This window comes from Equus asinus, chromosome 16, assembly GCF_041296235.1.
Source record: "Equus asinus isolate D_3611 breed Donkey chromosome 16, EquAss-T2T_v2, whole genome shotgun sequence".
In the NCBI taxonomy this organism is placed as follows: Eukaryota; Metazoa; Chordata; class Mammalia; order Perissodactyla; family Equidae; genus Equus; species Equus asinus.
This window is the reverse complement of record NC_091805.1, coordinates 6870745-7014923: the sequence shown is the minus strand read 5'-3', so window position 1 is coordinate 7014923 and position 144179 is coordinate 6870745. Positions and strand designations below refer to the sequence as shown.

General features: G+C 39.2%; 2 protein-coding genes across 6 annotated transcripts; both read left to right on the top strand.

Moving 5' to 3' along the window:
• The first annotated feature begins 53855 nt into the window (after positions 1–53855).
• On the top strand, positions 53856–73308 carry DEPDC1 (DEP domain containing 1). Of its 3 annotated transcripts, none has more exons than XR_011494808.1 (12): positions 53856–54024; positions 55802–56067; positions 58954–59110; positions 59545–59663; positions 60069–60199; positions 61602–61649; positions 64695–64835; positions 66140–66991; positions 67430–67602; positions 69338–69514; positions 70408–70546; positions 70634–70759. XR_011494808.1 is itself a non-coding variant. In XM_014867335.3 (12 exons), exons 1-12 carry the CDS (start codon positions 53977–53979, stop codon positions 71649–71651), a joined length of 2439 nt encoding a protein of 812 aa, XP_014722821.1. In that variant the 5' UTR covers positions 53856–53976; the 3' UTR covers positions 71652–73308. The 3 variants fall into 3 exon arrangements, 2 of the variants coding, with proteins under 2 accessions (XP_014722821.1, XP_014722822.1); XM_014867335.3 differs by lacking the exon at positions 70408–70546 and adding an exon at positions 71511–73308 and having other exon boundaries at positions 70634–70819; XM_014867336.3 differs by lacking the exons at positions 66140–66991; positions 70408–70546 and adding an exon at positions 71511–73308 and having other exon boundaries at positions 70634–70819.
• Positions 73309–94674: 21366 nt separating this feature from the next.
• Positions 94675–117387, top strand: RPE65 (retinoid isomerohydrolase RPE65). Of its 3 annotated transcripts, XM_014867339.3 has the most exons (14): positions 94675–94874; positions 95988–96070; positions 97827–97977; positions 99536–99643; positions 99753–99894; positions 103553–103700; positions 104906–104987; positions 105226–105358; positions 105468–105607; positions 106277–106406; positions 114285–114399; positions 114498–114592; positions 114701–114812; positions 116167–117387. In XM_014867339.3, the coding sequence occupies exons 1-14, from the start codon at positions 94864–94866 to the stop codon at positions 116316–116318; spliced, it is 1602 nt and encodes a 533-aa protein (XP_014722825.2). In that variant the 5' UTR covers positions 94675–94863; the 3' UTR covers positions 116319–117387. The 3 variants fall into 3 exon arrangements, 2 of the variants coding, with proteins under 2 accessions (XP_014722825.2, XP_070342676.1); XM_070486575.1 differs by lacking the exon at positions 97827–97977; XR_011494807.1 differs by lacking the exon at positions 104906–104987 and having other exon boundaries at positions 94733–94874; positions 116167–117384.
• Positions 117388–144179: the final 26792 nt, after the last annotated feature.

The following is a 144179-nucleotide window of genomic DNA, read 5'->3' as shown; positions in this document are numbered from 1 at the left end:
AGAAATAGTTATCATACTTATCACATGATGGATGATTACTAAACCTGCCTCTTGTGGTATAGTGCGAACTCGCTGGAGGTAGGGATGACGTGTTATTCTTTAGTGGAACCCCAATACCTACAACAACACTCAGTGTATAATAGGAGCTCAACAAATGCCATTTGGGTGGGTTAATGGGCAGATGAAATTTTATTGAATATCATTTATATTAGTCAACTGATTGATAGGGTCTGACTAGTTCACGGCTATACCCTAGGACAAGGATTCAGAGCACAGATTCTCACTGAAGAAGGATCCATACTGGCCTAGTGATTTGTTTTCTAAAGTTTTGGAAGATGCAATAGAGGATGTTCTGTTAGTTCATATTAAGGTATTCAATGCTGCAGTTTAAGTAAGGAATGTTATAATTGTGACTTTAACATCTTGGACAATAACATTACATGTCACATAGAAATAGCATATATTCTACTTTTGTGACTCCTGCTTTATATGATAAATAGACTTCCATCCAGGAGCGGATTCTGAATTGCTGAACAGAAGGAGCTTGGGAGCAGCTCTCCGGTCGGATGAGTTCACGTGTGTGGGGAGCAGAGGGCAGGTTCTAAGGGACTTGCCTGAAGCTGTGCCTGCATTCCAGGTGTACAGTTTTTATGTGGATTGTATGTTTAATGTGGGGTGGTTTGGGGAAAATATTGAAAATTTGGGCAAATATTCCTACAACCCCAAACCAATGGTAAAAAAAAAAAAGACTATCACAATTTGGGGACCATTACTTCCATAATCAAGACCTTGATTACACCAATATGCTAATATATATAAATGCATCTCATCTTTATCAACAATTATCTATTTTACCTTAAATCTTTTAGAAAAAAAGGAAGACTATGGAAAAGTATAAAAACATATTGACTAAAATATGCTTTCCCTGCGTCATCGATAAATATAATAGACAGCTGGGATAGGAACACTTTCATGTGTATCAATTACACCTTGTGTGTCTTTACATTCTACTTAATTAGAATTGCCTGTTTACTTGTTAGCCTCTTCCACTAGGTTGTGAGTATCTTGAGATAGAGACTATGTCTTATTTACCTTTGTCTCCTTCATTCAAAACACAGTCCTTGGGGGCCAGCCCCATGGCTAAGTGGATAAGTTCACTCACTCTGCTTTGGCTGCCCAGGGTCTCGCTGGTTCGGATCCCGGGCATGAACACAGCACCTCTCAATCGGCCATCCTAAGGTAGCGACCCACATACCACAACTAGAAGGACCCACAACTAAAACATACAACTATGTACTGGAGGGATTTGGGGAGGAAAAAGCAGAAAAAAAAAAAGGTAGATTGGCAACAGTTGTTAGCTCAGGTGCCAATCTTTATTTAAAAAAAAAACATACACAGTCCTTGGCATTTAGTAAGTATTAAATAATTTTTTGAGTGAACCAATATCTATACGGCAGATCCCCTTCATCAAGTGAAAAAAGGTCAAAGGTGATTTTTTTAAAGAAGATGTACATTATGTGAATCTTTACTTGGCCTTCCATTTGAAGGCTAAATTGATTATCTAATCTAGGCTCTCACATTACTACTTCATTTTTTGACCCTATCCATCTTATTTAATCAGATATCTGCCATGTCTAATCAAAATATGAGGAAATTCAAATGTTTTTTCCTTCTCTCTCTTGATCAAAATGCTATATAGTAGCAGAGAAGTAGCATTACAAATGGCATGCATGTGAAAAATAAATGGTTCATATTTAATTTCTAGATTTAGGCATCATAAAATTTACAATCATAGAAGTCTATGCCATTGTCATGCATAGGTAGCTTCAGGACCCAAACAAGAATTTGAGGTCAAGGTCAGAAACATCACCCTCTGATATTATAGCCAACAAGAATGAATCCAAAATGGAAGTGATTAGCCATCTGCAGAGGTAGCATATCCCACAAGGTTCTGATTCATCTCTATATATGGCATGGTGCCCCTCAGGGAGCTGATATTATAAAACCCACTAAAATGTATGGCATGGGCAATGCCCACTCTAGACCATCTGCCAGGTGAACTTCTCATGGGAAATGTAATAAAGAAGCACTCGGGTTTATATCTCAACCTCTTCTGAGGTTGGTTATTGCAGTGCGTTCTCCCAGAGCATCAGCAGCCCCTGGCTGAACTGATAAGAGGACATTTCTAAACCTACAAAACTGGACCCAGGGCGACCCCACTGCCATTCGGATTTCTGTAAGCTTAGTCTAGATCTTTCCACAAGCCTCTCTCTTACCATCTCACCTTCAATAGGTTACAGAGTCACTAGAATACTGGGTGAGGAGGAAAGTGTCCTTTGAGAAAAGAGCCAAGACAGGTGTGCCTTCTCAACACACCACCACCCCATTTGACAAGGTGACAAAGGAATTTATTTCCTCCACTAAACCAGTTTATTGTAAAATGTAATGTTACTGGAAACTGTACTTCTGAGAACTGGGCAACCAAAAATGCTAATTGTCTGAATATTTCAGTAAATCTATGATGGTCATGAGGAAAATAATTTCTGACACATTAAATTCATCTCTCAGAGTACAAAATGTAGCTTGTTCTATTTCCTCAATATTTTTTTGATCTGTGAGACAGATTGTGACTGACTACAGTATGCAGCAAACTGCATTTCATAATTTTATCCTATGACTCATTCTCTCAACAAGATGGTTGCCTCCAGACACATGAAATAGTTTTGAATTCAGGCAAACAGAAGCTTCACAGCTTCTAAGCAACACCACATTACATTGAGCATAATAGCAGACCAGTTCCTTTTCTAGGGGTCCTACAACCAATAGAGTCTGCCTTCAAGGGCCTCCTCAGAGGCCCTTGAGAAACTGCATGGCCATCTGTTGTGGATGATGCAGAAGAAATTACTGCATGGAAACAGAGGGTCGCACTAGATGACTTCCAAATTGGCTTCTAATCCTAAATCCCCGTAAGTGATTATGTAGAATACAATCAATGTAAGTGCCATTTAAATTTTCTCGTCTTCAAAATAAATATCTACATCAACTTACCAGGAAACAAATTATATTGTTCAACCCAATTAGAAGGGGCAGTAATTTGAAAGACAATGCCTAAAACAAGATTCCCTTGGGAAGAGACGATGAGCATGTTCCTGACATGCAAAGATCTGTTTCCTAAAGCAGAATGGCAGTTCTCCTCAGGAAACACTGGCACTGATGTTCCCTGCTCTTTAAAAATAACATAAATGTGTAGGAGTCTTTTTTCTTCTTGAAACTAATGTTTTATTGTTAGATCTCCTTGGAGAAATATAATTTTTATGATTTTAAGTGGCATCTGAAATCTATTTTGGGGGCTTAACAAGAGAAGCAACACTACCATCGTGTGGCAAAAGAGATTAATTTTATTTTTTGAAAAAGAAAAAGTTCCAATCAGAGATGAAATTTAAATCTACAAATCAAAGTTCTGGCCAAATGCACGTTCATTCTTGTATCAAATGGGTAACATCCCTGCATTCCTGTCTCTCATGAAATAATTTGCAACTTATCCAACTTCCTATAATATAGAAAAAATTTACATGAAAAAGGAAACTGACATTAATTCTCCTGATGTAGGTTAGACTGTGAAGTGCTTCCTGTTTCCTTGTGCATTTTCTGTAAAAGAAATGAAAAAATTTGAAAGCCCAGAAAAACATCACTGATTTTATGCAATAACACAGTCGTAGGTACTTAAACAAACAAGCAAGAGGAACAAAGAACTCTAGAAAGATAATCAAGCACAGAACAAAAGCTGAAATTTGAATATTACTTTAAATTATGAGGTACTTTCACATGCATATCCTAATTGATCCTAACAGCAACCCCTGATAGCGTTATTAATAGCCTTATTTTACTCATAGGGAAACTAAAATACCATGATAAATAATTTACTCCCAATTAGTTCACTCATCCAGAAGGTGAAATCAGCTCATTTGTCACTTACTGTGTCAAGATTCCCATGATACACTAAGGAAAAGGGGGCTCTTTTCTTCTCCAACCCGGCTAATACTCTGCGCTAACTTCTTACAGCACTTACCACATCCTACTGTAAGCGTGTACTTTCTCCCTCAGTTGGAAGTAGGATCCTTGAACTTGGGGATATTTATTCAGCAAATGTTGTCAAAATTTTATCTACTCCTGAGGAATGCCCTGGAGCGGCATTTCAAACACGTCCCTCACCACATCAGTGGTCCTCAAAGTGTGGATCCTGAGCCAGCAGCATCAGCATCACCTGGGAGCTTATTAGAGACGCAAATCTGGAGCCCGTTTCTGTATCTATTAAACCCGACAATCTGGGGGTGGAGCCCAACAAACCGTTTTACACAGCCCTCCAGGTGAGCCAGCCCTGATGGCCTAGTGGTTAAAGGTCAGCGCTCTCACCGCCCTGGCGCCCTGGGTTTGCTTCCCAGTCGTGGAGCCATTCCACCCATCTGTTCGTTGTCATGCTATGGTGGCAGCTCACGTAGAAGAACTAGAACGACTTACAACTAGGTTATACAACCATGCACTGGGGATTTGGGGAAAAAAATGAAATAAAAAAATTAAAAGCCCTCCAGGTGATTCCCATGCACCCTCAAGTTTGCAAGCCGCTGCCCTACCCAGATCACCAAGGTGGATACGGCTGTGCGCAGCCCAGATCTGCCTGCAGGATGGAGGCGCTCATTCCACCAGCCGCCAGGAGCATGGGCAGCTGACAGCTCTCAGCTGAGTCCTTCTCAGAGAACTGACCACAGAGAAAGAGTCCCCTCCTCCAAGGTCACTCCTGAACATCACCTCTTGCAGGAAGCCTTCTTTAAACAACATATTCTCTGTGAGGATTGAGGGTCCCAGCTGTGTGCTTCCACAGAGCTTTGTCGATTATTTCATCATAGATAGCACTGTGCCTGGCACATAAATGGCACTTTACAATAACTATTTATTTAATGAATAAATGTATTTAAATCATGATGTATTTAAATCTTCGGTTAAAGTATCTATTAATGATCTTCCTTTCTGGGCCATAAGCTCCTTGAAGGCATGGACAAGTCCTCATTTATACTCGAGGTCCAGTGCCTGGCACACGATCTGACTGATCAGTACTGCATAAAGACTTACTGAATTAACAAACATTCTACTTCCTGTGGATTCAAAGATGAATAAAATATGAACCCATCAATGAGGGGCTCACACTCTAGTTGAAAAAAGAGGCACGTGAACAAATAAATCATGGTGCCTCTTGAGATGTGTTGTAAAAGAGCTGTGAGCAACCTGCCTCGCACCATGCGAAGCATAATACCATCTCCTTTCCACTTACATCAGTCCTGCTTATCTGTCACAGCTCAACCCAAGAAGATAGCGCCCTCCCTTCTCTGAATTCCTGTAATCTGTTCTGTGTCCCATTTGTCCCATACTCTCTGTGTAGTGTTTTATGTATATGCCCTGCCTACCCATGTAAATCAAAATCTTAGACCAGGAACCAGGTCTTTGTACCTCCAATGCCTATCCCAATAACTCAACAATTGCCATACAGTTGTCAATTTAGTAAATGTTTGTTTACGGAAATGAAAAAGAAATTACTCCCGCGTTAAGTAGGGTTCCCTGGGAAACAGATTCTGAACAGAGATTTGCGAACAGAAGTCAACTGGGCAGTGTCCTCTGGAGCAGCACCTGTAACAGGGGGATGCTGTTGCAACAGAGGCCTCAGCACATCCTACAAGAAGCTCTGGAGCCAGGATGGCCCTTCCGAGTTGTCCCACATGGAGACTCTGTGTCCCTACATAAACCACTGGATGCAGGCTGTCCCTAGGGAGGGCATAACCTTGGGAAAGACAACTTCCTTCTGCAAAGGGTAATTCCTAGAATGGGACTGACCAGCTTCGAACCATCATCAGACAACACGCACAACAGCTGGGGGAAGGAGAGTTTTGGTCCAGGAGAAGGGATGTGAGCTATGCACCTCGGCATCACCGCAGCAATGACCAGTTCTTCAGTTGTGAGAACTAACTCTACATAAGGAGAGACATATTCACTGTTACTTGTACTTTGCCTAATGCTTGATGTATTGAACTCATATCTCCACTAAACAAATTTCGCAAACCAACTTGTCTCAAGAATTTAAACAGTAACTATGTATTTTATTCGATAAATTCCTTTAAACAATTTAAACTGCTATTATTATGGCTTAGTCTCCAAATATTTTGCTTTAAACAATAGACAAAAATGCACAGGTTCAAAGATTCCAAACTGAGCTTTGTATGGTGTGCTGAACTTGATCGAAAACACTAACACCACAGATATAAATTGTTTCTGTATTATTCTCATAGCTTCCAGAGGTATTGCTTTATTTATATTGATAGTTTCCTAGAATTTCTGAACCATTGTCACTCCTTCCCGGGAATCCAGGTTGTAGAATCTGATTGGGACATAAGATATGGTTGCTTATACATAAATGATTCAAAAAAGCCACTGATCAGAAGACTGAGGCCACTTCTAACGTGAAGATTTACTTACACAACATGAATGTTTTAAGTTTCTATCATTTGGTTTTAATTTTTGAAACTTTGTGTCTTTTTCAAAATGGAGTGTTTTTTTAATTATGTATAGCTGATAGTCCCCAGCTCATAACTTTTATTATGATAGAGCAATACAAAATACATTTTGTATTTTTTAATACCTGCATTTGCTGTGAGTGTTTTATTATAATTACCAGAGAAATTTAGAGGTTTCCTTTTACAGGACATAAGCAATTCAGTCTGTAGTTAGCTCTCCTAGCCAGGACACTTGACTAACTTTTGTCATTTTGGAACATCAAATTGAACTTTATAATAGTGTCCTCAACCCATGAACATGGTATATCTTTTTATATATTTAGGTCTTAATTAATAATGTCTTTCAATAAGGTGTCCTGTTTTTCTCCATAGTAATCCTAAACTTCTTTGTTACATTCAAAAACCATTGTGTTGCTATTGCAAATGACATCTTCTTAAATTGCATTTTCTAATTTGTTGTGATATGAAAAGAAAATGACTTAAATATCAATATTATATATTACCACCTTGAAAATTTCTCATTAATTTTAATAATTTCCCTGTAGATTCCTTTTGGTTTGTCAAGTAGACAATTATATTGGCTGAAAATTATAATTGAGTTTTTTCTATGTATTCCAAATGTTATTCTTTTAATTGACTTATTGAAAAAAGCTGGTAACTAGAAAATGTCGAATTAAAGTAGCGATATCCAGCATCCAAGTCTTGTTTCTGATTTTTAAGGAAATTTTTTTGAGAGTGATCGTCTTGGAGTGAATTTTTGTGCATACTTTTATAGGTTAAGAAAGTTCTCTTCTATAATTTGCCTTCTAAGAGGCTTCTTTTTTAATATTAAATTAATGTTACATGTTTTCAATTATCTTTTATTGAGATTATTTCATTCTTGTCCTTCAAATTGTTATGAGAGTGAAATACATTGATTTTCTAATCCTGAACCAGCGCTATATTCCTGGAATAAATCCTATTTCATAATCATGCATTGGCCTTTAATGAATTCTATTCACTAATATTTTCTTATTTGTGGTTTGTGCATTTCTGTGTGAAATAGGCCTATAATTTTTTCTCTTATCTTTTTCTCATTTGGTTTTGGAGTCAAAGCCTTACTAGCCCAATAAAATGAATTAGGAAGTATTAAAATTTCCCAGTAGGATGGTATATTTGTCAGTTCTCCTGTAGATGTGCCAATCATTTTAATACATATTTAAAACTAGATATTAGGTACATGCAAGTTTAGAATTTTATATTTTCACAGTGATGAGAAATTTTTATCAAGTTGTACTGACTATTTTTCCCTAGTGGTGCTTTGTCTTAAATTTTATCTTGTCTGATATTTGAGGAACAGGCAGTTTATATGAAAGCTTTTTGGTGTGGCACTAACATACAATAGATGTGAAATTCCAAAATAAATGACATACTAAGACAGGATTTTCAAATGATAGGTCTGAGAACTGGTTTCACATATTTAAAAATTATTTGCTCACAAGGAAGATCAAAACAGATCAAAAGCACAAATAGGAAGGATTTAGTAAGGATGGTTTTGAAGTTATTCACTGTACTGACAGGAGTCAACTCTCCACTATCACCAGAGGCAGAAAAGGCTATGTTAGAAACCATTCTCTATGTATCTTTCATGTTTCTACATGTCTAAACATTAACAGCCCATTTGCTCCATGACTATTTTTTCACAAATGTTTGCAGAGGGTCCTGGCAGGATAGAAACAGAAACTCACTCTGAAGCAAATTTATTTATATTCATGTATCATAAAGGTGATACATCTCTCCTGGAGACATTACAAGGTAATAAAGATAGAGAGGTCTCCCTCTTCTCCCCGGAGAGATTTATTTACAGTCCGGGTAATAAAGATAAGGTCTCTCTCCAGAGGGGAGGATGGGTGGCTTTGCCAGCAATCCCTTATAAGATGGGAGGTTTCCTAAGATCGGTGCCTCTCAGCTTTGACACAGACCCACTGTGGGTGCAGAATCCAGCTGGATCCACTTCCAGATCACTTCCTGGGCTCTCGGAGGAAAAGGGAAACTGATGTGAACATGGAGCTCATGGCTGCCTGCTGTGCCGTAAATAATAAATTCTGAATCTTATTTGGGCTCATTGCCTCCTGATCAGCCAAAACGATAGAAAACAAGCTAGCATCTATCACCGTGCTACTGTTCAGAACTGCTTGTGAAGAACTTTGTTTGATAAAGCTAAAGGAATTTGCAGAAGCTATAGTAACTTGTCTCATCCAAAGGTACTTCAATTCCAAGGATCAGGTGTGAAATTCATGGTTGGGATGTCAGTGTGGGATGATTTTTAAAGGTCCCTAGTCAAAAGAGCTTATTGCTGCAATAAGATGACCCCGACAGAAAGATGGTTAGGGGCACAGGTGAAAGGGCACTATCTGAAGAAGAACCACTGTCCACTAAGAATGCTGTAGTTCGATGGACAAAGCAAGCAAGTTTCCAGAAAAGCCAGGAGAGTGCGGGATGGGAGAAATACTCTGGTCTGAATATTAATCAGGACTTAAGAACCAATTTATGAGAAAAGCAGTCAAACAAAAACGTGGATATCCCCTCTACTTCTTTTCCCACTCCAATACCGCTTCTTTCCCAAAGACTATCCAATTAGAGTGAAATCATTAAATGAATGTGGAAGTGCTCATTAATGTTTGGAAGGGAATCTGCTTTGCAACTTAATGTAACTTTGGAATTATTTCCTAAGAGTAAACATACAAGTCAAAGGGCCTAGAATTTTCATCGAATAGCAGGAAAATGACCAACCCACTTTAAATCACTGAGCACATTTAAAAAAATAGAGGGTGACAAAAGAAAAGTTGGTGTCATGATTATACTCCATAAATTATTATACTCCATAAATCCTGATTGTTCAACATAGCCATTATGTTGAGCGAAAAGAACTTTCTTTCAGTTTGCATTTGCCCACTATAACTTTTCTAATCTTCTTTTTACTCTAATTTGAAAATTTTTGTCTTTTAGCAAGATAATTGAGTCCATTTACATTTACTGTTTTATAATTTTTTTTCACTTTTTACACGTGATTTTTTTCTTCTTTCTTGCCTTTCTTTGGATTGATTGAATTAATTTCTTTAATTTTTGTTTTCTTACTCATTTCATTTTTCCCCTGTACTAGTTTTGAAGTTAATAATTCTACTGTATTTACTTTAATCGTAACATTAAAAATTTTAACATCCAAATCTAGAATTTAAGGGAGATAAAGCATAGAAACCTAAAATACTTTAACTAAAATCATTATCTTTTACAAGAAACAACAAGTGTTGTAAAGGATATGGAGAAAAGGGAACCCTCATACACTGCTGGTGGGAATGCAAACTAGTGCAGACACTATGGAAAACAGTATAGAGATTTCTCAAAAAATTAAAAATATAAATACCATATTATCCAGCTGCTTCCACTTCTGGATATTTATCCAAAGAACATGAAAACACTAATTCAAAAAGAAATCTGTACCCTACGTGCATTGCAGCATTATTCACAACAGCCAAGACTTGGAAGCAACACAACTGCCAATCAATAGATGAATGGATAGAGAAGATGTGGAATATGTATACAATGGAATACTGCTCAGCCATAAAAAAAGACACAATCATGTAATTTGCAACATGGACAATGCAAATTGCAACAATGGATGGACCTTAGGGGTATTATGCTAAGTGAGATAAGACAGAAAAAGACAAATACTGTAAGATTTCACCCAAATGTGGAAGGTAAACAAACACAGAGAACTGACTGGTGGTTACCAGAGTGGAAGGAGGTGGGCGGACGGTGAAAGGGCTAAAGGGGCACATGTGTATGGTGCTGGATGAAAACTAGACTATTAGTGAACACGATGCAATGTACACAGAAACTGAAATATAATAATGTACACCTGAAATTTACACAATGTTATAAACCAGTATGACTGCAATAAAATAATTTTTAAAACATCATTATCTTTTGACTTCCATTCTATTGTCCAGAAGTTAAATCCTTTTCTTTAAACTTTCTAGTAGTTTCATCTTCTTATAACCTCACAAGTTAGACATGAATATATTTACTCACGTTTACCATTTTCTTCTCTCACAATTTCAGACCTTCTGTCATTATTTTTCTTATCACTAAAACATATCTTTTAAAAGTTCTTTAGTGAGAGCTTGATAACAGTAAGTTTTCTCTTTTTTTGTATACCTGAAAGTTCCATGAGGACAATTATCATCTCTCCAGTCTTGGAAGATTTTACTCCACTGCCTTACGGCTTCCCTTGCTGCAATTCGAAAGTCAGCTGTCAGGCCAGTTATAGTTTCTTGGTACCTAATCATTCTTTCTCTCTCTGGCGACTTTAAAGCTTTCTCTTTTGTTTTAAAAAATTCGAATTCTGATTAGATATAGCTAGACCTTTTCATTTTATTCACCATATCTCTTAAATTCTCTTTACTATTTTCTGTTCCTTAGTCTTTTTTTTATTTTACAATGTTTAATTTCCTCAGATTTATCTTCCAGTCCTCTAAGCTGTTTAACTCATCCACTTTATTTCTAATATCAAATATCCAATTCTGCATCTAAAAAAGTTTCTCTAGCTTTTTTCCAATATGACATAATTTTTGTAGTTTGTCGTTTTTGTAAGTTCAAAAATATTTGTTCCATTTATATTTGAAGAATAGTTGGGCTGATGTATAAATCTAGGATCACAATCTTCCAGTATTGTATGTTACTCTTAAGTCTGTGTCCAGTTTGATATATCTGTCCTTGGATAACAATCTCTTTGCTTGTATGCACAAAATATTTTGTCTTCATAACATACAGTAAATGTGAGAGAAAATATAAAAGACTTTTTTCTTCATTAAAAAATTGTAAGATAATTGAATATTGTAAGCAAAAACTATATCAAAATATTGTGGAGATTATGACCTATAAAAAAGCAAAATATATGACAAAAATTGCACAAAGGATGAAAGAGGGGAATGGAAGTATACTGTCGTAAAGTTTTTACACTATTTATTAAGCGGTCTAATATTACTTGAAGATGAACTGTAATAAATTAAAGATGCATATTTTAAACTCTAGAGCAGCTACAAAAAAAAGTATAGCCAATAAGGCAATAATGGAGATAAAATGAACTATTAAAATGAACAATCTAAATAAAGGCATAAAATGAGGGAAAATAACAAAGAGCAGATGCCATAGATATGAAATAAACAGCAGATAGTAGACTAAATCCAAATATATTGAAAATTACATTAACTATAAGGAGCCTAAACATGTGAGTTAAAATGCAGAGACTGTCAGAATGCTTAAAATCCTGTTACGGATTTTTCTGTGACAATTTCTCTTAGGATACAGTATGACTTTTTAATTTATTGATTCAAATCTTCTAGTTCTAAAAACATTTCTTGAACTATATTTTTCAATCTTTTCAGTTCTGTTCTTCAGCCAAAATAATTGCGGGTAATTGAAATCTCCTTTGTCTCTCTTCCATACTTATAAATTTCTCTCCAATCCTGTGTTATTTTCCTATGGCTACTGTAATAAATCACCACAAACTTAGTGGCTTAAAACATTAAACACTTATTCTTTTATAGTCCTAGAGGTCAGAAGTTTGAAGTGGGTTTCACTGGGCAAAACCAAAGTGTGGGTGGTACAAAGTCCCTTCTGGAAGCTCTAAGGGACAACTTGTTTTCTTGCCTTTCCAGCTTCTAGACCTGCATTCCTTACATTCTTTGGGCCATGGCCCTCTCCTCCATCTTCAAAGTCATGATATATCATCTTTAAATCTATTTCTGTTTTGTTATTACATCATCTTCTCTTTTTCTGTCTCTATAGTCAAATCTTCTGCCTTCCTCCCCTAAGGACAATTGTGATTTCATTTAGGAACCACCAGGATAGTCTCTGCATCTCAAGATATTTAATCACATCTGCAAAGTCATCTTTGCCATAAAGGTAAAATTCAGATTCCAGAGATCAGGATCTGGATATCTTTGGGGCTGTTATTCAATTTACCACAAATCTTTTTTAATTACCCATTCATTTCACTGACCTCTCCTACTTTTACCATGTTTTCAACAATTTTTATTCTTTTTTGTTATTATTCACATGATCTTCATTTCAGGGATCATTTTATTTTTCTCATTAATTTCTTCCTAAAATCCGAGCTCATGGATTTTTCTTTTTTAAAGACTGACATCTGCGCTAACATCTGTTGCCAATCTTTTTTTCCTTCTTCTCCCCAAAGCCCCCCAGTATATAGCTGTATATTCTAGTTGTGAGTGCCTCTGGTTGTGCCACATGGAATGCCACCTCTACATGGCCTGATAAGCGATGCCATGTCTGCACCTAGGATCCAAACCAGCGAAACCCTGGGCTGCCAAAGAGGAGTAGGCAAACATAACCACTTGGCCACAGAGCCGGCCCCAGATTTTTAAATTTTCAAAATATTTAAAACCTTCAAAAAACATTATGATGATTTTAAAATATGTTTGAAAATTCTTTGGTCATCCCACCAAAAGTTAGAGCCTAATTTCCCTTTTTTGAATGTGGATTGGACCTGTTGACTCACTCCTAACAAATAGATTACAGCAGAAGTGATAATATGTGGCTTTTGAGCCTAGGTCATAAAAGGAAGGGCATTGTTGCTTTTGTCTGTGGTCTTTGAACCACTCACCACGGGTGAAGCCAACCACCATCTTGTGAGGACACTCAAGCAGTCTGTGAGGGGGTTCACAAGGGGAGAAACTGAGAACTCCCACCAACAACCAGTTTTCCAGCCATTTGAGTGGGTTACCTTGAAAACAGATTTTCCAGCTCCATCTAAGCCTTAAGATGACGACAACCCTGGCCAAAATCTTGACTGCAACTTCATAAAAGGCTTCAAGCTAGCTAAACTGTTCATGAATTCCTGAGCCACAGAAACTGTGAGGATAATAAATATTTATTGTTTGGAAATAATTTGTTATGCAGTAATAGATACCTAATACATACATGTAACATTTTATAAATTAAGAAATATAACAATAAAATGAACAGCCATGAAGTAAACCACCAACTTAAAATCAGAATATTGCCAATACCATTGCACCAGAGGTATTGATGATCCGTCTCTTTCACTGTGCTTATCTATTGATTGTTTTCTTAAAATATGGCACATCTACGATTCCTCTTTCATCTCTACCTCATGTGCCTAAATCCATCAGCTCAACCATCCCACTCCTCTCATTTAAAACAAGGGGTTCTTGATATTTCCCTTCAGGTTATGGCACCAGTTTTGGAAAACAGTATTCTATTGATTTACTTTTCTCATTTTTTTCCCTTGCCCTTCAAAAGTACAGCTTTCAGAGCTATTACATAAGAGAGATGCTCTAAGGAATATGTTAGTTTCTCATTTTTTTAAGATTCCTAAAATTTTCTCCATATATTAAAGCAAAGCATTAAAACAGCACTCCTGAGCCACTACACTCTCTAGTTTCCCTTTGCCCCATGCATTCACCAGCTACTAGCCATTTCTTCACAGACCTGTGCTTTCTCATTATTTCATTGACTTTCACTGAAGGCAATTATAAGGAGTAATAAGCAGAGAAATACCATTGTACTTCTTTTAAAGTTGCTGTCAATTTCATTTTGTACTAAGCCACTAATGCTTCTTATCATCAAAACTTTTAATGATAAATTTATCTTAGGATTCAAGGCCACGGAGGAAAATAATGGTTTTACAATGAAGTAGCATACAATTTCTTACTGGTCAATGAGAATTATATAGTTCAGAGTTTATAACAATGGGACCCATGTGCATAAATTGAGTCAGCATTACATTAGTGCCAAGTAGAAAGGAAGGTCTAATGGTAGGTGTAATAGAAAAAAAATGATGGATGAATTGAGTCTGCACGGGAAAGAAATTAGTAAAATATTCCTTCTGTTAACTAAAATTTTGTTTCCAGAATAGCCCTTTTCTCCCTTAACATTTTTTGTAATAAGGACAATATGCAACTATTTCTGTAATAAGGACAATATGAAACACATATATGTATCATACTTCTTGCTTCTCCTATCCATTTTGAGATTCTCAGACAGGAAAGCACAACAGTAGTCCTAGCTTTAGGCATCAACTATATAACACTTGAGTAAGTCATTTCATTTAATATCTTTCCATCTCACACCCTATTTTGGATAAGGGGGGGGAATGAAAGGAGAAAAAGCATAGATCTTACAAAGATGCATACTCAGAAGAACCAGTACATTAGTGGTCAGTAACATTTCCATGTAGTAAACAGCCATTTTATGTCAGGAAATATCCAAATAAACTTTTTTATTGTTTGCATTGTATTTAACTTATACATTTATTTTTCTGGTTTTATAGAAGTTCTTCAAACATAAAGATTACATACTTTGCACGTTTTATTTCAGTTCCGTTTAAGCAACATTACAAAGCATATAATTTAAATCTACCTTATGAATCTATGAAAATGTTTTTCCTTTCCTCTAAAATGTTGATATTGTTCATTGGTTTTCCCTCTCTGCCCTGGCTGCTAAGATACCCATAGCTAAGTTTTGTGATCAATTGCTCCTCCATCATCAATAATTCTGTGTGCAGTTTTCTTCCTCTTTCCTTATTTGTGTCTCCATTTCTTTGTCTTTGGTAAATTGTATTGACCTTAAGCATATTTGTTTTTTATAAGATTCCGAAAATGAATTTTTACATACACAAAGTAAAAGTAATCAATAAAATACATACCAAAGTCCTATGCAAAATTGCTACCTTTTATTTCTATAACAGTACCGTCAAATAAAGCTTTCTGCAATGATGGAAATGTTCTATATCTGCACTGTCCAGTATGGTAGCTACTAGCCACAATGACTACTGAGCACTTGAAATGTGGCTAGTGTGACTCAAGAACTGAATTTTTTATTGCATTTTATTTTAATTAACTTAAATAGCCTTACATACCCAGTGGCTACAATATTGGACTGCACAGCTATAACTTATATTTATGTGTTCCCCCCTTAAAATGTAAACTTCTTGTGGAATTTTATATATTTTACACAATGCCTCAAGTACTCCAAGGCAATTTCATAAAAATTGAAATAAAAAGTAAGATAATATCTTTTTGGCAATGGGCTGAATGTTTATGTCCCCCGGAAAATTCATATCTTGAAATCCTAATCCCCAATGTGATGATATTAGTAGGAGGAGCCTTTGAGAGGTGATTAGGTCATGAAGGCAGAGCCCTCATGAATGGGATTAGCGACCTTATAAGAGACCCTAGAGAGCTCCTTTGTCCCTTCTCCCATATGAGGACACAGTGAAAAGAAGGCTGTCTGTCAGCCAGGAAGCAGGCTCTACCAGACGTCGAATCTGCCAGCGCCTTGATCTTGGATTCCCATTCTCCAGAACCGTGAGACCCACATGCTTATTGTCTCAGCCGCCTAGGTTATGGTATCCTGTCACAGCAGCCCAAACAGACTCAGACATTCTTGTTCTGTGAAAGGCCATTGAACCATGAAACAATCTTGAGTTATTTTTGTACTTAATGCAAACCAATATACCATTATGAGTTCTTCATCTATAAAGTTGGGATATAATGTGGTAGCTACTGCATCTCACACAGGTATGTTAAAAGTTGATACAACTTTCTATTACTCTGTTGGAGACTTAGCAGGAGAAGAACAGATGGATTCAGATGCTAACATTATTATTGTGTTATGACCTCCCTTAATGCTTTGAGTAATGAGTTATTTAACTCCCATAATATTAAACAATTTAAATAAAACTTTTGGAGATGGCTAAATTAAACGGTTTGATGGTATAATGTTTAGAGTTAAGCAATTGAATAAAACTGTAGGGAGCATCTGTAATCAAGCTAGATTTAAGTAACATCTGATGCACATTTATGGAATAATAGTCTTGATGATAAGCTAATTTGAGAAAAGTAGGTCCAGCTGTATACTCATTGGGAAAAAGGAAAATGTTCTCCCTAAAAAAAAAAGCAACACACAAGAGGCAATCTAGTAAAATACCCATTAGCTTAAGGGTATGTATAATTCCAACAGCAGTCTTAACTCCATTATTGACTAAGCAAGTTCATTTCAGTTCCTTCCTTTATGTTTTAGTGCCTCAGAAAAATAGAGGGGAACAATAGCCCCACATTTGTCTTGCATATTTCATGAATATGTTGTGATTACAAGTGTACTGATACGGAGACAGGGAAGAAGTTGTATTGAACACTTTAGGCAATGCACTACCTTCAATTCACAGGACAAGAAATTTGGAACTTTTCAAACCATATGTATTGTAAAAGGACAATACGTTATCACTAAAGATAATGCTATTTCTAAGCAGTTCAAATTTATTTGCACTTATTGATTTTAATAAGTATGTGTAAAATCCTTTTAATACCTTAACAATTTCATAAGATGCTTTCAGAATTTTTTTTAAGTTTTTTAAATGTTTACAAATCCATGTTGAGGTGTGTGGTATTCTTCACTATTCTATGAAAGGTGACAGTGTGGTATATCACAAAGAAGATGGGCTTTATGCACCATACAGACTTGAGATTGAAACTCAGCAAACACTTTAAGCTAATTAGTAATGTTACCTCTTCATGTCTGTTTTCTCATCTATAAAGCGGGCATTATAAAACCTACCAATATGGTTTGAAGGATTACATGGAAAACATACTTAGTACCAGATTTAGTATCTGGCATGACATAGATGCTCATAAATATCTTCTTTATTACTAATTCTGAAGTCATTTATCAATTTGTTCTCCCTTACTTCCCTGATCTGCATGGTTCACCTTCTTTCTACACCACAATCTGATCATATGATTCAGTCACAAAAGGATGTTTGAAAATTCACAAAGAGTTTGAGGAGAAAAAATTCAACCACTTTCAAGTTTTTTTTTGGATTATAATCACGGGTTGGAAAACTACAGCTCATGAACCAAACTCAGCTTACAGCCTGTTTTTGTATGGCCCATGAGCTAAGAATAGGTTACAAGGAAGAAGGAGGAAGACAACAAGGAGCAAAAGAAGAAGGAAAAGGAAGAGGAGGAGGAAATTGGGGAGGAGGAGGAGGAGAGTAAGCGACTGACTATATGTGGCCCGTAATGCCTACAATATATGCTGGCCCTTAAATGCAAACGTTTGCCAACTTCTGGACTATCTCATGAAGTCTTTACAGTTGAAGGCCTCCTCTTATTGTATGACATTGAGAATTCATCATAATTAGCTGTAAGGAAATAATAAATAAAAACCTAGACTTGGAAATAACCATGTTTGTTAACAATAAGGAAACCAAAGGAAGATTAAAGGTGCAACAAATCTGTGATTATTTTAGATATTAGTAAAAATAATTCTTAGTTACCTAGAGTCTAAGTTAAAATTAAATTCATTTGAAATTTTCCTTAAATTACTGGAAGGCTTCCAGTTTTGCAACCAAAAAGGCTGATTGCATCATACGTTATTTGAATATTACAGTAGTGAAAGTTAAAGATGTTTAATTAAAATGCCTGAACTGCAATATTAGTAGTTATTTATTGAGCCATTATTCAGAGCTTTGGAGGTAACACAATTTATATCTTAAGCAGGCAATAAAAACCCAGGCATGAAAGTCAAACTTCCATCTACCTCTTACTCCAGCAGAAATTTAACTTCCTTGCCGAATCCAATTTATTTTCATATATCCAGGCATACAGAAATGAGGACAGGACTTAGTCAAAGTACAAAAGAATCAAACTGTGGGCAAGAAATTTAATAAAAATTAGAAATGTAACCCATAATACTGAACTCTATCCTGAAGTGGTCGTCAGCCTTCTGAGTGCTGATGTTCACTGTGTAGACAGATACGTGAGCCCCTTTTCTGGGAAGTGACTCACCACACACCAGCATGAGGCCCCTGCAGTCTTTTTGTCCTATATGAGCCTGTCAGCCTGGCTGTACCTCATCCAAATTGAGTCAAACAAATCTTTCTCCTAAAATTGGGTTTCAGATTGATTAATCAACCTCTATTAACTGCTTGAGCTCTTGAGAAGCTAAGGGAGGGTCACTTTTCAGCCATATGTATAAAGAAGCAGAAAAAAAATCTTTAAACAAGGAAACATCCGGAAGATTCATGGAGCAAAGCCAGGACAGACCATGCCATCCTGTATCTAGAAAGGGTCTGTGTCATTGCCTTGTCTCCTGATGGCTTTTCTGTTTCTGCTTCCCATCCCTCAACAGGCCCAGCTGATCTTCTTGTTCCCCACTTGTGTGAAATACTAAGGATTAATACATAGCACACATGAATTTGCTTCATGGCACTACTCCTTAGAGTTTCTGACTAGTAGGCCTGAGAATTGTATTTCTAAAATGTTGACAGGTGATTCTGATACGTGGAAAGTGGACTGCACTTTGAGAATTACTGCCCTAAGCTCATACACACACGAGTCTTGGGGTGGAGTGATGGGATGGTTACATAGTTCAGGACTATGGTCTTCAGTTCTAGATGATTCCCCTGTGATAGGAATGGTCCAATCATCCCAGCACCCCTTTATAGACTAGTGTTTCTACTCACCCTATGATAACTTGGGACTCCAGGAACTATTAACACGTGTCTCAAGACATGACTTCTACTGCCAAAATCCATCAGCCTTATGGAAGAACCATTGCTTCCAAGAACTATGGGTACGGGGGAAACAAGATCCCTGTCACTCCCTATCCCCTGTGACAACCAGACTCAAGGACTCTAACATTGTGTATCCCAGGGTGCACCACTTCTATTGGAATCCTTCTCAGTCCAAAACAATCAATTTCCATCACCTTGATGAGCCTAGGTTTTCGAAAACAAAGGTTCTTTTTTTTTATTAGTCTCTAATTTTATTTTTTTAATTTTTTTATTGAGGTAATGTTGGTTTATAACATTATATAAATTTCAGGTCTACTTCATTATATTTTGATTTCTGTGTAGATTACATCATGTTCACCACCCAAAGACTAATTACTATCCATCACCATACACATGTGACTAATCACCTCTTTTGCCCTCCTCCCTCCCCATTTCCAGCCTGGTAAACAGCAATCCAATCTCTGTCTCTATGTGTTTGTTTGTCATTGTTTTTATCTTCTATTTATGACTATTTGACTTTCTCCCTCTGACTTATTCCACTTATTCTATTTATGACTATTTGACTTTCTCCCTCTGACTTATTCCACTTAAGTATAATATCCTCAAGGTCCATCCATCTTGTCACAAATGGCAAGATTTCGTCTTTTTAATGGGTAAGTAGTATTCCATTGTATATATATGTTACATCTTCTTTATCCATTCATCCCTTGATGGGCACCTAGGTTGCTTCCACATCTTGGCTATTGTGAATAATGCTACAATGAACATAGTGGTGGATATGTCTTTATGCATCCATGTTTTCATGTTCTTTGGATAAATGCCTAGCAGTGAAACAGCTGGATTGTATGGTAGTTCCACTCTTAATTTTTTGAAGAATCTCAGTACTGTTTTCCATAGTGGCTGCACCCAGTTTGCACACCCACCAGCAGTGTATGAGAGTTCCCTTCTCTCCACATCCTCTCCAAGACTTGTTATTTCTTGTCTTGTTAATTATAGCCATTCTGATGGGCATGAGTTGATATCTCATTGCAGTTTTGATTTGCATTTCCCTAATAATTCGTGATGTTGAACATCTTTTCATGTGCCTGTTGGCCATCAGTATATCTTCTTTGGAAAAACGTCTGTTCAGATCTTTTGCCCATTTTTTAACTGGGTGGTTAGTTTTTTTGTTGTTGAGATGGACGAATTCCTTATAGATTTTGGATGTTAACCGCTTATCAGATGCATGGTTTGCAAATATCTTCTCCCAATCAAAAACGAGGGTTTTCCTGATACCTTGTGAAAGCAAGAGGCTAAGCTGCTGGAGAAGAAGGGAAGCTCTTTGAATGCAGAATTCAGGTAGTTAGGTTTGGGCAAACAATGGAGTGGAAATATAATAAATCCATACAGAGCACAAGCCTCATTAAGTACAGGGTCTATCTCCCAGTCTTGAAGAGAAAATCTACCCACAATTCCTTAAGGTCAGAACTTCATGGTATCAAGTTACTGTGGCATCAAAACCAATTAGTGAAGATGCTTATTCATTCAACAAATATTTGTTAGACATCCAGACTTTAGCAGAGGATCCAGGGTTTATGAGGTCTTACTCTTACACAATTTGGGAGAAAAGAGGCCTCTTTAAGAAAAATAATATAAAATTATAAATACAAAATCATGTAGGAAAGTATTTATTTGAAATGAGAACATAAACCACAGCAAATCACAAATTTTATTCAGTTGCAATACCAAAAACATAAAGTCAGAAAGTGGCATATATCTATTAATTAACTTCCTTTACTAAATTAACTTTCAGCTTCACAATTTGTCATCTGTAACAATATGCAAAATTTTAGGATTATTGTCATATTTGAGAAAACCTCTAACAAGAAGAGGACTGTTTTGACTAGGTGTTGATGAGCATCCATTTCTCTCCCTACTTTTTACTCATCTGATATTTGGAAGAACTTTCCACAAATTAACTACTGGCTCTGAACATTTCTAACATTGTTCTCCTCTTCCAGCATATGTTAGGTGCTGAGGCTGTAGGATGAATTGATATTATAAACAACTGCTTATGATGGCCTTTTATGGCTCAACTCTGATTGAATCAACATAGTGGGCTATGATAATATTCCTAGAAAACATCTCTACATCATCATGGATAGTGATGACTTAAACTACATGGGAGAGCAACTGCAAATCACATAAATAAATCTCATTAAATCAAGTGCATTGCCAAAGCAATTTCCTCTAAGCCAGATCCCCAACTGCCCATAGTGCCTTGAATGCAAAGTCAATACCAAAGGAAATAAGACAGAGGTGAAGACGAAGTGGGAAGAGTGATTTTAGGTTGCAAAAAATCTTACTTTTAAAAACTATTGCAAAATTTTACAGAAATATGCAAACATTGTTAGGGCCTCTCCCAAGTCTTTGAAATGGGCCTATGCATCAAGGAGCCCTGAAACTATGCTTCCTTCAATTCATGCAAAACCTATCTCTGCAACCTCTCACAAACAAGTGCAGGAGTTAGCTTTATTTTAGAAAAATAAGTTATGTATAAAGGGTAAATGCTCTGGAATCAAAGAGGCTGGGTATAAATTGGACACTCCTACTTAATTCCTAGTGGCCATGGCCATGCCTTTGACTTTAGTTTCCTCATATCTAAGATGAGGCTGATGACAGTAATGTCTCCCAAAGGACATAATTTGAGTGAGCGCAGTTTTTAAACTATAGAGTGCTTTACGAATGCATACAATTATTTTTATTAATAGTATCAGTACTGGGGCCGGCCCGGTGGCGCAGCGGTTAAGTTCGCATGTTCCGCTTCTCGGCAGCCCAGGGTTCACGGGTTCGGATCCCAGGTGTGGACACGGTGCCGCTTGGCACTCCATGCTGTGGTAGGTGTCCCACATATAAAGTAGAGGAAGATGGGCATGGTTGTTAGCTCAGGGCCAGGCTTCCTCAGCAAAAAGAGGAGGACTGGCAGTAGTTAGCTCAGGGCTAATGTTCCTCAAAAAAAATATATAGTATCAGTACTACTAATAGCAGTATTGTTAGTCTGAATAATAAACTTAAGGTTATAAAAATTGCTCTTGCCCTTCTGCATTCTTAGCATCTAGTCTCTACAATGTTTGGCCCTCTGTGGCTAACCTAGATGAAAAGATTACAGCCTTGCCGTGCATGAAATTCTAATACACAATTATCCTTTTCCAGTGAGGAAAGGTTTCCCTGGTAATTTGCCTTACTAAGCTCACTCCTGATAGATACCTAAAATAGCCAAGCAATTGTTGAGTATGCAAGTTATTTCTTTAGCAAACTCTGTAAATTCCTAGCAATTTACAAAATCTTCCTCTTTTTGCGTGAGAAAGATTGCTGCTGAGCTAACACCTGTGGCAGTCTTCCTCTATTTTGTATGTGGGACGCTGCCACAGCATGACTTGATGAGCAGTGTGTAGGTCCGTGCCCAGGATCCAAACCAGTGAACCCCAGGCCGCCAAAGCACAGTGTGCAAACTTAACCAATACACCACTGGGCCAGCCCCAATTCCTAGCAATTTTTTGAACAGGACTTCCTAAAAAGGTTATGTCTTTTTACCTCTTCTAAACGTTGTTGCAATGTATTGAAATAGAATATTATGATTGTTTTTATTTGTGTTTTTAACAATATATGGAGGGACTTGCTCAGATCAAGTGATCAAGCTAAGGTAACTCAAGATGGCTTATGGCTGATCTCTCAGGTAAATCTACTTGAGAATCCAATAATATTCCCAAAACTTCTAAGGAATTATAAAACGCTTTATTCAGTACTTTTTGTCCAATTTTATTGATATTTATCTGACAGACTGAATTTGGATTTAAACTTTCTCTTGAATACTTTGCTTGGAAATAAAATTTTCAGAAAAGAAATCTTAAAGCTACGAAAAGAATCTTGCATTTTAAAGTGAGTATAAAACTCTTTAAAAATCACTTAAGGGCAAAGGGGACCATTTTAATGTAATTTGGAAAAGAATAAACAAAAATAAAAATATGTCTTGGACCATGCCTTTTAATAATCCTGAGCAGGTTTGAGATCATTTCATAGTCATTATATTACAGAAGAACTCTCTGTAAGAACACAGTAAAGTTTTTCCTTCATTCCCACAGTCCTCACAAAGTAATTATTTGACTAATAAGTAGAAAGCGAAACCAAAGCATAAAAATATAGAACCCACACAATAAACACAAAGGTATCAAAGGGACTAATTTCAGAACTTTAGGTGTTATAAAGTATTCAGATGGTGACAGCAGTTTCTCTGGGTGCCTATCTGCAGGATTGTGTCTGCTCCATCTATTGTATGCCATAGAGTTTAGGATCAGTTTTTCTATGTATTATGTTTGGCTTTTCATTCATTCAACAAATATTCATTGAATACCCACTATTTTGCGGATATTATGTTAGACACTGGAAATATAAAATGAAAATGGAATAATGGTCCCAGATCTCCGGTACTGACAATTTTTAGTGGAGTGTAATAGAGGTCCATATAAGATTTTGTCCTGTTTTCCAGGAATTGCTGCAGAAGCTCAAGATGATACACAAAACGTGCAAAGTTCTTGCATTCTAAGCTCAGAGATTCATCAGCAATTGGGATCAGACACTTACCCTCAAGGCCTAAGGAAAGGTGAGAATCCAAAGATCTTCTCCATCACGCCCAATGCCCGTCATCTCTGACAGTCAAAATACACAGAAGACTGGAGGGAGGAGAGTGAACTGCCTTTTCAGAAGCCCGGTGTCCGAGAAGAAAGGCTATTTTCTTCCTTTCCCAGCACAAGTCTACAGCAATGCCTCTCCTTCCAAAATCTGCTGGGAATGGGTAGCTTCATGAAAATCACTTATATAATAGCAGGATTTCTACGAGCAAAGGAGAAGCGCGTTTTGTTCCTGGCTGTCCAGTTATGTAACCAGCACACTCACTAATCTGCCCCTAGGTCACCATGGGCTGAGAAGAGAGGGGAAACAGGACCAAAGAGAGGAGAGCAGTGAAAATGCACTTGCACAGTTAGAGGCCAGCAAGGGAACACCCCAGAAGGTAGCTGAGCTATCTGGGGTTTGAGCTATCCTGCGGGAATTTCTCCCAGGAGAAACCTCAGCAGCAAGATGCTGTAGGATAAGCTAAGGGTACAGGGGTGGAAAACAGCAAGCCAGGGCTAGATCTCCTACATCAGGGAGGCAGCAGGAAATCTGAAAGGCCCTCCTGTGTCCCACGACAGAAATGACCAAGGTGAGCCAGAGACCTCTCATCAGTTAATAAGTAACTGCTCCCACTTCCAGTTCACTAAAGAGGTTTGCCTTTCTTCCTCTCCTTCCTCTCCACCAGAACCCCAGAGTAAAGCTAGCACCTAGAAGAAGAAGGCAGATGAGGAAACTGTCCAAGCTGCTGAAGACACAGATAGTCCCAGCTATGCTTTGAAGAGGAGAGAAAGCTTTGAATAGAGTTTGAGATAGAAGTCTTAAAATAGATAAGACTGGATTTCAAATGCTGAAATAGGACTGTTCTAATAACTGAAAGTGCCTGGAATATTAGAGAGTCTATTCACAATTCTATTAGACAAAGTGAATGGCCTTGCTCTCGCCAGAGTTTGGCCCAAGTCATGAGCAAAGCTATCAGCAATAGGAATGGAATTAAGTAGATGGGTCATTGAAAGCTAGATGTGGGGTTTAGGCAGGCCTGAATCCCAGCAAAGATATCTGAACCAAAGGCACAGATTTGGAAGCTTTTAGCACTTAAAAATGATAGCACCAATAAATATTTAAAAATATATAATATTATTAACAATAATAATATTAACAATAACAATTAATATTTGTTGACCTCTTACTACTTGCTAGGCTCTATACTGAGAGTTTTATAGAGGTTATATAATTTAAACCTTAGGACATCCTAATGTACCCAAAGGGGGCCACTTTTGTGCCCATTTTACATAGAAGGAAAATAAAAATGTAGAGAATTTAAGGAACTTGCCCTGATTTCCCAGCTGGTAAACAACAGAACAGTTATCTAAACTGAAGTGGTTCTGACTCCAGTGGCCACTTGCTTAACTGAATTCATTAAACTGCCTTCTGAACATTTTCAACAGTATGAAAGTAGATGTCATCATTTAGAAATACACAAAGTAAGAAGGAAGGAGGACTCTGAAAAACACTAAAGCAGAGAGGCTAGAAAGATGGACAAAAAAATAGCTGAGGTTAATTTATTTTGTAAGATGAGGACAGTGAGATGATTACAGAAATACAAAAGATTTGGGTTTTATTTTCCCCAACCAGTGTTGGAAAGCCAATTTAGGATGGAGAACATGAATTTATAATAGCATCTACTTTGCTGGTGGCGGATATGTCTTCACAGGTAAAATGCATGTTTTCTCTAAGGAAATAACACATGATCTACCAGTTCCATTCTCTATTCCTTGATAACAGCAGCACAGAATAAAGTACCTGATTAACAACTTTGTTACATGTCTATACCTATATGGCAAAGGTACAACTAGTGGATGCGTATATAGAACAGATCTTTTTAAAAATAGAAGTCTATTTTGTGGATCACATTCTTTTAATGTGATTCATTTCAAGGGTTACAGAACATTCTCTACTTCCAGGAAGACGCAGGAAACTGAGCTAAGACTGCTGAGGTTCATTCTGTAGCTAAATATCCAAAGCTGTTGCATTCACGGTCCCTCATATTTCATAGAGCCACACCTCATTTCACTGACCCAGCTCAGGAATGAGGGGTGCAACACAAATCAATTTTCCAGGTAGCTGATGCTTACCCACTGTAATATCAAATTGATTCTATTTTAATAAATTTGATAGAAACCTTCTAAAATACATTATATGTTTCCAGTCCTTCTTACAGAAGGTACATTATATAAAATTTACCCTTTTCTTGATGGTCTAGAATCATCCCTATAACATCAGTGTTCACGCTGCACTGTAATGTGGCAACATCCTGAAGAGCTAGCGATTCAGGTAGTTTTCCTCCAGCCTCAGATCACTTCAGAGCTAGCATAATCATTTTGAATAAAAGCACAACAAAGAACACCATGTGTCTTATTTCCAGCCATTAAAATTATCCAAGGTTAAAATCTTGGCTCTCCCATTTAAGAGTTGCATTACTCTTTAGGTAAGTTATTAACCTCTTACGAGTCTTTGTTTTCCCACTAGCAAAATGGAGGTAAAATAAGAGCTATATCGAGTATGTACTAAGTTCTGGCCACCGTGCTATGGTCTTGACTCCAGAATGAGCAGCAAAAAAGGACAGACATTAAAAAACACAGACTCTAGAACCAGACCATTCCTAGCTCTGTCACCTTAGGGAAATTACTTGGCCTCTCTATGCCTTAGTTTCCTCATTGGCGAAAATGAAATCACAAAAAATACCTTCTTCATGGAGTTATTGTGAAAGTGAATATATTCAAAACACTTAGAGAAGTGCCTGGACCCTGGTAAGCTTTGAGTAAGCGAAGATGATGGTGATGATCTCATTTAATCCTCACAGCAATCCTGAGAGTTACTTAATATTATGATTCCTTATTTTGGAGATAAGGAAACTAAGGTTAGAGACCTTAAATAATTTGTGAAGGTCACACCCCTAGTAGGGAAGTGCTGACTCCAGACACAAGGATCTAACCACATAACACAGCCACTCTGTGCACGCTCCAACATGTGCTGCTCACACTGTTGGTGATGACCCCCGGGCTATGCAAGGCACAGCCTGCAGAGCTCTGTGAAGCAGCCCTGCCCCTAAGGCTGCCTCCCTATTTCCGGCAACATTTTCTGAAGGTTAAGCAAAAGTATGGAGACAACCAACACAGTTTCTCGCAAATAGCCTTTCAGTAAATAAGTGCTTGTCACCTCTCCATGCTTCAGTTTCTTTTAGTCCTGTCAGCTGCATTCGAGCTAGTACACTCTGAACCTAAAAAGAAGTGAGATAACTTGTCAATTCAACAAGTAACTCTCAGTCACTTTCTGGCCTGAAGGATATAGGCTTATCTCCTACTAGGAAAAGTACCTGGACTTTTTGACAGATATTTTATTCTGGGTGTGGTAGGCAGTTTCTAAAGTGACCCCCAACAATCCCCACCTCCTGCTATTTATGCATTTGGGTAATCTCTTTCCCCTGAGTGTGAGCTGAACCTAGTGACTCGCGTCTAACAAACAGAATAAGGCAAAAGTGAAGGGGATCACTTCTGAGATGAGGTTATAAAAGACTCTGACTCCCATCTTGCCGGCACGCCCTCTCACTTGCTCACTCTGATGAAGCCAGCTGCCGTTCTATGGGCTGTCCTATGGAGAGGTGCATCTGGTGAGAAACTGAAGGTGGCCTCCAGGCAACAGCAGCAAGGAACTGAGCCCTCAGCCCAACAACCACAGGGAACTGAATCCTGCCAACAACCACTTGAGTGCATGGAAGCAGATCCACCCAGACAAACTTGTAACGACTAAAGCCTAACCTTCCCTGCAGCTTTGTGAGAGCCCCTGAGTCAGAGGACCCACTAAGCCAGGCCAGGCTTCTGACCTACAGAAACTTCCAGATAATAAATGTTGTCTTAAGCCATTAAATTCTGGGGTAGTTTGTTACATAGCAATAGAAAAGCAATACACTGGGCCTTTGACTACTTAGTCTCAAGTCCCTGCCCGTGTCTCCTATGGTTGACCAAGACCACACTACTGAACATAGACAATCTCGGACAAAACTTTTGCTGCAAAGTATTACCATTTTCTGATTCCTTTTTTGCCTATCATACTATACTGTGAGCTCCTTGAGAGCTAAAACTGTATCTTTTGCTTTATTTTCCAAAAGAAGGAGCCTTGTTATCTAGTAATTTAAACATCTGGAGCACAGTCAAAAGCCAAAGATGGAGTGCAAGCTCAGGAGAAGGCAAGACATTGGAGGGTGTGGGAAGGAGGCAAGGAGGCCGTGGTCAGAGAAGGGACTTCCTAGTTGGAAATCCTACAGCAAAAAAATTGGAATGATGACAATGCATGAAATGTCAGCGTACTCTGCTGGGCACTCAAGCCATTTTTAATTAGGCCATGAGTAGTAGCTTATGAAAGGCAACAACCACAGGAGGAAAAATTAGTGGTGGGTAAAGCTCCCTCCTTGCTTTTGAGAAAGCAATCTAGAGCCAATGCTGACAACCCAAGCCTCTCGAACATTTCTTGGCCTCAGCGATGAGAGCCCAGGACCAGAACATCACACCCAGTTCCGGTTCCAGACACAGCATGGCAAAAGGACTGGGGGATAAAAACTTTGACACATCACTTAGAGCAGGCTGCTAATCAAAAAAGAAAAAATTATTTATATGAACTCTTATGAGCAGAACTTTGAAAGGTTAATATTATACTGCATTAAGAAAAATCAATTGTTTAGTGCACTTTATCTGCCCAAATTGAACTGATCTTCAATGAGAATTCATTTTCCCTAACTTTTTGGGAAGGGGAATATTTCAGAAATGTCCGAGTTGGTTTTTGTTTAATAACTACTCTACTTTTAACAGTGTAACTACTTCCTTAGTTATTTTGTCCTTGTATTTTTGTACTCTTAACTTAATAGTCAGCAAAAATATTACAATATCCATGTCTTTCTATTCTATTATTTGTTATTTTTATAAATGGATAAAGTAGGAAAGAGACTATATCCTGTGGAAATAACACAGATCAGAACACAGGGGATTTGGGTTCAAGTCTCAGATATTCAGCTAACAAAATATGTCCTTAGATAATACTTGACTTCTTTTTTTTTTTTTTTTTTTTTATTAATGTTATGATGGATTACAAGCTTGTGAAATTTCAGTTGTACATTTTTGTTAGTCATGTTGTGGGTACACCACTTCCCCCTCCGTACCCTCCCCCCACCCCCCCTTTTCCCTGGTAACCACCGATCAGATCTCCTTCTCAATATACTAATTTCCACCTATGAGTGGAGTCATATAGAGTTCGTCTTTCTCTGACTGACTTATTTCGCTTAACATAATGCCCTCGAGGTCCATCCACGTTGTTGTGAATGGGCCAATTTCGTCTTTTTTTATGGCTGAGTAGTATTCCATTGTGTATATATACCACATCTTCTTTATCCAATCATCAGTTTCTGGGCATGTAGGCTGGTTCCACGTCTTGGCTATTGTAAATAATGCTGCAATGAACATAGGGGTGCAACGGACTCTTGAGATATCTGATATCAGGTTCTTAGGATAGATACCCAGTAATGGGATGGCTGGGTCATAGGGTATTTCTATTTTTAACTTTTTGAGAAATCTCCATACTGTTTTCCATAGTGGCTGTACCAGTTTGCATTCCCACCAACAGTGTATGAGGGTTCCTCTTTCTCCAAAACCTCTCCAACATTTGTCGTTCTTGGTTTTGGATGTTTTTGCCAATCTAACGGGGGTAAGGTGATATCTTAGTGTAGTTTTGATTTGCATTTCCCTGATGATTAGCGATGATGAACATCTTTTCATGTGTCTATTGGCCATATTCATATCTTCTTTTGAGAAATGTCTGTTCATGTCCTCTGCCCATTTTTTGATTGGGTTGTTTGTTTTTTTGTTGTTAAGCAGTGTGAGTTCTTTGTATATTATGGAGATTAACCCTTTGTCGGATAAGTGGCTTGTAAATATTTTTTCCCAATTAGTGAGCTGTTTTTTTGTTTCAATTCTGTTTTCCCTTGCCTTGAAGAAGCTCTTTAGTCTGATGAAGTCCCATTTGTTTATTCTTTCTATTGTTTCCCTCAACCGAGGAGTTACAGTGTCCGAAAAGATTCTTTTGAAACTGATGTCAAAGAGTGTACTGCCTATATTCTCTTCCAAAAGACTTATTGTCTCAGGCCTAATCTTTAGGTCTTTGATCCATTTTGAGTTTATTTTGGTGTGTGGTGAAAAAGAATGGTCAATTTTCAATCTTTTGCATGTGGCTGTCCAGTTTTCCCAGCACCATTTGTTGAAGAGACTTTCTTTTCTCCATTGTAGGCCCTCTGCTCCTTTGTCGAAGATTAGCTGTCCATAGATGTGTGGTTTTATCTCTGGGCTTTCAATTCTGTTCCATTGATCTGTGGACCTGTTTTTGTACCAGTACCATGCTGTTTTGATCACTGTAGCTTTGTAGTATGTTTTGAAATCGGGGATTGTGATTCCGCCGGCTTTGTTTTTCTTGCTCAGGATTGCTTTAGCAATTCGTGGTCTTTTGTTCCCCCATATGAATTTTAGGATTGTTTGTTCAATTTCTGTGAAGAATGTTCTTGGGATTCTGATTGGGATAGCATTGAATCTGTATATTGCTTTAGGTAGTATGGACATTTTAACTATGTTTATTCTTCCAATCCATGTGCAAGGAATGTTTTTCCATCTCTTTATGTCATCGCCTATTTCTTTCAAGAAAGTCTTGTAGTTTTCATTGTATAGATCCTTCACTTCCTTGGTTAAGTTTATCCCAAGGTATTTTATTCTTTTCGTTGCGATTGTGAATGGGATAGAGTTCTTGAGTTCTTTTTCTGTTAGTTTATTGTTAGTGTATAGAAATGCTACTGATTTATGCATGTTAATTTTATACCCTGCTACTTTGCTGTAGTTGTTGATTATTTCTAATAGTTTTTCTGTGGATTCTTTGGGGTTTTCTATGTATAAGATCATGTCGTCTGCAAACAACGCGAGTTTTACTTCTTCGTTACCTATTTGGATTCCTTTTATTTTTTTTTCCTGCCGAATTGCTCTGGCCAGCACCTCCAGTACTATGTTGAATAGGAGTGGTGAAAGTGGGCACCCTTGTCTTGTTCCTGTCCTCAGAGGGATGGCTTTCAGCTTTTGTCCATTGAGTATGATGTTGGCTGTGGGTCTATCATATATGGCCTTTATTATGTTGAGGTACTTTCCTTCTATACCCATTATACTGAGGGTTTTTATCATAAATGGGTGTTGGATCTTGTCGAATGCTTTCTCTGCGTCTATTGAGATGATCATGTGGTTTTTGTTTTTCATTTTGTTGATGTAGTGTATCACGTTGATTGACTTGCGGATGTTGAACCATCCCTGTGTCCCTGGTATAAATCCCACTTGATCCTGGTGTATAATCTTTTTGATGTATTGCTGTAATCGGTTTGCCAAAATTTTGTTGAGGATTTTTGCATCTATGTTCATCAGTGATATCGGCCTGTAGTTCTCCTTCTTTGCGTTGTCCTTGTCAGGTTTGGGGATCAGAGTGATGTTGGCTTCATAGAATGTGTTAGGGAGTTCTCCATCTTTCTCAATTTTCTGGAACAGTTTGAGGAGAATAGGTATTAAGTCTTCTTTGAATGTTTGGTAGAATTCTCCAGAGAAGCCGTCTGGTCCTGGACTCTTGTTTTTGGGGAGGTTTTTGATTACCGTTTCTATTTCCTTACTTGTGATTGGTCTATTCAGATTCTCCATTTCTTCCTGATTCAGTTTGGGGAGATTGTAGGAGTCTAGGAATTTGTCCATTTCTTCCAAGTTGTTCAATTTGTTGGCATATAGTTTTTCATAGTATTCTCTAATGATCTCTTGTATTTCATTGGTATCTGTTGTGATTTCTCCTCTGTCATTCCTGATTTTATTAATTTGCGCTTTCTCTCTTCTTTTCTTGGTGAGTCTGGCTAGGGGTTTGTCAATTTTGTTAATTCTTTCGAAGAACCAACTCTTTGTTTCATTGATCCTTTCTATTGTCTTTTTTGTTTCAATATCGTTTATTTCTGCTCTTATTTTTATTATTTCCCTCCTTCTACTGACTCTGGGCTTTGTTTGTTCTTCTTTTTCTAGTTCCGTTAGGTGTCGTTTGAGGTTGCTTACGTGAGCTTTTTCTTGTTTAGTGAGGTGAGCCTGTATTGCGATGAATTTCCCTCTTAGGACTGCTTTTGCTGCATCCCAAATGATTTGGTATGTCGTGTTCTCATTTTCATTTGTCTCCAGATAATATTTGATTTCTTCTTTAATTTCTTCAATGATCCATTGTTTGTTGAGAAGCGTGTTGTTTAGTCTCCACATTTTTGCACCTTTCTCTGCTTTTTTCTTGTAGTTGATTTCTAGTTTAATAGCGTTATGATCAGAAAAGATGCTTGATATTATTTCAACTCTCTTGTATTTATTGATGTTTGCTTTGGTTCCCAAAATATGGTCAATCCTTGAGAATGTTCCATGTGCACTTGAGAAGAATGTGTAACCTGCTGTTTTTGGATGAAGTGTTCTATATATATCTATTAAGTCCATCTGGTCTAATTTTTCATTTAATTCTATTATTTCCTTGTTGATTTTCTGTCTGGATGTTCTGTCCATTGGTGTTAATGGTGTGTTGAGGTCCCCTACTATTATTGTATTGTTGTTGATGTCTTCTTTTAGTTCTATTAAGAGTTGCTTTACAAATTTTGGTGCTCCTGTGTTGGGTGCGTATATATTTATAAGTGTTATGTCTTCTTGGTGGAGAGTCCCTTTTATCATTATATACTGTCCCTCTTTATCTTTCTTTATCTGTTTTGCTTTGAAATCTACCTTGTCTGATATTAGTATAGTGACACCTGCTTTCTTTTGTTCATTATTAGCTTGGAGTATTGTTCTCCATCCCTTCACTCTGAGTCTGTGTTTGTCTTTGGGGCTGAGGTGTGTTTCCTGGAGGCAGCATATTGTTGGATCTTGTTCTTTGATCCATCCTGCCACTCTGTGTCTTTTGATTGGGGAGTTCAGTCCATTTACATTTAGAGTGATTATTGAGACGTGGGGGCCTACCACTCCCATTTTGTGTCTTGTTTTCCAGTTTTCTTCAGTTTCCTTTGTTTCTCGTCCCATGGTTTAATCTGTTCTGATGTAGAGCTACTACTCTCTGTTGTTGTCCTTCTACTTATCTCCTCTGCTCTTGGTTTTGTAGCCCCTTTCCTTTTTTGGATTTTTCAGGAATGAGGGTTTTCCTGAGGATTTCCTGAAGAGGAGGTTTTGTGGCAATGAACTCCCTTAATTTTTGTTTATCTGGGAAAGTTTTTATTTCTCCATCGTATTTGAAGGATGTTTTCGCTGGGTAGAGAATTCTCAGCTGTAGATTTTTGTCCTTCAGATTTTTGAATATATCATTCCACTCTCTTCTAGCCTGTAAAGTTTCTGCTGAGAAATCTGCTGATAGCCTGATGGGGGTTCCTTTGTAGGTTAGTTTCTTTTGCCTGGCTGTCCTTAATATTTTCTCCTTGTCGTTGACTTTTGCTAGCTTCACTACTATATGCCGTGGAGTTGGTCTTCTTGCATTGATAAAGTTTGGAGATCTATTGGCTTCTGTCACCTGAAGATCCATCTCCCTCACCAGATTTGGGAAGTTCTCAGCCATTATTTCTTTGAATAGGTTTTCTGCCCCTTTCTCCTTCTCTTCTCCCTCTGGTATACCTATAATCCTTACGTTGCATCTCCTAATTGTGTCTGATAATTCTCGGAGAGTTTCTTCATATCTTTTAAGTCTTGCTTCTCTCTCCTCCTCTGCCTGCAACAATTCTATATTGCCATCTTCCAAATTGCTAATTCTTTCCTCCATATTATCGGCCCTACTGTTCAGAGCATCTAGATTTTTCTTAATCTCCTCTATTGTGTTCTTCATTTCCAATATTTCTGTTTGGTTCTTCTTTATCGTATCAAACTCTTTTGTGACATAGCTCCTGAACTCGTTGAGTTGTCGGTCAGAATTCGCTCTTAACTCATTGAGAATCTTAATGATGGCTGTTTTGAAGTCATCGTCATTTAGGTTATATATCTCATTTTCTTTGGGATTGTTTTCTGTGTATTTGTTGCTTTCTTTCTGTTCTGGAGATTTAATGTATTTTTTCATATTGCTTGATGTTGTTGATTTGTGCCTCCGCATGGAGATAGAGTTTAGTTGCTCCTTTCACTTGTTTCAGCTGCTGCGGTGGGGGGAGCAGCTGTTTATACTTCACCAACCAGGAACCCTGTCCGTAGTTGCTAACTGGGCCTGGGCCCCTCTTCATAGCCACAGTGGCCCTTTGGATTCCCTCCTCTGCCGTGGGGGCCATTACAGGGGGGCTTCAGGCTGCAGGTGCCTACTGTTGCAGCCCACCTAGATGTGCTCTCTCCTTGGGGTCTGCAACGGTGTTATGGGCTTTTCCAGCGGCCAGGGGTGGGATCACTTATATTTGTCGCTCCGTTGCTGTCGGCACCCACCAAATCTCACTTGTCCTCTATGGGTCGCAGGAGAGCTATTGGCATCTTCTACAGTCTGTGGTTAGTACACCTAGCTATGCTGCTTTTGCCCTGGGGTCTTCCAGCCTTGTGGCTGGCGGCTGGGTGCCTTCTACTGGTGCTGTGCAGAGGCTTTCCCTAAGGCTGCTGTGAGCCTGTAGGGTTTCCCCCTAGGCTACTAAGCTGGGTCTCTGGAACTCTCTCCAGCCCCAGTCCTCTCTGAGATCTCCGGCAATCCCTAGCCTCACGGGGTGGGCAACGGCAGCTGGGGGTCGCCCCGCCCTCTGGGATTCTCTCCGGGCCTCTCCCGGAGCCGTGAATGTTCAGCGTGGCCCCTCTGCTAACGGCAGACAGAGAGTTTTGTCTGCTGCCCGGGCGGAGCTCCGGCGCTTCCCCTCCGGGTCACAGAACCGGCCTTTGAAAGTTCCCCCCGCCCCGGTCCTCTCCGAGATCTCCGGCAATCCCTAGACCCACGGGGCGGGCAACGGCAGCTGGGGGTCGCCCCGCCCTCAGGGCTTCTCTCCGGGCCTCTGCCGGAGCCGTGAATGCTGGGCGTGGCCCCTCTGCTAATGGCAGACAGAGAGTTTTGTCTGCTGCCCGGGCGGAGCTCCGGCGCTTCCCCTCCGGGTCGCAGAACCGGCCTTTGAAAGTTCCCCCCCACCCCGGTCCTCTCCGAGATCTCCGGCAATCCCTAGTCCCACAGGGCGGGCAATGGCAGCTGGGGGTCGCCCCACCCTCAGGGCTTCTCTCTGGGCCTCTGCCTGGAGCCCTGAATGCTGGGCGTGGCCCCTCTGCTAATGGCAGACAGAGAGTTTTGTCTGCTGCCTGGCGGAGCTCTGGCGCTTCCCCTCCGGGTCGCAGGACCGGCCTTTGAAAGTTCCCCCCGCCCCGGTCCTCTCCGAGATCTCCGGCAATCCCTAGTCCCACGGGGCGGGCAACGGCAGCTGGGAGATCTCCGTGCCCTCCGTGTCTCTCTCTGGGACCCTCCGGGCGCCCGGAGCACCAGGCTGGGTCTCCCCGCCAATGGCGGGGAGAGACTCTCCCCGCGGGCTCAGGTGTGCAACTCCAAAGTTTCCCTCTGCGTTTAGGAGTAATTGCAGGGGGTTTAGGTAGGGTTCTGGTCACCTGTTTCCACCGTCGCTCCTCTGTTGTGTTCTCGCTCCTGCCCTAGATGTGTGTGGATCCTCTGGGGGCGTCTGTTGGAAGAAAGCCGCATGCGGGTACTAGGCTTCCCGTCGGGGTCGGAGAGTTTTCACCTATTTCCACATCCTCCCGGAGGAAAGTCCATCCGCCTTCCGATGTATAGTCGCGTGGGTGTCTCAGACGTCCTGAGATGCTGTCTGGATATCCTTTGTCAAGAGATAAGTGTCCAAATAATTGTAGACTCGAAGGGCGAGAGACAAAGAGGACTACTCACGGCGCCATCTTGGCTCTTCCAATACTTGACTTCTTCATGGTTTAGTTTCCTCATTAATCCAATTGGTATGACAACTGCTACAGACTTTTTGTCCAGATAAACTGAGATAATAATGTGAAAAGCCTCTGATAAGGTTAAATGAGCTGTTGAATGCAAATTATAACATACATGCCAATCCACATCTATGACCTCCAAAGAACTAATTTACCTTCTCTAAGAAACTTTCTCTGACTCTACCTTCATCAGCAATCTCCTTGCCCCTGGAGTTCTCCTGCCCTTCTTGTGTGGTTTATGTTAGCATGTGCTTATTTATAATTACGTAATTTTTGCTCAAGTTAAAAATACAAAAGTAGAAAAGGTTTTAAAGTAAATATCAAAATGAACTTTTTCACCTTCACATTAGCACCAAACCAAACTAAATGTTTGCCCCTATGTAATTTGTTAACCTCTCCAATAACCTGATTGAATGTTATACATCTAGGATATTCCACAACATCATCTCTCACCATCAGCAAGAACAAGCCAACATTTTCAGAACCATATTTTCCATGATGCAAAACAGCATTATTTCCAGGAAGTTGGAGTTTGTTTTGGGGGATCAAAACCTCCTGGTTTCAGGAAAACCCCTGCAAGAGACAAGACCTCATGAAAAGAAGAAATAGAAAGAAATGTCTCCACTCTCGTCCTAAGAAGCCCAGATCCCTCTCTCCAACTTTGCCTGACATCTGATTGGAGCCGGCCTGTGTTACAGTCTTCCAACACACAAGTCCATCCTGCCTAAAACTCCAGCTATGAGTACATCACGCTGGACGCACCATCCCCAGACATCCCAGTGAGGTAGACTTTGCAAGTTCGAGCGCCCATCATCAGCAGGTCTTGTTCCTCTGCTTCTGTGGCAGGAGCTCCTTTCAGTACTATTTTCTGCAAAACTCTTCTCCCTTGTATCTAGGTCATTTCCCTACATCAGGGACAGGTAAAACTGATTACAAACATCTCATAGCTTAAGTGAAACTTAGTTGATTGAGATAGCATCTCTACTCTTTCTTAGAGTTTCTACTCCTACCACTTCATTGCTCCATATTCACTTTCCCTTGTCTTTTGGTGACTGGCGTGGTGGCAGGGAAGGTGAAGAGGAGAAATTGATATATAGCCCACCATATCCACAAGGATACCTATCTGAGGATCCTATCTCCACAGGAACATCACAGAGATGCTAAATCACTTGCGTATTAGCACTGCAGCCCCTCAGTTGTAATCATGGTGCCCTACCCTTGAGTCACTTCTCTAACATGAAGCCACCTGCTGGGGCAGGCCCTCTTCTCCTAGTGTACACCATTCATCCCTCAGTGTTATCCCAGCTTCTAGAGAATATATGAACCCCAAAACCTGTGCTCTCTTTCACAAGGCAGGAAGCTAGTTCTAGAAAAAATAGCACATTCCAGCTAAGGTTAAGGCTTTCTCATATGCACCTACAGCACACTGTGCATGCCCTTCCGTATTAAAGCACCAATCACAGCATTGAACTGAAATTATCCGAGTTTTCCCAGTTAGAGTGTAAACCCTTTGAAGACAAGTACCAGATCTCAGCATTTTTTTTTCCAGAGCTATCCATCTGTTCTGTCCTTTGAATTGAATTGAACTAAGTGAGAACAATGTTCTGGGAAGCTGTAACTCTCTTGGTTATCTTTGCTATATTTCATATGATTGAAATAAAAAAATGCTCTTGAAAGCTTTGCAATGAAAAATTTAAGCAATTTTCCAACATGAATGTTCCAGGATATTGAATTTATAAAAGTAAAAATCATTTCTTATTCTTTAGTATTGCTGTCATTAAAATTTTCAGAAATACGTACATCTTAATATTGATGTGTATTTAGATTCTAATTCTTTGAGTTAACTCAAAGTTGCTTTATTCAACTGCCATAATAAGATTCTCTCACTAAAACAGAAAATCTAATACTTCTCATTTATCAAGTAAATATGATGGTAGTACAAAATAGGATTATAAAAGATCGTGGGTGCTTGGATAAGCAATGATTAGGAAGCAGAAATGCATCATATTTTCTACATTAATTATGATTTAAAAAGATAATAAAGTCTCAAAACTAAGCAACTGAGTAATTGAATAACAGAGTCGAAATTGCTTTAAGTGAAAAGCTCGTTATCTAATTTTTGTTTTACACCATTAATCATAGGGTATGCTTACTTATTGCTTTATATTAATAACAGGTCTCATAGTAATAAAAGCAACATAAATTCAGCTCTGTGTAGTGATTCCTGATGGCTCTTTGACTCAGAGTAGACAAATCTCCTTAGATTATAAAGGTCTATAAAATTAGCCATGATCATACAGACCAAATGCTATCCAAGTGTATTTCTCTCTCCATCATTTCTCCAAAGGACCCACCCAAACACAAATACACAGAAGAACCTCCAGAGGTACAACTTTTAATTCACATGAGAGTACAACCGAGCTCTCTCTAAAGAGAGACAAGGTGGCCTTTCGGGAAGAGCTCAGTATTAAAGTTCATGCCATGATCCTTGACTCAGTCTACAGCATTTACTGAACAGCCACAATATGTCAGCCAGCTCCTTTAGGGAATCTGCAGTCCAATAAGCACAGGCCAACACTTGAGCTCTTTGCATCCTCGAGAGTGTAGCCATCCAAACACAAGTCAAGCAACCTGTTTGTCTTCAAGCACACATCTTCATAGAAGCCCATCTACTCATACATTTTGTAACACTCAGGTTCTCCGCCAGAGCATCTAGTCCCCATATGCTGTCACTCTCCCAGAGGTCTGGAGTTCACCTGCCAATAACCTGGAAATAAATTGTCTAGACCTCTCAAAGCCCTCTCGTCCACAAAGACAGAAATATTAACTTCCAACATCACCTTTCAGTCATGCTCTTTCTCTCCTGAAGGCTTTGGACTCTACAGCCTATTCTCTCCGTTCATTCATTCATCCATGTCATCCAGCCAAACAAGATTGTTCGTTTTTCTCTCACTATGCTATTGGAAAACACTGAGAAACTAGCTTGAAGGAATAAACTCAGAAATGTGTCTTCCAGTGACAAGAGGAGAAAAGAAAGCAAAAAGGATCTGAGAACAAGCTAGTAGAGACATTAAATTAATATGTATTATATGTATATACTTGATAGTATATTAATAGACTGAAAACAATATACTTGAAAGCCATGGTGATTTGTCTGGAAAACTGAGGATAAAATGGGTAATGAACCTAACAAAAATGGGATTGACATTTCACAACTGACATTTCTTATCCCTTATTCACAAGGGATAAGAAAATTGGAAGGGATCTGGAAATAAAACTTCAAGACAAGCAAATATATACATGGATCCACTGTCATATTAGAGAAGAGTAAAGGAAATCTGCTGACAGATGCCATCGAGAATCATTATAATGAGCTTGGTCTATGAGGCTGTATACATATAAAATTATTAGTAATTGGTAATGATGCACGATAACAATTCTTTATTATCAATCACTGTTTTTACTGATTTGTATCTGATCAGAATCCTATATTAATTAGGTCCTTGGCATCATTCAGAATCGAGAAAAAGTGTAAACTTTTCTGGGTACTCACTCTTTAAAAGATATAAAATAACATTGCTGTGGAACAAAAAAGCATCAGCATCTACAGATACAGGTCTCAGGAGATCTGTGCAGAGTTACTCACAAGTCTAACAGGACTTCTATCATCTCTTCATTTGGATGACTGGCTCTTGGATTGAGCATTATCCTACTCCTTCTTTGAGTTAGATGTCCCTCTTATGTACCCCATAAGATCTCATACTTCTCCTATGACAACACCAATTAAATCTTATTTCATGGGCTTGTATTTCCTGCCAGACCGTAAGTAACTTTGAGTGAAACTATGTTTTACTGACTAATATAGCCCCAGATCTAACAAAGTCCCCAGAACATGGTAAGCAGTCAGTAAACATTTAGTGAAGCAATGAATGAAGGCTTAGGCAGGAGTGATGACTTACCAAAAAGTCAAGAATATGTAGTCTAAAAAAAGCTTGTCACTGCCTGATAGGCACTCCTGGAGTGTCTCAGAAAGGATTAATGTTAACATTAAGGCTATGACTAAAAGATCATGGTCCCCAGGAAACGTATGCCTAGTAGAAGCTTAGGCTTCTAGGAAGTAAGCACCCAGCCTAATTACGCTCTCAGGATGGTGACAAGAGAAGGCAGGTAAGCTAGACTCATCTTGCCCTAGCCTGATTCTCTGAGTCCAGCAGTTCATTTTACAGTGCTCATGACACCATATTCCTATATTTAGAATTCTTTCTAATGAATGAAGCCCAATAACACTAAAATCTCTGATGTGCAGTGAAGATGGAATAACATTAAATGTTCATGAGCTTTACCAGCTACAATACAATCACCTTAAAATTGCTTATAGTTGCACCATGCCTATGTTTTATAAAGGGACAAACTCAGAAATAAATTAGAGTCTTGGTCATTTTTAATACACACAAACACTTTATTTTTTCCTTCTCTATTCCTTAATAGTTAACATGCATTCCGGGTAGTGGTTTTCTACTTATAACTCCTTTCATTTAAGATAAGATGAAAGGATAGTCTTTACTCCTCAAGTCTAATTATACAAGACTTTTATTTTAAATTTCAAGTCATAAGAATGAACCTATCAATTTTAAGGAAAAAGAAAGAAAGCATAGTAACAAACAAAATGTTATTTATTGCATTTTAAATTTTTAAAGAGAAATGCTGCTGAAATGGTTGGGAGTACTTGAATGATAGGATTTTTGAAACTAGGGTGGTTGGTTTTACATAACTTAATATTTTAATTATTTCTTCAAAATATTGAAGCTTTTGTTTCATTTTGAATTATTAGAACACATAGAGATCTACAAACAAGAAGGCGTGCTTTAAAATAGTATTCAGACTGATAATACACATAAAACAGATATTTTTTAAAAAATCAATGACATACCAAACCTGTAGCAAATACTTAAAATAGTAAACAATAATGTGAAGAACATTATTTCTTTCAAAATAATACAGGATAACTAGTTTAATATCTAAAAGAGGATTTTATGGGACAGAAATTAAATTTCCTCTCATAAAAGAAAATTAATTATTTCCAAAGAATATTTCATTCAGAAATTCCTAAATAGAGAAGCTATGATAACCTCTCACCCATAATGAATCCACCAATTATTTATGAATAATTCACTACTGCACCATATATAGCTATATAACCTGACCAGAATGCATGGGACAGCTACTCGAGCAATCTGAAAAGTAAACAGTAGCCAGCAGATTGAGAAAGAAAACCAGAAATCAAAGTACCCCTGAACTGGCAGAGAGTTTTAACTTTTATTTCACATTTTTACTTTTATTTCCTTTATTTTTACTTTTATTTATTTCACATTATTATTCACATTTCTGGCCAGAGGACCAAAAAGGGGAGCCCCAGGAATAGGAAAGTATGGGAAAGATTGCAGAGTGAGGAGTGTGGGAAAGTGACACCACAAATTGTTTATGAACTGTGCTCACCCCCTAGCTGTATACTTGTATGTTTACCCTAAACAGCATAGCGAGAACTCTAAGAAGTGAACCATGATGTAGACCACCGACCACTGAGAGTGGTGCACACGGAAACAGGATCCTTTGCACTATGAAAACTGTGAAAACAGAACTGACATCGCAACCACAACGTGCTGAAGGCTGGTGGCAGTTTGTGGCCTGGACCCAACTTGGCCGATTGCCAACTAAAACAAACATATCAATATGTCTTTCATAGAATTTAAACAAGACTCAGAGTCTCATAATTTTCAAAATGTCCAGGATATAATCCAAAATGTCTTAGCATATGATGAACCAGAAAACTTTCAGCTCACCTTGGCAAAGACAACCAACAGATGCCAATGGTAAAATAACACAGAATTTACAACTATATAAGGTAGAAAATCTTGAAGTAAAATAAAATATATAAAGAAGAATCCAATGGAAATTTTAGAACTGAAATATACAATAACAAATTCAGGAACTTAGTGGATGGGCCCCAGAGCAGAATGGAGGTGACAAAGGAAATTAGCGAATTTGAAGATAGAGCAATAGAGATTATGCAATCTGAAAAACAGAAAAATAACTGAAACCATTAAAGAACCTCAGGAACCTGTGGCACAATCACAAAAGGTCTAATATTTGTGTCATCTGAGTCCCAGACAGAGTCAAGAGTATATTGACCAAAAAAAAAAAATTAAGAAATAACTGAAAACTGCCCAAATTGGAGGAAAGACATGAACCTACAGGTTCAAGAAATTCAATGAACTCAGAATAAACCCAAAGAAATATGTGCCCAGACCCATCATAATCGAACTGTTGAAAACTACAAAGAAAATACCATGAAAACAGCCAGAGAAAAATAAAGCATTACTTACAGAGAAACATTCATTCAAATGTCTACAGCTGTCTCATGGAGGCCACAGGAAATGGAACAACATTTACAAAATGCTGAAAGAAAATAATTATCAATCCAAAATTCCATATCCAAAGAAAATATGTTTTAGGAATGAAGGTGAAATAGAGATATCCTCAGATGAAGCTAAGGAAACTAAGAGAATTTCTTGCCAGCAGATCTGTCCCAAAAGAATTGTTAAAGGAATTTCTTCAGACAGCAAGCAGGGAAACAATACCCAAAAGATGCCTGCAGCACTGAGAATTAAGGAAGAGCTACAGAAATGATAAATATCTGGGTAAATAAAATAGACTATTCTTATTCTCTACAGCTCATTAAAATATGTTTGATAATTTGAGAGCAAAAATTATAACATCGTCTGATGGGGTTTTCAATGTATGTAGGTATAGTACATAGGATGATTACAACGTAAGGGGGATAACAAAGGGAACTCTATGAAGGAAAGGTAACTGAGTGCTTTACGGACGATTACGATTCCAATTGCAATGTGACTGCATACAGTAAAATGACTTCCAAAATCAGAAGCAGGATTGATCAGGAATAGACTGGGGAGTGGTGTAACATGAAATCCTTACATAGCATATGAGCATCCTCATTGTCTGACTCATGCTTACCTCTCCAGCTTCATCTCACTCTTCCTTTCCTTGCTCTATACACTCTCGTCACATAAAAATTACTTCCTGTTCCCCAAATATTCCATATTTACATGCCTTCACGACTTTGTATAAACTACTCGTTCTCATGAGACTCCTTTCTTTCCTTTCTTCATCTGGCTAACTCCAATTTATTTGTCAAGATTAGCTGGGGCAGGGGGCAGGCCCTGTGGCCTAGTGGTTAAGTTTGGCATGCTTCACTTTGGCGGCCCAGGTTCAGTTCCTGGGCACAGACCTACACCACTGGTAGGCAACCATGTAGCGGTAGCAACCCACATACAAAATAGAGGAAGACTGGCACAGATGTTAGCTCAAGGTGAATCTTTCTCAGCAACAACAGCAAAAAAATTAGCTTTGGCATTTCTTTCTCACCTGAGCCCTCTCAAAGTTAGGTTTCATGACTCTCCTATCTGTGCATTCCACATGGTTGACTACGATTGTCATGGTGCTTAAGAAAATAGATTATCTCTTTATTTAGTTAGGTATTTAAACAATACATTAATATTGACCAATATAAAAATTTCAAAAGAAATCTCTTATAGATACAAAGAATAAAAATTTTACATGGAGTAAACATTTACATATTCCTTCACTTCTCCCAGATTGATGTGTGTTCTTCTACTTTTTTAATATAAATTTACATATACACACATATGTGTGTGTATTTACAATCACATATGCACAAATAGGGTAATATTAAATGCATTGTTTTGCAACTTCTTTTTCACTTAAAAACATGCCCTGTCCATGTCAGCACGCAGGCATCTACTCCAACGCATGGACGTGGTATACTTTATGTAACCTAGTCCCCTTATGATAAATATTTGGTTTACTTTCAATTGTTTCACTATTTAAAGGAAACCCAAGTGAACATCCTTGTGCCTAATAAAAAATCTCATACACTTCTAAGCCACGTTACTAAAAGTGGAATTTCTAAGTCATAACACACGCAATTTCAATTTTGCTAGAATTCTGCTAGAGTGTGTCAAAAATCCACGCCACTCATTTATTCAATAAGTATCGATTGAACATGCACCATATGCTAGGCACTACTATAGACACCAAGAATTTAGCAGTAGATAAAAACATTCAAAATACCTTCTTTCATGGAGTTCACATTCCAGTAGATGAAAGAAGTATTTGGTGGTTAAACATATACTATGTTCATGCTGATCAGATCTAAGAAGAAAAAGAAATCAGGACATTGGGACAAAGAGGGGGAGGATTTATAATCACTCCAAAACAGCCTCCCTTTCGCCACACTCTGCTTTACAAGTGACATTATCAATCATCGAATGCACAAAAACTGGAATGTATTATTTAATTATCATTTCTCTGATTACTAGTGAATGTATCTTTTCGTATGTTAACTGATCATGCAACTGTCATTTTACCTGATTATTTCACTCAACAGACCATAAACTCCTTGCAACCAATAGCCATATATTTTATACCCCTGGTTTCTAGTATAGCATCTGGCATAAAGTAAGCTTAATGAATGACAGTGCAAGCAGCATCTTATATATATATGTTAATCTATGTTATTATATACATCTAACGTCGATTATGCACTTATATAATATGCATATAATATATAAATATATAATATTAATTATTTGATTTAAAATTTCTAACGAATGCTATTAAATCAGTAATATAATAAATTATAAAGCAGTAAAAATTTTTGGGAAATTAAAGTCTTCTTAAATAAATACATCATGAGAATAATTGAAAAATAAGTTAAACAAAATCATTTAGAATCAATTAAAAACTGGATTGAAAATTGTCTCTAATATATTATCTTATTTAGTTGTATCTTGGTGCCATTATTAGAATGATCTTGACTAATGAATTAAATGCCCAAAGGTAAAATTACTTTTATGAATAATATGTAATGATCCACCAGAACAAAATTAAACCCGGAAAAATGTTGTTCGAAACACATTTTTAAAACTTGGTATTAAAGTCACTGTTAAACAAATGTGTGTTCTGGCATTTGATGAATTTATTACAAATTAGTGAACTGGAAGAATCTTAGAAATCTACTTCAATTCCTTCATTTTACAGATGAGCAAATAAAGACCCAGGGAGGTGACTCTCGAAGGTCTCACAGCTACTTAATGACAGAATGAGGTTAGAATCAATATTCTTTGACTCCTTCCTAGAGCAGTGCTCTTTCTAATACGCTACTATGGCACTCATAGATACAATAAATTCTAAGCTGATGAATGGATTATATTTTAAAACTCATTTATGAATCACTTGTGGTTAGAACTGGAACTAATTTTTCCCATAGAAATAATTTTTAAAATTGGGGTGAATTCTTAAATTAGTCCCCAAATATAGGTACTCTGAGGAACTAATAGTCCTTTAGCTCAACTATTGGCACACTGGGGAATAATTAAAGTTACAGGAAGGGCTATTTTTGTGTGGAGATGCTTGAACCTCGCAGGGTAAGCTCCTTGAACACGTCACTGATTCTTGCTATACTTGAAAACGCAGGATGATTTTCCAGTCAGATGTTACTGTGATCCTAGCACGTCTTCCTGACTGTCATATTTCAGCTGCATAAGAATTACATTTGGGGATTTTTTTCCCCTTACTTATGGTATCTACCAGATGTTTCATACTTGCTAGCCATCTTCAGCTGTGTGTTTGCCTGACTCCAAAACCTTCCGATAGGAACTGGAAGGACTTCTACTAAATATGGCAGATTCAATATACTCATTGGCTTAAGGCCAACCAACACTAACTGCATCCAGAGGCACTGAATGTTCCTACCAGCGTAAGACAATCCAGGTGTACCCCAGCGCTGGCGGTAGCATATCTCCCTGAACTTAGGGCCATGTATAAAAAGGGTGGAAGGCCCAAGAACAGTCTGGGTATTATAAGGAGGGTGGATAAGGGAAAGCAATGCTGTGTAATCAATCGATCAAAATCCACTACACCAGGAGACAGTGTTCCTTGTTCTACAAATTTCCTGCAAGGCAAAGAGTCATTTACAGACTTCATGGCACTCTTTTCTCACCAAAAAATTCACAAACTACTGCCTCCTCTATAAATCCCCTTCTACCAACATTACTGTCACAGCGACTTTATCAGATTTCCCATGTACAAACAGCTACAGAGCAGTTCACCAAAGGATTTTTTTCCTGATTTTGGAATTAACACATACATATATAAATTCATAGATATGTCTTAGACATATTATAATTGTACAGCTAAACACCAAGTGATTTTTAATGAATCACTTCTATTGAAAAGCATAACAATCATATTAAACAAGGGTGAACCGAGATATCTGATGGTTGTATATTACATTAGCATTTTCCATGTACACTGACTGAAACTCATTAACGAATTTCCCTCACTGCAGGATAGAATAAGCCCTGACTATGCAGAGTTAACAGAGAATAAAGAATTGGCATTAAAGTTCAAAGAAAAGTAGAAGTCTACAAAATGACATCTGGTATGAAGACTACAATTCCCTACAGCCTCTTGCCTTACTGCTACCTCTCCACCAGAACAAACAAAAGATAAAGAAAAAAAAGCAGATAGGGAGATATAAGAGGAAATGACTTCATGTGAATGGCTATAAGGATAAAACTAAAGTTCTGCATTAATGGTGGAATATAATTTATCAAATTGCATTACTTTTATTATCATGCACTAAACACACACACACACAAATCAGAATTACTCAGAGAGAAGAAATCCAAGGGTAGGTGCCTAAACATAGTAATATTCAAGTATAGTAAAACCCTAACCAAAACTAAATTGGATCATTCTTAATTACAAATTTTTCCACATAATTTTTAATATACATTTTTGAGCATTAATAAGACATCAAAAGAAAGGGATTTATTTTAGAAAGATTTTCACCAATAATATTGAAACCAGTAGTATTCTGGCTAAACAGAAAATTCTGATTAGCAAGTATATCCCATATGCACCCCAAGTATTTTTTAATCTGAGTTTCGATTGGATACAGAGACACAATACTTAGTCTGTTTTCACAGAGATTAGTTAAACTCTAAAATGCAGTATCCACATTTGAAAAGCTACTAGATATTGGTATTAGTTTTTAAAGAAATGTTCAACTCCCTATCTCTCGAGATTTCTAAACCTGGTATGGTTTAGGAGCAACCAAGCCTAAGTCAGAACACTGACGTGCCACTAACCAGAGAGCTCCAGGGACGGTCCACTGAAGACGGAATGTGCCATTGTGTGAAGGCGTTCACATAAACCACAGGGAGAAAGGTGAAAAAGATTCACCATCACCTTTTTATTGTACTTTCCCCACACATGAATGAGATATCTCAGAATCATCATTGCTATTTTTATTATCATGGTTACTGCTAACCGGCTCAATTGTAAATCCCTTCTTCTCCTTCTAGTTTCAGTTAAGCCTCTGCTACAAAGCATTCCCCGTCTCCCCTGAACAGGCACGGGTCCTTCTTTGGCCTACGCTCCACAGCACTCTGAACACACCTCCATTATTGCCATTAAATTCTTCTATTTTCATTGCTTATTTGCATGACCATTTCCAAAGGAGATTTTAAATCTCCTAGGGAAAGACATTCTATCATTTTGCCAAAGTAACTTCCACTTTGTGGGAGTTCAGTATATACTTGTCAAATGGATGAAAGATCCGTCAGAACTCCGCATCAGAGGGGCCTGCCCAGTGGCATAATGGTTAGCTTCACATGCTCCACTTCAGTGGTCCGGGGTTTGTGGGTTTGGATCCCAGGTGTGGACCCACACACCACTCATCAAGCCATGCTGTGATGCGTCCCACATACAAAAAATAGAGCAAGATTGACACAGATGTTAGATCAGTGACAATCTTCTTCACCAAAAATTTTTTTTTAAACTCTGTATCAGAGATTAATTCCTTCAGTTAATTATATACAGTAGGAGTTAAGATGGTAAGACAGTTTTTCCGACATGTTTCCCATGCCCATACTCCCTGCATTTCTAAAGAAGGCCTATAATTGTCTTCTTAATACAAAGGAGGAAGCATTTTCTGCTCCCATCAAAGGCCAACCTCTCCACTTCCACTCCATTCCTTCTCACTTTCTCATGGGGTTTGCTCCCACAATTATCCTCTCTCCTGCATCATCAAGTTTTCTCTTGAGCTTAACTATTCCCATCAGCTTATAAACATGGTCTGGTATCCTGTATCTTAAAATTTTTAAATATGAATAAAATAAATACATATAACCCCTCTCTGGTCCTCATATCGCCTTCCACCTGCATTCATATTTCACACCTCCTCTTCACAGAAAAACTTCTTGAATGTGTTAGGGTGGCTCTCTTAACTTTCTCATTCCCACTTTCTTATCAAGTCGCTTGAACTGGGCTTCAGTTTTTTCCCCACTCCACTAAGCCTGCGCTTGTGAAGGTGCTGCTCACCCCCATGTTGCCGACTCCCTCAGACGCCCCTCTGCTACGGTCCTGCTCAACCTTCAGGTCGTTTGACAGGAAGATCACTCCCTTCTTCTCATGACATTTTATTCTCCGGCTGCCTTAACACACAGGCTAGTTTCTTTTCTCAATGACTGTTCCTTCTCAGACTTCTGCGCTGGCTCTTCCTCTCTTCAACCTCAGGAGTGACCCAGTCAGTGATGAGCTCTGTTCTCTTCTCTATCTACATCTCTTCTGAGAGTTGTAAATAAAATCTATAAACAGACACCTCTCAAATTTCAGTCTCTAACTCTGGCATCTCTCTAAAACTCAAGAATCTTATGTCCAACTGCATGCTTGACATCTGTGGTTGAATTTCTACGAGGCATCTCATAATTAACAAGTCCAAAGCAGAAATCTTGATTCCTATTTGTTCTTCCCTTAATCTTCCCCATCAAACTCTACTGCCATTTATCCAGGGGCTTTCTTAAGAAAAATGAAGATCTTTATATTAGTTATGTATTACTGTGTAACATTTCTCCCAAAACTTAACTGCTTAAGACAATAAACATTTATGGTGTTAGTTTCTGCAGGTTGAGAATCCAGATATGGCTTGGTGGTTCTGGCTCAGGGACTCTTATAAGATTGCAGTCAAGATGTCATCCAGGGGCCAGTCCCGTGGCCGAGTGGTTATGTTCATGTACTCCGCTTTGGCAGCCCAGGGTTTCGCCAGATCGTATCCTCAGTGCAGACATGGCGCCGCTCATCAGGCCATGCTGAGGCAGAGTCCCACATAGCACAACCAGAGGGACCTACAACTAGAATACACAACTATGTACTAGGGGGGCTTTGGGGAGAAGAAAAAGAAGGGGAAAAAAGAAGACTGGCAACAGATGTTAGCTCAGGGGCCAATCTTTAAGGAAAAAAAAAAGAAAAATATTGTCCAAGGCTGGTCATCCAAGGCCTTGACTGGGGCTGGAGGATCCACACCAAGGTGGCTCATTCCGCCAGTGCTGGCTGTTAACAGAGGCTCCAGGTCCTCACCACAAGGACCTCCCCAAAAGACTGCCCGAACGGCCTCACGATATGGCAGCTACTCACCCCAGAGCACAAGACCCAAGAGACAGCAAAGGAAGAGCAGGAATTTCTTCTATGATCTGGTGTCAAGACGCACGCTATCATTTACGCAATATCCTACCAGTTACACGTCAGCCCCACTTGGTTTGTGATGGGACAACACAAAGACACGAATACTAGGAAGCATGAATCACTGGGGGTTATCTGAAGCCTGGCTAATTCTTGCATGGGGGAAAAGAAATCACATAATTGCATTCTTCATAGTTGTTTCAATCCCAAATGTTTCTTTCTTTCCTATAAGTTATTCCGTTACACACAAACACAGCACACAAAAATGCTGGAATACGCCAGCCTGACTACAGGTCCTGTCACCCTCCTCCTCCCCAGGCTCAGGGGACCTGGATAGCGCATTCGAGACCGTGGGCTTTACTAGAAGTTTTGGAGAAGTAATTTAGGGACTTCCATCTGTTGTGTACTAGGTAGGAGATTAGAGGTCTCAGGAGGTAAAATTCCCCACAAAAGACAAAAAATTACAGGTCCCCAAAATAGCCTGGCTCTCCAACATCTGAGAAGCTCCTCAGGAAAGCCAGCGCCCGACTGCGGGCAGTCTTGGTAATCTCCCCAATGTAGTTATACGGCTTCTCTGTTAGCTACACAGAGCTCTGTAACATAACAGAAGATATAAAACCAAGGAGTTAAATGGCATCCTCCTGAGAAATATCACTGTCATTAGCATTCTTGAAAAATTCTCCTCCACTGGGGATATTTGGATGGTGAGAAAAATCTAAACAAACTAAAAAAAAAAAATTATTAGATCATGAAATCAAATTCTAGGGAGGTAAAGCAGCCCCAGAAAGACTAAAACTGGCACTCTCTAGCTCCCATTTTGTTTCTAGGTGTCACTGCATTTTGCCAGACTACAAGTCTCCATTCAGCTGTAACCGTAGACACCACTGGCTCCTGGCTCACATCTTCCAGGTTAGTCACCAGAAAGAAAAGGCTCTTCCGTCTTGACCTGTTTGAAAAAAAATCTCGGAGGGCTCTGCTTGACTCAGCTTGGTCACCTGACCACCTCACTGAATGAGGGGAGCAGAATGCTGTGACTCAGTCGGATACAGTGTTCCTTCCTGAGAGCAAGGAAGATGGAAGAGTCCATTCAGAATACATGTCACAGTGAGACAAGCGGTTCTCCACATGATGAGGCACGCTATTCCCCGAAGAAGTGAGAGCCAACTGCCATACAAAACAATTAATGTTAACTATACTTTCAACCCTAAACTATAGCAGCTGTCTGCACACTTGAGGATGCAGGATCTGGGAAATGAACAGTTGAGAAGCAAAAAGAAGTTATTTTAAAACATGTACATGGACTTATCCAGCCTTTACTGGGACTCCTCTCAGTTACTGACGGTAAATTTTAAAAGATCCCTTATAAGAATACACAAATTAAAGAAAATCAACACTCACAATGAAGAAAATCAGGAGTTCAAAGAAGAGCATCATTTTCGAGCATTTTATGGTGAGTTACTATAAAACAGAAGGGTGTGAAGGAAATGGGACCAGGGAATTTGAAGCTCAACTGGAAGAATTCTCTCAGAACTTAAAGGAAAAAAATGATAAAATGGAAATTACAGAAGGAAGGACATTAGACAATAAGATAGATCCAGGAGATCAAATCATCAATGATATTTTCAGAAGCAGGGAGGAAAACAGACTGGGGCAATCTTAAAGAAAAAGAGAAAACTTTCTCAGACCAGATCAAATATTAATCAAGATTCATGAACTCAGACTCATAACCAGACATAGCATGGTGGAATGGCTGAACTTCAAGGACAAGTAAATCATAAAAACATGCAGAAAGATTTTATAAAAAGCTTCCTAGGAAGGGAAGATAATCGGATTGTATCACCCATATACAAGCTTTCTTTTTAGTGACAAGAAAAAAAACTCATCCATTCACCCAGTATTTATTAACTTCCTACTCTGTGCTGTTTAGCAGCTGGAGGCACAGTGGTGAACAGACTAGGCAGTCTCTGCCTTGGAACTTATATTCTAGTGGCAATAAATGGAGCTGCACGGGCAGAGAGGAGAAAGCTTGATGAGACGGAGAATCTCTGTCAGGGTGGAAGGATTTTGGGTTTCATCACATTTAAAACGTGATACATCGATTCCATTTTGTTTTGTAATATTCTTTCCACCAATCAGGAACAGGTTCAGCTGTAAGAGTGAATTAACAGAGGCTCCTGTTTCTCTCCTGTATTGTGTCCTATAGTCCAAGGCAGGCTGTGGGCATTCTAGCAACTCAACTCCATGAAGGCTTCAGGGACCCAGCTCCTCCAGCCCTAAGAAGGTACATGTACCCACGCTGCCACACCACACACACACACACACACACACACACACACACACTCCCCCAAAATTGTTTGGAGAATCCAAGAAATCATCATTTTAACAGGTATCCAAGTGATCCTAACCCAAGTGGTTTGTAACCCACTTAGAAATCCTAACATACGGGAATGAGGAAAACGATGATAAAGTGACTCCCAAAAACGTGGTAATGAGAGAAACAAAATTATTTCCAAGAATTAAACTACAAAATCAATAAATAGTTGCTAGGAGCAGAGATACAAAGTTACCTTAAAGAAATCCAAACCACCAACATTTAACAAAAACCTGACTTTTAGATATTTTCTTATTTAAAGAAACAGGCAATAGGGCCAGCACCAGTGTCCTAGTGGTTAAGTTCAGTGTACTCCACCTCAGTGGCCTGGATTCGGTTCCCAGGCACAGACCAACACCACTTGTCTGCGAGTGGCCAGGCTGTGGTGGCAGCTCATACACATAAAAAAAGGAAGATTGGCAGCAGATGTTAGCTCAGGGAGAATCTTCCTCAGCAAAAAAAGAAAAGAAACAGTCGACATAAAGGTGGACGCAACAGAGCAAATCCATGAACACAATTGGAAGCACCTAAAAAAGAGTCTCAGAGGCTTTCTCAAGATGTGACACTTACATTTTGCTGCATGCCTTCTTAGAACTTCTCCAACCATTCTCTTATGAAAAGTTTAGATTTTCTTTTCCTGGTAACCTCTAAAATGTTTCCATGATACTTTATCATTTCCAATTAATTTCGTGCCATTAATAATATCCCTGCAGCTTATGTCTTAGAAACATAGGTAATATGCTCTGGCCACTCATATCAAAGGCCACATATGAGATCATTTTCAACTAGGGAGCTGGGCAAAAATGCAAAATAAATTTTGCCTTCAACAGTCTCATCTCCGTTTCATTCTGAAGGGAAACAGGTAAACGAAAAGAGAAAAGAACTCTAAGACAATGTGTCATAAACAGCCAGATAAAAACGGTTCACACTATTTTGTAGCATCTCTCTCTCTACTCTTCCTTAACACAAACGCAAAACTGAGTTGATTATTCCCATTTACCAAGTGCTTTTTGAAAATTCCTATCCACTGGTCCTATTCGGAAAACTGACGTATTTCCATCTAAATTATCTGAAGTTCTGCTAAGGTAAACTCTGGAGACCATGATACTACTCCTCCCTAGAACGTTTTTCCCTTACCTCTCCTGTCTACTAAGTCCTATCCTTTCAAATTGCTTTTTAATTTCCAAATCAATTCTTTCACAGCTTTAAAGCACTCAGGTAACTCTCAGTCTGCTATACAAGGGATGCCCAGTATCAAATTATTTCAGACTGGTGATAGAGCGTCTATTAAAAGTACAAAGTCTGAGTTCTGCCAACCGGATCTCACACTTTAGGGGAAGCTCTTCAACTCTCAGAACTTAGTCTTTTGTCATCTGAAAAGCGACGTGTCTTGCAGACTTTCTAAAATCTCCTCGAATTTTCAAGTGAATGATCATGATTCAAATATATTTAACAGGACTCATAAAGATATGGTATTAGAATTTAAGGGAAGCAATTGGGCAGGTTTTACAGAACCTTTCCCAAGCTCCTCATTGTGTGTACTTACGGAAGTCCCCTTATGCTCCTTCTTACTGCCGAATTGAGGGTTTAACCTTCATTTTTGCACTGGGAAGCACGGAATCACGGCACCTGCTCAGGTGCACGAGGGTGACAGCCCTGCCACGTAGCCCCAGGAAGCTTCGGGGAAGCAAAAGCAAGTAGTTTGTCAGGCGAAAGCTACCCTCTAGGGATGCTTTGCTTTACAAGCTAAGCAGTGCTGGAGATGCTGCAGCGCCAGGCAGGACAGGCGTGGGGCTTGGGGGTTTTTTCTTTTCAAATTTCACATTCCCAAATTTCACCAAAGGCTGAACTCCCAACAGCCCTGCCTGGGCCTTAACCTCTCTCACCGGTTCCCACGACCCCGGAAGCGTGGAAGCAGCTTGGAGAAACCCGCCGGAGCCCACGCCCACCAGCGGGGCCCGCCCCCTGCGCCCCACGCCCCGCCCCGCCGGCGGGCGTCACGTGGCCCGGCGGGCGGCCAATCAGCGCGGCGCTCTGGGTTTTCGAATCTGCGGCGGGGCCGACGGTTGGGCCGCGCCGGCTGCCGCGGGTCGCCCGGCCCTGGACCGCCGTCCGCCGCCATGCTCGGCGCCGGGCGCTGACGGACCTCCGGCCCGGGGCGGGATGGAGAGTCGGAGCGTGCCCCCCGGCCCTTACCGGGCCACCAAGCTGGTAAGACGGCCGGCCGGCTCCCCGTGAGGACGTGGGGGCTTCCCTTGACGGAGGGCCGGGCGCGGAGCCCTCGTCCGCCCAGGAGGCCGGTGCGGGGACCCCTGGGCGCGCGGAGCCCTCGCCGCACGCGCCGCTCCGCCTCGGGGGTCCGGGCCTGGTCTCCGCGCCCTGCGGGCCGTGCTCCTTCGGGGCCCGCCCTGGTCAGGCGAGCCCGGGCCCCGGCGGCGGCGTCCCCGGGTCGTCAGAATCCTCCCACGGTGGCCGCCCCCACGCCTGATTCTCTGCCCTCATCAGGATTCGGAACGAACCGAGACCGAGTCCTAGTGCTCGATGGGGTCAGATCGGGGGCAGCCCGATGTGACAGCTTCGTTTTGCTGGGTCCGTAGAGTTGCATGCGGGATGTACCGACCAAGTAGCCCTGGGTACTGCTGCCTATTTCAAAACCGAACCCAGCATGTTGAGATACCCATCAGGGATCACGTGCAGTCCCTGGACGTGTCCTTGTGCGCAGTGTCCTGCGCATTTGGATCTTCATGCCAAGAGGATTCAGTGCCGCTGGTTTCGTGACATTAGGAGAGTCACTTAACTTCCGTGAGCCTCAGTTTCCACATTGGTAGAGTGGGGCTAATAATGCATGCCCGCCTTAAGGGATTTCCCGGGAGGATCTGCATGTGAAAGGGTACTGTGATTCATAGAATAATAAACAGCCCATCCTGTGGATACGTTGCAGCTCAGTATAAGTTTATTGAATAAATAAAAGTGTCAAGTGGGGAGGTGTGGGAAGAAAAGATTACAGTTATAGTGTTTTCAGCCCTTAAGGTCTGAGTTGTGATATTGGGGCCACCTAGGTTGGAGAAGTGATTATAGAGTTAGTATGGCATAGCTGGGCTTACAAGTCAGATAGCTCCACCTCATGCAGGATTTTTCCATTTAAAAGTGATGTCTTTCTTCTACACCACCACCACCTTTGTGCTCCACTGTTAGAGCTGGCAAAACCTTAAAGTTTGCATGAATTGAGGACCATTTGGAAAATATGAGTGTCTTTTTAAATGTAGTTATAACACGGGGTCATTAAACACACAATGGAGTTAAAGCTCACTTAATTTACCCCATCTGTTCTGTGTTCACTGTTGGAATCTTCACGGTACTGATACTACAGTAAATAGATAAGCAATTTTCATATTAAAGGTCTTTCACCAGTAAAACCACTGTGAGCTGTGAGTTTTGTTTGGCCAGCCTGGCAGTTAGCAGTTCCAAAGTCAGTAGGCTGGGTTTGAAGGCCTGGGTTCATCTCTCAGCTGTGTGGCCTTGGTCAAAGCATTAAACCTGTCTGTGCTTCACTCATGTTCCCTATCTGAGAATGGGATAATCAGAGTAACTGTTCATACAATGGTGAGAAAGCGACATAATGAATGTAAAGCACTGCGTCTGACAGAAGTGCTGCCAGCATATTATTAATATTAGTTAAGGGAAAAGAGAAAACACAAGAATAAATGCTTTCTCTGTTGAGGACTAGGAGGCAGGTTCGTGTTCATTGCAGTTCTTCAGTGTTCCTCAGTTTCCTAAATGAGCCAACCAGACAATGAAGTGCTTTTAGCCAAAAACTGTTACATAAAAATATTACATAGAATTAAAAAGAAATCAGTATGAGATATAAAATTCATGATGTAGTCAGACGTGAATGAAAGAATTCCTTTGTCTAATTTGTTTCAAATCAGTAAGAGGTTTCATTTTTGTTTTTTGTTTTTTTTTTTTACTATTTTCCTTCTTTTTGCAGTGGAATGAAGTTACCACATCTTTTCGAGCAGGGATGCCTCTAAGAAAACACAGGCAGCACTTTAAAAAATATGGCAATTGTTTTACAGCAGGAGAAGCGGTGGATTGGCTTTATGACCTGTTAAGAAATAATAACAATTTTGGTCCTGAAGTTACAAGACAACAGACTCTCCAACTGTTGAGGAAATTTCTTAAGAATCATGTAATTGAAGACATCAAAGGCAGATGGGGATCAGAAAATCTTGATGACAACAGTCAGCTATTCAGGTACTGAACTGATAAATAACTGCAAAACTGACACTTAACAAGAAAGTTTAACTCCCCGTCTGTTATACTTTTACTAAATAAAATAGCAGCTTCTTCAGGAGAAACAATGTTTTCTTTAGAAAACTTATTGCTCTTAGTCCAATTAAAACCATTTAGAAGTTAAAGTTAATTGCACAATTCAAACTTTTAAATGTTAGATAGTATGTATAATAAAATAAAGAATTGGGAGAAAAGAGTGAGGTATTATCACTTCTGTATATTCTGAGAGCTCTAAAGTGTTGCGAGGACAGATCATTATTAACCTTTAGTTTCATAGACTCAAGATTTACAAGATAAATTTTCACAGGTCCTTGCCTTCAAGTAACATATAATCTTATATATTCTAAGAATATATGGGATGAGATCAATAATAGTAACTATGTAATAAATAACAGAAGAAATATACCAGAGATTAAAGAGAATATTTATTAATCCCTAAAATAGCTAAGCAGGGTAGGGATTACTTCCTTTCTACAGATGAGAAAGCTGAGCCCATGCTTCAGTAAATCTTGTTACCTCTGCCAGAGATACGTTCTTCCACCTTGAAACACTGGGCACGTTTGTCAGACTGGTAAATACATTGCTTCTCGTGTCAGCTCTGTTATGGCTCCTCCCTGGAGCCTCTGACTCCCTCAGGCCAGCACAGTTGCTTTTTCTCTCATGTTCTCAGGGTTCTTTGTTATACATCCATTAAACTAGGTCTTTGGATTCTAACATCCATGCTTTTCTTTCTCTACAAAATTAGTACTTTTCAAATGCAATGTCTTAGAAGTTGATTCTTGCCTTTGTATCAAAGATGATTTATGTCATACAAGTAAACCGCAATAAGCAGCATATGAATACTTAATTTGTGTAACACTCTGCAGATGTTTCCTCTCAGTCACTTCTCAGTCACCTTTGTGAGCCCCTTTGCTGCTGCTCCTACGTTTTCTGTTGCTGGTCCTCAAGCTCCTAAACTTGTCTTCCCTCCACCTCTCTCCCTGGGTCTCTCATGCCAGGTCTTTACCTGCTTTTCTTATGACTTACAAACCTCCAACCCAAATCTCTCTCCTGAGCTTTAGAACCGTATTTTACCTATTAAACAGGCATTTCAAATATAACACGGAAAATCACTATCACCTGTTCAACCAAGATTTTGTCTTCTTGTGTCCATATCTGAACGAACGGTACTGTCTTCCCTGGAGTTGCGTCAGTCCCCTCCCCGTGCTCTCCCCATAATTATGCTGTAATCATCAAACTGTCTCTCTCCTGCCTCAGTAGCTCTCTGATCTGTCCACTTCTCCCTCCACTGTGAATGTTCTTTTTGTTGGGCTCTTATTCTCTTACCTGGAATTCTGCACAGCTCTTCTGCCTCTAGTCTTTCACAGCAGTAACAAAACTATAAAGTACTGAAAAATAAAGCTTACCAAAATGTGTAAGACTTTACTGGAGAAAACTATAAAATTGTATTGAAGGTAGTAAGTGGAGAAGGATATCCTGTTGATGAATCAGAAGACTTGGTATCGTGAATAAGTCACTTCTCCCCAAATTAATTTATAAATTCAGTGCATTTTCCATTTAAAACCCCTATAAATTTTGGTAGAATCTGATAAACAGATTCTAAAGTTCATTTGGTAATGTAAAGGTCCAAGGCGGTTTTGAAGAACAAGGAAGGGAGAATTGCCTTACCTGATATCTGGGCTTAAATTAAAACAATTAAGTACTGAGAAAATAAGCTCATACCTATATGGGAACTTGGTATAAGTTATACATGGATTAAACACCTAAATATGAAAATAAAACCCTTACGAGTGAATATAAGAAAATATTTTTAGGATAGTGGAATAAGAAAGAACTTCTGAGGTAACTCACAAACTTCGCATAAATTTAATGTATGATAAAAGATACCATAGAGTGAAAAAACAGCAAACCATATATTGTTTATGTATATTTATTAAAAGTATAAGGACATGAACAAGTGGGAAATACACTACCTATAGGTTAATGATTTCCCTTAGGAAGAGAGAAAGAAAGAGAATAAGCAAAGAATTTCTTTCATTTTTTAAAAAAAGGGAGGGGGGTGGCCCAGTGGCGTAGTGGTTAAGTTCGCACACTCTGCTTCAGCCGCTTGGGGTTCGCAGGTTTGGATCCAGGGTGTGGACCTACACACTACTCACCAAGCCATGCTATGGTCGCATCCCACATTATTAAATAGAGGAAGTTTGGCACAGATGTTAGCTCAGTGACAAGCTTCCTCAAGCAAAAAGAGGAAGATTGGCAACAGATGTTAGCTCAGGGCCACTCTTCCTCACCAAATAAATTTTAAAAAGATAATGAAGTCTTTGGTAAAGTATTAACAATTGCATTGGTTGATGGTTACATACATGAATGTTGTTTTATATTATTTTCTGTACTTTTTTTGTTTCTTTGAAACAATTTATATTAAAATGAAGGGAGGAAAAAGCATTATAATCAAAAGGAGCAACAGAGACCAAGTTCTGGAAATTAGAACAAGCACAGTCAAACAAAGGGCAGAAAACATATACAAATTAGATAATGTATCAAACAAATTTAGAAAATGTAACATTCTAGAACCATTTTGTATGTAAGCATAGCTCTCCGACAGAGTTTATCCTAATAATAACCCTGATTTATCCAGAAATACAGTTAAAATATGCACAGTATACTAAAAAAAGCAGGAAATTATTAAAATGTTTTTTAAAGATTTAATGAGAAAATCAATATATAGAGAATTTTCATAAAATAATGTAAATAAATCTGGGGTTTTGTGTGATTTTTAAGATAAATAGGCACTAAAAGTTTGTTTCTGATCTCACATTATTTAATTGCATATTATTCTTAAACCAGATTTCCAGCAAATTCTCCGCTTAAAACTCTTCCACGAAGGCATCCAGAATTGAGAAAAAACAGCATAGAGAACTTTTCCAAAGATAAAGATAGTATTTTTAAATTACGAAACTTGTCTCGTAGAACTCCTAAGAAGCATGGATTATATTTCTCTCAGGTAAAACGTCCTTTTTACTAATCCCTAGCTTAAGTATAGTTATCACATGCTTAATAATAGAATCATTAAAAGTAAGTGATTCTTTAATATTTGAGACCGGTACTGAAATATCTTAACCTACATTATATTCTAAAAATATATGTGTATATTTGTTTGGAACTCAGAGAAACAATAATAAAAATGGTAGTGAAACATACTTGAAACGGTATTTGTATAATTTTAGCATGTTTTGTTTTAAATTGATTTGAGGGTGAGGAGGGCAGCCGCAAACCGAAGCTTTATTACCATGTGTTACAGTATTTCTTCAGGCGGCACTTACCGTACAGCCCCACGATGGACTGATACCATAGAATTACTAAATATTAGGAGTGGTGTCAGTTCAGTATTTCCCTAATTTGAGTGGAACGTATTAAACCAAAGTAATTCTTTTTCAGGAAAATACAGAGAAAATGAACTGTGAAATAGTCAATGAAGATCAAGAAAACTCATTTGGTAATAGAGAAATAAGCCAGGAAGATGTTGAAGAAGTTTGGAGATATATTTTTCTGAGCCAGTAAGCTAAAACCAAGTTCTGAGTTGTTGGGAATGTTAATTTTGATGTTTTCGTCAAGAAATGGAAGAGAACTGATCAGTTCTCAAAGCTTAGACTTGAACCTGTATGTATTTCTGAATAAATGCTCTTGCTACAGTTCTAGTACAGTAGGAATAGAAGGTCTGCAGGATGATTGCTTTTTCTTTGAATCAAAGTTGTAGCTATAGTTGAGTGAATATTAGAATCCTTTGAAGGTTATTAAGATAAATATATTTGAAAGTGGACACTGAAATATAAGCCTTAGAAGTTTGGCTTAAGAAAAACAAATATTCTGACAACTTTGTTTGCCAGTCATATTCTTTTATATTTATATTCTATTCCACTTATTTTATAGAGAAAAAATGTTTTATTCTTTCTTCTATTTAGCCTGCAAACCATTTTAGGTGTGTCATCCTTAGAAGAAGTCATAAATCCAGAACAAGTGGTTCCCCAATATGTGATGCACAACATGACCAGCACCAGTAAACATGGGATAGTTCTGCTGCAGGACAAGTCAGGTTGGTATCCATAAAAAGTCAGAATCTTTTTAAACTTGCTAACAGAGGTTGCAGCTATAGTGGCGATGCAGAGAGGCAAAATGGAGAAAGTAGAATAATGGAAAGAGCATCAGGGAGACTATTGCGATATCCTAGGTGCTTTAGTAATCACAGTGGAATAATTTTTAAGTGAATATTATTCCTATTATTTTAGCTCCTAAGGTTAATTCATATGTGATTTTTTAAAAATGGCAGGGTTAAACATCCAAAAAGTATGCAATATAATTGATTAACCAGATTTTGTTGAGGCCTACAATGTGCCAGGCCTTATACTAAAGATTAGTGAGGAGCAAGAGGGGGATGGTCCAGGGAGCCTAGCTGAGTAGTTACATCCAAATTTAGAGGTCAAGACATGCAGAACTGAAGTCACACACAAGAAATTAAGCCCAAACTTTCAAGACCAGTATTCTAAAGATCACTGGCTTTGTGTTAAATATGTTTCTATAATGTATTGATTTCAGATAATATAAGATAGGGAAATCAGGGAAATAATTCAAGACAGATGCATTAGAGAACCTAGATTACAAGAAATGTTTCAATAAACCTACTCAAAATGTTTACTCATTTTTTTTATCATCAGTAGGTGTCCATAGGATTAACTGCCATGTGTTACTTTGAGTTTCTTTCTGTCAGCAAGAACTTTGAGATTTAAATTGTAGGAATAAAAAGTAAATGTCAAAACTTGAGTTATGTCGTACATGCGTGTGGCTTTGGACCAGTCCCATCTTTCATTACCTAAAATGATGTACTTAACAGTATAGGCTCTCATCCAAGCTTCCTGTTTTTTATACCCGTAACCTTTTCAAGTCAACTGTATGTGTGGTTTTTGCGTTTGTGTCAAAACACTACTAGATTTTATGCAGCATACTTCAGTGGCACGTGAAAGATTTTAAGCAAACCTTGCTGTGAAATGGCCCTAATATTGGGAAGTAGCTTGTTTCAGTCGTAGGTCTCACTGCAATCAGTAATATTCACATAGCGTGGCTGTGGTCAGAACAGAAATGAGGTAAAGGAAAGATGGTGGTGCTGGATAAAGATGAATGTTAATTTATTTCCAAACCTCTCCCAAAATGATTAATTCTTGATTTGGGGTAGCTCATTGTTTTATGTATCGTGGAAGGAGTCAAACTCAAGATCTCTATAACTTTTTAAACTTGTGTTTAATGTATTTTCTTGGCCCTATGTCTTATTAAACATAGAGTAACTTTTAATCCTGGTAATACATATATACATCTATAATTATACGTACACACATCCATGAATATATGTATGTGTATATATAATTATAGATGTGTGAAGTTTTAAATATACTATCAAAAATTGTGTGATCTGTTAAACAATGTAAACATGTTTTTTTGTACAGCTGACCTTCCTCACTGGGTGTTATCTGCCATGAAGTGCCTAGCAAATTGTAAGTTAAACAAACAAAAATGTACGTATGTTTTATATTGATAGTATTTAACAAGAACCAAGGGAATTTTTTAAATAGTTTATAAAGGCCCTGATGAAGTGTTTCATTGCTCTTGATGTTTACAGGACAGTCTAGTGGAGCTGATCACATTCCTTTGTGTGTGGAGTGTGTTAGAGAGCCCTTAACCTTTCCAGTGCAGACGGTGATTTTACAAGTCAAGCCCATCTTTTATGGCTCAGTTCTCATAAATCATAAAACCATAGGCTAGAGGGTCTCAAGGAGGTTTTAGGTATGATCTACGTCAGTTGCCTCGTGAGGCCCGGAGAGTTCAAATAGCAGCTTGTCAGTAAAGTAGCTTGTACGCGGGAGGCTTCAATGAGAAACAAAGTCTCCCAAAGCCTGCTTCGGCCGCTTGCCCCTTGCACGGCCTCAGTGTTCAGGAGCTTCATGACGTGCTCCTACTACGTAAGATGGTTAATGGGACTTTCTGAAAAAAGCGTTCTGTCACCAGTCAGCACATCATTGTTTTTAGCATTTCATTCTTCAAGCTTTTTCCATAGTGTTCAGTGACAATGATTTTCGTAAATTAAGACCCTGATTCAAGTACAAAACCCTAATTGCTTTCAAAATCAATTTTAAAAATGTGCAGAATTGTGCTTCTAAATCATCAAAAGTTAAAATATATTTTAATAATTTTGTTACAAAAGTTTTTTTTTAGTTTTTATAAATTTAGTATTTTATTAATGTTTAGGATAAGTATATATTCCCTTGTTGTCCACTGGGTGTCAATATGACAAAATAACAGAATAAATAGCAATAAAGTAAATAAGTTGCAGAAAGATTTTATTTATCAAATGGAGGTAAAGATCTTGATCATAACTTAAGATTTTTGAGTTTCTCTTCCTACCCTCCCCTGACCTGACTGCCCTTCTCTCATACCTTGGCTCATCGTTAGCAACTCACATTAGCATACTTCCAGGCGTTTCACTGGCACCCTATCTTTAGGGACTTTTTTCTTCCCAGTCCATGTCATACCTAAATGATACCAAAGATATAACTTACTGGATTCCATTTTAACAACAATGTATCTAGACAGTCAGTATGAAGACTTTTACTTAACTTATTTAATCCCCCGCAGTAATCCTGTGACATAGGAATCAGTGATCAGTATACTATTCCCAGTTTTCTTCTGGAAGAGAAAACTAAGGCTTAGAAAGTCTTCTGCTAGTACATAAGGAGCTGTGTATTCAAACCTAGGTTCTCTAAGGTCTGTGCTTCTCATCTCAGTAAAGTACTTTCTGTCTTAGAAAACTTTCTAATGATTCTCAAATCTTTTATTCTACCTGTTGAAAGTATTTTTTACGTCCTCCTTAGAAAAGTGTCTATTTTGCTCTGCATAAAACCCATATTAGCCTTCAAGGTATTAAATATTGTGTGATTTGTTTTCTTTAATCCTTTTTCGGTGTATGTGCTCATGCTTGTGTGGCCATACAGAAGTTTGAGGTTTGGGAAGAGAAAGATTTTAACTTGAAAGATAGCATAATGACTCAAATGTGAATGCCTGTGACTGTCACTAGGGAGACTTGCAAAAGATTCTGATTCGGTTGATTCAATGGATCGGGAATCTTTTTTTTTCCCTTTTAATCATGCCTCAGAAGATTCTTATAGCAAAGATTCCCAGAGCAGAGTTGGGAAACTCTAAATTAGTGAGACAGAAGCAAACATTTCGAGGTCATTAGTTCCTAGCTCCACCCCCAAAGATTCTGCTCCATATAGAGGAACTTACATTTTGAGTAGTCACATTGGATGATTCTCGTTATGTAGTCCATGGGTCACAGTTTAAATGGTGTTGGACCTTAAGGTCCTGGGTCTGGCTCTCACTTTCCGCTGCTCTAAATTCTAATTCTAGCTTTGCCACCAGTGACTCTTTCATCTTGAACAAGTTACTCTGGACTTCAGTTTCCTCATCTGTAATGGGAGATCAGATCTTATTTCTGAGGAAAACACTAATGAGTGGGTGTGATTATTTCAATAATGTTAAGCTAATGAAACAGCAATGTAGAGATATTATTTAAAGTCATTAAGGATATACTTCATGTCAGGCCAAATTTATTCATAAAAATGGAAATTTACAAGAGGCCAGCCCAGTGGCGCAGCCGTTAAATTCACACATTCCGCTTTAGCGGCCTGGGATTCACTGGTTCAGGATCCCAGGTGCGGACATGTCTCCGCTTATCAAGCCATGCTGTGGCAGGCGTCCCACATGTAAAGTAGAGGAAGATGGCACAGATGTTAGCTCAAGGCCAGTCTTCCTCAGCAAAAAGAGGAGGATTGGCAGCAGATGTTAACTCAGGGCTAATCTTCCTCAAAAAAAAAAAAGAAAAGAAAAGAAAATGTAAATTTACAAAAGACAATTTGGAAGAATTATTTGCATTATCCAAACAGTCTTCACTTTATAAAATGAATTGTGATCAAATCCCATTAAAGTAAACTTCCCTGATGCTTTTAAAATATATTTCAAAGTTTGCTTTAGATGCACTTTTTCAGAGATATAAATATTAAAATACTAGCAGTTGCTTACAGTGATTTTGAAAAGATAATGAGAGGGAATGAAATGTACATAATACTTTAAATTTAAATTTTGAATTGTGACAAAATTTGTCATTAAACATAGCTCCTTTTTGAAATACAGGTTTTATACTTTTTTTATTTTGGAGAACGTGAGGAAGATTAGCCCTGAGTTAATGTCTGTTGCCAGTCTTCCTCTTTTTGCTTGAGAAAGATTGTCCCTGAGCTAACATCTGTACTAATCTTCCTCTATTTTGTGTGTGGGTTGCTGCCACAGCGTGGCTTGATGGGCAGTGTGTGGGTTTGCACCTGGGATCTGAACCCGCAAATCCTGGGCTGCCAAAGCGGAACGTGCATGAACTTAACCAGCATGCCACTAGGCCAGCTCCTAGGTTTTACACTTTTTATAAGTATATTTAAAATAAAATATATTTTGCCTGTTTTAATTTTTTTCTTTTTTTGCCTTCTACTTCTTAGGGCCAAGAAGTAATGATATGAATAATCCAACTTATGTTGGATTTGAACGAGATGTATTCAGGACAATTGCAGATTATTTTCTCGATCTCCCTGAACCTCTGCTCACCTTTGAATATTATGAATTATTTGTGAATATTTTGGGTATGTATGGATTTTTACTTATTATTTAAATTCATTTTATTAAAGTTTGCAAGTCTCCCACAATTTAAAAGATCTGAAAGTATAGGTAAATATGAAGGGCGCAGGCTATAAATTATTTTAAAATTGGGACTACTCCAGTTGCTGTTGTGTTGCTTTCCAGTAATTCAAATAGATCATTCCAACACCAGTTCTCTACAGCAATTGTGTGTCCTACAGTCCATTTCTGACACTACCCAAAGTTAGCTCAGACCCCACAGGTTAAGGACAGAGTCCTTTGATTCGAATACTGACTACCCGGAGTTAGTGCAGACTCCACAGCTTTAGGGCCCAGTTCCTAAGACGGCCTCACTGCAGACCCCAGCTGCAGCTGACAGCCCCAGGCTCACTCGCTCACACTTCTGCCCGGCTATCTACCAGTTCAGGGCTTCCCATGACCCCCTCAGGTTTCATAATTCACTACAACGACTCACAGAACTCTGGAAAAGTGCTTTCCATAGTGATTACCAGTTTGTTATAAAGGATACAAGTCAGGAATAGACAGATGGAAGAGGTATGTAGGGTGAGGTATGGGGTCAGAGTTGTGCAGAGCTCGCAAGCCCTCTCCAGGAGTGCCACCCCCCAAGCACATCCGTGTGTTCACCAGCCCGGAGGTCCCTTAGCTTTGTTGTTTCAGAGTATTAGCTGAGGTCTCATTGCACAGGTGTGATTGATTAAATCATTGGTAATCGAACTCAACTCCAGTCCCCCTCCCCTGCAGGGAGGTCCGAGGTAGGGCCGAAAGTTCCAACCTTCTGTTCCAGGCGGGGCCAGCCCTAAGTCACCTCACTAGCATAAACTCAGATGTGCTCAGCTGGGCTCTTTATGAATAAGGAAAGACTCCTGTCACTCTGGAAATTCTGAGGGTCTTGGGAGCTCTGTACCAGGTACCAGAGACAAAAAACAAATACATGTTTTCTTATTCTACAGTTGTCTAATAATTAAGAGCTTTCTAATACTTGTAGACTGAGAGCAGAGATTTTTTAAGGTATTTGACGCAATCCATTTAAGTAGATTGGTGAAATAAATTGTAAAGTTATTTATATCACAGGTTGGAAAAGCTCTAGTCAGTCTTGCACTTTGTAACCGAATGTCGCATGTGTCCTATTTAAGTGGCTTCTGAATTAAGCAACTCCTATTTGTTGCTATACTAACAATATATACTATATTGATGCTTTATTTTTTTAACTTTACCGTTTGTTGTTTTTGTTTTATTTTTGTCCACCGTCATACAGTTGCATCTTAATTTTTGTTTCATTTCCTGGTAGTTGTTTGTGGCTACGTCACAGTTTCAGATAGACCCAGTGGGATACATAAAATCCAAGATGATCCACAGTCTGCAAAAATCCTTCACTTAAACAGTTTGAATTCCTTCAAATCAACTGAGTGTCTTCTTCTCAGTCTGCTTCATAAAGACAAAAACAAAGAAGAATCAGATACCACTGAGAGACTGCGGATAAGTGATCAAGGATTTCACGAAAAATGTGCTAAGAAAATGCAGCTAATTAATTTAAAAAACAGAAGAGCCAGTGCTAATGACATAGTGGGAGGAAGTTGTCGTAATTTAATAGGCTTAAGTAGTATGCATGTTCTGTCCTCTAGCATCAAACCGAGGTGCTGTTCTTTAGAAGGAATAGTAGATTTACCAGGGAGTTCAAGTAGAGAGGTCTCCAGTATCTTCCATCAGTCTGTTCTGAACGTAGAAGGACAAAATAGTAAACAGTTTTTAGTGTCTAAGACAAAACAGGAATCCTTAATGAATCTTCACTCAGAGGAAAGTAGTCAGAAGCCACTCTCTGTTGGTTTTAAGAGAACCTCTACTTTGACTGTTCAAGACCAAGAGGAGTTATATAATGGGAAATGCAAATCAAAACAGCTTTGTAGATCTCAGAGTTTGCTTTTAAGAAGTAGTACAAGAAGGAATAGTTATATCAATATGCCAGTGGCTGAAATTGTCGTGAAACCAAATCTTGGACAAGGCAGCACAAGTGTGCACACAGCTGTGGAAGGTGAACTCGGAGAGTCTAGAGCCACAATCAATAAAAGACTCTGCAAAAGTACAGTAGAACTCTCAGCCAATTCTTTACCTCCAGCTTCTTCTCTGTTGACTGGCACACAAAGTAAGGTTGATGCTTGGAATGCATGAATATTAACTTTTAGTGTTTACTAACTGTGTTTGGCTTACCTGTCTATTCTTCTCTGAAATTGCTTTATTTTTCCCTCCAAAAGGAAAGTTTCTTATTGTAAAAGACTCTTGTCATGTCATAACCAAGATTTATTCTACTTACCTAAATCACTTATTTTCTTTCCCTTCAATTTCACTTATTCTGAGTCACTTTATTTGTAATAAGTGAGGGATTTTAATATTCTAATAGGTTATGGAGAAAATAATGAAAATCTTTCCATGCTTTTGAGTAATGTGGAAATTTCTAGGAATAGTTAAAAGAAATTAAATACTAAAATATTATTTTGCCTTCTTTATGTAACTATATATGCTGGTAGTATGAAAGCAACTAGTGTCATTGATGACTTTTTCGGGGGGTGACTTTGCCTTCTAGGTCTGCTGCAGCCTCATTTAGAGCGGGTTGCCATCGACGCACTACAGTTATGTTGTCTGTTACTTCCCCCACCAAACCGTAGAAAGCTTCAACTGTTAATGCGCATGATTTCTCGAATGAGTCAAAATGTCGATATGCCCCAACTTCATGATGCAATGGGTACAAGATCCCTGGTAAGTTGATTTCTTAAGGAAAGAATAAGCCCTGGTTCATAAACCAAACAAAGAAAACCACTTTCTAAAAGTACTAGTCTTGATGTTGTAGTCTTGAAATCATAGATTCTTACGTTAGAAAGGCTCTTAAAAGTCTGATCTTCCCTAGCATCAGAATGCTGGTGTGTCAATCCTCTGTGCTCAGTCTGTTATACTTTCACATTCTGATCTTTATCTCGTCTGAGGACTTTGCCTTTTGGCTCGTCCTATATCACTTCGCAATGATTGACCCAGACCGTCGGACCACGTTATATTGCCTTGTGCCCATTCTGTCTGCTGGGGAAGGAAAAGGAGATGGAGGCCCTGGTGAAAGCTGAAGGGCACTATAACTCTGAAGCACAGAATAGACACCCATGTACAGTGAGGCAAAGTGTTTCAGAGATTGTGTTAGCGGGAAAGTTGTATTTGATGAGGTATGTGAATTAGGATAGCACGTCGTCATGGGCAGGAAGTTGGAGAAACTGCTGTGGGCGGTCTCGGACTCCCTTAGAGGCTGAGGGTGGAGACATTTATGTGCAGACATGGATTGGAAGTGAACTCTCAAAATAGTAACTCTGATCTCGCTCCCTTTGTTGTTGAGCTGCCCTTCCTCAGGGTGCAGCTCCAGTTTACAGGAGGTTCCATGGCGAGGAACCTGGAGCTAAGCTCTGTTCTTCCACTCATCAGGACAGTCTTGAGCAATGACAGACCTAACACAAAGAGGAAGGATTGTCCTCGAGTACTTGTGGCATCCTTCAAAAGCATGGAGGAGTTTTTAGGGGAAGATATTTTGAGAGACGTGAGTGAGAAGGAGATAATTTTGGTTTTATACTTTTGAGTTTAAGGTTATAGGACATCCAAATGAAATTTATCCAACAGAATGTAGGAAATGTGAGCCCAGTGAGGAAAGTTCAGGGCAGGAGGCAAGCTGTTTAGAGAGGTGGGAGTTGAAGCTGTGAGTAAATGAGCTCTACAAAGCTGAGAAAGAATCAAACAGCTGAGGGCTGAGCCTTGGAACAAGATAGGAAAACCTGCCTGACACGTAGAAATAAAACCAAAAATATTTCAGTTCAGTAAATATGCTCATCATCTATTATGTGCAAAATACTTAAAATAGAATTCCGATATTTTAATTGCTTTAGAATGAGGTGTGTGGGTCTTATACTGAGTGGGTTATATGGATATGAACGAGAGGCCCAGGATTTGAAGACTCCTCATGAGGGAATTGAAAAACAGATGTGTTAATTGCTTTTAAAAATTGATGAGGTAAGCATTAAAAACTATTTTGCAGAGTTTCCAAAGATAAATGGTGCCAACCTTGTAACCACTAATGCTTAGATTATATATTCTGGTGTTTTTGTGGGATTAATTTAATGTAGTAAGTCATTGTTCTATGGCATTCTTTAAGCAACATATCTATATGGTATTAATGGAACTTATGGTGTTTACTGATAAAATTGTGGCAAAATTAAGGAAGAAGCTAAACCTTTTATAATCCTTTGCATTTATATTAAGGAAATACTTAATAAGTACTTTTAAAACAATAATAGACATTCTCACCTTTCTAATGTAATAAATTATTGTCCTCATTTTTAAGATGAAGTCTGCTAATCACTTTATCTGAATACTTCAGCATAGTTCTACCCAGAAATTACTGATAGTCTAATTTATATAAAACTTTAGGTTTTTAAAGTCATATCTTTTAATATATTTCTAGATGATACACACTTTTTCTCGGTGTGTGCTGTGCTGTGCTGAAGAAGTGGATCTTGATGAGCTTCTTGCTGCAAGATTGGTTTCTTTCTTAATGGATCATCATCAGGAAATTCTTCAAGTACCCTCTTACTTACAGACTGCAGTGGAGAAACATCTTGACTACTTAAAAAAGGGCCATGTATGTATTGCAAGTCTTAAAATTCTCTGCATTAGTAAATTACAAGTAGCAAATTCATCTCAAACTAGTCTAATCAACGAGGGAGACTTTATCAGCTCACATAAATAACCTCTAAAAGTCAGGAGTGTAGACAGAATCTGGGGACACAAATAGCAATGGGACTGTTTCCATCCACCTGTCTCTTATTTTCATTTTGGTCCTGTATTTGACAAATGGCTCCTTCACAGGATGGGGAACATGACTGATTAAAGCCCTTGAGTCACAGACTTAGAATCCAAAGGGAAAAAGAGCCATCCCTCCACCACCAATCTGGAATGTTCTTGGTATGGACTCTGATTGGCCGAATCTAGGCTAAATACACATTCTTTGTGGGTTTGAGGGTGAGTGGGTTGGAGAGAGGGCCATACTCTGATTGGCTTTACATAGATTAGAGGAGAATCTGTTCTTCAGAAAAGGTGAGGAGAATGGAGGTAGAATGGAAAGGAACTGTTACAAGGAGAGAAGGAGTACTGAGCAGCGAAAACTAACAGTTGTCTTTCATATTTAGTCTTTGGCTGCCCAGCACAATATTCATGTTTCTTCCTATGCAGGCCGTTCTAATATTTCCCTGACTTATAACTATCCCCTACAATTTCTTTTCTTATCAACAGACGTTATGGGCTCTGCTCATGCCCCTACTTCTCACAAACAGTAGATGAATACTTTAACTATTACTATGTCAGAACATTGATGTTTTAAGATGAATTAAAATATCGCTTCAATTGTTACTGTTTTGTAGTTAAAAGAATAAAACCCATGGTTAATGGTAACAATGATGAAAGCTAACTTTATTAAATACTTATTGAGTGCTAATCACTTTATATACATTATCTCATGTAATCCCCATTTTACAGATGAGGAAACAGACCAAGAGAAGTTCAATAACTTGCTGAGGGTTACAAAGCCAGCGGGTTGTGGAGCTGAGACTTACATCCTACTGACTTATCACCACTCTACTGCATGATATAGTTTTCTTAAAGTGTTGAATAATAGGTACTAACTCACATCAAACAACGCTTTACCAAATAGGAACGTGACCAGAATTAATAGACTTGGACTGTATCATTTCGTTCACTGCAGATTAAAAACCCCGGAGAGGGACTGATGGTTCCTTTGCCAACATACTCATACTGTAAGCAGATTAGTGCTCAGGAGTTTGATGAACAGAAAGTTTCTACCTCTCAAGCTGCACTTGCAGAACTTTTAGAGAATATTATTAAAAACAAGAGTTTGCCTCTAAAGGAGAAAAGGAAAAAACTAAAACAGGTAAGGGAACGAGCAAGTTCTCAATTGTGTAAATATTTTCTAATATGCTGTTGCTGATCGTTGCTTCATAGCACTTGGAATTTAATTTCCCATTTTAATATTTTGGATTTTAAATATTGGATACATGGGCTATGTATGACTACCTTACCTGCCTGGCTTTACTCTTTATCCTGAAATTTAGATAATAATAATAGGTACTCTCCTTTACGTCTGGTGGTTTGTATTTACACCTTGGATTAGCCTGGGAAAACAACTGCAAAACTTGGATTATAACACATGACTGTAGTGACTCATTGATGCCATTGAGGATTTTAGCTCTACATCAACATCCAGTAGAACATGATTCTGACGAGTCCAATTCCAGGTCTGAGACACTCAGAAAGAATACGAAATATACTAGATCCCTGTGACCGTCATTGGCTCTACCAATGGGAAGGAAGAAGATCTGGAATTTAGGGGGAGAGTTAGCATCAGAAGAGAATCCTAGAATGTTAGTGCTAACTGGGATCTAAGAAATCTCACCTTTTACAAATGAGAGCAGAAGGAGGAGCAAGGGTGAAGTGAAAGGACATGCATTTCTGTAATACGTCTTTGAGAAAGGCAGGCACTGAATTCCTATATAATGTTGAACATTGGTTTCCACTAGGATAGTAATGTTAAATACCTTCTAACTGCTCACCTCGTTTTTAAGTTTCAGAAGGAATATCCCTTGATATATCAGAAGAGATTTCCAACCACGGAGAGTGAAGCAGCACTTTTTGGTGACAAACCTACAATCAAGCAACCAATGCTAATTTTAAGAAAACCAAAGTTTCGTAGTCTAAGATACTAACTGAATTAAAAATTATATAATACATGTGGAACTTTGGTGAATGAAGCCATATCTAAGAATCCAGCCACTAAGAAGGAAGTCTATTTATTAATAAGGTTTTTCTAAATAAAACACATGCAAGGAGGTGCCAAAATAGTTTTTAATCAACATGAGACTAAGAACCTAGTGGATCTCAGCTGAGAGCAAATAACAATAGATGATATCAGATATTTTAACCAGAAACAATCTTGTTTCACAACATCTGGAAAAGCTATCATGGTGTGTGCTAAAATTTTATTTACTTGAATTTTGAAAACTGACATAAATATTCATCAAGATTAAGCTGTAATTCTGTCTTTACAAGAAGACAACTTATCTGCACGTGTGCTTATGAATATTAGCTAAAGAAATAGTTGTTTAGGGTTACTTTTGTTTCTAAATTTAAGAATGTGAAGAATATTTGAAGACTCAGTGAGTTACTTCTCTACTGCTAAATGTTGCACTCTTGTATATTCTCTTTCTACTTTTGATATTTATATATGTATGTGTTTTTGAAATATGTATATATAAGACTTTGGTTTGCCTTAAAACTTTATCCCAATTACTTCAGTTATTCTTTTTTAAAATAGATCTTTTACATTCTTATGTTCATGAATCTACTAGAAGATAGAGATACAAAAGACGTGTAAGGCAATCATGTACTCTTTCAAAAGATATTTATTTAGCAACTACTGTGTGTCTTTCATTATTCCAGATGGGGAGAAACAATGATGAATAAAACAGAAAATCTCTTCCCTTAAAGTATTTATTTTCCAGGCAAGGGAGGTATACCTATCAGATACTTAAAATAACCATATACCCCCTAAATCACGTCATGGGGATTCCTTCAGCTGAAGACTGACCTCTGATGATGGAACAGTTCTCTAAGCTGGTGTTTTCCAAACTGCTGCATATTGGAAACACCTGGAGAGTCTTAAAACAATACATGCTCAGGCACTACCGTAGACCGATTAAATCCAAATTGTAAGGGATGATATATAGGCGTCAGTATTTTTGAAACTCTCTAGGTGACTCCAGTATTCAGCCAGTTTTGAGAATCGGTGCCCTAAACACTTTTCATAAACATTTACTGCATTTAAGTACCTGGTGGCACACTGGCTTTATTCTTTCATTGTATGAAAATGCCAAGTGTAAATGCCTCTCATCTTAATACAAGGTTATCCAAATTTCTGCTTGATTGAGTACAAACTTGGCACAGTTTTTCTTGCATATTTTACTCCAAGATTGTTTAATATTCATTCCTTAAGTGTAAAGATACACATAATGCCTAGGATGTAATAGACATTTATTGTTCAGTGACTGTTCTGATTTCTCAATGTAATGTCCTACTATAAAATGACAGCATTCCATTTGAAATTACTATTTTTTATTAAAAATTTGGAGAGAAAACGATAACTGTATCTTTTGCCCAGAAACCTTAGCTATAAAATTATTGGACCAAATTAGAATTCTTTCCAAGGTATTTGTATGCTAAAACTTTTCCTGTTTAACAGTGTGTAATAATGTGAATTCTGTTGCATATTGAGATAAAAATTATGTGGGTTTTGTAACAATTTAATTCTGTTTTCGTATTTATTGAAATTAAATATATAAATATTATAAAGACATTGTAAACTTTCATCTGCATTAGTGTGCATGTGATTGAGATTACAAAATACATGGTGTAACGCTTTAATAATGTGAACTCTGAAGTCAGATTTGAATCCTCCTGTGCTTTTTACTATGTAACCACAGACAAATTACTTAACTTCTCCAAGTCCCAGTTTCCTTATCTGTAAGATGAAGGTTATAATAGTACCTCTCTTTTAGGATTGTTGTGAGAATCAAATAGAGTAATGCATGTGAAGTGTCTAGCCTAGAATAAGCACTCTGTAAGTATTTGCAGTTATTACTAAAATTCAACTAGGATTATAGCACTAGAAAAGATCTGAGCAAAAAAAGTAGTCCTCTCAATTGCTTTGGGCAGACATGAACCAAAACAAAATTGTGAACAATTGATGAGTCTTATTAAACTATTTTTTAGTTTTGAGACAAAGGTTCTGATTGAATATTTTTTATCTAGTATAAAGGAAAAATTTGATGAGGAAGGAAAGCATGAATTTCTTCAGAAGCAATATCCTTGAGTGTGTGAAAGCTTATGGGATGCAGGACACAAGTAGAGGGCTTGGCCTTCGGCTAGAACATAGATTCCATTCTATCAGGAAAAAAAGGCAGGGTGTTTAAGTTCAAATATAGATAGGTTGATTGGTTGACTTGATGTTGATTGCTTATAGAAATTCTCTTCTAATTGCTTTTGCTGTTTGGGGAAATAAGAATCAAATTCAATGGCTGAGAGTAAATCCGGGTGGAGGGGAGGTTGTGCAGTTGAAGAAAGAGAAGGTGTAAAACAGTCTAGCTAACTTGTGGGGTGCGCAGGGTGCACCAGATCAGATGCTGTCTGGTTGTTTTATAGTGATAGTTCTGGTCCCAGTAGTTATTGCCTCCAACCATCCCCAATGGCTTCTCCTAATGGTTGTCATAATGACCCACTCTCCCCACATACTGTCCAGACAGTTATGTAGCATTCACTAGTGGAAAGTACATAGGATTTCCTACTGACTACCTTTTTTCTGTCCTTGGGAAGCTTAAACTCTGAGTTTCTTCATCTGTAAAATATGAATAATAACATCTACCTAACCAACTTGCTGTGGTAATCAAAAAAGGCAATATATTTAAATCTTGAACTTGCAAGACCCTGCTCAATTTCTAAATCCTTTCCTCTTGCCTTATATTTAGCTTAACAAGATCTCTGCTAATTAAAACTCCTTTCCTACCAAGTAACCCCCAGCAAAAAACCATAAAACTGCAGCAAGGCAAATATAATCAAGTTGGTAAAAACTGGTGATAAAGAGAACCTTAAAAGCATCCAGAGAAAAAATATACTTTATATAGAGGAACAAAAATAAGAATGACACTAGACTTCTTTTAAAAAACTGCCATCCTAGCCAGCCCTGGTGGCCTAGTGGTTAAGTTCTGCACACTCCACTTGGGGGGCCTAGGTTCAGTTCCCAGGCGTGGACCTACACCACTCATTTGTCAGTGGCCATGCTGTGGTGGTGGCTCACATACAAAAAGGGAGATTGGCAGTGGATGTTAGCTCAGGGTGAATCTTCCTGAGCAAAAAAAACTGCCATCCAGAAAACAAGTCATATTGTTTTGGATTTGCTGTCTTGGCTGGGAGTTGGTGCCAGTTCACACCAAGAAAAGTTTCGGCAGAGACCAGCAGTGCTGTGCCAGCCACCAGCGACAACCCCCTCACTACGAGCCAGCCATGGGTTGGTCCAGCTCCAAAATTCTGTTTTCATCAGCTTCCTAGGACCAGTTTCAGTTCTGTCTTAGGTCACGTTCCTCATAATATCAGGACAAATACTTGTGTAGGAGGTGACTGGGAAGTACACTTGGGAACAACACGTAAGAAAGGGATGGAGTTGGGGTGGAGCAAAAGAAAAAGTTGAACTGCAGCGAATTTGTGACAGAGGCCTTGACTGATCCCATGGGCCTCTGGAGCTGGGACAGCCCTTCAGAATTGTCCCAGATTGAGGGAAGGGACTGGGCCTTTGTGCTTTCCTATCAACCAGTCGCTGAACACGGGCCGATTCTGGAGAGATGTGACCTTGGCTGAGGCCACTGCCTTCAACCAAACGCTGTCCTAGAGAAGACTGCAGCCGGCATTCCCGGCAGCTGGGGGAATGAAGGGCTCGGCCGAACGGGGGTCTGTGCAGCAAACCTCATAGTCACTGCAGGGATCCCTAGCACTAAACGAACAAGCCAGACAAAGGATCTGTGTGCATGAGAGAGAGGAATAGAGAGGTTATGAGACTCAATGTTTTCCGTTATTTTTTACTTTAGTATTTATTGATTTATTGAAAAGCAATGTCTATTTATTACAGATGATTTGGAAATGAAAGTTTAAATCACCTATAATCTTATCAACCAGATAAACCCTATGAAAATGTTGGAGTTCTGCCTCTGGAACTCTGTGTCTCTTAATGACTCAAGAGAAAGGAGCTCTCTTTTTGTCTTCTAAAGCTTACACGATTGGCTAGGATTAGAGATTAACAATAATTTTTCTTAAAAATTCATGATGAAGCTAAAAATTCAGTGTTCAAAGACCTGCCATTCTTACTGTGTACAATGTCTCAGACCTTTGTGTTTGTGGGTTTTCATCAGCTTTCTGATTTATAACTTGGAAATGCTGAAGACTGCATTCATCTTTAGATCTTAGCCATCTCAGTCTGTCTCCTCACTCTTAAGTGACCTGCTTTGTCAGGCAGCACCTATGCTCAAGCAGAGTCCAGATTTCCTTTTCTTCCCCAGCGTAATTGATATTCGTGTCCCCTCCACTAAGACTTGTATTCCACCAGTTGCTAGGCTAGAATGCTGCTAAGCATTACACTCATTGTTCGTTAAACTGAAAATTAAATTTCAACATCAAACCATAAATCGGAAGGAATTACACAATTTATAAATCACCCAAATGCTGGTTGAAATTTAACTTTGGGAATCAGTGTTGGATAATTCATAAAGCGACTATGTATTTTTTAAGAAAACTATTAGTAAGTTAATTTGGGCGACTCGTGGGCAGCAGTGCCATCTGCAGGCCTCCTCTGATGCAGCTCTTTTTAGTCTCGGGTTCTCTTCTTAAAAGAGATTTGACTACTGAATATTTATGGCTTTATAATGTCAAATTCAAAGCGGTATTAATCACAGAGTTAAGAAGCATGAATTTACAGGTACAGATCCTTGTTAGGGATTTTTAAACCACTGAGCCAATAATCGACTGTCATATCCATATTTATACTAAAATATTAAACAATGTATAAAATCTAGAATACATATGGAATGGGCCTAGAGATTGGAATCATGCAGGACTGGGTTCTAGTTGTGGCTCCATTACTTACCAGCCGTGTGACATTAAAAATTTTACTTAACCTCTCTGAGATCCAGTTTCCTTATTTATAAAATGGGGATAACACTTCCTTCATGACATCTTCAAGAGCTCAAATGAAATAACAAGTATAAAGTGCCTAGCACAGAATGTGCGTACAATATGCCCCCAATTAATAATAGTCCCCTTTCCCTTAAAACAAAAATTCTCAAGGTCATTCATGGCCTTTGTGCCCAGGGAGTTTAAGAGCTGTAAAATCTATCATTACCTTTTTGGGGAAAATGGAGTTTGAAGGAACCGTCTTCCTAGGATACTGATTATCCACCTGTCCTCCATCTCTTTTCATTTTGATGTCTTTTAAAATTTAAATATAGATGTATATGTTGGTAACTGCATAGACTATTCAAGATATTTACAAGAAATTGATAAAGTGATTGCTGAATTTTGGGGCTATGAAGGAGGCTTGTTTTTTTTCGTGTGTATATCCTTGGAACTGTCCTAACTTCTATCATGTACATTACTTTTTTCCGATAAAAATACCAGTAAACAAATATAAACATCTGGAAAAGGAATATATGTGAGATTATCTTTATATGAAAAATGAATGATAATTCCCTCTCCTCACCCCCAAATCTTTACTTCTAAATGAAACAGGGCAGAAAGAAGGGAGCTTAACAGCAATTCAGATTTGGGATAAGCTTTCTCTGAAATCATAATATGTACTCTCAAGGGAGCATGTATTATGTAGTAGACAGTGATTTCTATTTGCAGACTTTTATACAAAGAACTCAGAAAAATCTTTGCCTCAGGGGATTTTACTGTCTGTGTGGAAAGCTGATGTACAAACAGTTCCCCTGATCCATACCACACCAAGACAAGATCCTTTACCTACCCAGTGTAACACTTAAGACCTATTGTAGGCTGGAATTATACTCTGGATGATCCTGCAAGTCCAGGTTGAGCTAGGAAAGATAGAGTAGAATCTGTGCTATCTGGAAGATGTAGCCTAGAATAATTGGCAATCATTTTATTTCTTGTTTCCAAAGACTTCGGAAGCAAATTAATTAGCCTTTGTTAACATCTACGAGGTTGTTGTGTGTTATTCACAGCAAGAGTCACTGCTCCCTCCCACCCTTCACCTGACTGAATCGGACCATTTCCTTAGTACTTGGCTGGGGCATCCACTCCCCTCCTCTACTGAGTGGTTCGCCTCCTGTGTGTGCTCCCCAAAGACCCTGTGCCTGTGTCCAAGACTGAGCTTACCACATTTTGTTAAAGTAATTCATGTATATGTCTGTCTCCTTCCATTAAACCATGAGCTTCTAGAGGCTAGAACTGTCTTGTTCATGTTTATTACCTCTAATATCTATCACGCTAGCATATACTTAGGAGATACTCAAGAAATGGTAAATGAAATGCACGGCTGGCTGTCTGGATCTGTTTCAGGCCTGGGTCACCAGTCTCTCCGTGAGACTTTGTAGAGACAATGTTTCTGGAAAGCCCTCTTCTACAATGTCTGTGATTTTCATGAAACCAATCAGTGTTTTGATCCTCTGAAGGAAAGAGGGTTGACCCTCATTATTCACAACTCCATATTTGCAAACTCATCTACTTGCTAACGTTTATTCGTAAACCTCAAATCAATACTTGCAGCATCTTCAGTCATCGTGGACGTGCCCAGAGGGGCAGAACATTTGACCCACGCGACGCTCACATTTCCAGCTGAAGTTGAACGAGGTGATGCTCTGCCTTCTGGTTTGACGCTAACACAGTAAACAAGTGTCCTTTTTGCAGTCTATGCAGTGCCATGTTTTTCACATCTTTGTGCTTTTTGTCTGTGATTTCACTGTTTAAAATGAACTGCAAGCACAGAGCTGAAGTGCTGTGTAGTGTTCCCAAGCATGGGAAAGCTGTGATGTGCCTTACAGAGACAATGCGCGTGTTAGGTAAGCTTCATTCAAGCATGAGTTATAGTGCTGTTGGCTGAGTTAAATTTAATCAATCAACAATATGCACTAAATACTGTGTCTTTAAACACACATAAAATAAAGTTATCGATTGATGAGCTGATAAAAATGTTGTGACTAGAAGCTCATAGGAACTTAACCCTGCTCTGTTTTCACCCTAGCAGCAAAGTTCAGAATCTGCTAATTCAGTGTCCATGGAGATTGTATAGAACATCACTGCAAATAATGAGAATCAATTGTATTGCCATATGTTAACAAAACAGTGGAGGTATCATGACTGATTTTTCCCCCTATACATTTCTATATTTCCCAAATTCAAAATACATACATTGTTGGAGATAGTGTGTTATCAGTAAAGAACATTGATTTAGCAGTCAGATCTGTTTGAGTTACTGCTCTGCCATTTACTAGCTATGTAACTTTGGGAAAGTTATTTAACCTTTCACAGCCTATTTCCCCATCTGTAAAACGGATAATACTATATACCTTGAGGAGTTATTCTGAGGATTAGAAACAATGTATCTAACGTATCATTATTTGGTACACAATGGACACTCAATAAAAATATAGCAATTAATGCTATTAACTTTCTCCTAGATTAGACTAAGCTGCGGGAGCCCAAGCCCCAGAGGCTCACAGGTCTTTGGAAAATCATGAGTTTCATCCCCGTTGTTACCCCACTCGAAAGCACAAATTTTATAGACTCAACGCCTCAGCTTCTCTCCATTTGTGTTCGTTCTATCAACTATTTTTTGTGTCCATGATATACAGGAACTTTTCTAGAGGTGATTAAAAGAGACGAGGTCTCTGCCTTCTGGTGTACTAAATCGTGTGATTTAGGCCTTTGTAGTAGGACTATAGTAACTTTAACCTCCACTCATGCATCCCATCAAATGCTGGGATGTGGGGCTGGGACAATTAATCCTAAAAAACAGCGTATTCTAGAAAGTGCTTCCTTCTTGAAAAAAGTCCCATCAGCTATTTGCTCAGATACAGCCCTGGCTGTTTGCCCTTACACTCTTCAATGAGCATGGCATCATAAAGCTTGATTTTCCTTCTAACAATAACTCTCCAAAGCTTGTTCCACATGCTCCTTCTTTTAAGATTTCATAACATTCTCCTCTCTCTCTGCCGACCTGCGGAGCTTAAAGCAGCCGTGCATTTACACCAGCTCAGTCTGGTCAATAGGATCTGACTATCGTACAAATTTAGCAAATTTCTAAAATGGAAGCTCTCTTTCAAAAAGAAGTTTTTGAGAATAACTGAATCCACATCTCAGATAAATTTAATAAGGATGCTTTAACTTGGACAAAATTCATGGCACAATTTATGCTTCTAAAAATAAACTACACAAATGGGAGTTCCATTCGGCCTCCCATACAGGGAAGGGAGGCAGTGTGTTTTCCCCGAGTCATGATCTGTCAACTGTGCTGTCCTGTTCCTTAGTGTAAGCGCGCTGGAAATGTCACTACCTATGTTCCCACATGGTGTCCAGGAGGCTGACAAAATTCCTCCCTGTATGGCTCAGTCCCCTTGCTGCCATCACTGGGACAGCGTGCTGGCCTCATCCGTGTGCGCCTCCCGTCTGCATCTTTCTATTTTATCTTGCCTCTGCTTTTGTGTTGCGTTCTGCTTTTCCCTCCTGCACACTGCAGCGTCCTCTCTGCATCCTCTTTCCTTCGGCTGCAGCTCTCAGCCATACTGGAGAGACTGGTTACCTTTGGCAAATGATTTTCTTTTGCCCCCAGAGAAACCAACCCCCTCTCCTCGTGCTTCTCTCACACACCCTGGATCTCCGCGCAGGAAACAGTCAGTAGTTTTCCTTCAATCCAGAACATCCTGGGCCATAGCTGCACAGCAGGGATCAAAGCAGGCGCACATCAAAAGCACCCCTACCAGGAGGAGCGGCCCTGAAGCTTCAGTGCCTCGGGCTCTTGTTATCCTTGCTGCCTGTGAGTCCCTGTATCTCATCTCTTCTTTCGCGTCTGCTGTGCCTTCTCCAGGCTATCAAGGAAATCTGCCTTGTACCAAACTTTCTTAATAATTCCGGACAAAAACTCCTTCAACTTCTCCTCCCTCCATTCTTCCTCTCATAATTAACTAATGGATAAATAATTTCAGTGACAATCACTGCTTCATTTGACAGTTCCTAAGCCCCTATTGTGTGCCAGGTACTACGCCAGATGATGAGGCTAGAGAAATGACTGGTGCACTCCCCACTCTCAAGGAGCTTTCGACGAATGGAGCAAGCCAGCCAACACGTAAACAGATGGTTCTAAAACAGTGTGATCAAGCCCACGGTAGAGGCGGGAGAGGGTCTGGGGGAGTAAATGGGAGGGTCACCATTTCTCAGATAAGGTGATGCCCTAGCTGAGTATTTGCCAGACAAAGGGTGCAGGAATAGAGGGACGGGGGGATGGGAGAGTAGGGCCTTGTAGAAAGGGACAGATCACAGGGATGAGAAATAGCAGGTGTGTTCTGGGAGGGAGGGGTGATAGAGACAGGTCAGGATCACTGAGCTGTGTATCCGAGGCAGGGAGTTGCTGGAGATAGGGCTGCGAAGAAAGAATATGATAAAAATATATCTGTTTCATACTCATGAACTTAGGCTTTTTCCAATAAAGATGAACTTTACTAAACTGTCACCTCCTTATGTCAGGTCAAATAGGCCCCCAAATAAGTTCATGTCCAGTGCCAAAATCCTGTGATCAACAATACTATATATGATTTTAAAAAATTGCAAATGTGGTTAAAATAAGGATGTTGAGATAGATCATCCTAGATTATCGGGTAGACCCAATATAATCACAAAGGTCCTTATAAAAGAACAACAGAAGGATCAGAGACAGAGAGATGTGAAGATGGAAGCAGAAGATAGAGAGAAGATGCTGTGCTGTTGGCTTCAAGATACGGGAAGGGGCCCCAAGCCAAATAAAGGCGGCCTCTACAAGCTGGGAAAGTCAGGAAACTAAGGAGTTTCTACCAAGATATCTTCAAAGGCCACACTAAGTTTAACATTATATGATAATATGTTCTATAGTATTAGCTAACTGCTAGTAGTTGGCTCAGAGTAGCAAATAAGCAAATATCTATCATGTGATGTCTGTCCCTTATCTTTAGTTACAGTTTGTATTGAGCAGCTATTTTTGCATTAAACGACCACACCCAAAATTTAAAAGCTTGAAACAATGACCATTTATTTAGCTCACAATTCTGCAGTTCAGCAATTTCAGCTGGGCTCAGAAGGACAGTTTTTCTGGTCTTACCTGATCTAGAATGGCCTCAGCTGAGATGACTTAGCTCCCTTTCCTGGGGTCTCACCTTCCAGCAGTCTAGCCTGGGCTTTTTCTCATAGCAGAGGCAAAGCCCCAAGAAGCAGAGTGGAACTACGCAAGGCCCTAGAGGATTAGGCCTGAGACTGGCAAACCATCCCTTCTCTGGCATTCTGCTGGTCTAATGAAGGCCCAGCCCAGCCCAGAATCAATGAGTGGGAAAACAGACTCCATCTTTTGACAGGAGGAGTTGCAGAGACATATTGCAGAGGGCATGGATAAGGAGAGAACATGCACTGGGGTCCCCATTGTCATCAATCTTCCACATAGCCCAACAATTCTTTTTCTTTCTCACTCCCAGCATCATAACTACTCTCCTTCTGAAGTGACAATGATAACAATAGCTAACATTTATTGAGCACTTTTTCCCAGGCACTATTCTGAGCCATTTATGTTAATAATTCATTTATTTTCATGAGAACTCTTTGAGGTAGGTATAATTATTACTGGTATATTACAATGAGGAAACAAAGGCAAGAAGAGGTAATTTACCAGATCCTTTCTGCCAGGGAAAAAATGCTCTCAGAGGACGAGCCATGTGATGTTGATCAGAATTAAGCCAGAACCGAACAGCTCTCTGGATCATCTGAGGACATGAACATCATTCTAGAGCCTCTGTCACTGCAAAAGGCATTCCTTTCCCACAGATTCAGGGGCTGAAGTGCTCAAGAGAACAAAGCTGTCCCACCATTGTTAGAGAGATATTTGTACATTTGCAATCCCAGCCAATGATTTTAAAAAGGTAAAATTTTAAATCATCTTTAATGGAAAGAATTCCGCTGTATAAGGTTTCTTCGCTATCCCTATAGAATCCATTTTGTTTTAATTCCAGGAATAGGTATCAAATGACAATGATGCCAGACACGGGGATATCAAGAACCATGGGTGTGTCTGGCCCAGTGGCGTAGTGGTTAAATTTACGTGATCTGCTTTGGGGGCTAGGGTTCGCTGGTTCATATCCTGGGCATGGACCTACACTCCGCTCATCAAGTCATACTGTGGCAGCATCCCACATACAAAGAAAATGAAGAAGAAAGAACCAAGAGGACCTTTTACTTTGACACGGCAAAGTAAACTTCAACTAATTAGACAGTTCTAGAGGGAGCACCAACCAAGTCATTCTAGAGCAGTGGGTCTTTCCCCAGAGCCACAAAGCTGTTGCTCAGTGACCTCAACTTTGAAGCACTCTCTAACCAATAAGACCAAGGGCCTCTGCCTCTGAGTCTGATCTTGCCTTTTTAGCTTTTCCTCCCCTGATACAGGCATCTAAGTAAGCTTTATTGTGCCTGCCCTGCCTCAGGTAGCCCACATGCCTGGTTCCAGCGTTTCTCAACCTTGCCTAGTCTATCAAATCAGACCTAGTGAGTCCGAATCTTCAGACAGAATCTGTATTTCTAACAAGTACCTCAGGCGATTCTCATGACCATGTAGACTTGGTAAACACGGCCTGCTCTCTTATCTAGCATGATTTTAATTAGCATGATTATTTTAATTTAGCATGATTATACTCTAATTCTGATAGGCTTGACTGAGTCCTAAAAGCTGTGTTCATGAAAATTGGTTTCCATGGTGAAAAGTCAGCTTTGCCTGGGAACTCAGCCTGGGCCTTCATGTTGGGTATAGCCCAATGGGGAGACAAGACCCGGAGCCCCTGCCCCTGATAATTACAAGTAGAAAAGTGCTATCTGGCATCCATATGGGCTGTTGGAAGTAAATGTTCTCTGGTGGGGAGAAAAGACTAAGGCTGATGAATACGAAAACAAATATGCTTTAATATACCTTAAATCTAGGTGCTATATCCTATACCAAGGCCATTTCAATTTTGGCTGAATGAGAGTAAAAGTAAAGAGACCTTGGGCTTTAACTAATAGATTAGATTTCCTAACGTGTAAAATGAGAGGTTTTGAATTATTGAATTGATTGTAGTTTTACTATACTGATCTGATTAGTTAATTTAATAAAGAGCAATAAATCTATTGTTTCTATAAACCTAGCTATTGTTCTCCAATTACTCCAATTTTGGATCTGGGGCATGGAGGAAGAAGGAACTCCTCGTCATTTCCTTTTCTCGCCACCTTTCCTCTTTTAAGAAACTCTGAAGGGGTCCGATGGTCCAATGATTGGTTGAAATACTTTTCACCTATTCCCAAGCAGAGAAAATTTATCTAACGCCCTTCAAGAGAAGAAATGGCACCCCTGTTTCTTCTTCTACTCCATTTCAAATGTTCACTTTACCGATTCTTTCAAATCTATGATCTGTTTGCTATGAGTTTCATAGTCATAATAATCTAAGATAGCTCTTTTGAATGTAACGGTTAAAATGTAACTTCATGCAATTGGAACCTTTCTAAACTCAGTTGTTAAAAGAAATTCCCAATTAAACAAAACATCTCTAATTAATGAATACAAAAAATAACACATTAGGGACTCAAAAAGTGTCCTCATCAAAAAAATAAAACAGGAATTTGACTCAACAGCAGATGATTCAGACAAAAAAATAAGTGTTCATTCAGAAGTATAAACATTACAGATCGAAATGTTTTATAAGAGCAAGATTCTTTGCATAATTGCCTCGACTGCACACAACGTGGGCAGATATGATTAACTTAGCTAAAGAAAGATTATGAGGGATTTACAGTGGGGAAAAAAACTGCTAGCAAATCTGATTGAATGTGAATTTCTGCTTTTACAGATAGGTGCCAGGAAAAGACATTGTAGCAGTTTCATGGAATATTTCCCAGCTTTAATGCACATTTTTGTGCTGTTATCAGCAGTTGCAAACTAAGCGACAAAGCTTGCATGGTAAACTATTATAATCTACTGATCTGGTTTTCTTCCTTGCAGTTTTTTTTTCTTTTTCATATGCAAGATAAGCAGAGTCTGGAAATAAGTAATTCAACACTTCTGATTTAGGCATCTTTAATGAATTCTTTTCTGATATTTCACCTTTTCATAATTACATTTGATATCTGGTCAAATGTTTAATTATAAAATGTTCTTAAAGCCCTGTGACTTACACACCTTCACACTTTCTTTTGCGTGTGGTTTTCTCCTTCTCTTCCCCTGTGCGCCCTTTACGGTTCTGCTGGTTTCATAGAAGGACCTCCTGAGAAGCAACTTAACTCTAGCAGAGGTTTTCAACCTGACATCTCATCTTACAAACTTGACTAGTGAACTCAGGGTATTGACTCATGGTTTGAATAACTTGGCCTGAGCAAAAATATTATATTCCACAGATATTCTAAAAAGTAATCTGCTTGCCCATTTTCTACGGTGGCCCAAGGCCATTTTTTTATAAAATATCTGTTTTATTGAACGGGCAGCTTTAGAAGACGCTCTTTGGGAACTGGGAATTCTCTTCATAAACCATAATAATAACATCCTCATCAGATATAGATGTTATCTTGGAAAATGGGTTTACCTTTTCCTTTTTTTCAGCTGTGCTCAGTCATTTTGCTGGTAGCGAATTAGGCTTAATAAGGACGAGGAGTTGTTCATTCAACTATTTATTCTTCATTTCTAGACATTGTTCCAGACGCTAGAGACACACGGTTCCTGCTGCTGTGGACCTGGTCCACAATTAACCACTGCTCTTCTTTTTGCTTTACGTTGGAAGATCACAGAGCCATCTTTGCCTTATTGTGAAGTGAATGCTGAATGATGCTCAAGCGGACACATAATTAGCTTCTTACTTCTTTCAATTAGGAAGTACTACAACTCATTTATTTACATTTGAAGGCAAAAAAAACTCGAATTTGTCATAGAAAATTAATATTAAATCTTTAGAAAACATATACTGAGCTCTTCGCCTATTGTTACTATGACACACCAACCTCAGTTGTGCTTGAGAATAAATGTGTTGGTCATTTTGACTGACAGGTGTCAGGGCAGTGATCTAAAAGTAACCAAAAGACCCATTTATCCAAAATAACTCCCTTGACAGTCAACTCTAGTACAGAAAATTCACACCGCTCATTCATCTCTTTATCCATTCATTTATTCACTCACTGACACCTGCTATGTGCTCTGCATTGTGCTAGAAAATGAAGATAAAAGACTAAATAAGACACCCAAGTCCTAACACAAAGAAGCTCACAGACTGGGTAGAGAAGGAGATGAGTAAATTGCCAATTATAATACAACATAACAAGTGCTATATTAGGAGAAGCATCAAGCTGTGAGGTAACTCATGTCATATGTTGTGTATTTGGGGGATTATAAAGTCTTTCTATCCTAATTAAATAAAACATCTCAATTAACAAATGCAAAAAATAATACATTAGGCACTCAAAACTTGTCCTCACTCAAACTGGAATGAAATTTGATGAAGAAAGGGAATTTGTATTTTTATTCATTGCCATGTACATCATGTATGACACTATTTATATCTTATAAGTCTCAACAGTAATCTTTCTTAAATTCCTTGCCCCCTGCATTATTCAACTTCCAACACCACCATATCACACCTAATGCCTTCAGTCATGAAACTATATAATCTCATTTTCCCACTTCCAAAGATGCACAACACAAGCCCCCAAGCTGTTCTCTATGAAGCTTAGGCAGTTCTCTGAAATGTATTTCAAAAAAATATTTATCAATTGGTGAACTTCAGCTCCCCACCAAAATTAAGCACAAAGGACCAGATTTACCTGACTTACCTCTTGCCTGAAATAATAAAAAAATTAACAACAGTGTTTAAGATACTGAACATTAGCCAATAAAAAACAATGATCACTAAACAAGGTAAGCCATTCAGTTGCACCAACCTAACACTATGAAAGGTTCCCAGGCTGTGATGCCCAGAAAATGAACCTGCATAGAGCCTGGAAGACTCTGAGTTGAGGAGATGAAGCTGAGAATCTTGGGAGAACAAGGTGACTAGAGTTCACAGGAAAGAGTCCTATAGAGAGGGAAACCTACAGAGAGAGGATTCTGAAGCCCTGCAAAGTGGCCCCACTGGGGATTCAGCTGAAATACTCATCAGTGCTTCTGTGTGAGAAAGTTACCTAAGGCCAAGAGAATCACCTGAATGGATTAGAAGCAACAGTGCTAATCACTCACATAGAGCTGAGAATAGAACCTATTCCCACCATCCAGACTGGAAAACCTCATGATTAATGGTGAATTTGGTAGAATACACAGAAGAATCTTGCCTCAGTATTACATAGCGATACTGTGTAATGAAGTATTGAGGAAAATTGGCCTTACACTGAGCGCCGCTTCAATCCCACCTTAAAAATCTTAAAAACAAACCTCAAAAAGATCAACCTGCTTCCAAAAACACTGAGTCCCAGAACAAAGCTCAAACATATTTAAAAGAAATACAAATAAACCTACCAACCAATGAAGTAAAATTGAAAATGTGTGGCATCCAATCAAAAATTACCCGACATGCAAGAGACAGAAAAATATAACCCATTATTAAGACAAAAATCAATCAATTGACACTGACACCAGAACTGACACATATATTATAATTAACAGTCAGGTACATTTGAACATTCAAAAAGTTAGGTAGAGAGACGGGAGATATAAAAAAGATCCAAACAGAAATTCTACATATGAAAACTGCAATGTCTGATAGGAAAAATACAGTGGATGGGATTAACCAAAAAAAGAAAGACTTGATTAATCCAAAAGAAGACAGAAAAAAAGACAAAGGGAGAACAAGAACAGGAGAGATGAACAGAAAAAAAATAACAAGATGATAGACACAAATTTAACTATGTCGATAATCACATTTAATGTAAGTGGTCTATAAATCCCAATTAAAGGGCATATATCGTCAGACTGGATAAAAAAGCATGACCAAACTATATTCGACCAGCAAGAAATGCAGTTTAAACTAAAAGACACAAATAGGTTGAAAATAAAAAGATGGCTCTTTGAGAAGATCAATAAAACTGATAAACCTCTAGCCAGACTTATCCGTAAAAAAAAAAGGAAGAAGGCACAATTACGAAGACCAGGAATGAGAGATGCAACATAACTATAGATTCTATAGATATTAAAAAGACAGTATGGAATTATTATGAACAACTTTATGCCAATATATTCACTACCTTAGATGAAATGGAAAATTTCTTTGAAAGACACAAACTAGCACATCTCATGAAATGGATATCTCAAATAAAATAGATAACCTAGGGTTGTATATCTATTAAAGAAATAGAATCTGTACTTTCAAAAAAGAAAGCTCCAGGCTCAAATGGCTTCACTAGTGAACTCTACCAACCATTTAAGGAATAAATAATAGTAATTCTGTACAAAGTCTTTCAGAAAAGTTAAGAGCCAATAACAATTTCCAACCCACTCTTTGAAGCCATCATTACCTTGATATCAAAACCAGACAAAGCATTGCAAGAAAAAACGCACTCTTGACCAGTATCCTACATGAATGTAGATACAAAAACTCTTAAAATTTTAGCAAATAGAATCTAAAAGTTGATAAAAACATAATATACATTTCTGGTTTACCCCAGAAATGTAAAGTTGGTTGAATATTCTAAATAAATTTAATTCACCATATTAACAAACTAATAAACAATATCCATATGATCATCTTAATGAATAGAAAAAGCATTCAACATAAACTAACATTCATTCTTAATTATAACGCTCAAAAAGTAGGAAATTTCTTAACCTGATAAGGCACATCTATGAAAAAACTACGGGTAACGTCAATCGTACTTTATGATGAAAGACAATACTTTCTACTTCACATCAAAAACAAGACAAGAATGTCCTCTCTTGCCACTTCTATTCGACACCGTCCTGGAGGTTCTAGCTAGTGCAACAAGGAAAGAAAATAAAAGAAATAAAAGCCTTCTCGATTGGAAAGGAAGAAGCCAAAATTTTATTCATAGCAACATGGTTTTCTACGTAGAAAATATGATGGAATCTATTTTTAAAAAGTTACTAGAACTAATAAGGTTAGAAAGATTGCAGGATACAAGTTCAATATACGAAAATCAAATTTATTTCTCTACACTAGCATCCAACAAACAGAAGTTTAAATTTAAAAAAATACCATTTACAATAGCGTAAAATATTTAATAACTGCTTGCTAAGTGCTGGGTTCTATGATACAGTGACAGACAAGGGCACTATCTCCAAGAATCTCTTTAAGTGGGGAAACAAACATAAAAACAGATAATACACTCTGACGAGGAACAGAGATAAGTGTGGACATTCAGTCAGTTACTATTAACAACTTTCTCCTGTTGGGAAACCTATTCTCCCATTTTCTGGGCAGGACCCACAGGCAATCCAGTAACCCCATAAACTGCAGCGGCACAACCGGGATTCCTAATGCTGTTAGAATAGCTGTTTTTATGATGTTCATGTGCCTGAAGTTAAGAGGATAATTCATTCCTAATCCACATTTGAGGTTCTTTTGTCTAATAAACCAGTTCTCTGGGCCGGAGAGAGGGAGAAAATTCCTTTCTAGAGGTGTCAGCTGCCCATTCCTTTTTGCATTTGTACCAACTGGCAGATCCTGAGAACTTAAAGGGGTCCTGAGGCCTTCAACGGCGGAGGCACCGTTAATCCCATAGAGCTGGCCCAGATTCCTCTTTTGAGCTTTTCTTTGTTTGTATGAATCAAGAGCTGATTAATTAAATGAGAATAATCAAGATTTTAAGTAAAATATTTCAAATTCTTTAGAAAAAACAAACCCAAATCCTCAAGCACTCGTTTATAAACACAATTTTAAAATTATTCTTGTGATCAGTTGTTTAAGGCCATTCTTCCAGCAGCCTTGGCTAACTTGGTTGAACAGCCAAGTTTTATTGAGTTCTTATAGTGATGCCCTGAGCATAACGATGCATAAGTGTGACAGCTGGCTACGGCCAGGCTCTACCTTTTTAAGATATCAGATGTCAAAACACATCACACCCAAGCCAGAGACCACAATTAATTTAAATTATTATTCACACAGGTGTGTGCAAAATAAGAGGGATTCCGAGAGTGAGGAACAAGACCCACCAGAAGGGGGTGCTCTGATGTCTACCGGAGGAGACCAGAGAGAGACTGAGTGTGCATGGTCAGGGGATTATTTACATACCCCTCCTTCCTCACCACTTTTTTTTTTTTTTTTTTTTTTTTGCTGAGGAAGATTCACCCTGCACTAACATCCATGCCAATCTTCCTCTATTTTTTAGTATATGGGCCACCAGCATAGCGTGACTGCTAACAGAGCAGTGTAGGTCTGCACCTGGGAACCAAACCCTGGCCATGGAAGTGGAGCATGCTGAACTTAACCACTAGGCCACTGGAGCTGGCCCTACCCACAACATATTTAAATGATGCCAGGGCAGACTAAGTTCTGGCAGTGGCGGGGAGAGACGAGAGAGGCAGAATAAGTTGCCCCGCATGTGATTTGTAGGGGTGCAACAGAAGTGAGTGCAAAGCTTTTTCTAATCTATTGGTTTTCACCTTGGAGGAGCAGCTAGGGTGGCTGCCAGTTTCCAGCCTGATAGGTGTCGAATGGTTTAGCCAAATGCCGTTGTGCCAGGGTGATTTAATTCCATCTCTCTACAACAAGCAAGAAGCTCACCATCTAAAGTGGAAGATAGATGTGCTAGCAAATGAAACTACATAATGTGATATATACAAAAATAGACATACATAAGTTTCAAAAAACACAAGAGAGCATCCTGTCTGAAGCATCACAGGAAGGCGATGCTCTATCAGAGTTGTGATGGAAACTGGGCATTTGCCAGACAGACAAGGGCGGGAAAGTTCCAAGCAGAGGTGCTAGACTGTGTGAACAAAGGGAAGCATGAAATGGTATGCAATCGATGAGAAGTAACAAACAGCCTGGTACTGCTGGAGCACAAATGAAAGAGGAGAGCACTGATGATGGCCCTGAGAAGGAGGCAAGGGTCAGGATGTGGAGGATCTTATAGCTATTCTAAAGTGCTTGGACTTCATCCAGTAAGTAATACAGACTTCTTGAAAGGTTCTAAGTGTAGAAGGGACATAGTCTTATTTTCCTTCAGGAAGAATGACTCCGACAGTATGGTTGGGGAATGGCTGAAGACACAGATTAGGGGCAAGTTGGCTGGGAAGCTTCCAGGAGCATCTGTCTACAAGGAGCACTAAAATACCAATAAGCATGTAAGGAAATCGAGAAAATAATATTTACCAGAACTAACATATGTGGGTGGAAGTAATACTTATAAGAACACAGACTGGAATCGGACTGCTTTGGTTTGAATCCCATTTCCAGCGAGCAAGTTCCTTCAGGGTAAGGAGGCTCGGGGGTGCTGCAGGAGGGAAGAAGAAGGATGGAGAAGTAAGCCTCATGGAGAAGATGAACACCTTACATCATCTCAAATTTACTTGGGAACTCTCAATATATCCATTTCCACTCAACCATTATTCCTCTAGTCTTAAAGAATAGAATGATACTCATTCAGTTGTGCAAACAAAAACCTAAAAATCCTATTTGGTTCTCCTATGTACCAGGCTGCAGAAACAACCCCAATCCTTCATCCTTCCCTGTATCCATGACGTTGCCATGGGACACTTTAGTTCTCATTAAAGACTAAAAGGGCAGAGGCTTTTTTCACACCCCTTGAAGTATGGGCTGTCCTCATGACTTGCATTGGCTAATAGAAGGTAGTGGAAGTGACAGTGTATCAATCCTGAGCCGAGCCCTGAAGCGGCTTTTCGTGTTTTTAGCCGAGGTTTTTCATCTCTGCCATTGCCAGGAGGATATGCCCAGGTTACTCTACCAGACAGGAGACACGTGTAGTAGTCAAGTTACCCCAATCATCCCAGTTGAGACCTAGATCAGCTCATAGCCAGGCAAAGTCCAGTTACGAGAGCAAGTGCAGCCAATATCAGCAGATCTACCTAGCCAACCCCCCAGACACCTGCTGTTGTATGACACTGAGATTTGGTGCTTAACATTCATGCTACAGTATTAGCAATAGGTAAATGATATGCCCCATTATCCCATTTTCTTACATCCCAGACATATTAATTATATCACACAAGTCCTGTACTTCTACCAGTAAAACATCTCAAATCCATTCACTTTCTTCCCGTCTGCGCTGCTCCGCTCTGGTCTAAGAACCACTGTCAGGCCACCTGAACTACTGCTTTCTCTGCTTCCACCCTAGACACTTACAATCCAGTCTTCAAACATCAGAGAGTGGTTTTTTTCCCCAAATATAAATCAGATCACTTCAGTCATTCCCCTACTTAAAACCCTTTAATCTCTTCTCATTGCTCTCAGGATACAATCCAGCCTCCTCACCATGACCTCCAGGCCCTGGATGGTCTTCCAAAAACCAGGATGAAAAAGTAGCTCATGTTAAACTCTCAAAAGTGGTTTCCTCAAAGAAATGTTCCTGTTAAGAAATCTCTGCTTGAAGAAAGGTGTTTTACTGCTTCAATTTATGGAATGTTATTTTGGTAAATGTATCAAAATGAAACAGTTTCTTTGGCAGACACAGAAACTGAACATGAAGATCTGATTTTACCAAATAACAAAAAATTAAGGTGGAGAATAAGGGGACAGGATGGAAGGAAAAGTAACAGTACACTGGTAATCCAGTGCATACCCCCGAAATGACAAAAGGATACAGTTAGACCTGAAAAAGAGGCCTACACGTGGAGCTTTAGGAGCCAAGAGGTCCAAACGATGCTTTGGAAAGGATACAGCGCAGTGTTCTCTGACTTCACACCAACAGGAGACTAGGAGAGATGGGGTACTGCTGAGGGAGGCGGTATTAGCTGAAGATCAGACATGAAGTCACACTTCCCAAGAATCTGCAACCGTAAGTGTTATTTAATATTTGTGAAGAGTGCTTTTGGCTAAAAAATATTTGTGCATATTTTTCCTCTTTGATACCTGAAGAACTCAGGGTTCAGTGAAGTTCGGTGCACAATAATTCGTTCTCATCCTGACTTTAGTCGAGCATGCTAACTTGATGACTCATGATCCGTGAGTCTACAGGTCTTCCAGGAGTGAATTGCCTTGATTTGTACTTTTGAAACAAATAGCCCTCGAGCAGCTGATTTCTAGGATCGAAATAGGTTGAAAAATAAAGGCTACCAAAGATGCAAACAAAATGGAAAAATCACTAAAATCACTTCCTGTTTTTAAACAACACTGTTACAGGCCCAGAATACTGAAGACAGGACAGGGATGCCTAAGAAAGGCATGTGGTGCAGTCAGGGCCCAAGAAGGATGGGCTTTCAGCACAAGGAAGTGCTCTTCAACATAAAGCGCAGTGTGTCAGTGCTCCACTGCTCAGCCAGTGGAGGTTTCCTGGCACCTGGCTGCCATAAAGCCTTCTCCTTTGGCCCTTGTAATGGGAGGGGAAAGTGAAGAAAAGCAACTGGGTCCTGGTATTTCTGGAATTTCTCTTCAGTGGACTGACAGTGTATACATATCCCAACATGGCCCATAACTCTACTCAAGAAGGAGACTCTTCCAAGAAAAGGAAGTCCTACAGAAACGGCGTAAGAGATGGAAAGTCCTTCTAAGATGTGCCTCCCCTGCCTTCTCTCACTCCGCTCCCTTCACCGGGAATGTCCTCTCCATCTTCTCTGTGTCCGGCCCCATCCATCCTTCAGACTCGGGCTCACTCCACTTCCTTATGAAGTCTTCAAACGATTACAGCCCCCAGCAATCTACTTCTTTAATAAATTTATCAAAGTCAGAACTCATTCTCTTCGCATCACTGAAACATCACACACACACACACACACACACACACACACACTCACAGTGTGCACTATCTTAATGAATTATACCATATTTCAAGCCAGAAACCTAGTGGTCATCCTTTCTCTGCCTTTTATTTCCCCAACGCCTTTACCAACCACAAAGCTTGATCAGGCCTCTTCTGAAATATCTGTTGAATCTGACCATTCATATCTGTCCCCAGTGCACCACCCCCTACATCAGCTACCTCCACTTGTTTGGTCTCTCTCTAATTTATCTTGCCCAAATCTCCCATTCCAACATATTATCCACAATGTCATCAAAGTGGTCTTAATCAAATGCACATCAGATCATGTCACTTTTCCAGATAAAAACTTCCAGTGATTCCTTCTGTTCTCATGACATGGGTCTTGATTTCTCTACAAAGTCTACAAGGCTCTGCGATCGAGGTTTATGGAAATATGAAGGAAACAGTGCTATCTACTCTTGAGTGCAGCACACAAACCAGTGAACAGGAGGGTGAGGCCGAGAGCAAGCCAGCATTAATGATAAGGAAGCTTCTGAAAAGCGTTCCAGCCTCAGCATGAAATCAAAGGACGTAGCTCAAGTCCTCAGCCTGGTTGGAAAGGGGGCACTGAATAGGGTCAACAAGGGGATCAGAGAGGGGTGGAGGTGCTTCAGTGTGCTTCTGTAACACTCCATACTTCTCCAGTTGTAGCACTTAAAAAATTTTATTGAATTCCTGTTACTCCCTGCAGATTTACAAGATCTGTGAAGACAGGGAGGGTGCCCATCTCTGGCCTATAGACAATATGTAACAGATGTTTTAAAAAATAAGTAAGTGAATGAATAAATGAAGGTGAAGATGAGGGCACAGAAGTGGTAGAGGCAGGTGGGTGCCAGAGAATGGTGCCAGGTTCCAGTGGGGTGACCAGGATCAGCTCAGGCCTGATGCTAGCCACTCCCACACAGCTCCTTTCTTCCTAATCCGCTTCTCATTCTCTTTGAGAAGGATTGAGGTCTCTGGAAAACAGCCAAAAAATTGTTATGGGAACGGCAGGCCCAAATAAGGCTCAGGCATCAGGAGGATCTGAGAGCTGAAAGCCACTTCTGTTCCCCTCCCTCAGCTGAGGGGGTGGGGACGGGTTCCCGAGCCACAGCCCCTTTGAGGGGGATTTAGAAGGCACATAAAGGCCCCCAGCCAAGGACTTGCTTCCTCATCCCGTAGTTGGGGCCAGAGTTCTCAGGCCTCCACTGAGAGAAAATGTCCATCCAGTAAGTATCTCTGGGAGATTTTTTAAATGCCTTAGTGGGTAGATGGTAAATGGGCTATTTCAAGGGCTCCTGAAGAGGACCGATGACCTGTTTAGGGAGGGCCTTGGGTCTTGCTGGGGGCAATTTCTCCCTATTTATACATTGAAGCAAATATCTGGAATTCAGGTCTAAATTACAGTGGGCTTTGTGTGACTTAGAATGGGGCTTCGAAGCAGCTGTGAGTGCGAAGATTTCAATGAGGTAGGCCAGCGTTCCACTTCCTGCCCAGGCATTTCCTAGCTGTGTGATTTTGGGCAAATTACTTCACTTTTTGAAGTCTAGATTTTTCCATATATAGAATGAGTATAAGAGAGGTACTTACCCCATTGTGTGGTGTGAGATTTAAGTGAGCTAATGGCATGCAAAGTTCTTTTGATAGTGTGTGGTACACAGTGAGTGCTTAATAAAAGAAAACGATCATTATTAGGGGGTCCGGTCAGAGTTCCCACTCTAAGAAGTTACAAAATGGAGCCAAAGTGAAGAGGCAGGAAATAAGCAAAAAGATGAAAGCTGAATCTCCTGGTCTGACTGTTTTTCAAAAGCACTGAGGCTCTTGGAGATCGGTGAAGAAATGAGATGACAGAAAGGGATGATGGTGTAACGTGGGTGAACAAAGGATGAGGTACTGAACCAAAAAGCTGTTGTCTCCCAGCTCCTAGGACAGAAAAGGATGAGACTCTCTGTGAGGCAAGAGAATCGACGATGCGGCGCGCTGGCAGCAGGGACAGGCGGGGAGCGCTGTGGGGACTCTGTCAGGATGGGAAGCGATGGCAGCAGGATTTGTTATTTATCTTCAGAAATGTGGGAAAATGTAGAGGGCAGAATTAAGTTCACTGTGACATTAAAAGGGAGGTCATTTCCCCTGACATCAGAGGAGGAGCACAGACCCAGGGCCCCCTTGCAAACCTGATCTGTTTCCAACCCCCCCCAAGAGTGCTCCCAGCCAAGCCTAGACTGGCAGTGCTGCACGGGCACTGAGTTGGAGAGCACCTTTGCCCCTGCAGCTCTGCCTCTGTCTCCAGGGACTTCCTGGAGTATGGCATGGGCCTCTTCCTCATTATTGCACCATTTCAGAGTCGAGCATCCTGCTGGTGGTTACAAGAAACTGTTTGAAACGGTGGAGGAGCTGTCCTCGCCGCTCACAGCTCATGTGACAGGTGGGTCTCGCTGATCCGGAAGCTACCCTCTGTTTTCCGTGGAGATCTCTCTTCTCTGGCTTGTTATTCGTTGGCTTTGCTCAGTACCGGCTCCCCCTGTGGGCCACAGAGAGGGGAATCTGAGGGTTGGGGCTTTTTATACCAAGAACCCCATTCCCTCTCATTTCCCTTTTCTTTATTTCTCTAATGTAGAAAAAGGCTACTAACTGGCACTCCATGGGGACTGGGACTACATCCTTGTCATCTTTAACTGTCAGTGCTGGCTCAGTGACTGTCACATGGTAAATGTGCTATAAACGTCTGCTCCGTCAGTGTCTGGAGAAACACGTACCTGGTGACAAGGCTCTGGAGCTATTACAACAAAGGGTGGTGGCTTTCATGCCCGTTCTGTTGGGAGAGTCTTGGTTTTGGGTTCAGGCAGGTGTAGGTGCTAATCGAAGCTCTAATATTTTCCTAGCTGTGAATCTTCCAACTTATACTCTCTCAGCCTCAATTCTCTCACTTACCAAAACCAAATTTCGCCTCACGGAGATGTTGTAAAGATTCAATGAGATAATGTAAATAGTAAGAGTCCCCCAGTATCTGTCACACAGTGATCAGTAACTGGTAGTTACTATTCTCTTGTTATCATTATCCAGAGACACCACACAACCTGTCCAGCATCCTTGCTTGGATGTGGTGTCACGGAAAGGGCCACAGCCTGGGCGAGTCTCCTTCCTTTCGGTTTCCTCTTCTGTAGAGTAGAAGGGATGAGCCAAATGCTCTTTCTCAACTTCATTCTGACGTGAGCAGTGTAGGTTCTAGCAATCAAGTTAATGTTGTGCCTTTTAGTTAAGCCATGCCTTCCTAAAATATAAATATTTTTAAATATCCCAGAAATATAAAATATAATTATATTCCTAAAATATAAATATTTTATAAATATCCCAGAAATATAAATCCTTATCAAGTGGGCTGTGAAAATTGAGCTGCAGGAAATAGTCCATTTGTTAAAAAAAAAAAATCATTAGTAAGGATTAGGCAAACACTGCCAAACGCTGTACTTTTCAAAGGAAAAAAAGGGCACAAAGTGAACTGCTTAAACTGAAAGGCCCCACGCCTCTCCTGTGCCCCCTCATTGTGCACACGAGGGCACCGAGGGCCCGGGATGGCACACGGCAAACCCTGACCCGGAATCCAGGCCTCTGACACCCGGCCCGGTGCACTTTGCACAGCAGGTTAACTTCATCTGGAAGTCGCCCGTACTCTCAAAAGAATATAGCTCTAGGTTTTAGAAAGCCAGTATTCTTGTTGTTTCATTTAAATGGTTTCGTCTGTACACACATCGTTTTTTAGTGTCTTGATCCCTGCTCCTTATCCATCCCTTCTACTGCTCACTCCATCAAAATATCAAGAAACTCGAAATTCTTCTTAGAAGTGAGATGGTCAAAAGGCAAGTATCTTGGTCTCTGGGGCAAGCTGTCAGGTGGAGACTTCCACCTCCCTCAGAATGCCTGTCCCTGTCTCCTCCTAGCCCTTTATCCAAACTCAGGCGTTGCCACATTTCCCACCCCTCGGTCTCCCAGCGGAAGGAGAGTCAGTCCAGCAGACATTTTCTTAGTGCTGCCGGGCTTGAGAGCTGGGGATGTGAAGACTGCCAGCTTCACAAAGAAGAGGCTGCCCGGTCGGGCTGCCAATAGAGTCACTGGCCTCTCAGGGACGAGCCAGCCAAGGGCAGGGGTAAGAAGCAAGGTTCTGTGTCTCGCCTTCATCACAGGCAGGATCCCCCTCTGGCTCACGGGCAGTCTCCTTCGATGTGGGCCAGGACTCTTTGAAGTTGGATCTGAGCCATTTTACCACCTGTTTGATGGGCAAGCCCTCCTGCACAAGTTTGACTTTAAGGAAGGACACGTCACCTACCACCGAAGGTAAAGGCCTGCTGGGTCCCACTCCTCCTCCCGGGGCTGGGACCCAGCTCAGCTCCTCTTTCCCTGTGCTTCTCAACCTCCTGAACCCAAAAGAGGATTTAGATATTCGCTTCCTCTCTGAGTCCACCTGGGCCAGTGCATCCAGGTGGACACCCGGGAACTGTGCTGCGGGATAGAGAGGAAGCTAAGAACTAAGGCTTTGGGGTCCAACATGCCTGGCTTCAAACCCTAAATCTACCAGACACCACTTGCCTAGGGGGGCAAGCTTTAGCATGATCTTAATCTCCGATTCTTGGTTTTGTCATCTCCAAAACGGAAAATAATAGAATGTACTTCAGGGTTCGTTACAAGGATTAAATGAAAACACAGTGCCTAGCAGGGAGAAAGCATTCAGGAATAATAATAGTTATTATTATAGTTATTGTTGTTATTAGGCCACTAGCTCTCTTGACTCCTTTCCTTTTTTATAATCAGAAAGGCCACAGGGAAGGAGGGAGGGGAGCTACAAAGGAGGGAAGGACCAAATATGTCAAAATGATACAGAAAAAATAGGGTTTCTAAAACAGGAGGTCGTTGCTGAAAGGCTTGTAAGCTGAAGCCAGCACTCCAGGAAGCCCCATTAACACCACGGTGAGTAGATCGTCTCATGCTCTGATATTTAGCCCTGTTAGTGGCTTTGTTGATCACCACAGATGTCAGGCATCCTGAAGAGACAGCAAAAGGAAGAGTAAATGGATGTTTAAAGTAGTCACGATAACTCGGACTGCAACAAGAGAAAGAGATCAGGTCAAGCAAAAATTTAGTTTTGAAAGCATACTTTGGAAGTCAGACAAAGCTTTCATATGTCAAGACCTTGGTACTTTTTCCTCTTCATGACTTTGTTTCTTCATCTCTGACATTCTAAACACTTAATATACACATCGCAGAAAGTGCAAACTCAGATTTTAATTGGCTCTCCATATGAGAAATCCTAGGCAACCTATGTCATGTAGTCTGGGACATGGTTCAGGAGGTCTGCCTGTGCAAGCAAACGGATTCAAGAATACCTACTCTTAAAGGTAGCAAAATAAATTTTAAAACTGAAGAAAAACACAAAAGGGACATAGGGAGATTGAAAGGAATATAATTCAGCACCCCACATCCTATATTTCCCAGCTAAGTGTAGGTTGATGGTTTAGAGGCTACAGGAAGTCAGAGGTCCTATGGGAACTACGCATGGCGGCTGCGTAGTGTGATATAGAAAATGCATGTTTTTTGGCTCTGGACAACTTGAGCTCTAACCCAGTTCAGCCACATAGGCCAACCACTTAACTTCTCTGAGCCTCAATTTCCATCTGTCCCTGAGAGGTATATAGGGCATAAATTTAAGCTCGTAGCATATTGTCTCTTTCGATCTTAGTCACCCCGAGAAAGTGACCTGACAACACTCTTCATTCTTCATGCTGTGTATTTATGATTCCGACTTGCTAAGGACCCACAGAATGACCATTCTAAGCTTCACATGGACTACACTGATTGCCCCGTCTATGACCCTTTCCTGTGTCTCAATGTCCTTCAGGTTCATCCGCACTGATGCTTACGTACGGGCAATGACCGAGAAAAGGATCGTCATAACAGAATTTGGCACCTGTGCTTTCCCAGATCCCTGCAAGAATATATTTTCCAGGTTACTGAAACCCAACCGCATGTTACTAAAGACATTTTACATTAGCTCTTTTTCTCTCATGGCTTGAAAGCTAAAGCTACTGGACTGAAAAATCCATTTGCTTCTGCAGGTTTTTTTCTTACTTTCGGGGAGTGGAGGTTACTGACAATGCCCTTGTTAATATCTACCCAGTGGGGGAAGATTACTACGCCTGCACAGAGACCAACTTCATTACAAAGGTTAATCCCGAGACCTTGGAGACAATTAAGCAGGTGGGACATGGTGCTCAGGAGACAGTGCTCAAGAATTTAGAATTTGCAATTTAGGATGAAATCAACTGTGCAGTTTGGTAGAAAGAACATGAGAGCCAGATAGATTAAGTTTCAAATCCTTGCTTTCTCATCAACTACTAGTCATGTGACATAAGGCAAACTTTCTTCATAGTTTCTTCAACTATGAAATTTTAAACACTTATTATATGTATTGGAGGAAAACCTTATAAAATGCCTAACGTGTTCATTCATTCATTTGCGACACAAATATTTATTGAATCCCTTCCACATTCCAAAACTTACGCTAGATGCAAGGGATACATTAATGGGTAAGATAACATGGTCCCTGTCATTTACAGCTCTTATAGGCTAGCGTGGACCTGGCACATACCAGGTGCTCAAAAAATTGCAGCTATTAATATTGAAAATTCTGCTATTCATGGTTCTAGGTGAGTATTTTGAACCAATTTGCCCTTTCTTATAGACACACCTTATTAGAAATAAAGCTATATTTTAAATGAAATAGCATAGAGAAAAATATCAGCAATATTTAGAAAGCGACAAATTTTGCTAAGAACTTAGACATGCCATTGCATTCAATAAAATAGATCCACATTTTCAACCCATATTTATTAAGATGTAACTATTTCCAAGGCATCCTTCTTGTCCATTTCTCCAACACCTCGGTGGAGAAATCAAACCAATACACAACTTAAATATAATAGGACATACAATGTGATGAGCCCTTTAGGAGAAGGAAAACCTTCTATGAAAGCACAGAGAAGAAAGAGATTACTTCTGGCAGTCATTGGAGGCTGTGAAGCAGGGTAGATCAAGGAAGGTTAAAAAGGCTTGCATTTGAGTTAGAAGTTAAAGAAGAGGCACAACGTCAGTGAATTTGGAGAAAAGACATTTCAGGTGAAGAAAGTAACATGATTAAAGGTATAGAGATGGGAAAATAGAGGATACGCTCATGGAAACTAAAGGCTAATTTATTTGGCACTTTTGCTGTATTTCTCAACAGAAGTGCTAGTGGCATTGGGTGGGAGGTACTCCATCGTTGTGGACACTGTGCCACACATTGCAGAGGTTTGGTGTCCCATCCTTTAAGTATCAGTCATGTCCTCAATCATTGTACAAACCGGAAATGCTCCCCAACATTCCCAGCTCTCTGCCTAGGGGATATCACCCCCAGTTGAGAACTAGTGATCTAGAGCACGCACTGTCAAGTGGGACACAGGGGAAAGTGAAGCTACAAGTTTGAATAATGGACAAAATTTGGAATAAGTTGTTTAGCTAATGGAAAGCTACTGAAAGGTTTTTCTCAGAGAAGTGGTACAAGCAGAGCTGTGCTGCAGGAAATTTAATCTAGAAGCCATCTGTAAGCTGTATGGGAGGACAAAAGAGATACAGGATAGCTAGGAGACCAGTTGGGTGGAATTCAAGACCAGAACTAGAAATTCAGTGTAGTGGGAATAGAAAGGAAAAATAGTACCAACACTGGGTCTCAATATCACAAGCTGATTTATAATTCTCAACAGACTATTTACTAAGGCTTAATGTACTCTCAAGAGCTCTTCCATGTTTTTGACGTATGTCTGTAAGCACGTGTGTGTGTGTGTGTCTGTGTAGATCATTTAGAGAAGAACTGAAGCTGAGTTTTTAAACCATTCATTTGACTCTGATAGTGAATCTGCGTTCCAATTGCCATGGTAATTTAATTGGGAATGCGAAGTTCATGATACGGCTCCAGAATAGACTTTATTAGGAGTCAGGTTCCATTGTGTACCCTGGCTTCATATAAAAATATAGCTTGAAAACGTTGAGGGTTTTTTGTTTGCTATTACTGAAATAGTCTCCTCACCAGTGCCTTTGCCTCCAGCCTGATTCTCTTAAATACAACTTCCTTACCTCAGCAGAAGCAACGTCTCTAAAATGCAAGGATGAATGTGTACGGGCGCCGTGTGGGGCACCCACAGTTTCCAAGGTAAAGTTCAAACAAAGGCCTTTGTGGCTGGCCCCTTATTTCCCCTCCTTGGTGCATGCCCTTCACGGCAGCCATGTTGAATGACTAGCAGTCGCCGAACAGCACACGCTGTTTCACAAGTCTAAGCTTGTACATCAGGGTTCCACTCCCTGGAGCGCAGTCATCCTTCTCTGCCTGGCTGACTTTTACTCATCTTTCAAGCATTAGTTTTACTCATCTCTCATTGTCTTGTGAAGTCCTGTCTAATCCCCGAGTCGGGGTTAGATGACCTTTCTCTACAGACACCATTTTGCACTTGCCACACTGTAGACCAGCTTTGTGGTCTAACGCAGTGCTATCCAATAGAATGTCCCACGAAGATGGAAATATTCTACATCTGCACTGTCCAAGTGCTAGAGAGCACTTGACATGTGGCCGACGTGATTAACTTTGAAGTTTTATCTAATTATAATTAATTTACATTTAAATTGCTACATGTGGCCCATATTGGACAGCGCACGTCTGGACTGAAATTCTTTTTTTTTTTTTAAAGATTGGCACCTAAGCTAACAATTGTTGCCGATCTTCTTTTTTTTTCTCCCCAAATTCCCCCAGTACATAGTTGTATATATATTTTTTCTTTTAGTTGTGGGTCCTTCTAGTTGTGGCATGTAGACTGAAATTCTTGAAAGGATGGACCGTCTCTGTTTTCTGGACCCTGGCACAGTGCCTGGCATATAATGGAAGCTCAATGAGTACTTGATGAATGCTGGAATGAATGAACGAATGTCTTGCCTATTATTTAAATAAGGATGCTAAAAAATCCCTATCCTTTAAAACATATTCTCCTAATCCAGTAGAAAGAATTTTGGTTAAACAAATATACACTCCATCAATTATTCATTCAACAAGTCCTTATTGAGAAGGTCCCGGCTAGACATTTTACTGCTGATTTTGCCAATGTTTGACTCTGTATCCTTGAACAAGTCACTTGACCTCTCAGGAACCTCAATTTCTCCTTCTGCAAACCAAGAGGTTTGTGCTAGATCTGTGGTTCCGAATCTCTTATGAGACTCCAAATTGAATTAAAGTGCTAAGTCTTCTCTCCAAAAACGTTTGCATTTAATTTCAGGAGGTTCATAGTTTCCCTGACGTCTATTTAGGTTAAGACTTTCTATATTAGATGAATCCTGGGGTTCCTTTCAGTAGCAGATCCATACTCTGTGCAAGCCACTGGATTTGGTATTTAGGTTGTCCCATACAAAACTGCCATTTTTGTAAAACGAAAAGTATTGAATATCAGCAATTTCATACAATTCATCTAATATAATAAGGGAAATACACAGAAGTCCCAGGACTAAAATTTATCATTGTTTGAGGACAACCTGCATGTGCAAAAGGAAAGTGACTACTCAGCGCGGTGTACAGTATACATCAACTGAGCACAGCCAGGGAAAACTCCAAGATTTCAGAGGCACAAGGGGTCACCATGGGGGTCAGAGGAGAGCTCTGCACCAAAGATGGGAATTCAGGCAGACTTCAAAGAGGGTAGGACCCAGAGAGATGGAAAGAAAGAGAAAGTGCACTCAGGGTGATGGTGCAAGCAGCAGCTCTGAGGTCAGATCTAGGGACCAAAGGTCTTTCTTTACACTCTTTCTCGTAACATGGATGGCATTTGCTCTCCTTCCCTAGGTTGATCTTTGCAACTACGTCTCAGTCAATGGAGCCACTGCTCACCCCCACATCGAAAGTGATGGAACTGTTTACAACATTGGTAATTGCTTTGGGAAAAATTTTTCAATTGCCTACAATATTGTGAAGATCCCTCCACTACAAGCAGGTCAGTTTACCAATTTGACTCTTCTTAAAACAAATGTCTATCTTGTGAGAAAGTTCCTGGAAATACAGGATGCCAGATCAGAATATCAGGATAGCACTACATGCACAGTTAAATTACTCTGATTTCAAGATGATTATCCTCATCCCTGTCCTACCAGGGGACCGATGCCCAAGGGCACCAGAGCAGGAAATGACATCTTGAAAATACAGAAAGCAAGTGACCGAGCTCTATTCTACAATGATTCAAAGATGTGGTGTACATGTGGATTTCATAAGACTTAGATTCAAATCCAGCAAACATTTATTGAACGCTTATTCACGTGCTAGGCAAAATTAAATTTTTAAACAAACATATGTGTATGCATAAGAGCATAAACACATATATGTATGAGGGTGTATTAAGCATGCTGCGTGTATTTAGTTCCCAAAACTACAAAGAAATCTATTAACTCATATTAATATAAAGAAAGAATATTAAAACAGAAGAGAGAGTACATTGTAAAATTCTCCATTCATTGCCAGAAATTTGATAACCATCTTGATGATAGAATTATTTGAATATATGTGGGTTTTTGTAGTGTCCCTTAGCATGATTCTCAAAGTCTAGTCCCTGGACCAGCCGCATCACCTGGGAACCTGTTAGAAATACGAATCTTGAGCCCCACCCAAGGCAGACTGAATGAGTAACGCTGGGGATATGCCCACCATCAGCATTTTAAGAAGCTCTTTATGTGACTCTGACACACACTAAGGTTTGAAGACCACTGACTTAGTAGTAAATAAACTTTAATGTACTTAAGAATTACTGTACAGGGCTATTGACACAAACCCACATACACTATTCTTTACAGGTAGCTAAGAGACTGTAAAAGGCATCTTGGCCATCCTCATGGTTTGCCTTACTCCCCTGACTTAGAACCCCACCTCCAAATGTAAGATGCGACTCTGCTGCACTCTGCCTGCCACAACACTTTTTGAGTGCATTTTTCCAAATCTGTTGCTATTTGGATTTTCCTGGGTGATTGCAGCTTCACATGAAATTTTGCTAAGAATGCCAATGCCTGAGAAAATGATAATAAGTTCTGAAAAAAATAAAGATCTGAAAATGTATTTCTTTGCTTGCATAAGCTGTTCTAAATGCTCTGTATTTAAAAAAAAAAAAAAAAAGAGGCTGTTCCAAAGCCTTCTAAAACCACTTTATTTCAGACAAGGAAGATCCAATAAGCAAGTCAGAGGTCGTTGTACAATTCCCCTGCAGTGACCGATTCAAGCCATCTTACGTCCATAGGTAACTCGAAGGCCTGCTATGAATCTTCAGGAAAACTCAAGTTTAAAGATCTACTTTGCCTACCTTTGATACCAATCCTGATCACGACACTTTCTTGCAGAAACCCAAATTTAAATGTAACTAATTTCATGTAGGCACTGTTGATTCATGTAACTGAGCATACATCAAGTATACGTATTTCTTTGTGGTTTGAGAATCAGCCCTTCCCATTCACAAGTCTATTTGTGTTTCTGAACAGTTTTGGTTTGACTCCCAACTATATTGTTTTTGTGGAGACACCAGTCAAAATTAACCTGTTCAAGTTCCTTTCTTCATGGAGTCTTTGGGGAGCCAACTACATGGATTGCTTTGAGTCCAACGAAACCATGGGGGTAGGTCTTACATTTATTTGTCAAGTTTGTGATTCTGAAGAAGGTATATTTCATAATGAACATCTTTTTCATTTTTAAATGCATCAAAATATTTTCCTCACTTTTCAAGGTTTGGCTTCATATTGCTGACAAAAAAAGAAGAAAGTATCTCAATAATAAATACAGGACCTCTTCTTTTAACCTCTTCCATCACATCAATACCTATGAAGAGAACGAGTTTCTGATTGTGGATCTCTGTTGCTGGAAAGGGTAAGAGAGGACCTTAGATAAATCCTACAGCTGCATCTCCACTTGCTCCTGGAAATTAGGGGCTCTTTTCAGAGATGCTACTCTCAATATTTAACCTGAATTACATCTGAAAAAGCAAGGAGTATGCTTACGTCCCAAAATGTAATTGAGAAAGCAGTAGGGAGTTTAGGTAATCAGAAACACTCACAAACTGAACATCAAACCATGGTTCATGATTGAAAAGCAATCAGATCCATGAACCAGATCTGAAAAGAAAAGGTTCTGTGACCTGTTAAGTGAACTTAAACTGAACTCCACTTAAACTGGACAAGATCCCTTGGGGGGGCCTTGAACTCCACCCACTCTGGGTTTGGGAGAAAGAGACATGCTTTCTTCAGAATAGCCAAGTCACTAAAAAGACCGTAGTCCCTAAAGACACAGACAGAATGGTGATGGGGAAGCAGAACAGAAAGTATCAAAGGCTGCTGTTACTTAAACATCCTCCAGGCAGTTGCGTTTTTCCACACAGAGTGGACAGGAGGAAATGGCTGTAACATACTTGGGCCATTAGCAGTTCCTGGCTGGGGAACAAAGAACAGACAGGCGCTTGTGCTTTTAAAAGGCAGGAATCATCTCTCCAAAATTATTTGTATTTATCCGTACTTCATGTTTGACTTCTTATTTTTGCAGATTTGAATTTGTTTATAATTACTTATATTTAGCCAATTTACGTGAGAACTGGGAAGAGGTGAAAAAAAATGCCAGGAAAGCTCCCCAGCCGGAAGTTAGGAGATACGTGCTTCCTCTGAATATTGACAAGGTAACCGCCCTCCCTGGAGATTTCAGACACAAGAATCTCTCACCCTTCTCAGCATTTGTTCTCCAGCTTTATGTTCACACATAAAGTCTTGAAATGTCGGACCTGAAAGGAACTTGAAAAATCAATTAATTCGACTCCCCTCGTTTTACAAACAAGGAAACTGAAGCTCAGAACAGAGCCATGACTGAGCGAAAGCAACTGCAGCATGGCCAGAGTGACAACTAGATTTTGATTCTAAATCTGGTATTCTATCATTTCCAAAACCCTTTAAAATATACTTTCTCAGTGAATAGTGCAGACCACTGATTCCTAGGATCCTTTGTCAATATGTAAATAATTTAATTTGAATAATTCGAAATTCTAGAGAGATAAAGCATCAAAAAGTGCCTTCGCAGGGAAATCAGCCCTTTATTTTGGTTTCTGACAAATCTTCTGAAAATATCACTGGAGCATAAAAGGCGCTAATAGCATCAGACAGTCGTCTCTTTATTTCTACTTTTTCTTCCCTGTATTCAGTGACTGTCTTTTTAAAATGTCAGAGTCACATCCAGAATTTTTAGTGTGATAGAAACACCAGTCAAAATCAAGAAAATATAAAGTTCCCAATAGATACATGAGCAGACACTCTCATTTATGTACATTTGAGATACAGACACAGAACTACATGGTTGAGGCAGCTACGTGGAATGTAAAACACTGTCCCCAAGGCTGAAAACAGATGCGGTGGAAACTAAACCCAATTTAGAACCAGACACTACAGCTCTGAAGCAAGCTTGTAAGCTCTGTGAAGAATAAGAAAGAGGGAGATTAAGGTTGGGCGTTCTAGGGAGGTAAAAGAGCTTCTACAAAGGCAGGGAGCAGTTTAAAAGGCAAAACTCAATATGGAAATGGAAAGCAGTTGCTGGGGCTGGTACTTAGGAACAGAAGGGAGATGGGCTTTGGGCAGGCGGACCAGGGGGATATTATATGGGACTTTATAAGCCTTTGGGTTTTATATAAATGATAGGGAGCCATGGAAATATTTGAAGTGTGTGGAATGTGTATATGACATGATTAGATCTGTAATCCAGAAAGTTCACTCTAGTAGCATGGTGGAGGACAGTTTGAAAATGGGGAGTCTGGAAGCTAGAGGCTTTTTAGAAGACTAATGCAATATGGCAAATAAAGAGGATAAATGTCTGAATTTAAAAGAATGGAAACTGAGAGATAAAGGAAGGTACAAAGCTGAGAAGTATTCAGGAGGCAGCATGAGCAGGAGCTGGTGAGCAATTGCATGTGAGGGAAAGGAAGGACTTCAGGATAACTTCCAGATTTCTGCCTTGAGCACTTGAGTGGATGATGAGTAACTGAGTTGGAAACACGAGAGTGGGAGGAGCTGGTGTACAGGAAAAAGTAAGATTTATTTCATACCTGTTGACACTGAGGTACTCACTGGCCATCCCAAGAGGAACGTTCCACAGGCAGCTGGTATAGATGGATCTGGAGCTCTGGGAGATGGGTCTGGGTACCTTAAGGGCTCTTAAGTTCTCCTTAGGAAGCAGATCTCTGGTATGTAGTTGAATGCCCATCAAATACCAAATGAATGAGTCAGTCGATTTTAGTAAACTCTTATTTTGCTAATAACGGTAAAATCACAGTAATCTTTAAGGAAATGAAATACGACCATTTAACTTAAATATTCCTTACCTCACTGTCTCCACATTCCAAACGAAGAAAAAGGAAGGATTTTTCTAAATGTGTAGTTACCATTACCTAGTTGTTTCACACTAGTTGCTGTATCACACTAGTTGTTTCAGTGGGTACATTGAGAGGATCCACTTTTCGTTCTCCTGGAAGTCATTACCTAGTGTAGCGGCAAGGAAGGAGATTCGGTAACGATAACGCACGTCAGCACGAGGGCAGGGTGAGTCGCTTTGGTTATTCAGAGAATGGAGCAGTTGAACTTGTTTCGGGAGATTCATGGAACACAGGCATTTGCAGTATTTTGGCAGAAGAGATGGGACTGAAGCAGAACAACTGAAGACAGGAGGAATAGTTCAAGGAAAGACAGAGAAGTGGGGAGGGGCAGAAAAGCAGAGGGAATTGATTGCAATCCAACTGGTTAGGACATAAGCAAAAGTAGTGGAATCAATGGGGAAAAGAGCTATAAAAATAGGTTGGTAATCTCTGAAGACATAAGGCCAGGTGAAGAGTTTGTGCTGTATTTGGCAGGTGATGGGGGACAATGCAGGTTTTGAACAGAAGAAAACCATGTTCAGAGCTGGTGGGCTGGGTGTCAAGTGTACTGACCTTCTGTGGTTGTCTCTACGACTAAATGTCTGTCGTCTCTGAGCAAGTCCCTCAGTCACTCTCAAGTTCAGTTGCCTGCTCTGAAACCTAAGTGTATTAGACTAAATAATAACTAAGGTCAGCTGCAGCTTTAGTACTCTGCTTTTCCACATTAAGGCTGTGTTGGGTATAAGTAGAACTGGGTATAAGTGGAGAAAGGATGGAGATAGGGACCTGGCAGAGGAGACAATTAAAACTCCTCAGGTGAGAGAAAAATGCAGTGATAGTGGGAACCGACCAACGCTGCCAAAAGGGAGAGTTGCTGCAGGTGGAATTAAAAGCCTCTCACGTTTGATTGGACGGCAGAATGGATGAAGTCTTAGACCTGCAAAAGGTCACTGAGATCCTTTAAGCCTTCGTGTCTAAAGTAGTGATATCTTTCGAAGTAGGGACTGTAACAGGCAGAGCAAGTCTGGAGGTAAATATGAACCGAGGAACTCTGAGAAGCAGGGATCATGGGTACGCAGCCGATTCAGCTCTGTCACTTACTGGCTCTTTGATTTAACCTTAAATTCTCTTTCTCTATGTACAAAGAAAAACATTTAAGCTTCTTAGATTTCCTTTTCTTTATCTATATCCATCTTATAGTGTTGTTGTGATCAGTAAATGAGGTGATAATATGTCAATCACTAAATACAGTCCCTAGCACAAAGCAAGTGTTAAATAAATATTTGTTATCATCACCATCATCAACAACAAAAGTAATATCTACAACATCTTCATGAGGAAGTCTTGTAGGCTTTCTTATGCAAGTGCAGGACCTTGTGAGAGAAATAAGGGTTGGAAGAAAAGAACTGATAATTATTGGTATTGAAATGATGATCAAATGCGTGAGAACAGATAGACGAGACTGTTAGCAGGAAAAAAAATCATACTTTAGAGTAAGTTTTCTAAAAGAAACATAAACATTTGCTTATTTTAAAAACAAGGAATCTGATAGCCAGAAAATGCTTAGAGAGAAGAAAAGATGGCCAAGCACAGAAGTTTGGGAAACGCTCACGTGCAGAAAGTGGTAGAAAAAGAGCAGCCAGAAAAAGAAAAAGTCACCAAAGAGCCCTGATTACAGCTAAGAGAGGGTGAGGCCACTCAGGACAGGGCAGAGGGTGTCATTGGTGCCCACTGCCACAGACAAGCTGGAAGGGATGAAGACTAGGGACCAGACACCAGATGTGGTGACGTCCAGGGGAGCAGGACGAGAGAGGTCGAAATCAGGTTTCAAGGCACTAAAGGTGGGCATCTGGTGAGCCTGTGGGAGCAGGTACTGTACTCTGTACTTTCCAAAGTTTGCCAGTGAAGGGAAAAATAGGTCATAAACTAGGATAAGGAGAGATAACAAACAGATCAAGGGAAGGGCTCAGGAGAGGAAAGAGTATAAGATGACTGAAGTTTCCAGTTGACTGGTTAAGACGGTGGTAGTATCTTTAACATATATCTTTATCATTTTTGAATAGGCAGTGCGTGTAAATGGTGGAGAAATCAAAATGACATAAAAAGGCATATTCGCTGGGAAGTGTCAGTCCGGTCTTCGTCTGCACCCATTCCGTTCCCAAGTGTACCTTTCATTAATGTCTTCCTTTTCCTTGGTTTGCTTATGCAAATATAAGAAAATACAAATTTATATATAATTGTTATTTTCCATTCTCTTACACAAAAAGTGGATTTCCATGTCCACTGCTTTGTTCCTTGCTTTTTTCATTTAAAAATATATACTGAAGATGTTGCTTTTTTCGACTACACAGTATTCTTTTTGTGAACTTACCCAAGCCTCTCACTGCTCAGCAGCAGAGTTGTTTCCAGTGTTTGGCTTCTACAGATAATGTTACAAGGAGTAACTTTGTATGTGTGTTATTTCATAGACGTGCAGACATATCAATAGGAGAGATTCTCAGAAGGGGCACTGCTGGGTCAAAGGACAAACGTGTCTGCAGAGGAAAAGCATGGGGAGGGGAGTCAAAAGGAGGAGGTAGTTTGTTGAGGAAAGCAAAGATAACATGACGGATTTCCTACATAAAAAACCTTAATTTAATAATAGAAAAAATAAGATAGAACAGAGTAAAATAATTAAATTTACAATCACATAAATAATATGTTTGACACAGACATTTGACCTTATTGCGTGCATAGATAAATATGCAGATATATGTACACCACTATCTTCTTCCCAACATCAACACGAAATGCCTTGAGGCCCCATTACACAAAATCTCATGAAATCCATTCTTCTCTTTGCTTCTCACCTCCCATCCCTTCCCTATCCTGGAAATCTTCTACCACTTCCTCTTAACTCATAGTACGTCACCAGAAAAATCCCCTCTATCCTCTTATCAGAATGTTCCCGCCACCTTCTTTCTTTAACCAAAATCTGGCTCTCTCCCGAGGACACTGGTCTGTCCACAGCAACTTCCAGGGTGGCAGTTTCTCCTCTGGCCTGGAGTTGGGGTAGGTGTCCTCTTTGTTCCACTTTGCTGCTTCCACACCATTGTTCCTTCTATCCACCCTTAAAATCTCTCAATTTTTAATCTCATTCCGGCTAATTATATAGCCAAGCGCACATACGCGTATACATATATACACCCCTCATTATTGCTGTCATCTGCTAACCAACACTCCCTCTGCCTCCTGGCTCAGTGTCACACTCCCCAGATCTACTCTTGACTCTTGGTGATTTCAGTATACACATCGTACGTGATTCTTCCAGGAACCTGGCCTTCAGTTCCTTGAGCTCTCCCGCTGAACCTGTCTTCCGACCTAGCTCAGCTACTCCCTCCCCAGAGTCATATCCCTGACCTTGCCATTACCCATGACTGCTTCCTCCATAATCTTAGTTTCATGCATGACACACCTCTCATCTTTCAAGATCACTTGCCCTCCTGCGATTCCCACCAGGATCCTCCCATCCACCAAACCCGTGACCTTCTCACTATCCCTCACTCCCCTGAGGACTTGTTTGCCCTCCTTACACAACTAAAATTCCATGGTCAATCATTTTAATCACCCCCTTGTATAGATCCTCATTTCTCTTGCCTCTTTCTTACTTTACCACACTCATTTGTCAAAACCACAATCCTAGTTAAATTCAACTTTCCACCCACTCCATGCTTGTACTTCTGAGGCTGAAATTAATTGCTGAAAAACACATAATCGTGTTAATTGGCCCAATTTTAAATACATGTCCACAAACTTTACTGCTACATTTCCCAACTTCATTTACTCTCCCACTTTCCTAGCTAAGTATTTCACACCCTCCTCTCTTCAAACTTCTAACACCCTCCACCTCCACACTCATCCGCAGCTGATGTCTCTGCTTCCTATTTCACTGAAACAAATGAAAGAAATCAGAAAAGAACCATAGACTCCTGCCACCACATCCACCCGCCCACCAGCATCTGCACTCAGAATGAATTATCCATCTTCCTGCCCAGAACTGGCCCGTCCCAAGCTCCTCACCCACGGGAGGACGTCACTGTAGCAGTTCCCCCCCTCCCCGACGTCATCACTCTCCTCCCTTTCTCACTGGACCACTCAGATCATGCGGTTATTTTGCTCTCTTACAAAATCCTCCCCTTGACTCCTCTTGCACCCACCAGCTACCCCCTCATTCCTCTTCTTGCAGACCTTCTCATGTTGAGGGCACCAAAACTCAGCCCTTTGTTCTCCTGTCTTCTGTTTGTACAAAAGGGTGTGCTCTTTGTAAAGACTCACGTTTTAAACCAGCCTACATTTACGTTTTCAACTTTCCTTTCAACTCAAGGTTCTTATATGCTACAGCCAACGCCACGTCTCCATTGGAGGTCCAATGGACATCTCAAGATGAATAAGACACAACTTAAACTTCTCATCTTCCCCCACCAAATAATTTACCCCACATGCAGTGGTCACCATCTTTGTTGTGACAACACCAACCTTTAATTGTTCGGGCTAATCTGAATTATTGTTTTCTTTTGACTGGACTACTATAAGACAGACTGGTTTCCCTGATTTCATTCTTGCTTCCCTCCTACTCCTAAGGGTAGTCTCAAAAGAGGAGCCTGAGTGATTCTTTTTTTTCTTTTTCTTTCTTTCTTTCTTTTTTTTTTTTGCTGAGGAAGATTTGCCCTTCCCTAACATCTGTGCCAATCTTCCTCTATCTTTCAGTATGTGGGCCACTAGCACAGCATGGCCAGTAACAGAGTGGTGTAGGTCCCCACCCAGGAACCAAACCTGGGCCACCAAAGTACAGTGTGCTGAGCTTAACCACCAGGCCATTGGGGCTGGCCCCTGAGTGATTCTTTTAAAAATAAATCATAGCATATCACTCTTCTGCTCAAAGTCCCCCAGTGGCTTCCCATCTCTCACTCACTGTCTCTTGGTGATTCCAATATACTCATCATAAGGGATTCTTCCAAGACCTGACCTCTCAGTTCCTTGACCTCTTCCACTGATCCTGTCTTCCATTCTAGCTCAGCCACTCACTCTCCAGTGACCAAGAAAAAGACCAAGTCCTCACAAAGAGCTATAAGGCTCTGCACAGCCTGGGCCCATTACCTCTCTCCTCTCCTCTCTTGCTCTTCTCCCACATGCTCAGTCAGTTGCGGCCACATGGATCTCTTTAGCGTTCCTCAAGCACATTCAGCATCCTCCTACCTCAGATCTTTGTCCTGTTTGCTTGCTCTTCTTGAATGCTCTTCCCCAGATATCTGCACTGCTAACTGCCTCGTCTCCTGCAAGTTTTGTCTCAAATGTCACCTTTCCAGTGAGGCCCACCCTGACCACCTATTAAAATTACAACCCACCTACTCTTCCCACATATGATCCCCTTATTCTGCTCTATTTTCTCCCCACATTTATGATGTACTATACACTTTATCTATTAATTATATTTATTGTTTATGTCCCCAAACTGGAATGTAACCTTCAGGAGGACACGGACTCTATTCCCTGAAATATCCCATATGTCTAGAATAAAGTCTAGCACAAAACATGTAGTGAGGTATTAATAAATGAATATGTTCTTAGAAAGAGTTCATGATATATTATATTCATAAAATAATCTAAAAAATCATGTGGTGGGGGGATGTGGGTGACGAGAGATCTTAGAAAACATCTGGTCTGGTAGATTTTCTACATTTATTCTTCCTTTTGACAAAATAACTGTATGATTTTTTTTCAAACAAGATCAAAATACACCCTAACTATAAAAGAGATGAACACTGTAAATGGATCCCTAGGGGGTTGAAGTCTTTGTTGTTCTGCAGAAAAACGCTTTTTTTCCTGAAGCCCTTCCTCAGAGGACTTAGTCTTTGAGGACAGTCTCATTTTACGGATGAGAAGATTGAGGGCCTGAGAGGTTGTGTGACTTTCCCAGTGACACACAGGCAGTGACTGACACAGGCACAGACAGCTTTCCCAGTTGTGTCCCCGGGCTCCCCCTTCTAGAGTTTTCTGCACTGTTTCTCCCTACATGTTGACTTAAGAAATGAAGAACTCAGGAGATAAGACTCTGGAAGACTGCATTTCTGGATACTTGACTTCTTTTCTGCTCACTGAAGTTTCTGTTATCCTTTTTCGTAGGCTGACACAGGCAAGAATTTGGTCACTCTCCCCAACACAACTGCCACTGCGATTCTGTGCAGTGACGAAACCATCTGGCTGGAACCTGAGGTTCTCTTTTCAGGGCCTCGCCAAGGTGAGATGATTTAGAGAAGAAACTCACATGAGAGGGAACACAATGTTCCATTCAAAGAGATTAACTGAGTTTTCCTAAGCATGTGCTCTATTTTGCAGCATTCGAGTTTCCTCAAATCAATTACCAGAAGTATGGTGGGAAACCTTATACATATGCGTATGGACTCGGCTTGAATCACTTTGTTCCAGACAGGGTAATCACTCCCTCTTACTAATATTAGAGCAGTACTCTGAGTCATATACTAGTCACAAAAAACATATTGACTGACTGACTGATCGATTTTTTTTTTTCTTACAAGCAGCTCTGTAAACTGAACGTCAAGACTAAAGAAACTTGGGTATGGCAAGAGCCTGATTCGTACCCCTCAGAACCCATCTTTGTTTCTCACCCAGATGCCCTGGAAGAAGATGATGGTAATGAAAATGATGGATATATCTGAAAACTCTCTTTTTACTAGAGATCACATAGTTAGTTCATCAGGAGAGGAGTTATGTTGATTATCCCCTAATGTTCAGAAATGATCCTTAACATTACTGAATGAGACAACACTAAAGAATTTAAACTTACTTTAAAACAAGCATCATCTTGTGGTCAGGTCTCATTGATTGTCTTGTTAATGCCAATGAATTGATTCCGACTCCCAGAGCCCCTGTGTACAACAGAGCGGAACCCTGCCCCGTCTTTTTGTGCCATTCTCTCACTTTCTGGCGTTATATCAGACAATGCTCCACTACTATTCGAAGGGTTTTCACGGCCAATTTTTTCAGGAGAGGTCCTTCTTCCTAGTCTGTCAAGTCTGGAAGCTCTGCTGAAACCTGTCCAGCATGGGTGACCCATCAACCATGGGTGACCCTGGAGGTATCTGAAGTCCCGGTGGCATAGCTTTGAGCAGCACAGCAACACGCAACTGCCACAGTGTGACAACTTACAGATGGGTGGTGTGGTTCCCTAACTGAGAAAGGAATCTGGACCACAGGAGCGAGAGCACTGGATCTTAACCGCTAGACCATCAGGGCTGGCCTCTCATTGATTACTAGTGGAAAAGATGCACCATCTGGTGTCATGATGGAACACCAATGACTGCTCTAGATGAGGGAGAGAAGGAGGAAGAAAGAGCACCATGAATTCTAGGTTTTTGGTTTTCCTGACCTAGATAGATGTCTGAAAAAGGATAGAGTTCTAAGGACGGAAATTGAGTATTCTAACAGATCACAGAGGCTGAGAAGGCAGCTTTGTGACTCTGGTTTGGTTATTTTTAGTAAGCTGGGGCTAGAAAGGGATCCAGAGCCACAACTCCCAGCTAGGTCTTGGGAATCAAAGAAATAATATACCTACTGTTTTCAAAGTCTTCACGATATAGATTTTGTGTTTGACTGTCACAACATTTTTTTTTTTTTTTGCAGTAGGTAGAGCAGGTGTTAAATCTTATGTTACAGATGAAAAGGCAGATCCATTCATTCAAGAGGAATTTAATGAACACCTGCATGTTCTGATCACTATAATGGGCTACTGGGATATGACAGTGGGCAACACAGATATGGTCACTCCCTGCCTAGAGCTTATAGTCTAGGGGACACGCAGAGTTTAAAAGATCCCTTTAGGTTGGTCATACAAGCCAGGTGGTGGAAGAGTCAAAACAAGATATCGAGTCATGTGGCTTTCTTCATTTGTCAATGTAATAGTGCCTATGTTATTTCAATGACATTTCATCTATGGCCCTGGGCTTTTTTTAAATTCACCCTTGCCTTATTTCCTTCTGATCAACAGGTGTAGTTCTGAGCGTGGTGGTGAGCCCTGGGGCAGGACAAAAACCCGCTTACCTCCTGATTCTGAATGCCAAGGACTTGAGCGAAGTCGCCAGGGCTGAAGTGGAGATTAACATCCCTGTCACCTTTCACGGACTGTTCAAAAAATCCTGAGCACATTCTAGCAAGATATGTTTCTGGTGACAAAACCAAGGAAAACAGTCAGAACTACAATCAAATTCTGTCCAATTTTAGCCTGCTGTAATGTACGGTTTTAACACGCAGACACACAATTTTGCAATGTTTTACAGAAAGCACAGAGTTGAGCAAGCAATTCCTTTAAAAAAAATACATATTTAGATAATTACACTTCTCTATGAGACAAACAGACCATAACTAAAAACCTCTTTATATATTTAGCAATTAGCAAATGAATTTGGATCTATTAAACTATTTTTTACTCTCATTATAAAATTGTATTTTAGGTACCTATCTGCTCCAATTATTTTTTAACATTTAAAAGCCAAGGTCCTCTACTCCTGATTTGTGTGTGGCTTTGCTGAATCAAGGCAGTATCATGCAAAAAAGCCTAATTACTAAATGTCAGCCAAACTTCTTCTCAACCCAGCAACTATCATCTAACAGTAATCACAGAAATTGTATGCATATATAAAAGTGCTGAAAAATTCTCAAGCTGTGTGAACTTTAACATTTCCATTTAATTTAGGTAATTACTACTTTTTCTGATTTTACTATAAGGAAACCTATCTCTAATCAACTGAGGGCTCTCAGCCAAATAACATCTCAGAGATTATTTATTAAAAACTTGTATAACATCAAGGCAATTACATATAGTGGTGACTATAGTTTTTTGGAAAACAGTGCATAAATACAAAAAGAATTTCTTCTTAAATTAGGGTCTAGAATTCTACTTGGGGGTTATACTTTGTCGCCTCTTCTGTTTGATTATATTTAAGCACTGCAGTCACCTGACCGAAGAGGAAGAGAGAGAAAAAGAGGAAATATTAAATTATTAACATTCAGATATTAATACATTTTAAGCACTGTCATTTTTAAAATTATTCTCTTTGGTGCAACGTCTTGCAAAAAAATGGAAATTGACAAAAAACTGTATTCTATACCTTAATCCTGGTACCTATTTTATGCTCAAAAGTATTAACATATCCTTATAGTTAAGAGGCTCGGCACTTTGTTTGACTAAGTAAAAATACTTTGAAGGAACAAACTGACTAGAGTACTTCATGCCTCCTTCTGATTTTCTTATTTAGATAAAATGAAAACTCATTTTTTTAAATCATCAATACTCATTAAGATATACTTTTCAAAGGAAATCTAAAATTTCAGAAAAGGGGAAATTATACAGTAAAATCATACAGAGCTCACCTAAGCTCAACTATTATTAAGATTTGGGTACTGGTCTTTTCCATCCTTTTCCTCCTGTGGGTCTTTAAAATAGCCATTATTTCTCTATGGAGAACCCCTAGATAGAACTAGAAATCTCAAAACAGAAAAGGAGAACTGCCAGAGAATGCCATGGAATGAATATGTGACTGTAGATAAACACCAGTCGCTTGTTTTTTCTCTCCAGACATGGCACATGAGCCTAACTCCACAAAGAAGGCTATTTACCTGCTTTTTTAAGAAATGCAGAAAATAAATTACTGGACAATTACTAAGTTTTATACTCAGTAAAGTCTCCAAATTAAGAGAATTCCTGAAACTTCCACTTCCTAGCCTTGCCAGTCACCCCACCTCCCTCGCACGGGGTTTCCATGAAGCAGGCCTGCGATTCGACGGGCTCACCCACCTCCTTTGGTGGGATCCAGTTCCCAGCGCTGCGCTCTGCGGTGATCACTACAGCGTTAAGAAGGGAGAGAGGCAGACACGACTAAAATACACTCTGCCAATGCCAGTTCACCCAAATTGGAATTCTCTACGCAATCATTGCTAATGTTGTACCAAAAAGGCTTAGGAGCTGCTTCTCAAGTCCAAAGATGGAACATGAGCTTTAAAAACTTAAGAGGGATTAACTTGGACTGAAAAAAATTAAGGACCCTGCTTTCTAGGAACCAGAGCTACGCATCTGGGAGAACTAGAGAACCGTGCCCCATCTATAAACAAATAAATCTATTTTAAGGAAAAAACTCAATTGAATTAAGACAAGTAAACCTGTTAATAAGTAGTTGTTTTTAAAATAACAAGTTGGTGTCAATTTTTTTTCCACTTTGGGCACCTTAAATTTGTCAGAGCCAAGGGGAAAGGATAATAAAACCTGTGACAACATCATGAAATGTAATTAATAACTGATAACTGTCTCATGGCAGACAATCCCTGCTCTGTGTTCTAAAGCAGGAAAGACCAACAGACAGCAGAGGCAGCCGACCTGCTGAGAATTCTGTGGCAGTGTTACTCCATCATCCCACGGTCTAGTTGAAGAATAAAATGCAGTGCTTTCTTCTGTAAACCTGATAGGAGGAGCATCAGCGATTGGGGTTATACAGAAAAACACTCCCTAAGGGATCTTCTAAGGTACTCCAACTCTGGTAAAATTCAGCGTCAATGGGAAAACCATCTCTGAAAGAGAGGAGGAAAGGAAACACACTTGTTGAGTGCCCTAGTCTTTTACAGAAAAGCAGAAATTACTCCTAATACTACACCCATCATGGTGCTATCTTCACCATTTTAAAGATGAGGAAAGGGAGACCAGCTTACTTTTCTAATGAGTAGCAATACTGAAACCCAAACTAACAGTTCCCCCACTGAAAATTTGGTTTCTGATACCTTCTGAAATATTCCTACTCATTTAAATTTTTATTTCAAATACAACCACTATGATACTACCTAGTCATCAACTCTGGGTGCAAATAAAATCTTTGTACAGGAACTCTTACTATTGATTAGCAGGCCAAAATGTTCCTTGACTAATAGTCACCATGTGTACCAAGTATTTGTTATGTAGGAATTCCACTTATTTGTCCCTATAAAGCCCTGTGTGAAGATTTGACGATCCTATTCTGCAGGTGAGGGAAATGAAGCTCAACAAAGTTAAATAACTCAGCCAAGCTTCCAGGGAATGAGGACCTGACTCCAAATACCATCTGTGTCTGTTGGACACTGTGAACTATTACTGTGAGGTGCTTCATGATTTCAGCATTAGATCACTACATTCCTTTTGATGACATCTTAAAAGCCCAGGTTTTCAGAGGTTGCTGTGAAAAGGCAACTACCATGCAAAAATTAATGTAGAACACAAAATGATAAGGGTCATGTCCAATGTGATTTCAAAGTTTGAGAACTTATGCAATGCCTAAAAGGCACTAAGCTATTAGACCAAAGATATGCACTATCTCATTTGGAGTCAACTACTTAATAAACAGAAGTGTTAGATATTTCTTTTGGAGTGCCATAAAAAAAGTACTGAGACACTAAGGACCTTATGAACCAAGGAAGTTTGAGAACCTGTGTTCAAGACTGTGGCTTTTAACTCAATCAATAAAATTCTAACCTTATAAGACCGAGTCTGGAGGGCTGTGATTTAAATAAAATCATAAATTCATCTTCTGAGCAAATCATTTTATATCAACTCTTACATTAATGTTATATTAAAGGGATTTACTTAAGAAAAAAATAAGAAAGTTGAAAGAATCATATCTAATATTTCTGTGACTAGTTTGTTTTATGGACATTTCTTGTTCTACTATATTCATAATATTATCCTAGATGAATGATAAATATGTTTAGGAAGCTAGCAACAGAAATCTCAAAACTTACTCTTTCCCAAGTTCCTTTAACTTGGATTCATCCATATGCATATCTTCTTCTCCTTCCAGAAGGTGAGCAAAGGGGTATCTCCCATCTACAAGAGCAATCCTTGCACTGGGCCGTAGGAATAAGATTTCAGGATCAAAAGATCTCCCACACTAAGGAAGAAGAATTGCTTAGTGTTAAGGAATTATGTGAACAGTGCATTTATAATAGATTATTAATGACCAAATAATCCAAAAAGCAAAGAACATACATAATGGCTGAAGCTGTTATAAACCAAGAGTTGAATAAGTATTTAAAAGCTTAGGGGGCCAGCCTGGTGGTGCAGCGGTTAAGTGTGCACATTCCACTTTGGCAGCCCGGGGTTTGCTGGTTCAGATCCCAGGTGCAGACATGGCACCGCTTGGCAAGCCATGCTGTGGCAGGCATCCCACATATAAAGTGGAGGAAGATGGGCACAGATGTTAGCTCAGGGCCAGTCTTCCTCAGCAAAAAGAGGAGGATTGGCAAGAGGTGTTAGCTCAGGGCTAATCTTCCTCAAAGAAAAAAAAAAGAAAAGAAAAGCTTAGATGTTATGTCTAAGCTAAGGTGAAATGTAGAAGAGAGTTAAAGATTCTTCTTGACCATGACTGGACATGAGTTTGTATTTCAATGGTATAATAGGAAATAGGACTGGACCTGACCTTGAAAGGTTTGAGGGATATATACACAAAGCACCTAACACAGTGCCTGGCACAAAGTAACTACGCAACAAATGGTAGCTAGTATTTTCAATTTGGAGTTTCAACAAACTTAATAGCTTTCTTCGTCACATGATTTGTTAGGTTTTTTAATACTTAATGAGTTTTATGATACTCTACAAGGGACAAAGTATTTAAAAATCTCAATTTTGTACAAAGACAGAACCATTTGTTATTGGAACATATCATGAAACACCTGTCCCCAAAACACTGGGAATGAGGATCCAGTGCTTTTAAATTAAGATGTTAATTGTAATCCCCAGGACAACCACTAAGAAAATGACTCAAAATATATAGTAAAAGAAACAACAGGGGAATTAAAGTAGTATACGAGAAAATATTTATTTAACATAAAAAAACACAATAATGGAGGAAAAGAGGAACAAAAAAGACAAAAGACACACAGAAAATAAATATCAAAATGACAGACAAAAATCATAGCAGTAATTACATTAAATATAAACTGATTAAATTTTCTAATCATCAGGCAGAGATTGGAAGAATGTATTTTTAAATGATTTAATTATATTCTATTACAAGCAACACATTTTTAGATTCAAAGGCATAACTAGGTCAAAAGTATAAGGATGGAAAAAGATATGCCATGCAAAAGGTGACAAAAAGAGAACTGAAATGGCTATACTAATATCAGACAAAATAGACTTTAAGACAGAAATTGTTAGAGACAAAGAAAGACATTTTATAATAATAAAGAGGTCAATCCATCAGGAATATATAAGTGACTACTATGAATACCTCTATGCCAACAAATCAAATAACCTAGATGGAATAGATAAATTCCTAGAAAGACACTAACAACAAAAACTGACTCAAGAAGATACTGAAAATATGAAGATGCCAATAAGAAGTATAGAGATTGATTTAGTAATTTTAAAACTTCCCAAAAGAAAAGTCCAGGCCCAAGTGGCTTCACTGGTGAATTGTACCAAACATTTAAAGAAGAATTAATTATAAATCCTTTGCAAACTTTTCCAAAAAGTAGACATGGAGGAAATACTTCCCAATTCATTCCATGAGGCCAGTATTACTAGACAAAGACATCAAAAGAAAACTACCGACCATTATCACTTATGAACTTATATGTAAAACTCTTCAATAGAATACTAGCAAACCAAATTCAACAACATGTGAAGAGAACTCTACACCATGACTGAGTGGGATTTCTCCTAGGAATTCAAGGTTGAATTGAGTGGTTTGGTTTAACATTCAAAAATCAATCAATATAATGCACCATATGAATAGAGTAAAGGACAAAGCCATATGATCATCTTAGTAGATGAAGATAAAGCATTTAAAAACATTCAATAACGATTCATGATTTTAAAAAGAAAAAAACCTGTTATGAATAGAAGGGAACTTCCTCATCCTAAGTGCCCTTCCTTCCACCCACCCAGAACAACTCCAGCGCCAGGGATCTCGGCTGAAGGCAGAGGGCTCAGAATATGTGGCTCTTGAGCACCACCCAGTGGCAATAGGTGATAACTGAGACCAAATAACACCAGGATGTGAAAAAACAGAGCCACTCCCTCTAGCAATATCAAACACTATATTAGATCTCCAGACCAGAGAGAAAATGACAAGTACCCAGAAATCAGTCCTGAGGACACAGAAATGTGTAATCTAAATGACAAAGAATTCAAAATAGCTATCATCAAAAAACTCAACAAGTTAAAAGAGAATGTAGAGAAACAATTCAATGAGTTTAGGAGCTACTTCACAAAACAAATTGAAACTATAAAGAAGAATCAATCAGAAATATTAGAGATGAAAGACACAGTGGAAGAAATAAAACAAAATATGGATTCCCCGAATGCTTGCACAGACATCATAGAGGGGCGCATCAGCATAATAGAAGATAGACATGTTGAAATGCTCCAGATAGAGGAGGAGAGAGAACTAAGACTAAAAAGAAATGAAGAAAGTATCCGCGAAATATCCAACTCAATTAGGAAATGCAACATAAGAATTATAGGTATTCAAGAAGGAGAAGAGAAGGAGAATGGAGCAGAAAGCGTGTTCAAAGAAATAATAGCAGAGAACTTCCCAAACCTAGGGAGGGAGATGGAAATCCATGTGGAAGAGGCTGTCAGATCTCCTAAATATGTCAATGTAAAAAGACCTACTGCAAAGCATATAGTAGTGAAAACTGGAAAAGTAAATGACAAAGAAAGAATACTAAGGGCAGCAAGGCAGAAGACAATAACCTACAAAGGAACCCCTATCAGGCTTTCAGTGGATTTCTCTGCAGAAATCTTACAGGCTAGGAGAGACTGGAATGACATATTTAAATCTTTGAAGGACAAAAACTTTCAGCCAAGAATACTCTGTCCACCAAAAATATCCTTCAGATATGATGGAGAAATAAAAACTTTCCCAGACAAACATAAGCTAAGGGAGTTTGTAGCCACGAGAACCCCTCCCACAAGAAATCCTCAAGAAGGCCCTCATACCAAGAAAAAAAAGGGGGGGTACAAAGGGGTTATAAAACATGGAGTAAGGAGATAAATAGGTAGACAGAATCGGGGCAGGATAGCAAATACTCAAGTATAGCATTAAAGACAAAGGGAAGGAAAACACAAAAAACAAAGTAATCTTGTCATTTTAAGCACAAACTCGTAACACAAGATGGAATAATATGTGAGAAAAACAACTTAGGAGGGGAAGAGGAAAGGGACTGAATCGGTGTAGTCTTAAGAAATTAGAGGCCATCAGAAAAGGGACTATCTTATCCATGAGATTTTGAATACAAACCTCATGGCAACCACCAGACAAGCAGAACAGAGACACAAATAATACATAAGGAGAAAACAAAAAAACATAACATAAAAAAACTACATAACTTGACTGGTAGACCAAAAAACACAGGATGAGAAACAAAGGAAATGCAAGAGGACGAGAAAACGAATGATAAAATGGCAGCATCAAGCCCTCATATATCGAAAATCATCCTACATGTAAATGGATTGAATTCTCCAATAAAAAGACAGAGAGTGGCGAGATGGATTAAAGAACAAGACTCAACAATATGCTGCCTCCAGGAAACACATCTCAGCTCCAATGACAAACACAGGTTCAGAGTGAAGGGATGGAAGATGATACTCCAAGCTAACAGCAAACAAAAGAAAGCAGGTGTTGCCATACTTATATCAGACAAAGTAGACTTCAAGATAAGACAGGTAAAGAGACACAAAGAGGGGCAGTATATAATGATCAAAGGGACACTACACCAAGAAGACGTAACACTTGTAAATACCTATGCACCCAACACAGGAACACCAAAGTACATATAGGAACTAGTAACTATTAACTAAGCAACTATTAGCGTACCTAAAGCACAAAGATTGAGAGGTTGTGAGTGTTTAGGAGAGGAAGGTATGGGGGTGTCTTGCCAGAGGCAGGAACTGTTCAGAGCCTCACACCTGGCTCCTACTGACAGAGATGAGTCCTGTAGAAGAGCAGTCTTCATTTGAGGCCACTGGCACTCTCTTGAGCCTTGCTGATGATGGTTGCAAAGGATGGTCTTACTCCAAGGCTGGGCACTTTCTTGACCCCTACCAAATGGCAGCCTCAAGTAAGGGTCATCTTACTCACTCACTCATTTTCTATGTATTAGGCACTCTTCTAAGCATTTGCCATGCATTAACTTATTTAATCCCGATGATTAAATGAAGCAGATATTACTTCATTTACATATAAGGAAACTGAAACAGAAAGACATTAATGAACTTGTCCAGTAGCTGTTAAACAGCGAAAATAGAATTTGTACCAAGGCAATCTGGCTCCAGAGTCTATGAGTTTAACTGCACTACAGTTAACATTTCAGTTGATTAAACAGGCATGGGAAAATGTTATGATTTCTCTCAAGTCTATTTACTTACAGAGCCAGGACTAGATCAGAGCCCAGGATTCTCAATATTCCCTGTTTTCTTTGCCATCGCCACATCTTCCCTGATAACAGTGTTATTAAAGCTGTGACTACCTTTACCTTTGATGGTCAGAAGTAGTTCTAAGTGCAGCACCACACCAGGGGAGAAGTTGAAATCAATATTTCTATCAACTTTCTTGGACTGTTCATGGAATCAAAACACCATTTGGAATTGCTCCTGTACTGTTTAGTATTCGGGAAAACAAGAAAACTCATCTTATGTGACCCAGGATTCAAAATATCTCATTACCATGGCATCGCTTTCACTGCCAAAACCACCACTGAGGACCAGAGTTATCCTGGGTACAGCTGCACAGGCAACTGTGGCCATCACGGAAGCCTGGGTGCTCAGCCTTCTGGCAAGATCTTCTGCTGCAAGGAGGATATATTTAAGAAAGAAATTATGCTACAAGGCCTCCCCTTCTGATAAATCATCATGGCCCATCATTGGGCCAAAGGCAAAATAAGTAGATAAAAGCAAAACACAAAAATTATTAAATGAAAAACAAATCCTTAGCATTAACAATAAAAAGAAAATTAAAGAACACAGAAGATAAGGGCATGAGTTAGAGAAGATGATGAAAAAAAAAAAATCTATATCAGTTGAGGATTGTAGAAAGGACGTCATTTAGGAGCCATGCCTGGAATATGTAATATGGTTAACTTGAATACACAGTGCCATAAATAACCATAGAATAATAAAATCTGAAGTAGCCACCGTTTACTGAGCTCTTCCTATGTGCATGTTAAGGGATTTACATGGCTTTGCATATTTAATCCTCCTAACAAGCTGGAGAGGTTGGTATTGTTTTTATTTTCCAGCAGATGAAATTGAAGCTCAGAAAGACTAAATAACTTCCCACTGATAAGACCAGAGTTTGAATCTGGATCTATTTAGTTATAAATCTTGTGATCTTACCCTCCATAGAAACATGAAGAACATTCTCCAGAGGGAAAAAAATTAAATCTTTAATATAACAGTGCTGACACGATTTTTCTTACTATTAGTTAGGAACACATCTAATTCTTCCAGAGACTAAGTAGCAAGGTGACTTAGACACTATATGATGCTAGAGCTAATAAAAAGAGACATAAAATGTAAATATTAACTCTGCTTTTAATAACAAATCCATCGGGGATTTTTTTCTGTAACAGCCTCTCAAAGAAAATTAAACTAAGCTTCAAGCAGGAATGGAAATGTCTGCTTTGCTCATTGTTTATCTCCCACTCCCGTCACAAAGCCGGGTAAACCGAAACCACTCAGTCAATATAATATTTGGTGAAGGGATCAATGCTACAAGATTGCACTGATGTCAAGTCAAAAGTATCAGAAACACTTATTTTGCCGAACTTTTAAATAGAAAATACAGAAAACCCGTTGACTGGGCTTTTTGGATAGCATTTTAAAAGTCCATTGTGACATACCTGTGAGAGATTTGCTACATGTTGATGGTATGGGGCTGCATTCAGGAGAAACAGAATCGGGATGTTTCTGTGACTACACAAATTGACCAAGTGGGTCCCTGTAGACAAGCCTGGTATGCTAATTCACCATCATTGGCCACTATTCCAATCAGATGTCTTGTGAAAGAAAAACACAAAATCACCACTTAGTCTTATGCATTTCCTACTTCTGTTCTTACTGTTACCAATTGTTTTAAACATGCATGATGAGTCATCACTCATGAACAAGCTGTGTAAATCTGCATGTCCCCTTCTGTCAATCATAGAAAAGCAACAGGAGAACAACAAAAAACCCTGCATGCTCCATTTCAAGTAAAATATATAAACTGCAGACTCTAAAATCAGCATAGGGCTAATAAAAGTAACTGGGATGAAGCATAAGGAGGAAGTGAAAGAAAAAGTGGAGAGCATACAGATGTCCCGGTACTCAAAACATCACCAGTCCGTCGCCACGGCTTGTACGGTAAGCACAACACTTACAAAAACTAAGGTACGAAGGGCTCGTGGCCTAAGTCTTCCTAGCTATATCTGGTAAAATCAGCTAAAAAGGTAGAGCTACACAAAGAGTCGCACAGTCAAGCCACGGTTGCAGGAAGCTCTCTCTGAAGGGGCAGCAAAGAAGAGGGCTCAGGGTATGGAGCTGGAATGCGACTCCAGCTCCTCTTCCAACTCTCCTCAAATGCACAAAAATGCATCCCCGGAAACTGGTGATCAAGGAAAATCCAACTCGATAATCAATGAGTATATTAGCTTCCTAGGCCTGCCATAGCAAAGGACCACAAACGGAGTGGCTTGAAATAAGAGGAGTGCCCTGTCTCAGAGTTCTGGAGGCCGGAAGTTTGAAATCAAGTTCTGAGCAGGGCTGTGCTCCCTCTAACCTACAGAGGGAGCCCTTCCTTGCATCTTCCCAGCTTCCAGTGCCCCAGGCATTCCTTGGCTTCTGAGAGCCTATCTCTGATCCTCAGTCTTCAGACAGCATTTTCCCTGTGCATCTTCACATTATCTCCCCTCTGTGCGGGTCTGTCTCTGTGTGTCCAGATCTCACATTTTCATCAGGACACCATCATACTGAACTAGAGCCACTCTAATAGCCTCATTGTAACTTGATTACCTTGTAAAGATCTCTTTCTAAATAAGGTCACATTCAGAGGTACTAGGGGTTAGGACTTCAACATATCGTTTGAGGGGATATAATTCAATTTATAACAACGAACACTAAGGAGAGACTGGCACAACAGTGAAACAAGAAAAAAAAAGTGGAAAGCACAGCAAAACTTTGCCAAGAAGTGAAAAAACTCACCATAAAAGGTGCCATGGAGGGACCAGCCCCGTGGCGTAGTGGTCAAGTTTACACACTCAGCTTCGGTGGCCCTGGATTCACAGGTTTGGATCCCAGGCACGGACCCAGCACTGCTCGTTAAGCCATGCTGTGGCAGCATCCCACATAAAATTGAGGAAGATTGGCACAGATATTAGCTCAGTGCCAGTCTTCCTCACACAAAAAAAAATGGTCCCATGGAGTAAATGACAGTTAAAAAGACACGTGAGATTTCCATGAAGAACACTTTAAAACACTACTGAAAGATGAGACAAAATCAAAGGAAAGCCAGAGGGCAGAATAAAGATAGAAAAAAATTAATGAACCTGTGTATCAGAGACTTCTGTGCCAAAGTGACAGAACCTCTGGATGTTAGAGGGGAAGGGCTGCCCAAGGTAATGATGCCAATTCTCAGCGTCCCTTGCAGCTTTGTGGAACTTCTGGACAATGGGACGTGACCACAGGCTGGGATTCAGTCTCACCCTTAACAAGAAGTAGGTGACATCCTCCCCTCCCTCTTTGTTCTTTCCTAACCGCTGCAGTGAGGACATGGTACAGAGACACTTTGGACCCTGCAGATGAAGGCAAAAGGCTAGGCCTGGAGGAGCAGCAAGATGGAAAAAGAGTGTGTACAATGTTGAAACTCGGCTGCACAGCCCCAGGTACCAGGACAGCACCTGCGGACCCAGCCTCCAAGCCAGCACTCACGGCCCCAGGCTCCAGGCCCCTCCTGGTGCTAGACCAGTCCCTGCAGCCCCCAGGCTCCAGTGGACCCAGGGTTATTTTTATATTTACAATGACTACCCATACTTTTATATAAGTATATATATTTATATATATATACTTATATATTTATATATTTTATATGATCTGGTATATCACATAACAGTGTATACATATATAAATACATATAAAATTTTTTATAAAAAGGAACTTGAATACTGATAAAAAATATTGTGAGATATCTCATTGGGGAACTGAGATTCAGTAAAACTAAGGCAGGGATGGTGTCTGAAATACAGTGATAGGTAATTTTGTAGTTTTGTAGTTATTCTCAAAGGGAATTCATTTAAATTCATTTAAATCAATGTATCTGAGATATTGAAGATTGCCAAAGCATTAATCAATCATTACATTATTCTATCTTTTCTTTTTGGCGCTTATCAAATGTCAAATTGACGTTTTTAAAGACATAAACAACAAATGTAGATGAGCCCATCTGACAAACAAGACCAAATACTATTTTCAATGTTAAAAGTAATTACTCTAAAATATAAATTCAGGATTCTTTTAAGTGCATATTCACTTTGATGCGAAGAAGATTAAATATTATTTTGGAAGAATAAAGCCATTTTTGCTTTGGTTATGCCAAAATTATTTTTAAACTAAAATGCACATGCATTTAATTTTTTAAAAGAAGGTTATAGTTACACTAACGTGCCTTATTGCTTATTTACCAAAAACTATCTTAACATTCTGATCTAAAAAGTTCATGACAGGAAGCAGAAAGTATGAAGCTTACGGGCTGGGGAACATTCTCATGAGTAACTCATTTTTCATTTAGGTTATGGTTAAGAAAGCAAGTGAAGAACGCAAAAGTGGGTAACATTTCACTTCAACATCCAGCACAAACTCCTCGCCCATAGTTACTTTGCAGTGAACAAGAACCTTTTAACTTCACTCCAGTCTTGTCCCCTTCCGAGTCATCTTTTGCTCTCATATCACAGTGAGATGGTTCCTCACTGCACTCAGGATCAGGTGCAAGAATTCCCAGCATCATGATCTCCCCCACAGCCTACCTCCATAGCCTCATCTCTCAAATGGTAAGTTTCCGCAACATCGTGATTCTTGTAGTTTCCCTTAGTGACCTTGTTTGTCTTGCCTCCTGCTTTTGCTCATGCTGCCTCTCTGCCTGAGAAGCCCAATCCCACCCATCCCTGTGCATTTCCTTACTCAACTGTTAACACTCAGCATCAGCATCACCTTCTCCAAGAAGCCATTTGTGACATACCCAACAAGCCATCCATAACACACACACATATATCCTCTTATTAGATGACTCTTCTCTTTCTTCCCATATGCCCATGCATCTTTCTGCTAATGCATCTACGTATTGTTTTATAATTATTTGTTTCCCTGCCTGTCTTCTCCAGTGGACTATAAACGCCTCAAAAGTAGAATCCATATTTTATCTTTATGTCTCAGGAGCTAGTACAGTGGCTGGTACTTAATAGGGACTTAAATGTTTGTTGGATGAGTGAATGAATGAAGAAGTGAATGAAGACCAAATCACTATTTATACCTATAAAGGAAAATCTCACTTAAAATTTTAAGTGGAAGTTTCTTGACCTTAAATATACATGACTATTTCCAAAGACCAAGTATGTAAGACGTTAAGACATTGACAAGGTTGTCAACATCAGTCTCTAAACAGAGACTCAGTCTCCACTTGCTATTCTCTGGTCATGAGAGTTGCTAATAGTCCATATTTTGGTATATTTCAACGCATTAAGGAATCCTAGGTTCCTAAGAAAGTAGTGTTAGAGCACTAAGCAGGAGCATCTAAGAAAACAAAAGATTAGGGGCCGTGCCTGTGGCCAGGTGGGTAAAGTTCCACACGCTCCACTTTGGCAGCCTGGGTTTGCAGGTTCGGATCCCGGGTGCAGACATACTCCACTGATCAGCCACACTGTGGAGGCATCCCACATACAAAAAATAGAGGAAGATTGGCACAAATGTTAGCTCAGGGCTAATCTTCCTCAAGCAAAAACAGAGGAAGATTGGCAATGGATGTTAGCTCAGGGTGAATCTTTTTCATCAAAAGAAAAGAAAAAGAAAAAGTTAGAGTTTAAAAATCCTAAGAAGCGAATTGACTTTCAGATGACATTAGCCCTTTCTCACTGTGATTATAGTTACAGCTTTCATGGTAGAACCATTCCAGGGCCATTGCACTTTTCATTGGAACTAAACAGCCGTTGTCTAAACACCCACGAAATCTAGAGCAGGAGGCCTCCAGGGAGGTGCGATGACCCCAGGGGGATTTTGGAAATAGGTGAGGCACACTGGGTCATCAGAAAGATGGAAAAGGGACACACTGATGACATTTTTAAGCCAATCCAGAGAAGCCAGTTTTCCTATAATCTGGGGGACAATTTGATCAAAGAACAACTCCGTACTTTTCGGCACTTCCACTGTCCTGCTAGGCACCTAGATGAGTGAAAAACTTGCTCATAATTGTTAGATCCTAGAACATAACTCAACTTTACATTTAAACCTCATACTTTTTTCTTGATGTTAATATACATGGAAATTTCCAGGAATATATAACCATATGTCATGAGGGAAAGTTATCCACTATTGGGTTCAAATTTTGACTGTCAGCCATTTCATGTGATTATGTCACTGATGACAAAACAACTTTGAGTCGCTAAGGCAGCAAAGCTATGTGAGTTCATACTTCCAGCTGCGGCGTTTGTGGTGATTCTGCATAAAAGTGTAGGTTTCCAGGCACTCGTCATGTGTTCTAACGGAGGTGTGCCCCTGTGTTTACTACTGAAATGCATATCATTTTCTCAAAATTTGCTTTTCACTTTTTCTCCTTCATATTATAGTAGGATATTATTATATTATTTTTTAATTATGTGTACAATTAGATTATATCACCTAACTATTTAACTTCAGGTTAGTAAACATGATGTTACAAAATCCATGACATAAAAAAAAAACTGTGCTATAGAAAGGTTTTTTGAGACTGTGAAGATTAAGAAATTTGCTCCGGAGTACTGGTGTCCAATACAACTTTCTGCAATGACAGAAATGTCCCATATCTGCACTGTCCAGAGCAGAAGCACGAGCCACTTGTGGCTACTGAGCACTTGAAACATGGCTAGTGTGACCGAGGAACTGAAGTGTTTGGCATCTTTATAAGCAAAGAAACCCAACCTCAGCATCCTCTTAAGGATCCTGGGAAGGATAAATGGGGTCATAACAAAGGAAAGTAATGGACGTGTCCGGACCAATTCAGAGGGCCCTGGGTGAGGATTTCGGGTTTGATCTGCTAAGATGTAGTGAATCCTTGTTGATTTTTCAACATATGAATCAAATTATTTGTATAGTGCCAAGCCACATTCAGCCTACTCTCTTTCTCATTATCGTTGGGACCATTACCAGATAGTTAATTTTTAACAGGAAAAATACAGATGAAACCTTATAGTAGAATCTTTCCTACAGCTATAAATTATCGTTGAAAATTCCATTGCCACAGAATAAAGAAGAATATATGCACATCACTGAAGCACGTGTAGGAAATAAACAGTGCCTCTTTGGTGGTCCAGATTTTGATTATATATCTGAAAAGAACCACACTGGCATTGTGTTGAACGCTTTGACCGGCTACATAATTTAAGTCTCCTACACAGTAGCTACATTGGTTATCTGAAGGAATGATACTCTGAAATACGAATGAGAGAAGATATTTGCACAAAATTTCAGTGCTCTAGAACATGAGGGAGCTGTTTCTCCATATGTGGATGGTGTGAGAAGCCTAGGGCAGTTTCTCCTCCATCAAGGGGTGAAGAGCTATGGGTTAGAGATAGACTAGGGTTTGAATCCTGGCTCTGCCATTTTTGAGTTAGTTATTATGATGCCCCATTGGCAGAAAGGGGTCAATGAAATTACCTACTTTACATCTTTACTGTGAGGGTGAAACGACAGAAAGCACATAAAGAGTTCAGTGCACACCAGAACTAGGTGAGGGCTGAATAACTGTTGGCTGTGATGGTGAGAGCGTTCATGGTGGGATAGTTGTTTTGGGGTCATATCAGATTTTCTCTCCAGCAACAGAAAAGGTTTGAGAGTCAGATGGATCTGGATCAGAATCCACATTCTTCCACATATTATCTTTGTCAACTTTGATAGTTTATTTAATACCTTCAACTGTAAAATGGGAATAATAATGGTAAATACCTTGTTTCCTTCTCTAGAAAGTAAGTACGTTGATGGGAGAGGCCCCATCTTATTATTTTTCAAATCTTGGCATACTGCCAGACTTAAGTTCTCAATAAACAGTATTTATTCACTAACTATAGACTGAACTCAAAGCCTCAAACGACAGGAGCACAGGGGGTGCATTCTAAGGAGCCTTGCGTGGCACATTTTGGGGCACATAGTAGATGCTTAATGAGTACTTATTAATTTTGGTGGAATTTTACTCATTATAAATGTTCACTCTGTAAGATCTTTTGAGAGCACGTGGACTGCCAAAACATTATCTGAGGTCTATCATTCACTTTTTAGTTCTAAGAGGGGAGAATGACTACTGTATTTATAAAGAGCTTGCTAGGTTTTAAGATACATTAATTATCACAATATAGGGTGAGGTAGATAATATTTCTGATTTGCTTATTTGCTTCTTTGTTTGTTTTTTTAATGAGTAAACCAAAATTCAGAAAATAAGTAACTTGCTCAAATGTACTCCTCTAGTAAGAGTGGAGGAGAGGTCAGAACTCAATCCCGTCTGACTTCGAAGTCCATCCTGTTCTACCATCCTTCACTGCATCGAAACTAAGCAAAGATAAAAGAAAGACAAAAACGCAACCCAGTTAAAAGGGTATTATATTATATTAAAGGAAACTGAAATAGGCTCATGTTAATGTCCATATCTGCTCTACCTATCAGTGATTTCGTCTCCCTTCAAAGTAAACTAGGCAGCAGAATGTAGAGGAGCAGCGTCAGAACCTCTAAGCGCTAGCCTGTTTTCCTTCTTATAAGCTATGTGATCTGAAGCGAGCCACTTACACAAAGTGCTCCGATCCAAAGTTTGTCCACAAAGTTGGAAGAATCCAATCGGCCCTATCAAGCCTTCCAAGATAGTTGTCAGACATGTAAGTTGAGGAGAAGGATCTAAAGTAAGGCACTGATTCAAATAATGTCACTTTTAGTTTTGAGAATAATAAATAGATCATTTAGCAGTGGAGTTAAAAATCAGAAACTTCATGAACAAATTAAAGGCAAACACCAAAGAAATGAACTCATTTTCACTCCGATTACTGAAAGCAGCTTTTGTCATCCACACAGGTTGCTCGGGAAACCACTGTAAGTGGATTACAAATCCCTTGACTGTCGGCTCTGCTCACAACCACCACACACACACACACACACACACACTTCACATTGTTTCCCTAACACAGATTCACTTCACAGAATGTTCCTAGGAGTGGTCCCAAAGGGGTTTTGAACAAAGACTAAAAGGTCGAGGGGGCCTGCTGGGAAAAGGAAGAAGAAACAGGGCCACGCAGATCCAAGTTCACCCATTTCCTGCAGTCAAAGGAAAGGTTTGTCCGACTCCAGCAATGGCAGCCAGGAGGAAACACCGCTCCTCAGACAGGAGCAACAGGAGAAACTCTGCATCTGCAGAAGAAAAGGCCCTCCCCTGAAGGGTTCATTTGGAAGCCATCATGGAAACGAAAGCTCTTTAAGCCCAGGTCACTCACCATTTGAAAAGAACTTCTGATTCTAGGAAACTCTGTGAGGTCGGCAGGGCAAACATTCTTTGTTTATTCAACCCTTTCACCCAGCTAATATTTATTGAGCCACCACTATGCTCCAAGTGCTGTCTAAACCAGTGGAACTTTCCATGATGATGGAAATGTTCTATTCTGTATTATCCAATGCTATAATCACTGGCCACATATGGCTATTGAGCAATGTGGTTACCATGACTGAGGAACTGAATTTTTAATTGGCTTTTTTGTAAACAAGGAAACTCAATCTCAACAAGCAAATTATCTTCTTTCACCAATATCTCTTCTCCCTACCTCCACCCTCTCTTCTTAAGGATCAAAGCACAGCCCTGAAGCCATTCTCTTTGCCTGAGCCTTGCATGGATTTTCATAAGTGTTCATGTGGATGGCCAGCTTGCTCTAACTAGCTCAGAAAACTCCCCTTTCATACCCCCAAGACGGGTATGCCTGCCCCTCAGGATACATGTCTAGCTTCCATATTCGGTAACACCAAGACTGGTTTGTCTCATTGTCTACCAAGTTCAATATTTCCAGTGTGGTGCTGACCATACTCTGGAGAGTTGATCACATACTTAGACAGGTGAGGCATAAATCTCCAGGAGCCAGCAAATCAAATTTCCCTGAAAAATGCATCTTAGGAGGAGGAGAAAGAGAACTAGCTAAACTAAGAAACTACCATGTGATGGGGTTTTAAAGATGAGTGAAGAAAAAAGAAAAAAGATTCCTTATTCAGGTCATTCCTAATCTTTTTAAGGGTACAGAACAGAGGGCAATAACACAAATATTAACAGCTAACCCTTACTAGGCACCTATCACGTGCCAGGCTCTATTGTAAGTATGTATATCATATCATTTAATCCTTCCCCAATACCTGTTTGACAGATGAGAAAGCTGAGGCATGAGGAAGTGGTGTGGCTTGCTTAAGGCCTCAGTTCTTGTGAGGATGGGAGCTGGGATGTGGACCAAGGCAGTGCGGCTCCAGAGTCTGCCCTTCAACCTCCAGATCTGCCCCTCCTCAGGTTGGAGCTGCCGCTGCCTCTCTACTAATCCTACCTCTCGTTATCCTCCCCATCTTCCTCCTCCTTCTGCTCTTACTACCACCACATCATACTGGCTCAGAGCACAGTCTCTCAGGCCAAAGTGTCCAGACGAAAGTCCAGCATCGATACTCCTAGTACTGCCTTGGCAAGTCACTTAACTATTCTGTGCCTTAGTCTCATCCATAAAATGAGGGTGACTATGGTATCTACTTCATAGACTATTCTGATTTTTAAATAAAGTAATATATATAAAAGGTTTAGAACAGGTCCTGGCACAGAGTAAGAGCTCAGTATCTGGTAGTTTGTTACCACCTCAGCTTAGCTGGGTCAATTCGCAGAGTCATCTGAAAGTTTGCTTGCAGTTTATTTCAGTGGCATCTGTTTCCATTATTTCCTGAAACACCTGACCAGGGAGAATCATTAATTCTCAACCCAGCAGGCTCTGGTGTCACTCCAAAACAATCAAACCCATGAAACATGCAGACAAGAACACTGGATTTATTAAGCCAGTTGTTCTCACACCTTTCTAGAAACTCAAAATTCATGATGTTCCCAGCACATTTAAATATAGCCAGTGGGTATTATTAAATATCTGTGATGATGATACATGATACAGTATAATTTGCCTCTTAATTACCATGAAAAATTTTAACTCAAGCACTGAACAATGAGCTTCCCCCGGAGAAAATGAATTTGCCTGACATAAGCAAAGTATTTTTAAAGAACTGGCAGAGTACTCAGCACAGCCTGATTTTTCCTTTGAGCTGTTGAAGATGTGGATGCTGAAACAAGTTTCCCAACGCAGAACCCACTCCACCAATGGGAATGGTACTAATCTTCACGTCATATCATTTTCTCTGGCGGAACTTAACTTGAAGTTCTCCTTCATGCACAAAGATGCTTAGCGCTCTCATGTTGTTGACAGAAATAGGCTCTAGAAGAACAAGATCTACGTCACAGTTGAAAAGATTAGCCTTGGCAAGAGGGAAGAATGCTTTGTCCTCTTGTAACTTAGCTCTACAAGAAAGCTGCGTTCCTGCAAAGGAAACCTTACCCTCCCAGGTGAGCAAAGCCCATTACAAGCGTTGTTCCATATTCTGCTTCAAATTCATGGAATCAACTTCCATCTGTTAGAATCAACCAGCTCAAAATCTATAAAAGGTATACGATAATGCGTATGCATGACTCAACTAATTCAAATGTCCTTCTGATATACTTTTCAAAAATGTATTAGTTACAGTTTTAAATTGATGTGTAAGTTTATTTAATTAATGTCTGTCTCTTCCACTGCCAAGTAAGCTCATCTGGCATATAGTGGGTACTCCATGATTATTTGCTCAATAAATTAGTTAATGTATGAACAAACAGTTTAAAAACTGACTGTATCCAGATACTCATTCATGTGTTCATTCCACAAATATGTGTTAGTTACTCCAAAGGATACAAACTTTGGTAAGGCATTAAGCCAATGGCCAGATCCTTTGTTTTCTTGCTTTGTCAGATAATAGCAATTCTCTGCCTGTTAGAAGTTTCGGCACCTCTATGACCACCAATAATAATAGCTATCATTTTTTATCATGTACCAGACAATTTACATGAATATCTGGTTAAATTCTTACAATAACCCTGTGAAGTAAATGTTACCATCATATTCATTTTATAGATAAAGAAAAAGACCTGGAGAGTAAATAACTTACTGAAGGTCACATGGTTCTAAATGATTGAAAGGGGGATTCAAAATCAGGATCATTGAATTTCAGAGGCTGTTTTGTGACGACCATGGCTTTTCTGTTTCCCAAGAATTCACCCCTACTTGACAGTCCTTTCACAACTTCTATAAATCAGAGATCTCTTTCCTGCCATTAATTATTTCTCTACTGCTGTAGGATCCCGAGATTAGGCAGCTCCAGATTCTCAAAACTTTCTATACAACATTTTCTTTTGCCTGGGTTTTGAAATATACTAACAGAGTTTGAAGACAAAATCACATTTCCACAGGAGTCAACTACACCCATGAATTTGGCATGAGCTTGAAAATGCATCAGACTTATAACTCAAGTTAGTCTCTAACTGACTAATAGAATACAAAAGTTTATTTACATCATATGTCTTCATAAAAGGAATAATTATTCCCTATCCCTAAGCTTTAACTTCTGTTGCCAAATTTATAATTCATCTAAATACTTGGCATAAGTGCACCATAATTTTTAGTGGAAATGATGAACCACTTGTCCAAGCAATCCATTTAGAAAGAAGCTTACGGGGCCGGCCCGGTCATGCAGCGGTTAAGTTCACACGTTCTGCTTCTCTGCGGCTCGGGGTTCGCCGGTTCAGATCCAGGGTGCGGACATGGCACTGCTTGGCAAAAGCCATGCTGTGGTAGGCATCCCACTCATGAAGTAGAGGAAGATGGGCATGGATGTTAGCTCAGGGCCAGTCTTCCTTATCAAAAAAAGAGGAGGGTTGGCAGTAGTTAGCTCAGGGCTAATCTTCCTCAAAAAAAAAAAGAAAGAAACTCACTTTTTTTCCTTACCAATTTAATATCTAGATGAGATTCAAAATATTGAGAGGCCAGTCCACTTAGCTCTTCTGGGCTATACAAAGGATCATCATATTCTGCAGGCTCTTCAGGTAGATATCCATAATTTAATGTGAGAAGAGTATTTCTAACCTGGTTGTGGGCTTCCTCTTCAGCAGATGCAAAATAGTCAATACCACCACTGACTCTAAATGGAAACTAATCAGGGTACAACCATGAAAAATTATAATTCAAAACATCAAATTATAGACACAAATTTAAATCCATACATTAGTAAGTAATTATATTCTTATATACCCAGTGCATATTTTGTACATATTTTTCATCAAGAAAAATATTCTACCTGGTCTTGGCATCAGAAAGAATTGAGTTTCCCTTGAACAACTGGACTGTTTTTATCTCATGTGACTTGTAAAATTGGTTGGAATTTTTTTGCTGCTGGTTGCTAGAAAAGTTAGAATGAGGCTTGTGTCCTGGTGATTGGAAGCACACAAGATGCTGTGGTACAAGTCTTTTATAGACTCATTGCTGTTTATATCCCTACCCTAACTCTGCCATTTTTTCATTTGCTTTTAATTTGTACTTCAAATAACTTAGCAAACTGCCTTAAAATACTTAAGATAATAATTTATTTGTTCCTTTCCAATTCTTATATTTTTTCTTGCCTTATGATACTGGCTAGAACCACCACATAAGGACAAAGCAATGATAGTGAGCATTCTTGTCTTGTTCGCAGTCTCAGAGGGATGACTTTCAATAGGTTTGTTGGGTTTTTTTCTAAATACCCTTTATCAGATTAAGGTTGTTTCCTTCTATTTCAGGTTCTTAAAGAGTTTTTATTATGAATGGATATTGACTGTTATCAAATAATGTTTCTGTGTCTATCAACATATGATGTCTTCTATATTTTGTTGATGTGATGAATTCTGTTGATTTTCTAATTTGAATTACTAGAAATAAACCCAGGTTGGCTATATTTTGTTACTCTTTTTATAAATTCCTGGATTTGGTGTCCCAATATCTTATTTAGGATTTTTGAGTCTAAGTTTATTATAAAAGATTGGCCTAAGCTTTTTTTAAGCCCTTGTCAGATTTCATTATCAAGGTTATGCAGGTCTCACAAAAAAGCTGGGAGGTGTTCTTTTCTCCCCATTTTCTAAAAAAGCTGGTGTAAAATGAATTATTTCTTCCTTTACATATTTTGAAAAACTTATTGGTAATGCTATTTGTATTGAAGTTTTCTCTATGGAAAGGTGTTTAATTACACATTAGATTCATTAGCAGTTATAGAATTTCTTGATTTTGTATTTCTTCTTCTGTCACTTTTGGTAAGTTTTATTTTCCTATTATCTATTTTATTAAAATTTTCAAATTGGCTGACATAAATTTGTTCATAATGTATTTTTATGGTCTTTTCAATGTCCCTTTTTTATTCCTTCTCACTTTTTGTCTTGATAATTTGCATCTGATACTTATCAATTTTATTAGTCTTTTTAAAGAGACAGTTTTTACCCTCTTGATTTTTTATTATATACTTGTTTTCTATTTCAATATTATCTGCTTTTATTACTTATTTTCTTTCTCCTGCTTACTGTGTTTTTAATTTGTTGTTACTTTTCTGACATCTTGGGATGACTACTTAGACCATTGTTCCTTTCTTTATATGATTTCAATCTTTTGGATTTTGTTTGAGAAGCTCAGGGTCACATCCCTAAACCTGGGTGAGCCCTGCAGGTGTGGTCATTGCATAATGCTCCGCGTGAATTGGTCAGAAGAGTTGATATCTCTGTAAAATGCTCAAATGATAATTACTCAGTCTCCATGACACTAGCTTGCAGCTTCCATGTGCTTTGAATACCACCTTTGGAGAACAACTAATTTATTCCTCATCTCTTTTCCCACAGAGAATGCAGAATGGCTCCTCCCAGGCCTTCAACAGAGTTATCTTCTTCTGTAGCAGCTTTTACTAAAGCTGGCCCAGCACGGACCATAGACCCAATTTTGTTTACAATTATAGATTCCTCAGGTAGGCTCGAAAAGTAGGCAGCTCCTGCTACACAGGAGCCACACACCACTGCTACCTAAAGTGAGTGAGAGAAACGAACAAAGTATATTATTTTTCAAGCCTTAAGATTACATGACTATATTTATCTTCTGCACCAAGGACTAAAAATTCATCTTATGAAAGAGTAAAATAAAACTTTAAAAAATACGATAATATCCAATGCTGGTGAGAATGTAGTAAAATTGGTCCCCTCTTAATTTCTGGTAGAATTATAAATAGGTATACAACTTCAATAAAATAATTTGGCATCACGTGTCAGGTGATAGTATAAATTTCTGTACACCTTCTGGAAACAATTTGTAAAAACGTATCAAGAATAATAAGAAACTTGATAACCATTTTATTCAATAATTGCACTGTTAAGTAATCTAGTCTTTAAAAAATTTATCAAATGACTTTATTATAGTGAAATATTAGGAATAACCTAAATTTCCCAAAAAAGGTGAACGATTGAGCAAATTATAATACACCTATAAAATCTAATATTATGCAGCTATTGTTGAAGAGTAGGAAGATAACACAGCAACTTAGGAAAATGCAGATGATACTGATGTAAAGTTAAACACACAACCTACAAAGATCAAGTGCACACTCTGATTATAATTACGTAAACATATGTATATGAAGAGAAAACTAGAAAGGAATGTGCCAGAATAACAATATGTTTTGTCAGCATTATGGGGGAATTGTTTTCTTTTTCTTTGAATTTTGACTTTTTTTCCAAAGTCACTATGATAATTTTGTAATAAAAAAATACATAACTTTTCAAAGGAAAGAAAAAATTCAAATATTTAAAGTGATTTTTAATCAACAGTCTTATAAATAGAATCTAATATGTTATATAAATAATTTATTAAATATATAATTTTTTAAGTCCTACATAATTTTGTAGTTACTTGTAGGATTTTCATTGAAGACACTATGTCATGCTGTGTATCACCCCACCACCGTGCTTTTCATCTGAAAAAATGTCTGCCTGGGAAGGGAATTAAACAGAAATAAACTAACATGTTCCAGAGAAGACTTCAATTAAGATTTTTTAAATAAGAATCAGTTTCTATTAAAAAATGTACCTCTTGATACACATACTATTAATGATGTATTATACATTTTCAAAATTTCTGCTCAGTATTCTAAAACTATAACTAAGCTATAAAATTATATTCTAAATTTTAAAATATTAAAATATTTTTTAGGTATTACTAAATAGAGTTTTTAAAAATGGAAACAGTCTTATAACTGTAAGGAAAACTAAGTATTTGCATTTTTTCCTTTGTTTAAAAATGATTTTAGAATTAATATGTACATATATGCATTTTTAAACAACTGTGATAAAAACTCTTAGTAAATTAAGAATAGATGGAAACATCCTTAACAAAAGTCACCTATTACAAACTTACATCATATAGTATTTACCTCTTAAACAAGAGAGAATTCTAACAAAATCTAGGGAATATCATTATCTTTAGTAGTAAATATTGTCTGGCTGTGTTAAGAAATACCATAAAATAGAAAAAAGAAATAAATAGTACAAAATATCACAAAGTAAAGGAATTTTTATCTCTATATACAGATAACATGATGGTCTACCTACAATATCCAAGAGAATCAAGTAAAAATTTTAGAACAAATAAGAAAATTGGTGGCACAGATTGAGAAAAAGATTTTTTTTTTCTTGGATACAAGCAAAGTTCATTTTTTAAATGTAATGAAAAATAATCCCAATAAAGCAAATTTTATAAAACAGCTCAGAATAAAGGTAAAAAGAAAAATCCAACACCTCTCTAAAGTCAACCCTAGAAGTCTACGGAAGACAAAATAAGACCTGAGTAACCAGAAAAGTGTACTTTGTTCTGGATAGGAAGACTGGACTTGAAAAACTGATGCCAAAATTCGTCTGGGAGAAGAAATAGCAAAGAATATCCCAAAATATGGCAGACGAGAGGAAAAGGAAGAGGAAGAAGGAAGAAGAGGAGGAGGGGAAGATGGGGGGAAGGAGGAGAAAGGGGAGCAAATGAAGGGAGAGTAAGAGGAGAGGAGGAAAGAAGGAGGAGGGAGAATGGGAGCTGAGGGGCTCAGGGAGGAGTGGGGGAGGGAAGAGAGAACTTGTCCTATCAGATATCAAAACACGCAACAAATCCATAGTAATTAAAACTCGCTGGTATTCAATTATTGATAGACAGGTGGATCGGGGAGCTGAGCAGATGGTCCAGAAATAGACACATGCATATATGATAGGTTAATATAAAAGTGGTACTTCAAATCAATGGGAAAATTTTCCTATCCTTTGAGAAAAAAAGGATGTCAGCTTTCTACCTCCCGTAATACACAAAAATGAATTTCAAATGGATTAAAAATCATAAAGATATAGGAAATTTATTTGTATAATATTGGAGTGGGGGCTTTCCTACATATGACAAATTCCAGATGTCAAACAACGACCAAAAAGAATAAGACAAAGATTTGAGTACATAAAAACAAAAACACTTCCATAGGAGAAAAACACTACAAATGAGTTAAAATCCAAATAATACGGTAGAAAATATTTGTAGAATATACCACACCAGCAGTTGATCTCCCAAATATATAAAAAGCTCCTGAGAATCAATGAGTAACAACCAAAATGAGCTAACAGACAAATGGGCAAAATTATAAACATATACTTCACAGGATAAAAAAAAATGCTAATAAACACACACAGAAAATTTTCAATACCAGTAATAATTTTAAAATCATAATTAATATACCAGTGGGGTTTTTATTTCACTTAAAAGTTTAGAAAATAGAAGAACTAGTAATGCCCAGTGTTGGTAAAGATGGGAAGAAGTTGGCACTCTTCTTTAGACAGCGGTGTATTTGTACAATGTTTTGGAGGACAATTTTGCACTATCTAGCAAAATTTGTTATCTTTCCTGTTTGATTTACTTTACGTTTCTATTTTTCATGGAGATATGACATATCTACTCTAAAACATGGAAAGTGCACTCATATTAATTATGCAATTTAATGATTTTTTACACACTTAAAATGTCACATACCCGCCACTCAGGATATGGTAACTCCTGTCATTTCGGAATAGTTTTCCCTATTCTTGAATATCATGTAAAAGAATCAGTTGCGTCTGGTTTCTTTCAATAACATGCCTGTGAGATTCATCCACATAGATGCATATATCAGTAGCTCAAATCCTTTGTCAATCTACTGTTGATAAACATTTAGATTATTTCTAGTTTGGGGCTGTTAGGAACAAAGCTATTGTGAACATTCTTGTGAATATACTCATTGCTTTTGGGATTACTGGGTCATAGACTATCTTTAGCTTTAACAGATCTCTCCAAAGTACTGTATCAATTTACACTCCCAGGAAGATTGTTTGAGAATTCCAGTTGCACTATATTCCTCCCAACATTCCTTATTGCCAGTCTTTAATTTTAGCCATTCTCATGCGGGTGTGATGGCATCTCTTTGTATCTTTAATTTGCATTTCCCAGGTGAATAATAATGTTAAGCATCTTTTCATATGCATATTGGTCATTTGAATATCCCCTTTTGTGAAACACCTGTTTTGGGGTTTGTTTGTTTGTTTGTTTTTTGAGGAAAATTAGCCCTGATCTAACATCTGCTGCCAATCCTCCTCTTTTTGCCGTGGAAGACTGGCCCTGAGCTAACAACCATGCCCATCTTCCTCTACTTTATATGTGGGATGCCTGCCACAGCATGGCTTGGCAGCAGTGCATAGGTCCACACCCGGGATCTGAACCGTGAATCCCGGGCTGCTGAAGCAGAACGTGTGAACTTAACTGCTGCGCCACCAGGCCAGCCACAATGAAACACCTGTTTTTAGCAAAATTTGAAATGCACATACACCTTAACCCAGCATTTCCACTTCTAGGAATCTATGCTACAAAAATATTCAAGCTATTTCTGAGAGAAATATGTACACTGGAGCTTTGCTTATAACACCAAAACAGTGGAAACAACCCACATGTTTTGTTTAGGAAAATATGAAAAGCTAGGCAGCTATCTGTATAATGAAGCAAATCTATGAAAAACGGAGTTTGAACACTCTTCTTGCCGTAAGGGATATACAGAGCACAGCCAGAGATTTTTCATACATTTTGAGTTCTACACTTTCTATATATATGACAATCACCCAAAAAAGATAATTAATACCTTTCCTATCAGTGTCACTGATTTTTTAACAATCTGGTCACTGTCAGACCCTCCAGTCTCATGATCCATCATTTCCCCTCGTGCTCTCTGATACAGCTACACTGGCCCATCTCCGTTTGTCCAATGTATATGCTCTCTTGCACCCACAGGCCTGTCCACCTACATTTCCATCTACCTGGAAAGCTCATCTCCACCCCCTACATCTTGTCCTCATCTCCACCCAGCTAATTCCTATCCATCCTTCAAGTTTTAGCTAAAGTATCATTTCTTCAGGAAGGACATCTCTGACTCCTAGACTAAGTTAGATAGCCTAATATATGCTCCCATAGCTGATTGAGTTGAAATACTTAACATATTTATAACTAGTTATTTAATCTATGTCTTCCCTGCCAAAATACAGGCTCCATTCAAGCCCACCTTAGTCACCATTACATCCTCAGCCC

Excerpts from the sequence above, each read along its gene's own strand:
- RPE65 (XM_014867339.3), top strand. Across the intron at positions 103,701-104,905 it reads GATCCCTCCACTACAAGCAG|ACAAGGAAGATCCAATAAGC; the intron begins GTCAGTTTACCA and ends ACTTTATTTCAG. Across the intron at positions 105,359-105,467 it reads AGTCCAACGAAACCATGGGG|GTTTGGCTTCATATTGCTGA; the intron begins GTAGGTCTTACA and ends TCACTTTTCAAG.
- DEPDC1 (XM_014867335.3), top strand. The coding sequence starts at position 53,977 with ATGGAGAGTCGGAGCGTGCCCCCCGGCCCTTACCGGGCCACCAAGCTG. Across the intron at positions 54,025-55,801 it reads CTTACCGGGCCACCAAGCTG|TGGAATGAAGTTACCACATC; the intron begins GTAAGACGGCCG and ends TTCTTTTTGCAG. Across the intron at positions 60,200-61,601 it reads TCTGCTGCAGGACAAGTCAG|CTGACCTTCCTCACTGGGTG; the intron begins GTTGGTATCCAT and ends TTTTTTGTACAG.